This window comes from Leptopilina boulardi, unplaced genomic scaffold, assembly GCF_019393585.1.
Source record: "Leptopilina boulardi isolate dan_hultmark-lab unplaced genomic scaffold, ZJU_Lbou_2.1 LbouV2_137, whole genome shotgun sequence".
NCBI classification, from domain to species: domain Eukaryota; kingdom Metazoa; phylum Arthropoda; class Insecta; order Hymenoptera; family Figitidae; genus Leptopilina; species Leptopilina boulardi.
In genome coordinates, this window is record NW_026137682.1 from 3,766 (window position 1) to 147,944 (window position 144,179).

Here is a 144,179-nt window from a genome sequence, read left to right on the forward strand (position 1 = left end):
TTTTTGGTAAGTTTTTTATGCTTTTGGATGCGTTTTTGGTCATAAAATAGGTCTTCCTCTACTCGGATCTGGGTGTCAATTTTTTTCTACACTTTTCGGTGTATTTTGTGCAAGAATATGCAATAAAATCGTCTGCCTAAGAAAAATTGAATTTTTTTGGTAAGTTTTTTATGCTTTTGGATGCGTTTTTGGTCATAAAATAGGTCTTCCTCTACTCGGATCTGGGTGTCAATTTTTTTCTACACTTTTCGGTGTATTTTGTGCAAGAATATGCAATAAAATCGTCTGCCTAAGAAAAATTGAATTTTTTTGGTAAGTTTTTTATGCTTTTGGATGCGTTTTTGGTCATAAAATAGGTCTTCCTCTACTCGGATCTGGGTGTCAATTTTTTTCTACACTTTTCGGTGTATTTTGTGCAAGAATATGCAATAAAATCGTCTGCCTAAGAAAAATTGAATTTTTTTGGTAAGTTTTTTATGCTTTTGGATGCGTTTTTGGTCATAAAATAGGTCTTCCTCTACTCGGATCTGGGTGTCAATTTTTTTCTACACTTTTCGGTGTATTTTGTGCAAGAATATGCAATAAAATCGTCTGCCTAAGAAAAATTGAATTTTTTTGGTAAGTTTTTTATGCTTTTGGATGCGTTTTTGGTCATAAAATAGGTCTTCCTCTACTCGGATCTGGGTGTCAATTTTTTTCTACACTTTTCGGTGTATTTTGTGCAAGAATATGCAATAAAATCGTCTGCCTAAGAAAAATTGAATTTTTTTGGTAAGTTTTTTATGCTTTTGGATGCGTTTTTGGTCATAAAATAGGTCTTCCTCTACTCGGATCTGGGTGTCAATTTTTTTCTACACTTTTCGGTGTATTTTGTGCAAGAATATGCAATAAAATCGTCTGCCTAAGAAAAATTGAATTTTTTTGGTAAGTTTTTTATGCTTTTGGATGCGTTTTTGGTCATAAAATAGGTCTTCCTCTACTCGGATCTGGGTGTCAATTTTTTTCTACACTTTTCGGTGTATTTTGTGCAAGAATATGCAATAAAATCGTCTGCCTAAGAAAAATTGAATTTTTTTGGTAAGTTTTTTATGCTTTTGGATGCGTTTTTGGTCATAAAATAGGTCTTCCTCTACTCGGATCTGGGTGTCAATTTTTTTCTACACTTTTCGGTGTATTTTGTGCAAGAATATGCAATAAAATCGTCTGCCTAAGAAAAATTGAATTTTTTTGGTAAGTTTTTTATGCTTTTGGATGCGTTTTTGGTCATAAAATAGGTCTTCCTCTACTCGGATCTGGGTGTCAATTTTTTTCTACACTTTTCGGTGTATTTTGTGCAAGAATATGCAATAAAATCGTCTGCCTAAGAAAAATTGAATTTTTTTGGTAAGTTTTTTATGCTTTTGGATGCGTTTTTGGTCATAAAATAGGTCTTCCTCTACTCGGATCTGGGTGTCAATTTTTTTCTACACTTTTCGGTGTATTTTGTGCAAGAATATGCAATAAAATCGTCTGCCTAAGAAAAATTGAATTTTTTTGGTAAGTTTTTTATGCTTTTGGATGCGTTTTTGGTCATAAAATAGGTCTTCCTCTACTCGGATCTGGGTGTCAATTTTTTTCTACACTTTTCGGTGTATTTTGTGCAAGAATATGCAATAAAATCGTCTGCCTAAGAAAAATTGAATTTTTTTGGTAAGTTTTTTATGCTTTTGGATGCGTTTTTGGTCATAAAATAGGTCTTCCTCTACTCGGATCTGGGTGTCAATTTTTTTCTACACTTTTCGGTGTATTTTGTGCAAGAATATGCAATAAAATCGTCTGCCTAAGAAAAATTGAATTTTTTTGGTAAGTTTTTTATGCTTTTGGATGCGTTTTTGGTCATAAAATAGGTCTTCCTCTACTCGGATCTGGGTGTCAATTTTTTTCTACACTTTTCGGTGTATTTTGTGCAAGAATATGCAATAAAATCGTCTGCCTAAGAAAAATTGAATTTTTTTGGTAAGTTTTTTATGCTTTTGGATGCGTTTTTGGTCATAAAATAGGTCTTCCTCTACTCGGATCTGGGTGTCAATTTTTTTCTACACTTTTCGGTGTATTTTGTGCAAGAATATGCAATAAAATCGTCTGCCTAAGAAAAATTGAATTTTTTTGGTAAGTTTTTTATGCTTTTGGATGCGTTTTTGGTCATAAAATAGGTCTTCCTCTACTCGGATCTGGGTGTCAATTTTTTTCTACACTTTTCGGTGTATTTTGTGCAAGAATATGCAATAAAATCGTCTGCCTAAGAAAAATTGAATTTTTTTGGTAAGTTTTTTATGCTTTTGGATGCGTTTTTGGTCATAAAATAGGTCTTCCTCTACTCGGATCTGGGTGTCAATTTTTTTCTACACTTTTCGGTGTATTTTGTGCAAGAATATGCAATAAAATCGTCTGCCTAAGAAAAATTGAATTTTTTTGGTAAGTTTTTTATGCTTTTGGATGCGTTTTTGGTCATAAAATAGGTCTTCCTCTACTCGGATCTGGGTGTCAATTTTTTTCTACACTTTTCGGTGTATTTTGTGCAAGAATATGCAATAAAATCGTCTGCCTAAGAAAAATTGAATTTTTTTGGTAAGTTTTTTATGCTTTTGGATGCGTTTTTGGTCATAAAATAGGTCTTCCTCTACTCGGATCTGGGTGTCAATTTTTTTCTACACTTTTCGGTGTATTTTGTGCAAGAATATGCAATAAAATCGTCTGCCTAAGAAAAATTGAATTTTTTTGGTAAGTTTTTTATGCTTTTGGATGCGTTTTTGGTCATAAAATAGGTCTTCCTCTACTCGGATCTGGGTGTCAATTTTTTTCTACACTTTTCGGTGTATTTTGTGCAAGAATATGCAATAAAATCGTCTGCCTAAGAAAAATTGAATTTTTTTGGTAAGTTTTTTATGCTTTTGGATGCGTTTTTGGTCATAAAATAGGTCTTCCTCTACTCGGATCTGGGTGTCAATTTTTTTCTACACTTTTCGGTGTATTTTGTGCAAGAATATGCAATAAAATCGTCTGCCTAAGAAAAATTGAATTTTTTTGGTAAGTTTTTTATGCTTTTGGATGCGTTTTTGGTCATAAAATAGGTCTTCCTCTACTCGGATCTGGGTGTCAATTTTTTTCTACACTTTTCGGTGTATTTTGTGCAAGAATATGCAATAAAATCGTCTGCCTAAGAAAAATTGAATTTTTTTGGTAAGTTTTTTATGCTTTTGGATGCGTTTTTGGTCATAAAATAGGTCTTCCTCTACTCGGATCTGGGTGTCAATTTTTTTCTACACTTTTCGGTGTATTTTGTGCAAGAATATGCAATAAAATCGTCTGCCTAAGAAAAATTGAATTTTTTTGGTAAGTTTTTTATGCTTTTGGATGCGTTTTTGGTCATAAAATAGGTCTTCCTCTACTCGGATCTGGGTGTCAATTTTTTTCTACACTTTTCGGTGTATTTTGTGCAAGAATATGCAATAAAATCGTCTGCCTAAGAAAAATTGAATTTTTTTGGTAAGTTTTTTATGCTTTTGGATGCGTTTTTGGTCATAAAATAGGTCTTCCTCTACTCGGATCTGGGTGTCAATTTTTTTCTACACTTTTCGGTGTATTTTGTGCAAGAATATGCAATAAAATCGTCTGCCTAAGAAAAATTGAATTTTTTTGGTAAGTTTTTTATGCTTTTGGATGCGTTTTTGGTCATAAAATAGGTCTTCCTCTACTCGGATCTGGGTGTCAATTTTTTTCTACACTTTTCGGTGTATTTTGTGCAAGAATATGCAATAAAATCGTCTGCCTAAGAAAAATTGAATTTTTTTGGTAAGTTTTTTATGCTTTTGGATGCGTTTTTGGTCATAAAATAGGTCTTCCTCTACTCGGATCTGGGTGTCAATTTTTTTCTACACTTTTCGGTGTATTTTGTGCAAGAATATGCAATAAAATCGTCTGCCTAAGAAAAATTGAATTTTTTTGGTAAGTTTTTTATGCTTTTGGATGCGTTTTTGGTCATAAAATAGGTCTTCCTCTACTCGGATCTGGGTGTCAATTTTTTTCTACACTTTTCGGTGTATTTTGTGCAAGAATATGCAATAAAATCGTCTGCCTAAGAAAAATTGAATTTTTTTGGTAAGTTTTTTATGCTTTTGGATGCGTTTTTGGTCATAAAATAGGTCTTCCTCTACTCGGATCTGGGTGTCAATTTTTTTCTACACTTTTCGGTGTATTTTGTGCAAGAATATGCAATAAAATCGTCTGCCTAAGAAAAATTGAATTTTTTTGGTAAGTTTTTTATGCTTTTGGATGCGTTTTTGGTCATAAAATAGGTCTTCCTCTACTCGGATCTGGGTGTCAATTTTTTTCTACACTTTTCGGTGTATTTTGTGCAAGAATATGCAATAAAATCGTCTGCCTAAGAAAAATTGAATTTTTTTGGTAAGTTTTTTATGCTTTTGGATGCGTTTTTGGTCATAAAATAGGTCTTCCTCTACTCGGATCTGGGTGTCAATTTTTTTCTACACTTTTCGGTGTATTTTGTGCAAGAATATGCAATAAAATCGTCTGCCTAAGAAAAATTGAATTTTTTTGGTAAGTTTTTTATGCTTTTGGATGCGTTTTTGGTCATAAAATAGGTCTTCCTCTACTCGGATCTGGGTGTCAATTTTTTTCTACACTTTTCGGTGTATTTTGTGCAAGAATATGCAATAAAATCGTCTGCCTAAGAAAAATTGAATTTTTTTGGTAAGTTTTTTATGCTTTTGGATGCGTTTTTGGTCATAAAATAGGTCTTCCTCTACTCGGATCTGGGTGTCAATTTTTTTCTACACTTTTCGGTGTATTTTGTGCAAGAATATGCAATAAAATCGTCTGCCTAAGAAAAATTGAATTTTTTTGGTAAGTTTTTTATGCTTTTGGATGCGTTTTTGGTCATAAAATAGGTCTTCCTCTACTCGGATCTGGGTGTCAATTTTTTTCTACACTTTTCGGTGTATTTTGTGCAAGAATATGCAATAAAATCGTCTGCCTAAGAAAAATTGAATTTTTTTGGTAAGTTTTTTATGCTTTTGGATGCGTTTTTGGTCATAAAATAGGTCTTCCTCTACTCGGATCTGGGTGTCAATTTTTTTCTACACTTTTCGGTGTATTTTGTGCAAGAATATGCAATAAAATCGTCTGCCTAAGAAAAATTGAATTTTTTTGGTAAGTTTTTTATGCTTTTGGATGCGTTTTTGGTCATAAAATAGGTCTTCCTCTACTCGGATCTGGGTGTCAATTTTTTTCTACACTTTTCGGTGTATTTTGTGCAAGAATATGCAATAAAATCGTCTGCCTAAGAAAAATTGAATTTTTTTGGTAAGTTTTTTATGCTTTTGGATGCGTTTTTGGTCATAAAATAGGTCTTCCTCTACTCGGATCTGGGTGTCAATTTTTTTCTACACTTTTCGGTGTATTTTGTGCAAGAATATGCAATAAAATCGTCTGCCTAAGAAAAATTGAATTTTTTTGGTAAGTTTTTTATGCTTTTGGATGCGTTTTTGGTCATAAAATAGGTCTTCCTCTACTCGGATCTGGGTGTCAATTTTTTTCTACACTTTTCGGTGTATTTTGTGCAAGAATATGCAATAAAATCGTCTGCCTAAGAAAAATTGAATTTTTTTGGTAAGTTTTTTATGCTTTTGGATGCGTTTTTGGTCATAAAATAGGTCTTCCTCTACTCGGATCTGGGTGTCAATTTTTTTCTACACTTTTCGGTGTATTTTGTGCAAGAATATGCAATAAAATCGTCTGCCTAAGAAAAATTGAATTTTTTTGGTAAGTTTTTTATGCTTTTGGATGCGTTTTTGGTCATAAAATAGGTCTTCCTCTACTCGGATCTGGGTGTCAATTTTTTTCTACACTTTTCGGTGTATTTTGTGCAAGAATATGCAATAAAATCGTCTGCCTAAGAAAAATTGAATTTTTTTGGTAAGTTTTTTATGCTTTTGGATGCGTTTTTGGTCATAAAATAGGTCTTCCTCTACTCGGATCTGGGTGTCAATTTTTTTCTACACTTTTCGGTGTATTTTGTGCAAGAATATGCAATAAAATCGTCTGCCTAAGAAAAATTGAATTTTTTTGGTAAGTTTTTTATGCTTTTGGATGCGTTTTTGGTCATAAAATAGGTCTTCCTCTACTCGGATCTGGGTGTCAATTTTTTTCTACACTTTTCGGTGTATTTTGTGCAAGAATATGCAATAAAATCGTCTGCCTAAGAAAAATTGAATTTTTTTGGTAAGTTTTTTATGCTTTTGGATGCGTTTTTGGTCATAAAATAGGTCTTCCTCTACTCGGATCTGGGTGTCAATTTTTTTCTACACTTTTCGGTGTATTTTGTGCAAGAATATGCAATAAAATCGTCTGCCTAAGAAAAATTGAATTTTTTTGGTAAGTTTTTTATGCTTTTGGATGCGTTTTTGGTCATAAAATAGGTCTTCCTCTACTCGGATCTGGGTGTCAATTTTTTTCTACACTTTTCGGTGTATTTTGTGCAAGAATATGCAATAAAATCGTCTGCCTAAGAAAAATTGAATTTTTTTGGTAAGTTTTTTATGCTTTTGGATGCGTTTTTGGTCATAAAATAGGTCTTCCTCTACTCGGATCTGGGTGTCAATTTTTTTCTACACTTTTCGGTGTATTTTGTGCAAGAATATGCAATAAAATCGTCTGCCTAAGAAAAATTGAATTTTTTTGGTAAGTTTTTTATGCTTTTGGATGCGTTTTTGGTCATAAAATAGGTCTTCCTCTACTCGGATCTGGGTGTCAATTTTTTTCTACACTTTTCGGTGTATTTTGTGCAAGAATATGCAATAAAATCGTCTGCCTAAGAAAAATTGAATTTTTTTGGTAAGTTTTTTATGCTTTTGGATGCGTTTTTGGTCATAAAATAGGTCTTCCTCTACTCGGATCTGGGTGTCAATTTTTTTCTACACTTTTCGGTGTATTTTGTGCAAGAATATGCAATAAAATCGTCTGCCTAAGAAAAATTGAATTTTTTTGGTAAGTTTTTTATGCTTTTGGATGCGTTTTTGGTCATAAAATAGGTCTTCCTCTACTCGGATCTGGGTGTCAATTTTTTTCTACACTTTTCGGTGTATTTTGTGCAAGAATATGCAATAAAATCGTCTGCCTAAGAAAAATTGAATTTTTTTGGTAAGTTTTTTATGCTTTTGGATGCGTTTTTGGTCATAAAATAGGTCTTCCTCTACTCGGATCTGGGTGTCAATTTTTTTCTACACTTTTCGGTGTATTTTGTGCAAGAATATGCAATAAAATCGTCTGCCTAAGAAAAATTGAATTTTTTTGGTAAGTTTTTTATGCTTTTGGATGCGTTTTTGGTCATAAAATAGGTCTTCCTCTACTCGGATCTGGGTGTCAATTTTTTTCTACACTTTTCGGTGTATTTTGTGCAAGAATATGCAATAAAATCGTCTGCCTAAGAAAAATTGAATTTTTTTGGTAAGTTTTTTATGCTTTTGGATGCGTTTTTGGTCATAAAATAGGTCTTCCTCTACTCGGATCTGGGTGTCAATTTTTTTCTACACTTTTCGGTGTATTTTGTGCAAGAATATGCAATAAAATCGTCTGCCTAAGAAAAATTGAATTTTTTTGGTAAGTTTTTTATGCTTTTGGATGCGTTTTTGGTCATAAAATAGGTCTTCCTCTACTCGGATCTGGGTGTCAATTTTTTTCTACACTTTTCGGTGTATTTTGTGCAAGAATATGCAATAAAATCGTCTGCCTAAGAAAAATTGAATTTTTTTGGTAAGTTTTTTATGCTTTTGGATGCGTTTTTGGTCATAAAATAGGTCTTCCTCTACTCGGATCTGGGTGTCAATTTTTTTCTACACTTTTCGGTGTATTTTGTGCAAGAATATGCAATAAAATCGTCTGCCTAAGAAAAATTGAATTTTTTTGGTAAGTTTTTTATGCTTTTGGATGCGTTTTTGGTCATAAAATAGGTCTTCCTCTACTCGGATCTGGGTGTCAATTTTTTTCTACACTTTTCGGTGTATTTTGTGCAAGAATATGCAATAAAATCGTCTGCCTAAGAAAAATTGAATTTTTTTGGTAAGTTTTTTATGCTTTTGGATGCGTTTTTGGTCATAAAATAGGTCTTCCTCTACTCGGATCTGGGTGTCAATTTTTTTCTACACTTTTCGGTGTATTTTGTGCAAGAATATGCAATAAAATCGTCTGCCTAAGAAAAATTGAATTTTTTTGGTAAGTTTTTTATGCTTTTGGATGCGTTTTTGGTCATAAAATAGGTCTTCCTCTACTCGGATCTGGGTGTCAATTTTTTTCTACACTTTTCGGTGTATTTTGTGCAAGAATATGCAATAAAATCGTCTGCCTAAGAAAAATTGAATTTTTTTGGTAAGTTTTTTATGCTTTTGGATGCGTTTTTGGTCATAAAATAGGTCTTCCTCTACTCGGATCTGGGTGTCAATTTTTTTCTACACTTTTCGGTGTATTTTGTGCAAGAATATGCAATAAAATCGTCTGCCTAAGAAAAATTGAATTTTTTTGGTAAGTTTTTTATGCTTTTGGATGCGTTTTTGGTCATAAAATAGGTCTTCCTCTACTCGGATCTGGGTGTCAATTTTTTTCTACACTTTTCGGTGTATTTTGTGCAAGAATATGCAATAAAATCGTCTGCCTAAGAAAAATTGAATTTTTTTGGTAAGTTTTTTATGCTTTTGGATGCGTTTTTGGTCATAAAATAGGTCTTCCTCTACTCGGATCTGGGTGTCAATTTTTTTCTACACTTTTCGGTGTATTTTGTGCAAGAATATGCAATAAAATCGTCTGCCTAAGAAAAATTGAATTTTTTTGGTAAGTTTTTTATGCTTTTGGATGCGTTTTTGGTCATAAAATAGGTCTTCCTCTACTCGGATCTGGGTGTCAATTTTTTTCTACACTTTTCGGTGTATTTTGTGCAAGAATATGCAATAAAATCGTCTGCCTAAGAAAAATTGAATTTTTTTGGTAAGTTTTTTATGCTTTTGGATGCGTTTTTGGTCATAAAATAGGTCTTCCTCTACTCGGATCAGGGTGTCAATTTTTTTCTACACTTTTCGGTGTATTTTGTGCAAGAATATGCAATAAAATCGTCTGCCTAAGAAAAATTGAATTTTTTTGGTAAGTTTTTTATGCTTTTGGATGCGTTTTTGGTCATAAAATAGGTCTTCCTCTACTCGGATCTGGGTGTCAATTTTTTTCTACACTTTTCGGTGTATTTTGTGCAAGAATATGCAATAAAATCGTCTGCCTAAGAAAAATTGAATTTTTTTGGTAAGTTTTTTATGCTTTTGGATGCGTTTTTGGTCATAAAATAGGTCTTCCTCTACTCGGATCTGGGTGTCAATTTTTTTCTACACTTTTCGGTGTATTTTGTGCAAGAATATGCAATAAAATCGTCTGCCTAAGAAAAATTGAATTTTTTTGGTAAGTTTTTTATGCTTTTGGATGCGTTTTTGGTCATAAAATAGGTCTTCCTCTACTCGGATCTGGGTGTCAATTTTTTTCTACACTTTTCGGTGTATTTTGTGCAAGAATATGCAATAAAATCGTCTGCCTAAGAAAAATTGAATTTTTTTGGTAAGTTTTTTATGCTTTTGGATGCGTTTTTGGTCATAAAATAGGTCTTCCTCTACTCGGATCTGGGTGTCAATTTTTTTCTACACTTTTCGGTGTATTTTGTGCAAGAATATGCAATAAAATCGTCTGCCTAAGAAAAATTGAATTTTTTTGGTAAGTTTTTTATGCTTTTGGATGCGTTTTTGGTCATAAAATAGGTCTTCCTCTACTCGGATCTGGGTGTCAATTTTTTTCTACACTTTTCGGTGTATTTTGTGCAAGAATATGCAATAAAATCGTCTGCCTAAGAAAAATTGAATTTTTTTGGTAAGTTTTTTATGCTTTTGGATGCGTTTTTGGTCATAAAATAGGTCTTCCTCTACTCGGATCTGGGTGTCAATTTTTTTCTACACTTTTCGGTGTATTTTGTGCAAGAATATGCAATAAAATCGTCTGCCTAAGAAAAATTGAATTTTTTTGGTAAGTTTTTTATGCTTTTGGATGCGTTTTTGGTCATAAAATAGGTCTTCCTCTACTCGGATCTGGGTGTCAATTTTTTTCTACACTTTTCGGTGTATTTTGTGCAAGAATATGCAATAAAATCGTCTGCCTAAGAAAAATTGAATTTTTTTGGTAAGTTTTTTATGCTTTTGGATGCGTTTTTGGTCATAAAATAGGTCTTCCTCTACTCGGATCTGGGTGTCAATTTTTTTCTACACTTTTCGGTGTATTTTGTGCAAGAATATGCAATAAAATCGTCTGCCTAAGAAAAATTGAATTTTTTTGGTAAGTTTTTTATGCTTTTGGATGCGTTTTTGGTCATAAAATAGGTCTTCCTCTACTCGGATCTGGGTGTCAATTTTTTTCTACACTTTTCGGTGTATTTTGTGCAAGAATATGCAATAAAATCGTCTGCCTAAGAAAAATTGAATTTTTTTGGTAAGTTTTTTATGCTTTTGGATGCGTTTTTGGTCATAAAATAGGTCTTCCTCTACTCGGATCTGGGTGTCAATTTTTTTCTACACTTTTCGGTGTATTTTGTGCAAGAATATGCAATAAAATCGTCTGCCTAAGAAAAATTGAATTTTTTTGGTAAGTTTTTTATGCTTTTGGATGCGTTTTTGGTCATAAAATAGGTCTTCCTCTACTCGGATCTGGGTGTCAATTTTTTTCTACACTTTTCGGTGTATTTTGTGCAAGAATATGCAATAAAATCGTCTGCCTAAGAAAAATTGAATTTTTTTGGTAAGTTTTTTATGCTTTTGGATGCGTTTTTGGTCATAAAATAGGTCTTCCTCTACTCGGATCTGGGTGTCAATTTTTTTCTACACTTTTCGGTGTATTTTGTGCAAGAATATGCAATAAAATCGTCTGCCTAAGAAAAATTGAATTTTTTTGGTAAGTTTTTTATGCTTTTGGATGCGTTTTTGGTCATAAAATAGGTCTTCCTCTACTCGGATCTGGGTGTCAATTTTTTTCTACACTTTTCGGTGTATTTTGTGCAAGAATATGCAATAAAATCGTCTGCCTAAGAAAAATTGAATTTTTTTGGTAAGTTTTTTATGCTTTTGGATGCGTTTTTGGTCATAAAATAGGTCTTCCTCTACTCGGATCTGGGTGTCAATTTTTTTCTACACTTTTCGGTGTATTTTGTGCAAGAATATGCAATAAAATCGTCTGCCTAAGAAAAATTGAATTTTTTTGGTAAGTTTTTTATGCTTTTGGATGCGTTTTTGGTCATAAAATAGGTCTTCCTCTACTCGGATCTGGGTGTCAATTTTTTTCTACACTTTTCGGTGTATTTTGTGCAAGAATATGCAATAAAATCGTCTGCCTAAGAAAAATTGAATTTTTTTGGTAAGTTTTTTATGCTTTTGGATGCGTTTTTGGTCATAAAATAGGTCTTCCTCTACTCGGATCTGGGTGTCAATTTTTTTCTACACTTTTCGGTGTATTTTGTGCAAGAATATGCAATAAAATCGTCTGCCTAAGAAAAATTGAATTTTTTTGGTAAGTTTTTTATGCTTTTGGATGCGTTTTTGGTCATAAAATAGGTCTTCCTCTACTCGGATCTGGGTGTCAATTTTTTTCTACACTTTTCGGTGTATTTTGTGCAAGAATATGCAATAAAATCGTCTGCCTAAGAAAAATTGAATTTTTTTGGTAAGTTTTTTATGCTTTTGGATGCGTTTTTGGTCATAAAATAGGTCTTCCTCTACTCGGATCTGGGTGTCAATTTTTTTCTACACTTTTCGGTGTATTTTGTGCAAGAATATGCAATAAAATCGTCTGCCTAAGAAAAATTGAATTTTTTTGGTAAGTTTTTTATGCTTTTGGATGCGTTTTTGGTCATAAAATAGGTCTTCCTCTACTCGGATCTGGGTGTCAATTTTTTTCTACACTTTTCGGTGTATTTTGTGCAAGAATATGCAATAAAATCGTCTGCCTAAGAAAAATTGAATTTTTTTGGTAAGTTTTTTATGCTTTTGGATGCGTTTTTGGTCATAAAATAGGTCTTCCTCTACTCGGATCTGGGTGTCAATTTTTTTCTACACTTTTCGGTGTATTTTGTGCAAGAATATGCAATAAAATCGTCTGCCTAAGAAAAATTGAATTTTTTTGGTAAGTTTTTTATGCTTTTGGATGCGTTTTTGGTCATAAAATAGGTCTTCCTCTACTCGGATCTGGGTGTCAATTTTTTTCTACACTTTTCGGTGTATTTTGTGCAAGAATATGCAATAAAATCGTCTGCCTAAGAAAAATTGAATTTTTTTGGTAAGTTTTTTATGCTTTTGGATGCGTTTTTGGTCATAAAATAGGTCTTCCTCTACTCGGATCTGGGTGTCAATTTTTTTCTACACTTTTCGGTGTATTTTGTGCAAGAATATGCAATAAAATCGTCTGCCTAAGAAAAATTGAATTTTTTTGGTAAGTTTTTTATGCTTTTGGATGCGTTTTTGGTCATAAAATAGGTCTTCCTCTACTCGGATCTGGGTGTCAATTTTTTTCTACACTTTTCGGTGTATTTTGTGCAAGAATATGCAATAAAATCGTCTGCCTAAGAAAAATTGAATTTTTTTGGTAAGTTTTTTATGCTTTTGGATGCGTTTTTGGTCATAAAATAGGTCTTCCTCTACTCGGATCTGGGTGTCAATTTTTTTCTACACTTTTCGGTGTATTTTGTGCAAGAATATGCAATAAAATCGTCTGCCTAAGAAAAATTGAATTTTTTTGGTAAGTTTTTTATGCTTTTGGATGCGTTTTTGGTCATAAAATAGGTCTTCCTCTACTCGGATCTGGGTGTCAATTTTTTTCTACACTTTTCGGTGTATTTTGTGCAAGAATATGCAATAAAATCGTCTGCCTAAGAAAAATTGAATTTTTTTGGTAAGTTTTTTATGCTTTTGGATGCGTTTTTGGTCATAAAATAGGTCTTCCTCTACTCGGATCTGGGTGTCAATTTTTTTCTACACTTTTCGGTGTATTTTGTGCAAGAATATGCAATAAAATCGTCTGCCTAAGAAAAATTGAATTTTTTTGGTAAGTTTTTTATGCTTTTGGATGCGTTTTTGGTCATAAAATAGGTCTTCCTCTACTCGGATCTGGGTGTCAATTTTTTTCTACACTTTTCGGTGTATTTTGTGCAAGAATATGCAATAAAATCGTCTGCCTAAGAAAAATTGAATTTTTTTGGTAAGTTTTTTATGCTTTTGGATGCGTTTTTGGTCATAAAATAGGTCTTCCTCTACTCGGATCTGGGTGTCAATTTTTTTCTACACTTTTCGGTGTATTTTGTGCAAGAATATGCAATAAAATCGTCTGCCTAAGAAAAATTGAATTTTTTTGGTAAGTTTTTTATGCTTTTGGATGCGTTTTTGGTCATAAAATAGGTCTTCCTCTACTCGGATCTGGGTGTCAATTTTTTTCTACACTTTTCGGTGTATTTTGTGCAAGAATATGCAATAAAATCGTCTGCCTAAGAAAAATTGAATTTTTTTGGTAAGTTTTTTATGCTTTTGGATGCGTTTTTGGTCATAAAATAGGTCTTCCTCTACTCGGATCTGGGTGTCAATTTTTTTCTACACTTTTCGGTGTATTTTGTGCAAGAATATGCAATAAAATCGTCTGCCTAAGAAAAATTGAATTTTTTTGGTAAGTTTTTTATGCTTTTGGATGCGTTTTTGGTCATAAAATAGGTCTTCCTCTACTCGGATCTGGGTGTCAATTTTTTTCTACACTTTTCGGTGTATTTTGTGCAAGAATATGCAATAAAATCGTCTGCCTAAGAAAAATTGAATTTTTTTGGTAAGTTTTTTATGCTTTTGGATGCGTTTTTGGTCATAAAATAGGTCTTCCTCTACTCGGATCTGGGTGTCAATTTTTTTCTACACTTTTCGGTGTATTTTGTGCAAGAATATGCAATAAAATCGTCTGCCTAAGAAAAATTGAATTTTTTTGGTAAGTTTTTTATGCTTTTGGATGCGTTTTTGGTCATAAAATAGGTCTTCCTCTACTCGGATCTGGGTGTCAATTTTTTTCTACACTTTTCGGTGTATTTTGTGCAAGAATATGCAATAAAATCGTCTGCCTAAGAAAAATTGAATTTTTTTGGTAAGTTTTTTATGCTTTTGGATGCGTTTTTGGTCATAAAATAGGTCTTCCTCTACTCGGATCTGGGTGTCAATTTTTTTCTACACTTTTCGGTGTATTTTGTGCAAGAATATGCAATAAAATCGTCTGCCTAAGAAAAATTGAATTTTTTTGGTAAGTTTTTTATGCTTTTGGATGCGTTTTTGGTCATAAAATAGGTCTTCCTCTACTCGGATCTGGGTGTCAATTTTTTTCTACACTTTTCGGTGTATTTTGTGCAAGAATATGCAATAAAATCGTCTGCCTAAGAAAAATTGAATTTTTTTGGTAAGTTTTTTATGCTTTTGGATGCGTTTTTGGTCATAAAATAGGTCTTCCTCTACTCGGATCTGGGTGTCAATTTTTTTCTACACTTTTCGGTGTATTTTGTGCAAGAATATGCAATAAAATCGTCTGCCTAAGAAAAATTGAATTTTTTTGGTAAGTTTTTTATGCTTTTGGATGCGTTTTTGGTCATAAAATAGGTCTTCCTCTACTCGGATCTGGGTGTCAATTTTTTTCTACACTTTTCGGTGTATTTTGTGCAAGAATATGCAATAAAATCGTCTGCCTAAGAAAAATTGAATTTTTTTGGTAAGTTTTTTATGCTTTTGGATGCGTTTTTGGTCATAAAATAGGTCTTCCTCTACTCGGATCTGGGTGTCAATTTTTTTCTACACTTTTCGGTGTATTTTGTGCAAGAATATGCAATAAAATCGTCTGCCTAAGAAAAATTGAATTTTTTTGGTAAGTTTTTTATGCTTTTGGATGCGTTTTTGGTCATAAAATAGGTCTTCCTCTACTCGGATCTGGGTGTCAATTTTTTTCTACACTTTTCGGTGTATTTTGTGCAAGAATATGCAATAAAATCGTCTGCCTAAGAAAAATTGAATTTTTTTGGTAAGTTTTTTATGCTTTTGGATGCGTTTTTGGTCATAAAATAGGTCTTCCTCTACTCGGATCTGGGTGTCAATTTTTTTCTACACTTTTCGGTGTATTTTGTGCAAGAATATGCAATAAAATCGTCTGCCTAAGAAAAATTGAATTTTTTTGGTAAGTTTTTTATGCTTTTGGATGCGTTTTTGGTCATAAAATAGGTCTTCCTCTACTCGGATCTGGGTGTCAATTTTTTTCTACACTTTTCGGTGTATTTTGTGCAAGAATATGCAATAAAATCGTCTGCCTAAGAAAAATTGAATTTTTTTGGTAAGTTTTTTATGCTTTTGGATGCGTTTTTGGTCATAAAATAGGTCTTCCTCTACTCGGATCTGGGTGTCAATTTTTTTCTACACTTTTCGGTGTATTTTGTGCAAGAATATGCAATAAAATCGTCTGCCTAAGAAAAATTGAATTTTTTTGGTAAGTTTTTTATGCTTTTGGATGCGTTTTTGGTCATAAAATAGGTCTTCCTCTACTCGGATCTGGGTGTCAATTTTTTTCTACACTTTTCGGTGTATTTTGTGCAAGAATATGCAATAAAATCGTCTGCCTAAGAAAAATTGAATTTTTTTGGTAAGTTTTTTATGCTTTTGGATGCGTTTTTGGTCATAAAATAGGTCTTCCTCTACTCGGATCTGGGTGTCAATTTTTTTCTACACTTTTCGGTGTATTTTGTGCAAGAATATGCAATAAAATCGTCTGCCTAAGAAAAATTGAATTTTTTTGGTAAGTTTTTTATGCTTTTGGATGCGTTTTTGGTCATAAAATAGGTCTTCCTCTACTCGGATCTGGGTGTCAATTTTTTTCTACACTTTTCGGTGTATTTTGTGCAAGAATATGCAATAAAATCGTCTGCCTAAGAAAAATTGAATTTTTTTGGTAAGTTTTTTATGCTTTTGGATGCGTTTTTGGTCATAAAATAGGTCTTCCTCTACTCGGATCTGGGTGTCAATTTTTTTCTACACTTTTCGGTGTATTTTGTGCAAGAATATGCAATAAAATCGTCTGCCTAAGAAAAATTGAATTTTTTTGGTAAGTTTTTTATGCTTTTGGATGCGTTTTTGGTCATAAAATAGGTCTTCCTCTACTCGGATCTGGGTGTCAATTTTTTTCTACACTTTTCGGTGTATTTTGTGCAAGAATATGCAATAAAATCGTCTGCCTAAGAAAAATTGAATTTTTTTGGTAAGTTTTTTATGCTTTTGGATGCGTTTTTGGTCATAAAATAGGTCTTCCTCTACTCGGATCTGGGTGTCAATTTTTTTCTACACTTTTCGGTGTATTTTGTGCAAGAATATGCAATAAAATCGTCTGCCTAAGAAAAATTGAATTTTTTTGGTAAGTTTTTTATGCTTTTGGATGCGTTTTTGGTTTTTTGGTAAGTTTTTTATGCTTTTGGATGCGTTTTTGGTCATAAAATAGGTCTTCCTCTACTCGAATCTGGGTGTCAATTTTTTTCTACACTTTTCGGTGTATTTTGTGCAAGAATATGCAATAAAATCGTCTGCCTAAGAAAAATTGAATTTTTTTGGTAAGTTTTTTATGCTTTTGGATGCGTTTTTGGTCATAAAATAGTTCTTCCTCTACTCGGATGAGGGTGTCAATTTTTTTCTACACTTTTCGGTGTATTTTGTGCAAGAATATGCAATAAAATCGTCTGCCTAAGAAAAATTGAATTTTTTTGGTAAGTTTTTTATGCTTTTGGATGCGTTTTTGGTCATAAAATAGGTCTTCCTCTACTCGGATCAGGGTGTCGATTTTTTTCTACACTTTTCGGTGTATTTTGTGCATGAATATGCAATAAAAGCGTCTGCCTAAGAAAAATTGAATTTTGCTTCCTCGTGGAGGAAGCTTTGTAGTCCTTTCTTTTAAAAAACTTGTCAAAGTGGCGGTAACTAATTTTTTTCTTTATAGAAACATGTTATATGAGATCCTGATCAATTGTCCGGATGTATGTTGTGTATGTGTGTGTGTGTGGATCCCTTTTTTGTTTAGAATATAACTTTAACAGGTTTTAATGGATTTAGATAAATTTTGTTAGGCTCATTTATCATAATAATATCTCAAATCTGACCAATGGATTTTGAAAAATACCCAAAAAAAAAATTTTATCGTCTTTTTTCCAAAAAATTTTTTTTAATCGAAAAAATTTTTAAACAGAAAAATTTAAGGTTATTTTTAATAAAATAGTAGTCCTTACGTCAAGACGAATCGATCGATATATATAAAGTATACATATGAGGTAAATTTAAAGAATTAATGAAAGTTAAAAAATCAAAAATTCACATTTTGGCAATAAAATTTTGCTTTCTCCACGAGGAAGCAAATTTTTTTTCCTGATCGTAAAGAGGAAGCAAAATGTTCATGTAATGAACATCTGAATTTACAACTTGTTTTTAGATAGAATGTTTTCCTGGAAATGGAAAAAATCCCTTACAAAGTCAAATTAAATTAAACAGCATATCCCTATTATTTTTTTATCTTTAAACATCACATATTACCTTCAGAAAATCCCACCAATTGAACCTAAACTGCAAGAGATTAAGAACAATCAATTTAATTCCATTTTTAGGGTTCCGTACCCGAAGGGGGAACCCTATTAATGAGACTAGTGAAGCAAGACATGTACCCCCCCCCCCTAGCTGCCACACGAATTTATCTAGAGAGCTGAAATTTGGTATACATATGTATTTTGGCGTGTAGATTACAGGAAAAATATAGCGAATCTCATAGGAATTAATTATCATAGCGTTGTCAAGGAAAAACCATGAATTTTTACGAAAAATCCCTAAAAATGACTATGTACCCCCCCCCCCTGGTTGCCACATCTTTTTACATAGAGAGCTCAAATTTGGTACACTTAGGTATTTTTACGTGAAAATTACAGGAAAAATATAGCGAACATGATTCGGATTAATTTACATAGCGTTGTCAAGGAAAAATCAAAAATTTTGAAAAAAAGCGATTAATCCTCCTAGCGCACACAATATTTGACGAAGGCAGTTCATATTTGGTATACTTACGTATTTTTGCGTGTAGATTACAGGAAAAATATAGCGAGCACAATTGGAGTTGATGTTCATATTGTTTTTAAGGAAAACTCATATTTTTAGAAAAAATCATGGATTTTTCGAATAAAAAAAGAAGAAAATTTTATCCTAAGGGATTCAAATTTATACATTTTTACGTATTTTTACGTGTAGATTACAAAAAAATATAGCGAGAACGATTAGAGTTGATTATCATAGAGTTTTTAAGAAAAAACTGATAATTTTTTATAAAAATCATGAATTTTCTTCAAAAAACAAAGAAAATATTATCTAATGGGCTTCAAACTTATACATTTTTATGTATTTTTACGTATAGATTACAAAAAAAATATAGTGAGCATGATTGGAGTTGATAATCATAGCGTTTTTAAGGAAAAACTGATAATTTTCGTTATATGTGACTATGTGTCTATCTATGTGTTTTTATGCTCACATTACAGGAAAAATTAAGCAAAATTGGAATTTTTCCACATGCCTTCACACTTTAACCCCTTAAATTTTAGGTTTAAGGGTACGGAACCCTCAGTTTTAATTCGAGTGTAACTCGCACTTGTCCGATTTTTTAGATAGAATGTTTTCCTGGAAAATGAAAAAATCCCTTACAAAGTCAAATAAAATTAAACAGCATGTCTCCATTATTTTTTGTACCACATTTTACCTTCAAACAGTTGTTAAGAAAAGTATAGGGGAGGATGGGGTAAGGATAGTTAGGTAAGACATTTTTGGATCTAGTAGCTAAAATTCAACAGGCATCGGAAAAAAAATAGTATCGTTGGAAAGCCTGGTTATTTAGCTAGAATTTTGTAATACATTATTTTGCTGTGGATTGCAATGCCTTCGAGATATTAGCGGAAAATTAAAAAAAAAATTTAACTATCCTTTGCCCTCTATTGGGGCAAGGATAGTTATCAAAATTCTTTTTACGAAAAATAATCAAAAAAAGACATTAAATTTGGGGTTTTTTTAATTTCATTGGATATAAGCACCTCAAAACACTTCAAAGCACTACCAAAAAATTTTTTTGGACATAAATAAATATTTAAATCAGTTAATATCTGAAACAGTGTTTTAAACAGAATTGAGACATTTTAGAAAAAACAGGATTTTCACAAATAAACACGTAGCTTCCACAAATGATATCGCATCAAGGTCAAATTTTTCTTGACGTCTTTTGGTGATAATACAAGTATATATGATGAATGGTGCCCTTTTTGAACAAGCCGTTTATGCAATAGAGCCACTAACTATCTTTGCCCCTTAACTATCCTTGCCCCATCCTCCCCTAGAGCAAATCTCTATTATTTTTTTAATGTAAAATTTTATTATTATATAATTATGTTAAAAAAAATGTCTTAATGAGTGGATCATTTCGAAATTTTTTATAAATTGAAAGTCGAAATGCTATGGTAATGCAATTACCATAGCTACGGTGCCTTTTTATATGTGTATAACCTATTACATGCTAATATATTTTTAATATTATATTTTTCTAATTTTAAATATTTTTTTTTATTCCTAATATTTCAGATTAAAGGACAGAAAAAAGGATGAGCTGAATAAGGTGCATTGGAAGACATGGTTCAGAAAAGGCAATGCTGACATCGCTCCTCTGAGAAAATCCGTGATCGGCAAGTAACCATGACACTAATAATATTAATTTCTATTGAAATAATTAATTTTTTTTTTTTGGTCTAATATTTTCAAAAACTTATTTTGATTACAGTAGAAGTAGAAAAAACGATTTGACATTGAAAATTAATTACTTTTAAAAAATTCTAAGTGACCCGTTACACAGTGGTACGAATTGCGAATCTAGCTGGACAAAATTCAAAATTTTTGTGTCTTCAAAAAATATAAATACTATAGGAATAGTATGTTTAGTTGTTCTACATTAACGTATAAATTTTAGTTTCTGTGAAAAAAAATATTTTTCATTTAAAAACAATTTAAACATTGCCATTTGCGGCATCTTTGTTTTCGTGAAAAATTACCGTCAATACATATCTTATAAATTATTTAATTATGCAATTCGCTTGAAACTAATAAAGCAAAATACTTTTGCAGAGTAAACTAGAGGTATTATCCTGTGTGTAAAACATATTTTAAACATTTTCACTTAATATTTTCAGTATCTATGATCGTTATATACATAGGAATAAATTATATAATTTAAAATTCATTTTCTTTACTTCGAAGGACCAGAACTTCTGGGGCCTGTGCTGGCCCGTTGTAAAACTATTTTTGATGTATAGGGTACTTATTATTGTATTAGATTATGCTTTATATGCAACCGCCTTTAGCCACCTTTTCTTAAATTTTTATTTTGAACTTCCGGGTGATGGATATGCCTTAAGTATTAAATATCGTTCGAACGACTGCAATATCTACTGACTCAAATGTTCTGATACTTGGTACTCATGGGTATTTTTAGTCGCTGATTATGAATCTGCAGTCAATTTTTAAAATTTCAAAATGGCGGATCCAAAATGGCGGACAACTTTTTTAAAAAATCGGTCAATTTCAATGAAACTTGGTATCTATGAGTTTTTAGGGTCGCTGATTACGAATTTGAAGTGAATTTTTAAAAATTCAAAATGGCGGCACTAATATGGTGGATGATTTTATAAAAAAATGTTAAATTTATATGAAACTCGATATCTATGGCTTTTGGGGTCGATGATTAAGAATTTAATGTTATTTTATAAAAGGCACTAATTTTAGTTTTTCAAAAATGACTTCAAATTCTTAATCAGAAATCCTAAAAACCTCTAAAATATCAGGACTAATAAAAATCAATCAATTTAAATGAAAATTGTTTGCTAAATTAGATCCGCCATTTTTAATTTTTAAAAGCCAACATCAAATTCGTAACCAGCGACCAAAAATACCCCTTGGTATTGAGCTTACGGAGATCGAATAATTTTTTTAAAAAAAGTCCGCCATATTGGATCCGCCATTTTGAATTTTTAAAAACCGACATTAAATTCGTAATCAGCGACTCCAAAAACCTCTACATAATGAGTTTTATGGAGATCAAACGAATTTTAAAAAAAAGTCCGCCATATTGGATCCACCATTTTGAATTTTTTAAAACTGACGTCAAATTCGTAACAGCAACCCTGAAAGCCCCTAGATACCAAGTGTCATAAAAATCCAATCCAAACATTTTGAGCTAGGATTTTTGTCTAGCTAGATTGGCTATTCGAACCACTGTGCGTTATCGCTATTTTTCTAAACTTAGAAGAATTGAATAGTAAATTATTATAATGATAGTATTTTAATTAATTGATTAATCACTGTTTAATAGAAGCCGCGTTTTTTTTTTCATTTTGTTGGATTTTGTTATTTTGAAACGCATCTTATAAATAGAATGTGCGTAAATGCAGCTCGCAGGTGCATATCATGTTGAAAAGGGGGAAGAATAAAAAAAAGTTAAAATGCTCTTTAATACACGCACTTGTGGGCACGCGCGTGCCTTCTATATACTGTGTACGTGTGATGTACATGACCGTGAATTTCAAGTGGCTGAGATATAGTCCCTGAGGATATTCGTACAGGCACCCCTTTCCCGACTTCTGATTTTCGTTTTTTGAACATGTCGTGGCGTTCATCTCTTTGTGTCATAAAGTATATTAATAAACTCAAAAGCAAATGCTTTAAAGACAAAATTTTACCTTAAAAAACTATTGTTTTTTTGATTTTTAAGTCATATTTTACGAATATTTTATAATTTCTTACAAATGTTAGAATAAAAAACAATGGAAAATATTTTTAGTTATATTACACCCAGAGAAAAGATATTTGTCTTAGAGCCAAATAAATATTTATTTATGACAAATACAATTTATTTTTATTTACGCCAAATAAATGGGCTTGTTGGCTCATGAGACAATAATATACGTTTATTTAACTCAAATATGTATATTATATATTTGGTTTCAAATAAAACATTTCTCTGAATATAGATACATAATTTTTTAAATACTAAGTAATTAAATTAAAAATTATTTTTTGGTATAACATCACACTAATTTAAAAGTATCAAATTGATATCAAAAATATCAAATCGATATAAAAATTTGTATCAATTTGATAATTTTAAATTAGTGTGATTACAAAAGAAAAAATTAAAAAATAAACAAAAGTATGTGCTAGGCTTGTGAGATTTCGTATGTATTATTAGAATGAGGAACTAAATTTTTAAAATATTTCGATGACAAACAGGAAGGCTGTGTTTCTATTTTCAACTTCAAAGGATATTTAAAATTTACGAAATGTCAGTTGTATGAAATAATTAATTAAAATTGCAAATCACTGCGAAATTTCATATTTTTGAAAGAAAATTTCAATGAAAGAGATCTACTTTTGTGAAACTAAAAATATGCTAAAAAGAATAAAAAATAGATATAGGTAGATATATAATTAGGTAATTATATATTAATTATTAGTCTGTTTATAATAAATAATTTCCTTTACACTATAAGAGCAAAATATTTGGAATTTCAATTATTGTTTCTAAAAATAGGTAAAAAAAAGTATAAACATTAATTATTTCAAATTCAATTGAATTAAATTCAAAGTGAAATAAAAATTTATTTTGAAAATTATTTACATTATATTCCCGTTTTACTTTTAATCCAATCACGAAAAAAGAGAATATCAGTATAAATTCCAGGAAGTCCAATGGTTCCACAAGAAATACCCCAAGAAATTATTCCAATATCCCGATTATCCGAGTTAACTAATGGACCACCTGAGTCACCCTGGAAAAAAGTAATTAACTAAATAAATTTTAATTTAAAATTAAAATTTTTTAAATAATTTTAAAGTTGATTATTTAATTTATTTTGACAACAAAAATTATTATTTTTCATACTTGACATTTATCCTGAATTACTGTTCCATCATTAACTCCATAACATATTTCTCCCAATCTCAATTTTATTCCATTTTCAAGGTATTTCCTTCTACAAGTTTCAGTATTTATCTTTGGCAAGTTGACGAATCTTAATGTCGCCGAACTTGGACCACCTGGCTGTAAATTACACACCCAAAGAAATTTTCCATTAATTTTTAAATATACAAGTATAATTTATTTGAATTAAATAAAAAAATTTGGTCCGTATAAAATCGTTTCTAAATTAAAGTCTGTTAAAATTTTTCTTTTATTAATAATTAATGTTGATATAAAAATTTGTTCTTTTTTTGAAAATTAAATGATGTAATTGTGTGATTTGATAAAAAAAAAGTTTCATTTTTACTTCAATGTCTCCCCATCCTGTGATTGTAGCAAAGTCAGTTTTTAAAGGTTGACCCCTTTCGGGCAATTTCACTGGTTGTATAACATTATTATAATTAAAAGGTGGACTGAATTTAATAACAGCAATATCGGCTACAATATTTGATTGAACTTTTATGCCTTCATAAAGTTCATGTCGTATGACTTTAATTATATTGCGTATTTCAGCAGTATTTGATAAAGCTTTTATATCAGTGGTACCAGCAATTACTCGTATTTTATTGAAATCTGTATCCGGGCTTAAAAATTAATAATTTTAATTAGTATTTAATTAAAAATTCTCTGACGTCAAAAAAATAAAAAATAATTTCAATAATTTGCAAAACCGTACTTATCAAAGCAATGTGCAGCTGTAATTCCCCATTCTTTGCCAATAATTGCAGCACTACAGACACTTCTTCGGTGTCCAGTTTTTCTACCTATTTGAAGACGTAACTGAAAAATTGTAATGTTAAATCTTCTTTTTTCTGAGTATACCTCTGATTATTTTTCAAAAAGAAACTTATTATCTATTTATAAGTTTTAAAAATTTACTGATTATTTCCAAATTAATCTTACCATATATGGAAATTTTTCGATTGATGTTTCATCTCCTCCTATTATTCTATTTTGACTCAATATAACTTGACATTTCACTAGTATTAATTATTTTAAAAAAACATGTAAATAATTAATTTTAATTCATAAATACATTTGTAATTACTAGCTTATAATTAATTTTAAAGTATATGATTTTTAATTGAAGATATTAAGATAATATTTTGAAAACAATAATTACATCATTTTTTTGTATTTATATTTTTGTAAATTTAACTTGTATAATTTTTATTGTTTGCATTATGTAATTTTTCCTCTTTTAAGAAAAAATTGTAATATTAACAGTGAAAAATGCAATAACAAAATTTATCAAACAAATAATAATATTTATTGTTTACATGGTAAATATTCTTTACAATAATAATTTAAATACAAAAAAATATTCTTAACTCACATGCAAATAGGAAATTTAACAAAAGACAAATTTTTCGAAAAGTGAAGTTCATTGCAAATGATTCACTATTATTCTGCGCTCGATAGATTATTAACAACAAATGTTAAAAGGAAAGCAATTTTCATAACAATAAAAGAGCGTGGAAGCAATGTTCTCGAGGTTCATTACACGATGTTTAAATAATTTGTGTTTTATGTGTAATCAAGTGTGTATCTTTTTATAAGCCTTATCTTTTATATAAAGAAAACACGCAATCTGGGTATAAAAAAAGGATAAAACAAAGAAATTATAGTTTTCCTGTTCTTTGTTTTTTCAAAAACTATCCAAAAATGCAAAGTCAAAAATTTAACATGAATTAAAAAAATTCATTTTAAAATACATATTTTAATTCACAAAATAGTAGGAAGATAATTTAGAATATATATTCTTGTTTTAAGAGTAGGATATATTAAATTTAAGAATATATTACAATTAAATTTTTTAATTATCATTAAATTTTTTAATTATCATCAAATTTTTAAAATTATAATCCTGTTTTTTGCTTGATCCAGTCGCGGAAATAACGAACATCCGTATAAACTCCAGGAATTCCTGATGTTCCACAATAAATACCCCATGATACGATTCCAAGTTGTACTCTGTCCGAATTAACAAGTGGACCTCCTGAATCGCCCTAAAAAAAGATATTCAATTTTTAATGTTCAATCCATTTATTTTTTACAAATCAAATTTTTAAATGTGTGCTAAACTCAGAAATTTTTTAAATTCATTAATCACATCTACAAAACGCTTTTGAAAAAATTTCAAAAATAGAGTTATATAAATAACGTCATAAATCTTGAAAGTTTTATTAAGGAGGTACCCCTTCTGCATTGCGAGTCAAAACAATGTCCATTTAAGTTTTTATTTGAATCACATAGTGCTAATGCAACGCTTGGCAACACTGTATTTGTTTCTCCCCCGTTTTACTTCGTGTCGACTGCAAATGTTTTAATTATGTCGGAATTAAATTTATTAGCAGAAAATTCTGTGAAAACACCAAATATTTTTTTTTCTTATTTCACCTAACAGTTCATTTTTTTAAGACATCAATAAATTTTGCGGTTCTTGTTAACATTTTTTAAATTTTGTTTTATTAAATTTTTTAATTTATCATTTATTATTTGCAAATTTATTTAATATGTTTAATTAGTAATTAATGTATAATAAAATTACTAATTAATTACTAATTAATTTTAGACATGCTTAAAAATTTTTAATGATTTTATTATTAAAATAATTGTTATTGATAAAAGTAAACTTTTTCTCAAAATTTTCTATTGAAAATTCTATTGTACTTGTATTATTATATTAAATTTATAAATAAGAAATGTAATTAAATTATTTTTGACAAAAATTGTTATTAAAAATATGATATGTAGTATTAGATACGATCTATGTTACTTTCGAAATTTCAAATTTCGCGCTTCTTGCTTACCCTAACCTTTAAAGGCGCTCTAAGAAGCAACGTTGCCAAGCGTTGTGCTTAGTAACTGCTGATTAATAAAAAAGGGTGTTTTTTTATAAAGAATAATTAATTTTGAGTCTCACAGGTAAGGTATGATCATTTTTTTTGAAATTATCTAATCATTGGTTGTTTAACTTTAACTGTAAAAAGTTTTATTAATATCTCTCTGTTATATATGTCACAATTAAATTTCAAAGATCATGAAAATGCGTTTTCTCATAAGACACCATGTAAAATGTGAAAAAATAAAATTGCTTATAACTTTTGTCAGAGTCAACTTCGACCTCTAAAAATTTAACTACATTTTTTTCAAACTAATATCTATAAGTGTGCTAACTTTCATTAAAAACTCTCTGTGAATTCTAAAGTCGGGGGTTCTTCCTTAATTAATAATTGAATTAAAAAAAGTCTCAAAATTAAAAACCAGTGAATTGACCTTATAGAGAATTTATTTTACTTTAATTACCTACTGATAAAAAGGAAAGTGGAAAATAATGTATTTTTTCTTACTTGACATTTATCGTGAACAGTAGTTGCATTAAAATATCCATAACATATTTCTCCCGGTTTCAGTACAATTTGTGTTCTCATAAGTAATTCTTTTTTACATTTTTCTCTATCCACTTTTGGCAGGGTAACATAAAGTAATTTATCAGAACTTGGCCCACCAACCTTTAAATTAAAAATAATATTCTCATTCATAATCAATATATCAGTTTTGTAATGGTTTCAGTGAAAAATAAATACTTAAATTAAAACTTATTATTTTCAGAATTATTTTTTTGTATTTTCTCATTATAATTGAATCGTGAATTTCGAAAAAGGCTCAACTTGAAAAAGTAAAAATGACTACTCTTACGGTTTTCACAAGTTGAGCCCTTTTCTAAATTCACGATTCAATTAAAGGATATAGTAAAACAATAAATTCGTTATACTTTAATATTCCCCCATCCTGAAACTGAAGCATAATCAGTTTTTGGAGGATGCGACTTGCTTGGCAATTTGGCCGGTTTTACATCGTCATTGAACGTCAAAGGTGGATCAAATTTAATGAGAGCAATATCGGCTGTAATATTTATACCACTTGCCCCGACACCTTTAAAAAGTTCATGAACAATAACTTTTGATACTTTATTTTGAATTGAATTATACGTTGGATTATTCAGGTCAGCAGTACCACCAATTACAAATATTTTATCATAATCTGTGTCAGGACTGAAATACATTTTAATATATTTGATTATCATATTTTATATTCTACACGCAAAAAAATTTTTCATATAATGTATTTGAAATAATACAAATAAAGCAAAATAGAATAAGAAAATTTTTATAAAAAAAAATCTCACTTAGAGAAGCAATGTGCAGCTGTGAGTCCCCAATCTTTGCTAATTATTGAAGCACCGCAGGGACCAGCTAAATTAGTAGATTTTCTTCCTATTTGCATGTATAGCTGAAAATTTTTGGCGAAAAAGATAAGTTTTAGTGAAAAATAACTAAAAATTATTAGAAATTTTCTATATAAATTATTATATATTATATTATATTATATTATATTATATAATTCTATATAAATTTTCTAATATATAATATAATATAATATGTAAAATAATATAAGTAAATTTACAGTTTTAAAATTAAGTTCAACGTCAATATTTTAACCTCAGATCACCTGCAAGAGGTTTTGTGTATTGCCAAGCTTTTATCTCGACAATTGGCAGCAAGATAAAAAAAGTTATCGCTCAATGCAGAAAAACTTGAAAATCAAAGTTAAACTGTTTCAGTAATTTTGTCTCGCATTTGAAAAAAAACAAACTTAAAAATCATACCAAATTTTTTTCTTATTTCTTATGACTCCCATAACAGAAATTTACTTGAATTTTTGATTTTTATCAATTTGGTTAATAATGACAAGCTGTCCCCATTTACCCTGAGTTTTCAAATTTTTCAGGTAAATGGGGACAACTTGTCATTATTAACCAAATTGACAAAAATCAAAAATTCAAGTGAATTTCTGTTATGGGAGTCAGAAGGAATAAGAAAAAAATTTGGTATGATTTTTAAGTCTGTTTTTTTTCAAATGCGAGACAAAATACTGAAATAAAAAAAAATTAAAAAAGTTTCAATTGGTTCAACTATTATATATCTACTACAAATTTTTTTTCAAGTTTTTTCATCCCTTAATACAGTAATATACTTAAGGAAACTTTTTTCTTAAAACTTCCTTAGAAACTATGCTGTTCCCATTTAACCCGAATTTTATGAAATTTCCTAAATTTTGGGGAAAATGGGGACAGTCAGTTTCATGAGTTTAAAGCTTATCTAAATTTTTTTCTGCTGCATAAAATTAATCCTGGGAATGTAAATAACAACTTAAAAAAATATAAACCCGCAAATATTACCTTTTAAAGAAAGAAACTTACGTAATTTGTAAAAAATAGCGATTTTGTCTCCATTTACCCCAACTGACCTTATCTATATTTATAATATTTTTTTAAAATTATTAATTTAATCTTACCATATAAGGAAATTTCTTCATTGTGCCTTCACTTCCCCCTATTATCCTATTCTGAGCCAATATACATTGATATTTCACTGGCAATTTTAATCAAACAAAAATATAAATTACAGATTAGATTATTTTTTATTTTATTAATATCTATATTATTATATTATATTTTATTAATATGTACCTACTTATATTTCCTTAACTAAAATTATATATTTAATTAAATACTAAAATTTGAATTACTAATTATATTTTCTGAGTAGTGAAAAAAAGAAATAATTTACAAAAATTTTTAAAAAATTAGGTAGTTAAAAGTATTTTTTTTCTTCGTTTTTTATAATAAATAAAAAAATTTATATTATTAATTATTATATATACAAGATTAATAAATTATTTAAAGGAGTTGAATTAATTTTTATTACCAATTGACAATATAAAATATAAAATATAAAATATAATTTAAACTCACATCCCAGAAGGAAAATTGTCAAAAGACATGCTTTTCGAAATATTAAGTTCATTGTATATAATAATGAAACTTTAATACTCTGCTTCCAATAGTCTATTGTGAAAAAATATTAAGGAAAATAGGTTTTTATAACAAAAGACCAAAAACGGGTTCCTCAAGGTTCATTCTATAATATTTAAATAATATACAATCAAGTGCAATTTTTGCTTATCCTTTTTTAAATAAAAGCACGCTATGTTCCATAAAAAGATAAGACAAAAAGTAAAACAAGTTTTAGGAGTAAATTATTTTTCCTGTTTTTACATTTTTAAAAATTATAAGCAATATATTAGATGAAGTAGAAAAAAATTAAAATTAATAAATTTTAATTAAATGAGAATAGTGTATGTATATTAAATAATTTTATTATTTAATTATTGTCTCTCAAAATATTTATCAATTTAATATGCATTAAAAATTAATTAATTTAAATATAAATTTAAAAACTTGAAAATTTCTATATAATTATATTCCTGTTTTTTCTTTTATCCAATCGCGATAATAGAGAACGTCAGTGTAAACCCCAGGATATCCAAGTCTTCCACATTGAACACCCCATGACACAATTCCAATTTCTATTCCATCTGAATTAACAAGTGGGCCACCAGAATCTCCCTAAAAATTTATTAAATTGCAATTAATTTATTTTAATTTATATTAATAGGATAAAATAAATATATTGTCTTTTTCTTACTGAACATTTGTCACCGCGGGTACCATTATTAAAACCATAACAAATTTCTCCCTCTTTCCTCATTTTAGCCATATTATTTTTACGATAATATTCTTTGCATTTATTTATATCATATTTTGGTAGAGTAATATACATTAATTTATCAGATGGATCTCCAAGCCATGACTGTAAATTGAAAAATTATCACTAGGTTGAGAATTTATTAATTCAGTTAATATTTTTGTACTAATGAAAGTGGTAACAGAGTGATTTGAATTTTTTTTTTATAGTTTATTACAAAAATTAACTTCTTACTCCAGTATTTCCCCATCCTGAAACTGTAGCCAAGTCGGTTTTTAACGGTTGTCCCTTTTCTGGCAACTTGATTGGTTGTATTGCATCATTATATTTCAAAGCTGGACTGATCTTAATGACAGCTATATCACCCGTTACATCCAAACTATCTTTATCAAAATTTAGACCTTTGTATTTTTCATGTCCAATAACTTGAACTATTTTATGTTGCGATGCAGTTTTTGAAAATGGTCTTAAACTGGCACTCCCAGCAACTGCATACATCCTACTAGGATTGATGAAATCACTGAAACATTTTTTTTTCCAAAAATAAAATCACAAACACGAATTGTAAATCGTTAAAAAAAAGGAATATAATTTTTAATTAACAAAGGGGGATCTATTGGTCAAAAAATTCAATTTATTTTTGAGATTCTTTGGAGCAGAAAAAATTGATTTATTTGACTTAATTTTTGAATCATACTTATCCTTAAAACAATGATAGGCTGTAAGTCCCCATTCTTTTCCAATAATTGATGCACCACAAGACACTGGTCCTTCATAATGTTTTGGCATCATTCTGAGATATAGCTGAAAATTGTAAGTAAATTAATGAAATTTATTGAATTTATAATTTTCAAAAAAAAAAAAAAAAAAATGCTTTTTATATAGTGAAAGTAATTTTAATGATAATTATATTTTAAATAAATTTTACCATATATGGAAATTTTTCAATCGAAGTTTCCTTTCCGCCTATTATTATCGGTTTTTGCGCGAATATAAATTGATATTTCACTGAAATTTATTATTGAATAACAAAAGCATATTAAAAATTATAGAACAGAGATAAAATTATTTACTAAAATTCTAAAAATACAGTCAAATTATAGAAATGTTTTAAACTTACATCTTAAAAGCAGAATTAATAAAAGATACATTTTTCGAAAAAAAAAGTTCATTATAATGTGCAACTCTAAATACAAATATTTTACTTTAAACCAAAACTACTTTTAACGAATATTAAGGACAATTCTTTATATAGAAAAATAGTCTTTATAGTCAGTGTTCATTATGCGTTATTAAAATAATCGATGCTTTTAACTGTGATAATGAAATTGATTATATTCAATTGCTTTCAAATTTATTTTTTATAAAAGCAATACAATGTCCCTAAAAGATAACAAAAAAATAAGTGAAATATATTTAGGAAAGTATTTCTTCTCATGTTTATTTTCATTTTGAAAGATTTTTATTATTAAATTTAACGGTTGCCATGGTAATGTTTGTCATGGGACCACGAAACCCTAAAAATAGGTATGTAAGTAATTTAAAAGTAAATAAAAATTCTTATTACATAAAGAAAATTTTTATTTTTCTCTGTTTTTGATTTTAAAATAATTTAACAACATTTTAACAATTTTAATAACCTGCCCTATATTAACGAAAACATAAACATATATATATTTTAATACAATAGAATAATTTGAAATTTATATTCCTGTTCTTTGCCTTATCCAATCGCGGAAATAAATAACGTCAGTGTAAACACCAGGATATCCTTTCGTTCCACATTCGACTCCCCAAGAAACAATTCCAAGTTCTACTCTATCCGAATTAACAAGTGGACCGCCAGAATCACCCTGAAAAGAATTAATTTAAAAATATAATTTTTTATCAGTTGATTAATTATAATTATTTAAGTGAAAATAATGTTTTTTTTTTATTACTTCACATGAATCGTAAGTAACTGTTTGATTGTGAAATCCATAACAAACTTCTCCTTCTTTCATTATTACGCCAACACTACGGTACAGTGCTTTGCAATTTTCTGTGTTCATTTTCGGTACTCTTGCGCCTAGCAGTCTACTAGAACCTGGTCCATCTGGCTGCAAAATTAATAATATTTGCAATTAATTCTTGAAGAAACTAAATGTTCTTATGAGTTAAAAGAAGCTAAAAATTTTACTATGCTCCCAAGAAGCACGTAATATAACCTCAATATCAAGGTAATATTACATGTAAGATTCGTAATATAACGTTGTAATATTACAGTAATCTTACAGTGATCTTAAAATGTCCGCCTCAAGGTAATATTACACGTAATGTTACTGTAATATTACGCGCTAATATTAAGGTAATATTACAGTAATATTGCAGTAATATTATACCGTAATATTAAGGTAATATTACAAGAGAATATTACAGTAATATTATGGGAACATTTCTTTACGAAAAAAATCTACCCATCCAGGGAATCGAACCCCGAACTCAAAGCACACGAGTCCAGAGTTTTGCCAACAAGCCAAATTGACTTATAATATATTTACGTTTTTATGCTTTATGAATAACTCAAATCAGTCTGTAATATTACTGTAATATTACTGTAATATTACCGTTAATATTACAGTAATATTCCCGGTAATATTACCTTGAGGCGGACATTTTAAGATCACTGTAAGATTACTGTAATATTACAACGTTATATTACGAATCTCACGTGTAATATTACCTTGATATTGATGTTATATTACGTGCTTCTTGGGCTTCTACGAAATTAAATTTTTTTCAAGATTAATCAAACTATCCGGTAGTGACTACCGGTAGTGACTAGTGACTACCGGTAGTCATTACCGCTCCCGCTACAGGAATATTCACTACCGGTAATTTTTTCGTTAGTACCGGTAGTCCCGGAAAAATTACCGGTAGTCTAGGAAAAATTACCAGTAGAGACTACCGGTAGTGAAAATATTCCGGTAGCGGGAGCGGTAATGACTACCGGTAGTCACTACCGGGAACTTTTCCACCTGGGTAAAAATACTTTTTTCCAAAAAAAATTCTGTTGTCATTAATAGGTTTTTAGGCATATTTTGACATAATTTATAATAATTTCTTACTCTAATTTTACCCCATCCTGAAACTGTAGCAAAATCCGTGTTGCCTTGCCCTCTTTGTGGTAACTTGACTGGTTGAATAAAGTTATTGTAATTGAAAGGTGGATTGACTTTGAATACAGCAATATCCCCTCCAATTTTCCTATTTTTTTCGTTAATTTTATAATTTTCATTTCGAATAACCATGACCACTTTATGTTGTTCTGCAGTTCTTTCCAAATTTTTTAAATCGGAAGTACCAGCAATTACACTTATTTTACCGTAATCTGTTTCTGGACTGGAGCAAATTTTTTCAACAAAAAAATCAGAACTTAGGATAATTTTTAATTTTTAAAATATCAATGTATTTTTAAATTTTGAGACATAAAAAAACTAAAAAAGAAATATCATTTACAGGACAAAAAATATGTCAAATTAAATTATAAAAAATCTCACCTATCAAAACAATGTGCTGCTGTAAGTCCCCATTCGTTGCTAATTATTGAAGCATCGCAAGCACTTACCACGTTACCAGTTTTTCTCCCTACTTGGAGGTAGAGCTGAAAATTTGTGATAAATATATCTTGTATTACATTTTTTTCTTTATTTTATTTATATTTGCTCTGACTTTATTAACTATTTGAAATCTTATGCTATATTTTTATTATTTATTATTATCTATTATTATACTTTTATTACTGTATTAATTATAAATTAATATTACCATAAATGGAAATCTGGTTTCACTTCCTCCTACTATCCTATTTTGAGCCAATACATTTTGATATTTTACTGGAATTTATTATTGTTGAAACAAAAAATGTAAAATAATAAATTATGAATCAGATAATTATTTTTATTAGGTATTTACATTAAAATAATTATAACTAAGTGTAAGTAATTCCTCAACGTTTTCAAACAGTTTTTCAAAAAATTAGATACTGTTAGAATATTTAGAAATTCCAAACATTTTCAATAATATGATGAAATGCATTTTTGTTGTTTTTTTAATATTATTATTATTATTTGTTTGAAAATATACCAATAATGAAAATTATTTACTATACATAATATTTAATGACAAAAAAAATATACTCAACTTACATCCCAAAAAAAAAATTGATAATAGACAAGCTTTTCCAAAGAGGAAGTTCATGGTAAAATTGAAACTCGAATACTTTGTGTCCAATTGTCGACTATAAATAAATATTACAGGAAATCCTTTTTATACCAAAAGATTGGAACTCGTGAACCCAAGTTACAATATATGATAATAAATAATATAATTATTGAACAGTATACAAACATGTGCAGTTTGCTTATCATTTATAAAGTCATATACAATATCCGTCATAGATAAATACAATACAATGTTAGAATTAAATGTTATTTCATGTTTAATTTTTGAAAAATAAGATATACAAATTTCAATGAGGAAAAAAAATTAAAATGAATTCATGAATTTTTTATTTATTTTTTTTTTCGAAATGCATTACAAGTTTTAGCGATGAACATTTAAATTATTTCCTGTTTAGTACAGCTGTGTGACAATGGAGAACATTAGTGTAAATTTCAGAATTTAATTTACTATTGTATCACATATTGAGACAGTTCACAAAATTAATCCAATTTGTTTTCCATTTAAATCGACAATATATGTAGACCACCAGAATCGTCTTTAAAGAAAAAATTAAAATTGCAATCTATTTGACGCAATTAGCCCTAAAAAAGCCACACAATCTGGTAAAATATTATAAACATAGGTTGTCAAATTTTTTATTTCAACAGACACAACATAAGTTCAAAAATTTTAACTAGTCCTTTAAATTGAATTAGTTAAATTTTACTTAATAAAAATTGGTGAAAAAATTTGATTTCAAACAATTCAAATTTAGAGAGTTATTAAATTTTAATAACAATTTTTTTTCTAAAAGGTATCTCAAGTTTAATGCAAATTAAAAGTGAATATGTATATTAAATTATTATTCTAAATTAATTAAAAGAATTAAATATATATATAAATTTTAGTCTAAATTTTTTCTCTCTATTGACAAATATTATTTTTAAAAATAATGTAGTTTAAAAATGACAATTTTAAAATTAAATTCCTGTTGTTTCTTTGATCCAATCGCGGAAATACAGAATATCAGTATAAACTCCAGGATATCCTTTCGTTCCACATTTGACACCCCACGATACCAATCCAAGTTCTACTCCGTCCAAATTTATAAGTGGTCCACCAGAATCACCCTGAAAAAAAGAATTGAATTATTTAACTCTGCTAGAAATTACCCTACTAGGGCCCCAGTAGGGAATGAAACACCACACTTGATCAGGGCCAAATCAGGGTGAGCAGAAAATGTGAATTTCCTAATCTGGGTCACATCAGGTGCGGCGTTTCATTCCCTAATAGGGCAGTCTGATCTGGCCCCAATCTGGATCCTGGCAAAATTTCTGCACGGGAAGATTTTTTTGACCCTTATATCAATGTTAGAATTTCTTTGATTTAATGCATAAATTTCTTTCATTCAAATTCAAAGAAAATTTCTTTGGAAACTAAATTGAGTTTTTTTTTTGTTTCAAAGAAAATTTTATTTTTAACGAAAGAAAACAAATGAAAGAAATTGGTGTCTTTAAATCAAAGAAATCTTTTCTCTGGGTGTGGTTTACTATTTTAATTTCTATAAGAATTTTTATTTTAAAAATTAAAAAACAAAACTTCATTTTTAATTTTTTTTCCTGTTTATTAATTATTTAATTAAAACTGATATTTTTATTCTTACTTGACACTTGTCGATAGTAACAGTTCGATTGTGATATCCGTAACAAATTTCTCCTTCTTTCAGTGTTATTCTAAACTTGCGGTATTGTGTTTTGCAATTTTCTGTGCTTACTTTTGGTACTGTAACGGCTTGTAATCTAACGGAACCTGGTCCACCTGGCTAAAAATTAATGCCATTTGCAAAAAGCAATTAGATATTAAAAATATAACTCATGTCCCGAAACAATTTTTTTCTTATCAGACGCTTCAGTTTATTACAATTTTTTGAAACTATTGTATATATTATATAGTATGAAGATATCGATCACTCCGAGTCAGGTAATAAAAGAAAACACAATTTTTAACGATTTCAACGGCTCAGCCGTCCTCTTCAGAAAACTAAAATTATTTATTACAAAAAAAATTAAAAATAAAATTTTCACAATTATTGTAGAAGATTATTAAGAACAATAAAAAATTATAAAAAAAAACATTTACCATTGAAAATTAAATAAATAAAATTAACATAATTATAAGGAAACTTTAAAATTGTTAAATTTTAAAGTTCCTGTCAGCACGACGTATAATTTGACACTGATCGAACATTCAATAAATACAATCAATAACATTTAATTCTGAGGTCGTTAACCTCATATCAATTAATATAAATAGAGGATGTGTTTCTTTTATTACCTGACTCGGAGTGATCGATATCTTCATACTATATAAAATACCACCGAGTCTACTAAAAAAATTTTCATTTCACCTTTTGTAATGAAATTCGTAAACAATTCTTACTTTAATATGACCCCATCCTGAAATTGTTGCTATATCCGTTTTTAAAACTTGTCCTCTTTGTGGCAATTTTACTGGTTGAATAACGTTATTGTAAGTAAAAGGTGGATTGACTTTAAAGACAGCTATATCACCTCCGATTTTTCGTTTATATTCGTTAACTTTGTAATGTTCATTTCGAATAACCATGACCACTTTATGTTGTCTTGCAGTTTCTGACATATTTTTTATATCAGTAGTACCAGCTACTACTCTTATTTTGCCGTAATCTATTTCTTGACTGGAACAAATTTTTTATAAAGAAAAACCAGAACTTAAATTCTCTCTAAAACTGAATCAGTGAAATATCAGTTATTTTTCACTGATTGTTCAGTTAAAAAATAACTGAAATTTTTAATATGCTTGACAGAAAATTTCAGTAACTTTTTAATTGGACAATCTGTGAAAAATGACTGATATTTCAGTAATTTTCAATTGATTTTCAGTGAAATTTCACTGATTGAAATCACGAAAATAGACTCACTGATTCTCAGTCAAATTTCACTGATTCAGGTTTACAGAATTAATTTTTTATTTTTTAAATATTTTTAAATTTATTGACATAAAAATTAAAAAAAAAACACATAATTTAAGGGGACGTCTAATCGCCTCAAATCAATGCAAAAAGAGACATTCTTTGATACACGTTTGTCAAAAACTATTTACACTGAAAAAAATGTTGCCGAGAAATTCAACTATTATTATTGGGTAGTTGACTAGAAAGTAGTAAAAATAACTACTTTTTTAGTTAATCTAATCATGTTGATGTAGTTAATGTAACTATTTTTAAGAAGTTAATAAGTAATAGTTGATTTTACGTAAATATGTAGTTAAAAGTACAACTACAGGTCGGTAGTAGTAAAAACAAGTGGAATTGTAGTCAACTCAAAATTTGAAGAGTAGTAAATCCAACTACTATTCACCAGTTATATGAAATGTAGTAAAAGGAATTATTTTCTTTAATTAATATAACTGCTTTTTGAGTAGTCAATTTTTTATTAATTTCTATGATTTTATAGACTTTAATAAAATTCTTGTTGTAGAATTAACAAGTCGTCTGTAATTAAAACTACTACTTTAAGTAGCAGATTTTTTACTATTTTAATTAATTCAATAAGCTTGAAAAACGTTTTTGATGTAAAATTTAGAAATCGTTTTCAATTAAAACTACTGTAGTAGCTTTTACTACTTAAAGTGGTTCAATAGGCTTTAAGAACATTTATGTCGTAGAATTAAAAAATCCTTTGCAATTAAAACTATTACTTTAAGTAGTAAATTTTACTGCACTATGCAATTAAACAACTTATAATATAATTAAAAGATGAAAAATTGACAAGTCAAAACTTAAAAAGGATAGTTATAGCAACTAATAAAAGTAGTCAAAATGACTACTTTAAATAGTTAAATTACCAATTGGACAAGCAGAAAGTAGTCTTCGAGTAGTTTGCAGACTGTCGTAGCGAGCGTTAGTGTCGAGGGTTCAATTCCCGTCGGTTAGAAATTTTCTCGGTTAGGTACATAATCGTTAGGGCATAAAATAAGCGTCAGTATAGGAGAGAGGATGAAAAAGTTAATTTTACTGACAATAAACAATTATAAATAAAAAATAATTTTATTTTCCTATTTTAAGTAGTAAAATCTACTACTTAAAGTAGTAGTTTTAATTGCAAAAGAATAATTAATTCTACAAAAAAATGTTCTTAAAGCCTATTGAACCACTTTCAGTAGTAAAGTTTACGACTTAAAGTAGTAGTTTCAATTGCAAAATATTTATTAATTGTCCCAAAAAATGTTCTTAAAGCCTATTGAACCACTTTAAGTAGTAAAATCTACTACTTACATCTTGAGTTGTTTTAACATTTTCAAATTGAGTTAATACAATCACAAAATGTCATTCTACCAATTAAATTTTTCATTGGTTTAACTATTTTTATATAGTTAATAGAACCGTTTAAATTCAGTTGAGGACCTATTGTACTACTCAGAGTAGTTCAAAAGTAGTAAAACCTACAAGTTTTTTTTCAGTGTAATTTATCGCTTTGAGTCCTGTTGCATTCAATTACAGATATAGTCAAGTATTCTGTCACGTCACCCTAACTTTTACATTCATATTGTCAGAATCCTTTTTTTTAATCAATCAATTCTTTTATATATAAAAGAACCCTTCGTTTTTTATCCTTCTACGTTCATATATTGTATTTCCAAAAATATACAATTAGAAGCGAGAAACTCAGTATTTCCCTAAAAAGGCATAAACGAGTGTCCCTTTCCTACAGCTGCGATTTGAAACGAAGGCGCTCTCTTTCTAATTCTGTAATATAATCAGACAAACCCTCTTTTACGTTTAACAAAGAGAAAGAGATAGGGCTAGCTTCTAATATTAGGGTGGAAAAAGCAACACAAGACAATAAAATTTTATAGTCTCTCACTTAAATTTGGTATAAAAGGACTACATTTTTACGGAGAGACCAGTTTAGAAATTGGCACCGAAACTGCCAGTTCAGTTCATATTTTGGTATCAAGTGTTAAAAGTTTCTACGTCAAGAAGAGCTCATCCAAGTATTCAAGGATTTGACTTCCCATAATCTTTGGAAATCATCTTTTCTTCCTTTTCTGGAAGAATTTAACTGTTTGGGTTTCATTAATGTCAACTGAACTCCGGACCTGTGGTCATCACCAAGGACCGTCAACCTTCCTGTGAGCTCTTAAACTATATCTACGCTGAAAAACTTTTGGGGCAGCTGCTCTCCCAATCGAAAAAATACTATATTCAGCCCCAAAAGTTTTTCAGTGTAGTACCAGACGTTCCTATCATAATTAGGACACAACAGTGGTCCTTTTTTCACGCATCTTACATCTAAATTTTCAAGGTAAGTCGTAATACTTTTTATCTAAATCCTTCCTAAATCCTAACTTCTTATAAAATTTGTAGTAACTAGTAATTTAATTTGTTGCAGTGGAATGCTGATTTCCTTATTTCCAGAATGGTTGCTTCAGGATACTCTCTGTCAAAGATCAATTTTATAACTCTAAATGTTTGTCTAAAGAAATTTGTAACCTTGTCATTAAAAATCACTATTCTCTTTCTTCCCTGTACCCTTAGCTCAGAGCCTTCTGCTCTGTAAATGAAACAGGAATTCACTGAATCACCGAGCGGCCATAAATAAAATAAAATATTATTTCGTTAGTTATTTCTCTATTTGAGACGTAACAATTCAATCAAATAGTTACAAGACTTCGGGTTAATAAAAAATGTTTTTAGAAACATTTAAACCCAATGATAAAACAAATTAAAAGATTAAAAAAAAGTTTGAAATCGGTTCATTGGTTTAGAAGAGACATGTACGATAAATTAAAATTTTTTTTAAGATACGCGTATCGAAAGATGGCTCTTTTTGGCATTGATTTGAGGTGATTAAGCGTTCTCTTAAAAAATAAAAAAATATCTCAAATTAAATTATGCAAAGTCTCACCTCTTAAAACAATGTGCAGCTGTAAGTCCCCATTCTCTGCCAATAATTGAAGCACCACAAACACTCATTAAGTTGCCAGTTTTTCTTCCGACTTCGAGACGTAACTGAATTTTTTTAAATGAATTTTTTATTTTCTAATTTCTACTTTTTTTGATTTTATTAACTATATGCAATCTTACCATATGTGGAAATTTAAAAATTGTAGTTTCACTTCCTCCTACTATCCTATTTTGAGCCAATGCATATTGATATTTTACTGGAATTTATTGTTGAAACAAGAAATGTAAAATAATAAATTATGGATTAGATAATTACTTTTATTAGATATTTATACAATCAAATTATTATAACTAAGTTTAAGTAATTCCTCGACGTTTTTAAACAATTTTTCAAAAAATTAGTTACTGTTAAAATATTCAGAAATTCCAAATATTTTCAATAGTGGTTTTGTTTTGTTGTCTTTTTATATTATTATTTGTTTGAAAAAATACCTAATGAATATTATTTACTACACACAATATTTAATGATAAAAAATACTCTTTAACTTACATCCCAAAAGAAAAATTGATAAAAAGCAAGCTTTTCCAAAGAGGAACTTCATGGTAATTTAATTGTCAACTATATTAATAAATACTAGAAGAAATCCTTTTTATACTAAAAAATCGGAACTCGTGTACCCAAGGTACAATGTATGATAATAAATAATATAATTATTGAATAGTATTTAATCATGTGCAGTTTGCTTATCATTTTTAAATTCATATACAATATTCCTTATAGATAAATAGGCGCGGTATCACTTTCACATGATTAGATTTGAAGATTTTAATTAAATTTATTTTGTTAAATTATACACTACTCAATTCTATAGAGATTAAATTCCATGGATGAAATAAAATAAAAAATTATCCAATTCTACATCATCAAATTGATATAGCAAAACTCTACAATTTTGTAAATTTCTTTAGAAAATTATTCCTCTTCGTATCGCTTACATTATTTGACATACAAAACTTATATTTTTAAACATTTGCTTTTATACCAAATAAGTTCGCTTCGTGTGCGGAACACTCGATTTCAGTGCGAGTGTAACTTGCTCTTATCTGATTTTATTTTATGAAAATTTTCTTTTCAAAAAAATATATGAAACTCAATTTTATTTTAACTATCGATATTTTTATTGTATTTTAATCGTAAAAATACATCGAATACTGAATTTATCTATGTACGTCAAAAATTGTATAACTTAAGGGATAAATCCACTTCTTGAAAAATTTTAATTTTTCGAAAAAAAACCCAATTAAAACAACTTTCTATATTATGTTTGTTAAATTCTACCTATAATCTACACGTGAAAATGAATAAATTTGAAGCCCTTTAGATTAAATTTTCTTCGTTATTGAGGAAAAATTCATGATTTTTTCTATTAAAACTGATTCAACCTACTTCAGAAACAATTAAATTCAATCAAATGAAACATAAGGTATAAATAAAATACAGTTTTAAGATAAATCAGTTTTTTATTTCTAAAAGTTATCTAAAGTTTGATGCAAATTAAAAGAAAATTTATTAAATTAATATTTTTAATTTATTTATAAATATTTATTATAGAAAATGTAGGCGGCAATTAAATTTTTTTCTCTGTAGATACATTGTTTTCAAAATGATTTATCAATGTAGTTTGAAAATGACAATTTTTATATTATATTCCTGTTCTTTGCCTGATCCAATCGCGGAAGTAAAGAACGTCAGTATAAACACCAGGATATCCTTTCGTTCCACATTCGACTCCCCAAGAAACAATTCCAAGTTCTACTCTATCCGAATTAACAAGTGGACCGCCAGAATCACCCTGAAAAGAATTAATTTAAAAATATAATTTTTTATCAGTTGATTAATTATAATTATTTAAGTGAAAATAATGTATTTTTTATTACTTCACATAAATCGTGAGTAACTATTTTTTTGCGTTAGTTGATTAATTATTAAATTAAAAATGTTGTTTTTTTTCTTACTTGACACTTATCACGTGTTACTTGGCCTTTGTGATATCCATAACAAATTTCTCCTTCTTTCAGTGTTATGCTTCCCTTGCGGTACTGTTCTTTGCAATTTGCTGTATTTACTTTCGGTACAGTAACAGCTAGTAATCTATCGGAACCTGGTCCACCTGGCTAAAAATTAATGCCATTTGCAATATACAATTATTAAGAATATTTTCAAAGAAAAAAATTAATTTTGGTTCAATTTGAAATTCCTTATTATGCGCAAAGTTAAGAGAAATTAAATTTACAAGGTAGTGTGGTAAATATTTTTTAATTTCACCTTTTATAATGAAATAAGAAAATAATTCTTACTTTGATATTACCCCATCCTGTAATTGTAGCTGTATCAGTTCTTAAAGCTTGCCCTCTTTGTGGCAATTTCACTGGTTGAATAGCATTATTGTAAGCAAAAGGTGGGCTGACTTTAAAGACAGCTATATCACCTCCGATTTTTCGATTATTTTCCTTAGGTCTGTAATTTCCATTTCGAATAACCATGACCACTTTATGTTCTTTTGCAGTTTTTGCCCTATTTTTTAATTCAGCAGTACCAGCAACTACACTTATTTTATTGTAATCTGTTTCTGGACTGAAAAACATTTTTTAAACAGAAAAATCAAAATTTAAGGTGTTACGCCACCCTGAAATTTTCAAAAAATTGATTTTTTTTTGCTTAATTTCAAAATTTATATTCTAACGAATATTTTGAGATGTCTCCGAAGACAATGTCTCACTAATTACAAAAGTTATGATCTTTAGAAGTCAGCGGGTAGGGACGCGCCGAGAGCTGCTAGAAGCCGTCTAGCGCCTCCTTAACGACTTTCCATTTTCAGATCATAGGACATTCTTTCCATTCTAGGAGAAGAGTATTATGGCCCAGGAATTGCTGATTAAATAGTAAGTTAAAAAATTTTCAAGTTATAATACACTAAAGTATATTTTTTTCTTCTTTTGCGTTTTTCTCGAAACCATATTTTTCGAGACGGTGTACACGATAACTCAAAAACAATTCAACCGATTGACTTGCAAATTAATATACATCTTCCTAAATAGATTTTCCACAGAGTGACGTGGGATTTTTTCGATTGAATATTTGAAAATTTTTTATCCAATTTTTTATACGGTATTTTTAGCCCAAAAAAAATGTCAATTTTTGAAGTGCTTCCATTTGCGTAAAAAAAAATTTTTTTTTAAATGGCTTCGACACTGTTCAAAATTTGTCACTTTTTAAGAAAAATGTTGTTTTACTTGTTTCAGACAAAAATTGAACTGCCAATCAGGTTCAGCATCAAGGAGTGCTCCAGAAAAATTGATCCACGCCAATACTTATATATCCGCCATTTTTAATTAAAAACCATTTTTTAAAAATATTTATAAAGCTTAATATATGTATTAAAGCATCAATAAATGTAAATAAGTCCTACCTCTAACAGTTTTGTCAAAAAAATTCCTAAAAAACCATCCGATTTTCATGCGTTCAGGGTGGCGTAACCCCTTAAGATTATTTCATTGTTTTATTATATTTTTAAATTTTCTGACAAAAAAAAATTTTTAAAAAAACATATAATTTAAAGAATAAAAAATATTTCAAATTAAATTGTATACTGAAAATCTCACCTATCAAAACAATGAGCTGCTGTAAGTCCCCATTCTCTACCAATAATTGAAGCACCACAAACACTCATAAGGTTACCACTTCTTCTTCCGATTTGGAGACGTAGCTGAAAATTTATTTAACAAATATTTGAATTATTTATTTTTATTTTCTCATTTCTATTTACTTTGATATATGCAATCTTACCATATGTGGATATCTTTCAATTGATGTTGCAATTCCGCCAATTATTCTATTTTGAGCCAATACATTTTGATATTTTACTGGCATTTATTAATAAACAAAAAGAGTAAAATTATAAATTACGAATTAGATAAAATATTTAATTATGAACATTTAAACAAAAATTCTTTTACATTTTTAAAAAATGATTTTAGATGTATATTTAAGTGAGATAAACAAATGCATTAGTAATCTCTAGTGCCTTTTATTTACTAGCAGTATTGATAAAATTTACAAAAGTATTATAAACAAAAATTTCATATCTAATGTACTAAATTAGAAAGAATTATTTTTATATTAATAACACAGGTATTAATGTTTGAAAATTTAGAAATTTTAAATGTTTTTAACAAAGTTATAAAAGGTTTCATGTTAATATTTATTTGTCAGTAGATACCCAATAAACATTATTTATTGTCCACAATATTTAATAAAAAATATAAAACATTTTTAACTTACATCCCAAAAGAAAAATTGATAAAAGAGAAAATTTTTGAAAAAAGTAGTTCATTGTCAATAAAACACTAATGTGTCTAAATGTAAACTATTGAAAAAAAATTAGAGGAAATAGCTTTTATACTAAAGGATCGAAACTCGTGTCCTCAAGGTTCATTATACGATAATAAATAATAATTATTGCTTAGTATATATTTATGCACAGTTTTGCTTATCATTTATTTAATGTCATACAATATACTTAATAGATAAACAAAAAAACAATATATTAGAATTAAATTTTATTTCCTGCTTCACTTTTTTTATATCAAAAAATTGTAATAAATAAATAAATTAAATTCATGAAGGTTTTTTTCATATATGTTATAGTTTGGTTTTAAAATATATTTCATCACCATACATATTTGAAAAATTATCAGAAAGGGACCCTCAAAGATCATGATAATAATTTTAGACAGAATGCTAATTGGATTCCAATTTTGCTGAAATTTTTCCTCAATTTCATATTTAAATATTCACGAAGCTTTTCCGTGGAATTTTTCCAAGTAGCCTTTTGTATAATAAAACTCTATTCATCTAATCAAACTTTTTAAGAAATAGAATTCAGATTTCACGCCCAATTATTATTTTATAAAATATATCCTTTATTCGATTTTATAAGATTATATTAAAAATGAAAATTTAAAAAAAAAATTTGAAATTTAAAAATTAGTTTTTTTAATTTTGCTGTTTTTTCCTTGAACCAATCGCGGAAGTAAATAACGTCAGTACCCAAGTAGCACGTGCTATTACTGTAACATTAAAATGTTCGCCTCATGATAATATTACAGTAATATTATGTGTCTCTTAGGTATAAACACCGAGATATCCTTTCGTTCCAAAGAGGAAGTTCATGCTAATATTGAAACTCGAATACTTTGTGTTTAATTTTCAACTATTAATAAATATTAGAAGAAATCCTTTTTATACTACAAAATTGGAAATCATGTACCCAAGGTACAGTATATGATAACACAGGCCTGCAAAATTCGACTTTTTTTTATTTTTGATATTGAAGTCGTTTCTTATGTAATTTTGTGCGCTGAACACGATCCCGTGTCCCAAAATGGCCCAGCACGTCAGGATTTTGAGAAAAGTGGGGGTAAAGAGCCCAAAAACCGTGTTTTTGGGTGTTTTCAAGAATTTTTTTCTCCTTAACCTGACGTGCTAGAAACTTCTACTAGGTCTTAAATTAAAGCTTAAAGTGTGCACTTTAAGACTCATATGCGCAAGTAAAAAAAACTTAAGGGATTTTGAGAAAAGTGGGGGGAAAGAGCCCCAAAAAATTTTTTTACATACTTTATATCGGAGTGGTTTTTTTATGTATTTTTGTGCGCTGAACACGATCCCGGGTTCCAAAATGGCCTAAAACAACAGGATTTTGAGAAAAGTGGGGGTAAAAAAATAAAAAAACGCGTTTTTTTTGGTGCCCTTTACTCCCACTTTTCTCAAAATCCCTTAAGTTTTTTTTTACTTGCGCATATAGGTCTCAAAGTGCACACTTTAAGCTTTAATTTAAGACCTAGTAGAAGTTTCTAGCACGTCAGGTTAAGGAGAAAAAAATTCTTGAAAACACCTAAAAACACGGTTTTTGGGCTCTTTACCCCCACTTTTCTCAAAATCCTGACGTGCTGGGCCATTTTGGGACACGGGATCGTGTTCAGCGCACAAAATTACATAGGGAACGACTTCAATATCAAAAATAAAAAAACCATGCAGGCCTGTGTAATAAATAATATAATTATTGAATAGTATTCAATCATGTGCATTTTGGTACACGAAGCGAACTTTAATTTGGTATAAAACCAAATGTTTAAAATATATAAGTTTTGTATGTCAAATAATGTATGTGATACGAATAGGAATAACTATGTAAAAAAATTTTAGAAAATTGTTCCTCTTCGTGTCACTTACATACAATAATTCAATAATTTCAATAAATTCAATATAAATTCAATTTCTTTAAACTGTTTAAAAAAAGCCTTTAGTGAAAATGATATAAAAAACTTGGATTTACCCTCACAGCATGGGATATTCCGTGGAAATCCCATTTTCATCCCGCGAATACAAATAAAAATTTGAATACCAGGAATATCCCTCGGATATTGCATCGATATAATGGGATATTTCTAGGATATCTAAATGTCCTTTCTGTGCGACATCCCACGAGATATCCCTGAGATTTTCCGTGTGGGATATATATTTTTGCGCACACAGCTAACAAGATGTATACTGCACCCAAAAAAAAGTAATCTTAAATTTAGAGGAAAATTCCTCTTCTAAAATCCTCTGCATATTTCCTCTTAAAATACGAATATTCCATTTCACTGTAGAATATTTTTATTCTTTGTTGTAATGGAACAATGACAAAAGGAGTACTTTTGCATTTTCCTCTTCAATTACGATTTTCCTGTTTAAATTTAGTATATTTGAAAAAAGGAAAAGTTACATTTTTTTCCTGTTTGACATTTGCGCTTTTGTTTTTCGAAACTGTCAATTTTCGTATTTTGTCATAATAGTGTGTTATAAATCGAAAGACCAAAATTTACTAAATGATTTAAATCTGGGTGGATATATTGAATGGAGGTATAAATACAGAAAATATAACCTCTCGATGAATCTTCATTTCTTACTAATTTTCTTAAATATTTGCATCGAACTTCTTTGATATTTGCAACTGGCTATAGCATTTTTTATTATTATTGTAATTAAATCTAATGTATTGATGCTCAGCAAAAAGCAAGAAATTTTTTTCAGAAATGTTTAATTAAAAACCAATATTTCATTCTTTATTCCAGGAATCTATTATAATTTACCTTTTTTGAATGTAAATAATTAAATCTTATTAAATATTTATTATATTATTCAAATTTAAAAAAATTATTGGTTCTCTTGACATTATTAACACTAGGAATTTTTTTTGTTGAGATTTTGATATCAACATTAATTAATTCAATGTGTATTACGGTTATTTTCAACTTGTCAAAATATTAGAATATTATTCTTCCTTTAAGAGGATTTTTTCGAGAGGAAAATCCTTCTAACAAGTTGTAAATTCAGATGTTCATTTCATGAACATTTTGCTTCCTCTTTACGATCAGCAAAAAAATTTGCTTCCTCGTGGAGAAAGCAAAATTTTATTGCCAAAATGTGAATTTTTGATTTTTTAACTTTCATTAATTCTTTAAATTTACCTCAAATATATACTTTATATATATCGATCGATTCGTCTTGACGTAAGGAATACGATTTTATTATATATAACCTTAAATTTTTCTATTTAAAAATTTTTTGAAAAAAGACGATAAAATTTTTTTTTTGGGTATTTTTCAAAATCCTTTGGTCAGATTTGAGATATTAATATGATAAATGAGCCTACCAAATTTTATCTAAATCCATTAAAACCTGTTAAAGTTATCTTCTAAACAAAAAAGGGATCCACACACACACACACACACACATACATACATCCGGACAATTGATCAGGATCTCATATAACATGTTTCTATAAAGAAAAAAATTTGTTTCCACCACTTTGAAAAGTTTTATAAACGAAAGGACTACAAAGCTTCCTCCACGAGGAAGCAAAAGTAATACTTTTGATACCAAAATTAACCCTTTCGTGCCTCCGGTACATATATGTAGCACTTACAAAATTTGATGTAACTCTTACAAATTTAACCCAATCAGTAATTCCAATGGATAGTTTTATTGACAATCGTTATTACTATATGTTAAAAAATAGAAAACAGTATTATACAGTTATAATTATTTTAAACAATAGGTACAACATTGATAAAAAATTAACAAAAGTTATATATCAATAATGTTAAGTCATTCATTTAGGCTTCATCCGTTTTTAACAACACATTGACTTTTAATATTTTCGAGGTCGCTGATTACGAAACTGGAGTCAGATTTTCAAAATGCAAAATGGCGGATCCAATATGGCGGTCGAATATACAAAATTTTATCTGTTCTCTTCAAATTCGTCACTCGGGGGTTTTTGGGGTCGCTGATTACGAATCTGAAGTCAGATTTTCAAAATTCAAAATGGCGGATCCATTATGGAGGAATAAATTTCAAAATTTCACCGATTTCCCTTAAAACTCATCACTCGGGGGTTATTAAAATTATTATTTTATTAAACTAATTATATTGAAATTATTAATTTTATTTTAATCACCATCTTAAAATTATATTTAATTAATTTCTTTCATATTACAAATTTTTGTATTTTGTTATATGTAAAGCTTACATCGATTTTTAAAATTCGCGCGACTCACATGATAATGAAATTCATCCACCTTGTTAAAATAGGGTTCTTGGCGAAGGTTCACTGTAAAAAAACCTAACGCGCCTTATTCGGAACCTCTTAGGTGGTGTGGAAGACCGTCACCGCTGCAAACAATTGATTTGAAAGTGAGAAAAATTTAAGAATTTCTAAAAATTTTTTGAACAAACTCGATCCGTTATTTTGAATTTTGAAAATCTGACTGCAGATTCGTAATCAGCGACCCCAAAAACCCCCGAGTGATGAGTTTTAAGGAGAACAGATAAAATTTTGAAAATTAGTCCGCCATATTGGATCCGCCATTTTGAATTTTGAAAATCTGACTTCAGATTCGTAATCAGCGACCTCAAAAACCCCCGAGTGATGAGTTTTAAAGGGAACAGATAAAATTTTGAAAATTAGTCCGCCATATTGGATCCGCCATTTTGAATTTTGAAAATCTGACTTCAGATTCGTAATCAGCGACCCTAAAAACCCCCGAGTAATGAGTTTTAAGGGGAACAGATAAAATTTTGAAAATTTGTCCGCCATATTGGATCCGCCATTTTGAATTTTGAAAATGTGACTGCAGATTCGTAATCAGCGACCCTAAAAACCCCCGAGTAATGAGTTTTAAGGGGAACAGATAAAATTTTGAAAATTTGTCCGCCATATTGGATCCGCCATTTTGAATTTTCAAAATCTGACTTCAAATTCGAAATCAGCGACCCCAAAAACCCCCGAGTGACGAGTTTCAACAAAATCTATAAGCTAGGTTGCCCGGGGGCACGAAAGGGTTAAGAGGAAAATATGCATTACATTTAGAGGAATCCTCTAGAATGAAGATTACTTTTTTTAAGGTGTGTATAAATCCCAATCAAAAATTTACTAATGGCACAGTACTGGCGCAGTACTGACAAGTGTTGGCGTAGTACCCTACTGAAAATCCCCACATAGGCTCCTATATAGGAAGCCATATGGTTTCCTATACAAAATCGTATACGTAATTGGAACAGGAATTTGAATAGGAAATTAAGTAGGAATTATCATATGAATGCACATTATATCTTAATATCATGCGCAGTAGTTTTCATCAACTTTTTCGGCTGCGCAATAAATTTTTTTCATCTCTGTTGTCTATTAGGAACCTCTACTATTGAAAGATATATATCTTAGAGTTGAAAAAAAATTCTTATTATAGGAATTGAAATAGGAATATACATAGGAATGTACATTCCTGTGTGGATGTGGATTCATATGATAATTCCGACTTAATTTCCTATTCAAATTCCTGTTCCAATTACATATACGATTTTGTATAGGAACCCATATGGCTTCCTATATAGGGACCTAACTGGTTTCCCATATGAGTGCCTATGTGGGAATCTTCAGTGGGGAATACTGGATGCCAGTATACTGGCATCCAGTATTTTACCAGTATTGGTATAAAAATATGTTTATTATAAAACCAAAGTTTTTATAATATATAAAAACAGTTCAGTAAAAATAAAAATGTTTATAAAATAATTATAATATATATATAATTATACAATTAGCTCAGTACTGGTTTGCCAGTACTGGAAGGTTGGTACTGCACCAGTACTGATACAATGAAAATACCAGTACTGGTTCAGTACAGACTGCTCAGTCTCGGCAGCCAATACTGAACCAGTAATGCGCTAGTAGTTATAACTTTGGTATAATACTGAAATTTTTAGTTCGGATGTTTCAAGTACATATCTTATGTATTTTATTCTTGCTTCTTTTTTATTAACTGTAAGCTGTAAAATATAACACAGATCCAAATTTTGAAAAAAATTTATTTCACAAATTCAATAGTAAATTTTAACTGATTCATAGCAAATTATTGTCAGTTAGGTTAAAACTATTCAACCTACTTCAGAAACACTTAAATATAATTAAATGAATCAGATGCAAATTGCATTTATGAACAATATGTCAATATAAAAGATAAGGTAAACAAAATACAGTTTTTAGGTAAATCAGTTTTTTTTATTTCTAATAGGTATACAAAATTTGTATGCAAATTAAAATTTAAAATTACAATTTTTTTCTCTGTAGACGCATTGTTTTCAAAATGATTTATCAATGTAGATTGAAAATGACAATTTTTAAATTATATTCCTGTTCTTTGCCTTATCCAATCGCGGAAGTAAAGAACGTCAGTATAAACACCAGGATATCCTTTCGTTCCACACTCGACACCCCATGAAACTAACCCGAGTTCTACTCTATCCGAATTAACAAGTGGTCCACCTGAATCACCCTAAAAAGAATTTAATATTTTAACCTCTTCACGCTGTTAGAGGAAAAATTGATAATGTGGTCCCAAAATTTCTATAAATATTTTTACTTTGAAAATCAACAAGCAAATTTTTTTAAAATAACTCAAGTGCTAAAAACAATACTGGCTCAATATTGGCAAAGTTGTCCCCGAGCCTTGGCAGACAATATTGGGTCGACTCTTGTGGTGCTAATTGCGGTTGGACGTCGGCTGCCAGTCCTCGGTAGACATTATTGGCCCAATATTGTCTGCCATAAGTGGCTCAGTATTATGCAAATTAAAAAATGTTTAAAAAATTATAATTATTAATTAATTAACTAATTAATTCATGATACATTCACAATATCTATCCAATTCCAAATTCGCACTTGGGATTATTTTTCTGCGTTAGTTGATTAATTATTCAAATAAAAATGTTGTTTTTTTTCTTACTTGACACTTATCACGTGTTACTTGGCCTTTGTGATATCCATAACAAATTTCTCCTTCTTTCAGTGTTATGCTACCCTTTTTGTATATTGCTTTGCAATTTGCTGTGTTTACTTTTGGTACTGTAACAGCTAGTAATTTATCGGAACCTGGTCCACCTGGCTAAAAATTGATGACATTTGCAGTTAACAATTATTGAAAATATAACTCATGCACAAAAACAACTTTTTTCCTCTCATGTACTTCTGGTTACTACGATTTTTCCGAAACTACTGTAGGTATCTGTTGTTCAAAAATATATATCGACTTTTGAGATTTTTATAAATTTGGGTTTTCGAACCAAAAAAAAATTAATTTGGTTCAATTTGAAAATCCTTATAACATGCGCGAAGAAAAGATAAAAGTTAATGTTACAAAGTAGTCTGGTTTTATTATCATTTCACGTTTTTTAATAAAATTCGTAAATAACTCTTACTTTAGTATGACCCCATCCTGAAATCGTTGCTGTAACCGTTTTTAAGGTTTGTCCTCTTTGTGGCAATTTCACTGGTTGAATAGCATTATTGTAAGCAAAAGGTGGGCTGACTTTAAAGACAGCTATATCACCTCCGATTTTTCGATTATTTTCCTTAGGTCTGTAATGTTCATTTCGAATAACCATAACCACTTTATGTTGTTTTGCAGTTTTTGCCCTATTTTTTAAATCAGCAGTACCAGCAACTACACTTATTTTATTGTAATCTGTTTCTGGACTGGAACACATTTTTTAAACAGAAAAATCATAATTTAAGATAATTTTTCATTTTTTAAATATTTTTAAATTTTCTAACAAAAAAAAATCTTAAAAAGCCATATAATTTAAAGAATAAAAAATATTTCAAATTAAATTATATTGTACTGAAAATCTCACTTATCAAAACAATGAGCTGCTGTAAGTCCCCATTCTCTGCCAATAATTGAAGCACCACAACTACTTATTAAATTGCCAGTTTTTCTTCCGACTTGAAGACGTAGCTAAAAATGTGTTTAACAAATTTATCAATTATTTATATTTATTTTCTTATTTTTATTTACTTTAATATGCAATCTTACCATGTGAGGAAATCTTTCAATTGATGCTGGACTTCCGCCAATTATTCTATTTTGAGCCAATACATTTTGATATTTTACTGGTATTTTTTATTAAACAAAAAAAGTAAAACTATATATTACGGATCAGATAAATATTTTTAATTATTAACATTTAAATTATAACAACTGCGTGTAACTAAAATTCTTTTATTTTTTAAAAAGTGATTTTAAATGTATATTTAAGAAAGATAAACAAATGCATTAGTAATCTTTAGTGCCTTTTATTTACCATCAGTATTGTTAAAATTTACAAAAGTAAGTTATAAAAAAAATGTAATATAATGAATTAAATTAGAAAGAATTATTTTTATATTAATAATACAGGTATTACTGTTTGAAAATTTAGAAATTTCAAATATTTTTAACAAAGTTATAAAGGGTTTCATGTTAATATTTATTTGTCAGTAGATATCTAATAAATATTATTTATTGTCCACAATATTTAATAAAAAATATAAAACATTTTTAACTTACATCCCAAAAGAAAAATTGATAAAAGAGAAAATTTTTGAAAAAAGTAGTTCATTGTCAATAAAACTCGAATACCCTGTGTCTAAATGTGAACTATTGAAAAAAAATTAGAGAAAATAACTTTTATACTAAAGGATCGAAACTCGTGTCCTCAAGGTTCATTATACGATAATAAATAATAATTACTGCTTAGTATATAATTATAACCAGTTCTGCTTATCATTTATTTAATGGATAAACAAAAAAAAACAATATGTTATAATAAAATTTTATTTCCGGCTTCACTTTTTTTGTATCAAAAAATGTTAATAATGTAAATAAATTAAATTCATGAAAGTTTTTTTATTGGTTTTGAAATATATTTTATCACCATACATATTTGAAAAATTATCAGAAAGGGCCCCTAAAAATCATGATAATAATTTTAGACAATTTAAGACAATTTTTTTTTACAGTTCATTAATTTATTAATAATAAGATAAAATAAACGACGTTTCGGCAGGTGTCGCTACCACTATTAAGTTTACATTTAGTACACTAAAAAAGTATTAAGAATACAGACATAACTTTTTGGAAGAAAATATTTTAAAAAACAAAAAATATTGATATACATATAAGAAGATTTTAATTTTGTGCAATATGTACGAAGTTTGATGGAATTTTTAAATTATATTCCTGTTTTTTCCTTGATCCAATCGCGGAAATAAAGAACATCAGTATAAACACCAGGAAATCCTCTAGTTCCACATTCGACACCCCATGAAACTAACCCGAGTTCTATTGTATCCGAATTAATAAGTGGACCACCTGAATCACCCTGTAAAAATGTAGATTGCATAATATATTTATTTAATTTTGTTACACTACAAAAAAAAGTATCTTATTTTAAGATGTTTTGGTAACGTTTTTAAGACATTAAGATGTTTAAGATATCTTGATGTCTTAAGAACGCTACCAAAACATCTTGAAATAAGATATACTTCTTTTTTCAACGTAGTTAACTGTGTATTAATTTCTACGTGTATATTTTTAATTTAATTGAAAATTAGGCATTTGTCATACTTGACACTTATCGCGAATTACTGTTCCGTTATTGAATCCATAACAAATTTCTCCTTCTTTCAGTGTTATTCTGTCCGTGAGATAAATTTCTTTGCAAGTTTCTAATTTTACTTTTGGTACACTAACTTTTCGTAATTTCTCAGAACCCGGTCCTCCTGGCTGTAAATTAATGATAATTGCAATTACTTTTTAGATTGTTCGAGGTTTCAGATATACAATTAATTAATTTATATAATTAATTTTTACTTTAGTATGACCCCATCCTGAAACTGTTGCTGTATTCGTTTTTAAGGCCAGCCTTCTTTGTGGCAACTTAACTGGTTGAATAACGTTATTGTAAGTAAAAGGTGGACTAACTTTAATAACAGCTATATCACCTCCAATTTTCCGACTTTTATCATTAACTTTATAATTTTCATTTCGAATAATCTCAATCACTTTATGACGTTTTGCAGTTGATGCCAAATTTTTTATATCCGTAGTACCAGCAAGTACAGTTATTTTATTATCGTCAGTTTCTGGACTGAAACATATTTTTTTTATAATAGAAAAAGCAGATTTAAAAATAATTTTTTATCATATTTATCATATTTTTTCGATATTAGAAAATCTTCTTTAATGATTATAGTGATTTTCTCCAAGCTTTAAACATTTATTTAAATTATGCAAAATCTCACTTATTAAAACAATGTGCTGCTGTAAGTCCCCATTCTTTGCCAATAATTGAAGCGCCACAACCAGTCATTAAATTACCAGTTTTTCTCCCGACATGGAGATGTAGCTGAAATTTTTTTCATTTAATGTCTTAAATTTTTTATTTCTTATTGTAATTTATATTAGGTAGCTCTTTATTAAATACATATAATACATAAGGGTAATTTCGCGAAAAAATTAGATACCTTAGATTTTTCTTATTTTTTGTTTATAAGTACAGTTGAAAACCTGGTTAAGGCCAGGTCCAAGTGAGGCAGCGCCATCTACATTGAAACTAAAATTTTGGAAAATTTTCAACAGCCTTTTCTTGAAAACAAGAAGGTAAAATGCTTTTTCCTTTATGGATAATTGATTATTGGCAAGATATACACCAGCTAAAACTTTTTTTGAGTTAAAATAATAAAAAAAATTTCATGTCAATAAATTAAATATAAGCACTTTTTTCACAAAAACTGTAATAGTACTTTCTCAGAAATTACAATCAAAAATGCAATTTCCATTTGGAAAATTAATAAACGCTAAAAAATACACGACCTAAGATTTACCAATCACGAAAATAACAAAAAAAAATTTTATTAAATATTTAACATATTGATACTGCTTTACTGATTGTGACAGCCCTTTGGTAGATTATGTATTTCAGGAGGTTAGCAACAGCGCCAATTTCCTCCTTTCGGCAAAACTGCGAAACGTCTGGTGACATATATAACCTGCCAAACGGCTGTCATAATGAGTAAAATATGTTATGTTAAAATACTTTTTTTTGTTATTTTCGTGATTGGTAAATCTTAGGTCGTGTATTTTTTAGCGTTTATTAATTTTCCAAATGGAAATTGCATTTTTGATTGTAATTTCTGAGAAAGTACTATTACAGTTTTTGTGAAAAAAGTGCTTATATTTAATTTATTGACATGAAATTTTTTTTATTATTTTAACTCAAAAAAAGTTTTAGCTGGTGTATATCTTGCCAATAATCAATTATCCATAAAGGAAAAAGCATTTTACCTTCTTGTTTTCAAGAAAAGGCTGTTGAAAATTTTCCAAAATTTTAGTTTCAATGTAGATGGCGCTGCCTCACTTGGACCTGGCCTTAAGTGGAACATGAAGGGACCGAAATTTTTGTTCCACTTATAGAGGTATATCTCACTTACGCAGTTTTCTACTTATCCAGGTTGTTTATGACCCAGTTACATTTAAAGAGGTTCATTCATTTTATTATTTTTTAAAATAAATTACATTATGTACAAAAATTCCACTTACAAAGGTAAAGGATATGAATAGTTTCACTTATATATAGAGAGAATGTACCTCTTATAGAGGGGATTTTTTAAAAAATCAATTCCACTTAGGGACCATATTTTAATTACGTAACGCTTCATTGGAGAGGGGGGAGGGTCAAGCTATTTGTTACACACAGCAAAAAAATGGCGCTAATGTATACAAAAATCTGTTACATAGGGGGGTTAAAATTTCAAAGAAAAAGTGTTACGTAATTAAAGTATGGCCCCTTATGGAGGTAACATTTTTCCACTTATAGAGGTTTTTTAGATTACATATTTTGCATTAGTTGTGCGGGGATCACAAAAATAGTCTCACCAAAAGAGGTTTCCCACTTATCCAGGTTCGACAATATTTATAATTAAAAAAATAAGAAAAATCTATGACAAGACCCTTAACTCTCCCGCGAAATTACCCACAATCTTACCATGTGTGGAAATTTTTCAATCGTTGTTTCAGTTCCTCCTATTATTCTCTCTTTGGCAAATACAGTCTGATATTTTACTGGTATTTTATTATTAAACAAAAAAAATATAATTTTAAATAACGAATCACATAAATAATATTAATTATTAACAATCAAATTATCTTTACAACTTGTGAGTAAATTCTTTAATACATTATTTAATAACAAAAATATTTTTAATTAATTAACTATTATTAGCAATAAAATTATTATTACTACGTGTAAGTAAATTCTTTAAATATATAAATTATTTAATAACAATAAATATTTTTAACTCACCTCCCAAAATAAAAATTGATAAAAGAGCAGCTTTTCCCAAAGACAAAGTCATTGTAAGTTAAGCTCGAATATTATGTGTCCAATTATTATTGTTAACTATAAACAATAGAATTAAAAGGCATTAAAATAAGCGTTGCAGCTAGGATTATATATATTATATATATATAGGATTATATATAGGAAAAAGTTTTTATGATATAGTAAATAATAATATTATTATTTACTAATAATAATATTATTATTTACTATATATAATCATCAACAATTTTGCATATGAATAATTACCGTAAAAATTATTTTTTATATAATATACACTACCGTCGGAAATTGTCGGTAAGATTAACGTTCGAGGAGAGGAAATTCGGCGCTGACTTTAAATCAAGATATTTCAAGTTAGAAAAAAGTTAGAGACTTCTAACTTGGATGGTTGGAAAGCTGCACAGAAAATTTTAAGGTATTAAAATAAGCTGCAACGCTTATTATTTTAATCCAATTTTGCTTATTTTAATCCATTTTGGTATTAAAATAAGCAAAATTGGATTAAAATAATAAGCGTTGCAGCTTATTTTAATACCTTAAAATTTTCTGTGTGATAAAATTCTGCTTCTCAATGTATATCAAGAAAATTTTTTTCTTTTTTTTTTTGTATTTATAACACCGAAAACATTTCAAGCAAAAATTATGCTGAATAACTGAAGATTTGTGAGTATTCGAATAATTTATATACACGGAAAAATCTTTGGGTCGTCTGTGTGCCAGTATTTTTGAAAATTTGTATATTACTACCACAATTTAAAAAGTCAACTTTTCTTTTGTGGGCGTTACTCACCCAAAAGCGGGAAAACACTCGTAGAAAGTTTATGGTAGCACTGACGCGGTAGACAAACGATTGCTGACAATGCAAATGTTTCTCCGTGTACAAATATCGAGGGTGAATAAACTTTTTGCAATATAAATAAGATAAGGTGATTTACATTAACTTACAAAAAAATTCTTTGAACAAAAAAGACGATAAAAGAAACTTTAAAATCAATTTTATAAAAAATTAAAAACCGTTTAACTTATTTAAAAAAATTATTATAAATTTTCACTAATTTAAATTTATTAAGTAATATTTCTAATACAGATATTTATTTCTCATTCATAATTCCATAAAATGATATTTTTATATTTCTCCTATTGTTTGCTTTGTAAAAAAGTTCTTTGACACTCGGCAATTTGTATATATATAAAAAATTGATCAATTACTCACAATTCTTTAGTTTATCAGACGCAACAGTGTTGAGCAGATTTATTTAGTTAATTTACATTACACAAGAAATATTTGGTTTTTACTTTTTTTTAAATTTCTTTTGCATGTTACAGAACAATTTTTAATAAAACTGTTATAGTCTTGTTAAGGACAGCTGAGCTGTCGTCAAAAGAAGAATCAAAGAATTTTACTTCTTCCTTGACTTGAATAGACTGATATTCTTCATTATGCTCATATATTTATATAATTAAATTACTTTGTCTGTTTCATTTTCAAAAAAATAATACAAATATAAAGTTAAGGTTAATTCATGAATATTTATTATTGCAATTTGTCTTTTCCTTATTCATTGTTTACAGTTTGCTTTCAAAATATTTTATCAACATAGTACACGGAAAAAAATTAGTTACTTTGTATCAGCTAACCACGGTTGTCTGTGGTAGCAAACTTTTAGCTGGCATAGCTAACTCATTTTTTTCTCATATATATATATAATATGTTACAAATTATAAGGGTGAACTTTCAAATTATTTTTTTCTACTTTCTTTTTGGTTCAGTTGCGGAAATGTATATACTTCAAGATTCCAATTTTCAAATTGAAAACAATTTTTGCGGTTGCAAAGTTAGATATTGTTTATGTTTATCAAAATAAATATTTATATTTTTCTCGAAATATTATACATGTCTTAAAAGATTACGTAAAATAAGGAAACTTTTTGATATTGTCTGGGTAACAAAAAGTTATCATTTCAATTAATGACATAATATAAAAAAATTTGTCTTCTTTTTTCCAAATAATTATCAGCCATTTTAAAATACAGCTTTATTTCTTCACTTATTTACATATAACTGGACTTACAAACAAGTTTTAGAATGAAATTATTTTTCCTACTTCATTAATAAGGGGTCATCCATAAAGTATATGTGATACATTTTTTCGAAATTTTAACACCCCCCCCCCCCCCCACCTCAACCCTTGTGATGCTTTTTCCATTAACGATTAACATGTAGCGTGATATTTTGCTGACTCCTCCCTACTTCCTAAAGCACCACATGCTTTATGGATGACAACTAAAATATAAAATAAACAAAAAGTTTAATGCAGTTAAAACGTTTAAGTAAATTCATAAATGTCTTATTATCATTGAGAATTCAGGTTGATGGTATTTTTTTCTCTGTTAATGCGGAATTTTTAAATTATATTCCTGTTTTTTGCTTTATCCAATTGCGAAAATAAAGAACGTCAGTATAAACTCCAGGATACCCTGAGGTTCCACATTCGACACCCCAAGAAACTAATCCGAGTTCTATTCCATCCGAATTAATGAGTGGACCACCGGAATCACCCTAAAAATAATTGAATTGCATTATATTTAAATTTTAAATAGTTTTAATTAGTTTCCTTTGTCATTAATTGATTACTAATTAAAAATGATGTATTTTTCATACTTGACATTTATCGTGAACAATTATTCCATTATTATATCCGTAACAAATTTCTCCTCGTTTTAGTCTTATACCGCCTCTGTAGTACAGTGCTTTGCAATATGCTGTATTTACTTTTGGTACAGAAACGTATCTTAATCTATTAGAACCTGTTCCACCTGGCTGTACATTAATATTTTCGATTAATTTTTAAATAACGATATACAATAACAAAAATTAATTTTCTAGCTTTATAATTAATTCTTACTCTAGTATGACCCCATCCTGAAACTGTTGCTATATTTGTCTTTAAGGCTTGACCTCTTTGTGGCAATTTGATTGGTTGAATAAATTTATTATAAGTAAAAGGTGGACTGATTTTAATGACAGCAATGTCACCTCCAGTTTTTCGATTACTTTTGTTGACCCGGTAATGTTTATTTCGAATAACCCTAATTACTTTATGTTGCCTTGCAGTTCTTGCAAAATATTTTATATCAGTAGTACCAGCAATTACCGTTATTTTATTATAATCAATATTTCGACTAAAACATATTTTTTTTCAAAATATAATATTATAATTATATAATATAATAATAATATAATATTTTAAATTATGGAAAACCTCACTTTTTAAAGCAATGTGCGGCAGTAAGCCCCCATTCTCTACCAATAATTGAAGCACCACAAACACTCATTAGATCACCAGTTTTTCTGCCGATTTGGAGACGCAGCTAGAAAGTTTTTTAATAAATATTTTGTATTATATATTTTTATTTTCTAATTTATATTTGATATTCTTTTATTAAGTTTATATAATCTTACCATATAAGGAAAATTTTTGATCGTGGTTTCACGTCCACCAATTATTCTATTTTGAGCCAATACTGTCTGATATTTTACTGGGATTTCATTTTTGAACAAGAATAGTAAAAGTATTTAAATTATTGATTAAATAAATATTTTCAATTGGTATTGATATTATTATTTAATGATATTTTATATTAAATATTATTTGTAAGCCTTGTAAGTATATTTACCTAATAAATATTATTATTCACTATATACAATATTTAATAACACAAAATATTCTTAACTTACATCCAAAAATAAAAATTGATAAAAGACAAGTTTTTTGAAAGAGGAAGTTCATGGTAATATGTAGTAAAACTTGAATATATACTCTATATCCAATTGCCAACTGTCAACAAACATTAAAGAAAATAGTTTTTATTCAAAAAGATTGGAACTCGTATTCTCAAGGTTCATTTATACGATAGTAAATAACAATTATTTTTTAGTTTAAAGTCATGTGAATTTTTGCTTATCATTTAGAAAATAATCTACAATATTTTATTTTAAATTATTTTACCTGTTTCATTAGAAAAAATAATAAAATATTCAAAGTTTGATGTAATAAAAAGTAAATGGTGAATTTATGATTATTTATTATAGTTTTAGAATAAAAAAAAGCTAAAGAGATAATTGATAAAAAATGAGAGGAAGAAGAAGTTGATAAGTGGACCTAATTAGTCCTATAAGTGGACCTGATAAAAAACTTAAATTTGCAAAAAATATCGACAACAATGTCTGATAAGCCGAACCTCACTCTTTGCAAATACACAAAAGGCTTTCGAAAAATAATAAAATTTAAATAAAGCGGTTTATAATTTATGATAATAAAATGTTTAAAAATCAATAAAACTATTTATGCATGGATAATGTAAATGGCCGAAAGTTCATTCAATATGAAATCCAATAAATTTATCTAGTTTTAGAATATAATAACAATTATAAAATACTATAAATAAATATTTAACTTCTTTTCTTAAAATTAAGTCTTATAATTTCAAATAAATATTTTTAATTCACATCCCAGTAAGAAAATTAATTTAAAAAAAAAGAAATTATTTTAATTAAATGATGATGTTTAAATAATATATTCTGGCCTTCCATAATTTCAAAACAATATTTCATGTAACCTTAAACCTATTCATTTTGGATACAATATATGACCACGTATAAGGTTATTTTCTTCAAAACCGATACATTGCAATGGATAATATACAAACCTTAATAATTAATCAACTATATATTTGTTATGTTTAATTTTTATTAATAATTATTCTTCAACATTTACGTTTATATTTGTTTAGTCTTAGGACACTTAATTCAATGAATGAAAAACACAACAGGCAATTTGCAGTTAAATATTTTATTTTCTTAGCGATTCAAAACTTTATTTTTCACTTGATGTCGCGCGTATTTTTGAGTGTATAGCGAATTTCCGACTGACTATCATTCCTACTAAAAGAAATCTCTCCCTCCCCCCATCATCTCTTTTCGCGTTAATGAATAATTCCCATACAAACTATCAAACAAATTTTTAACAATATTTGCAATATTACGATTTTAAACTTTATTTAAATGTTAGTTAGATAATTATATATAATTATAATAGTTTCTGAACATTTGTAAAAAACAATAAATTTTTAGATAATAAATTGTCACTGATGAAGGCCCATACTGCGACCGAAACGACTGCAATAATTATGTATTAATTATTGCATTGGATACTATATAAAGTCCAAATATTATTAACATAATATTTTAATTCAAGGACGAAAACAAACCAAATAATGAATTCTTATTTTTCATTATTTTTATTTTCAAGGAATTTTTGTTTAAAACAATTTTCTATTTAAGTACTACTAATAGATCGTTGAAATAAATAAAGTTAAGAATATTGAATGAAGATATTTAAATTATATTCCTGTTTTTTCTTTGATCCAATCGCGGTAATACATAACGTTAGAGTAAACACCAGGATATCCTCTCGTTCCACATGCGATACCCCAAGAAACTATTCCAATTTGTATTTTTTGTGGAGAAACAAGTGGTCCTCCAGAATCGCCCTAAAAAAAATTAATTTATAATAAATTGAATTAATATTCATCGATGTTTTGTTTCGAAATCGATAGGTACCGCGGTTTTTACATCAGAATTTATTAATTTACAATAATTATAAAATTATGTATTTTTTTGTCGCTGACATTTGTTCAAGGCCATATTAAAATTTGATAAAATCCAAAAACATATTCGATATTCGTAAATAAATCAAAGCATTTCAACCAGATACGTCATGAGTTGTCCCAAAATGTCAATATTTTTAAAAATAATAATTTATTTTTTTTGATTGGGACAAAACATCGATGAATATTCAATATATATATATACAACCCATAGCGTATATGATTGAAGTGCTTTGATTTATTTACGAATATCTTTCTGGATTTTATCAAATTTGAATATGGTCTTGAATAAAGAGCAACGACAAAAAAAAACAACTAATTTTATAATCATTATAGATTAATAAATTCTGACGAGAAAACCGGTACCGGTCGCAAAAATTGTTGAGAATTGATTTAATTATCGAATAGAATGCATGAGAAAGGTAAATAAAGTAAATTTTCATACCGAACACTTATCCTGGGAATTTTCTCCACCCAATTGTCGTGAATAACAAATTTCATCTAATTTTGCCAGGTACGCTGGAATCTGTGCATATTTTTTTTTGCAAGCTTCTATGTCTATTTTTGGCACAGTAACGGATCGCAAACCAAATACAACACTATTACCTGGCTACGAATAAAAAATAATTGATTTCGATTAATTATCACAGAGAAATTTGAAAAATAATTATTACTTTAATATCCCGTGCAGAAAATTTGACCGGGCTCTGGTCGAGCCCAGACCAGGCACGACCGGGGCCAGATCTGGCAACCTGATCTAGACCCAATCGAAATGAAACAGAGAACCCAACCGGGGCATGCCAATTTGTCCGATCTGGATTCTTGGTCGGGACCCGACCAGGGCCATGGTAATTTACCCGATCTTATAGTAATTGTAATTTTCAATAAATTATCATTATTTATCTCTAATTGATAAATAACCTGAGGCGAAATTTGAATCCTCTTTAGCTACCCTTAGAACCTAAATAGGCCCTCTTTTGGATCTTGTAGACTCCCGTAGACTCTCCTTTGAATCTAAACGTGGAAGAAAAGGAAATTTGCGACTGGTTGAGGAAGCTAAAGAGGGTCTTGTTCGATTAAACCCAGATAGCACGGAAACTTGCAGCATGCTTGCTGCAAGCTTGTCTGAGCTAACGAAATGTCCCACCCAGGGCAAGCTTGCCGTGAAAGATTTCCAGGAAAGGTTGCTGCAATCTTGCCATGAAAGATTGCTGCAAGCATACTAAGAATGATTGCGGCAAGCCTGCCGTGAAAGATTGCTGTAAGCTTGCTACGTAAGGTTGCAGGAGAATTTCACCAAGCTTCTGGAAAGGTTGCTGCAAGGTTGCTGCAATTTTTAAAAAATACATTTTAAATTTAAAAAAAATTTATTTGTTTTCTAAATTTGAAAATCCTTGTGACGTTTATTATTATTAATTATGTCCTGTTTATTTTCATTTGGAAATTTAACGAGAAAATTTTCGAAACAAATTTGAGGGGACTGGGAATTGAACTCGGGTTCGACAGACTACTAACCAAAGACCCTAACCGAGAACCTACTCGACCAACTATCAGAGAATAAAAAAATCTTGCTCTTAACCCTCGACTGTTTTTATGAGTTGAAAAACAGTTGAAAAACGGCGGGCTTTTTCGTATATAATAAAATATTATAATAAAAATATAATAAATAATTAATAATAAATAAAACAATAATAAAAAATATAATAAAATATATTAAAATATAATAAAACCTAATAATAAATAAAATAAAAAACCAAAAATATAAAATTCAAAAATTAATTACAAAAAAAAATTAAAAATATTAAAAAAAATATTAAAAATTTAATTTAATTAGTTAAAAACTATGGTATATTGAAAAAATAACGGCAATTAATACTAGAAATTAAAATGATAAATAAAGTAAGTATATAATAAGATATATAAATATTATTATTAAATTAACAAATGTTTAATACATTTAAAAAATTTTATTCATCTTTTCAATAAGTATTTTCATATTTTAAATAAATTTGCTAAAATATAACAATAATAACATTGATTAATTAACAAATAAAATAGAAAACACAAAATTTCTATTTAAAAGCATATTGAAAAAGCCCGCCGTTTTTCAACTGTTTTTCAACTCATAAAAACAGTCGAGGGTTAAGAGCAAGATTTTTTTATTCTCTGATAGTTGGTCGAGTAGGTTCTCGGTTAGGGTCTTTGGTTAGTAGTCTGTCGAACCCGGGTTCAATTCCCAGTCCCCTCAAATTTGTTTCGAAAATTTTCTCGTTAAGTTTCCAAATAAAAATAAACAGGACATAATTAATAATAATAAACGTCACAAGGATTTTCAAATTTAGAAAACAAATAAATTTTTTTTTAATTTAAAATGTATTTTTAAAAAATTGCAGCAACCTTGCAGCAACATTCTTAGTATGCTTGTAGCAATCTTTCATGGCAAGATTGCAGCAACCTTTCCTGGAAAGCTTACAGCAAGCTTTCACGGTAAGCTTGCCCTGGGTGGGACATTTCGCTGGCTCAGACAAGCTTGCTGCAAGTTTCCGTGCTATCTGGGAAAAAATACAAAAAAATACTCTTTTAATTATTTTGATTAAAGCAAAATTAATTGTTTTCGCACATTTTTTCTTTAATTACCCTTTAAAAACTGGAATGAACATATTTTGAAGCGTTTTTAAAAAATTAATAGAATTGAATCCAAACATGGAAGAAAGGGATATTTGCGACTAGTTGAGAAAGCTAAAGAGGGTCTGTTTAACCCTACTTTACTCCTTGTAAAGTAGGCCTTAAATTTCGCCTCGGGAAAACAATAAAATTAATCAACATTATTTTATTTTATGTATCTGCATTTAAAAAAACACCTTATAAAATGAAAATGAAATAAAAGTTGAAATAAATTTTTTGAATAATTTCGTTTATTCTCTAAATCTGAATTAGTAAAAATGTTTACTAATTTAAATTAGTGACTCACTTTTTGCTTAGGAATTAGTAAAATTTTTCTAATTATTTGTAACTTTTACTAACAATTAGTAAAATTTAAGAGACTCACTTTTTGCTTTAGAATCAGTCAAATTTTACTAATCGTTAGTAAAAGTTACTAATAATTAGTAAAATTTTACTAATTCATAAGCAAAAAGTGAGTCACTAATTTAAATTAGTAAACATTTTTACTAATTCAGATTTAGAGAATAAAAAATGTCATAAAATGCTATAAATGTATAGTAGCATAGTATGTATAGTACTAGTTTTTTAAAAATTTTAAATATGGCAACCAGGCCTGGCCCTGGTCGGGCCCATAGAAATTTACTAACTCGGAGCCAGAACAGGAAATCGGATCGGGGCCAGGTCGATAATCGGGATGAAAAGTGTCAATTTCTGCACGGGTTCTTACTTGTATAGCACCCCATCCTGCAACTGTTGCCGATGCGGGTAAGGGTTGATTCTTTTCTGGCAACTTGATTGGTTGTGTAAATCTGTTATATTCTATGGGTTTTGCAAGTTTAAGAACAGCGATATCACCTCTAGCTGTGATATTATTAAAATCTGTAGTATTTTCTATACCTATAAAATTTTTGTTAAGAATAAATTCAGCTATATTATATTGCGCTCTAGTTTCTGGGAATAATCTTAAATGACCAGTTCCAGTAATAGCAATTACATTTTTTTTATCTACATTTCCACTGAAAATAAATTTTTAAATTTAATATTTTTTTAAATTGTTTAAAGATGCTATAAAAATTAAAGTATTCAATCATAGAGAAAAATATGATTTTTGACATAAAAAAATTACTGCAAATTAAGAAATATGAAAAATCTCACTCCTGAAAGCAATGCGCAGCTGTAAGTAACCATTCTTTTCCAATTATTGAAGCACCGCAAGTGCCTGGAAAACCATTTATTCTTGGTATCACAAGACGTGCCTAAAAATGTTTGGTGGAAAATGAATCTCAATGTAAAATTATTAATTATCATTGAATTAAAATTTTCAATTAAATTTCAAAATAACTTCACCATATAAGGATGATCTGAGATTCTAGCCTCCTTTCCATTTACTATCCTATTTTGAGCCAATATAAGTTGATATTTCACTGTAATTAATATTGATGAAAAAGGAAGTAAAAATTATGAATCAAATAAACATTTTTAATTACAAACTAATTATTAGAATATAATCACAGAATTGTACATACATATATAAATAGACAAAATATTAAACGTATACTTACATACAAAAAGAAAAATTAGTAAAAGACATCCTTCTCTAAAAATTAAGTTCATTGTAAGTCAATACTTTGCGTCCAATAATGTATTGTTAACAAGTATTAAAGAATATAAGTTTTACGAAAAATTAATAATTAAGTTTATTTCCATGTACTTTTTATATATAAGCACCAAAAGTCCTTGAATAAGCTGGTTTTTTTATGTAATAACAATTTTTAAACGTCTTAGTTTTTATTTTGCATATTTTTTAATTTGTTTGTTTTCGAGTCTTTTTATCATTAAAAATAAATTTCAATATAATGTAATATAATATTTTTTATTTTTTTATTCTCTCCATACATACTCTCTAAATCTAAATTAGTAAAAATGTTTATTAATTTGAATAAGTGACTCACTTTTTGCTTCTGAATTAATAGAATTTTACTAATTATTAGTAACTTTTACTAACAATTAGTAAAATTTAACTAATTCTACAGCAAAAAGTGAGTCACTCTTAAATTTTACTAATTGTTAGTACAAGTTACTAATAATTAGTAAAATTTTACTAATTCATAAGCAAAAAGTGAGTCACTAATTGAGGAGGTCAATCAAATAACTCGATTCGCGTTCGAAACATCGCCCTTATGGTATTTCAACGCATTAAAAATAGTGAAAAATTTTAATTTTTTGAAAACACTATCTTGTAGGGAATAAAAAAACACAACTTTTTTCCTTAATACTTTTTTTTTGTAGAACCAATATTAAGGGGAGGGACCGGTGAAATTTCAGCCTACTGAAGTTATTATTGTTAAAGAGTGTCAATTTTTTTTCTGGCATAATTTAGGATCCAAAATTATTATAAATTATTAACATTTAAAAAAAAAATTTTTTAGCCATTTTAGAAAATTTATTTTTTGGAAAAATTAAATTTCTTTAAATTCCATACGATTGATTGTTTAAAATCGTGAAAAAAGCGTAAAAAAAATTCGACAATAAAAAATAATGAAAATTGTGGAAGTAGTTGAATTTTTTCAAAATTACCACTAAAATTGAAACCAATCAAAATTGATCTTGTTTAGGGGTAATAATTTTTTTCAACATTTTTTTTCAACCAAAAATCTTATTCTACTGAGAAAAACAACAAATGGTAATTTTTAATAATTTTACAAATATTTTTATTTTTCAAAATTTTCATTTTTTGAAAAAATTGAAATTTTTCAAAATCCATACGCTTGATTGTTTAGAATCATGAAACAAGCGTATAAAAAAATCGGCAGTCAAAAATAATTAAAATTGTGAGAGAAGTTTAAATTTTAAATTTTCGAGAATTTTGAATTTGATTTTAAAAATTATTAACAAATTTATAGTTTTTCAATTTTTCATGATATATTATACATTTAAATAATTAATATTGTCAGAAAAAAAATTGACCACCCTTAAACAGCTTTAATTTTGATGTGTTAAAATTTCAGCGGTCCCTCCCCTTAATTAAATTAAAAATTAAAAACACCAAAAAATCACTGGAAGTTTGATCAATTCAAAACTTCACCACAGACTTTTCCTCATCGAAAGTAAGAAAAATATATTACTGACAGGTCATTATTTACAATAAAAAATAATTAAACAGTAAATAATTTTAAAAGTTTTTATGATTTTTTCGGTTTCAGCAGACCCAAATGAACTTGTATAAAAAATTGCAAGTTAATTCATTAATATTTAATTTCAAAACAACGATTAATGTTTAAAAATTTAATTAAATTTGAAAAAAAAATTTTTGGTGTTTTTAATTTTTAATTTAATTAATATTGGTTCTACAAAAAAAAGTATTAAAGAAAAAAGTTGTGTTTTTTTATTCCCTACAAAATTAAAATTTTGAATTTTAATTTTTCACTATTTTTGATTCGTCGAAATACCATAAGATCGATGTTCCGAACGCGAATCGAGTTATTTGATTGACCTCCTCAATATAGTAAACATAGTCAGACCCCCAAATCAGAAATTTTTTCTAGGAGAATCAGATGACATATAATATAATTTAAAAATTTTTTTTAATGTTTAGTAAAGGCAAAAAAATTCTTGTCGAACTAACTAGAATTTATAGTTAAGAAAATAAAAAAATTAAATACCAAGAAATATCTGTTTATAATGAAAGAGAGATTGGCAAAGAGAAAAATAATAATCCTAAAATTTAGCAATCAAAAAATATTTTTATTTGAGCCACAAAAAACAACATATTAAAATAATTCAATTGTGTTATTATTTTTAGAAAAAATTAATAATTAAATAGAATCATATTAAAGTGAAAAATTTAAACTCCTGTTTTTTCTTTGACCCAATCACGGAAAAATGGAACACTCGTATAAATTCCAGGAAGTCCATGCGTTCCACATTTCACTCCTTGAGAAACCACTCCAAGTACAATACCGTCATCGTTAACCAATGGACCACCAGAATCACCCTAAAAATAAAGAAAAAATTTAATTCATTTAAAAGAAATTAAGGATGAAGATTTTGGTATTCTATATATAAAATTCAAAGTTTAGTGAATCTTTTTTGAAAATTTTCTAAATTAATTATTTACTAACTTGACATTTGTCTAAGGTGGTTGTTTTATTATGAAATCCGTAACAAATTTGGTCACGCTTAAGTTTTATATGATGATGATGATATTCTTTCTTGCATTTCCTTGTCTTCACTAATGGTACTCTAATATGGCGTAATTTTGTAGCACCTTTTCCTTTCGGCTGCAAATAAACAATAATAACAATTAATATCTCAAAAGTTGAAAGATATTACAGATATTAGATATTCTGCATCAAAAAATATTTATAATCTAAAAATAAATAGGTACATGACATTTTAAATTTATTGTAAGAACAAATTGAAATGTCGAAAAATAATAAAATAAAAATATAGTCACAAAATCGAATAAAAACTGTTATCTGAAAAAATTTTATTCTAAATTTAAGAATATTTTCTGATATCTATTTTAAAAGTACAATTGCATATATGTACATTAAAAAAAAATCGAGTTTAATCTTACATCTGTTTTTCCCCATCCGGCAATAGTTGCCATGTCGACTTTGATTTTTTCTCCTTTTTCAGGCAACTTTAAGGGTTTTGTAGCTTTATTAAACTTTAACGGTGGACTAATTTTAATGACTGCAATATCGTGTTCAACATATCCATTTGAGCCTATTCCATTAAATTTTTCATGTTGAATATATTGAGAAACGTGATATGTTTTTGCTGTGCGTGCTCTTCTTTTTAAATCAGATGTACCAGCAATTACGCGAATATGATTTACGTCGCTATCAGGACTGAAAACAATTTTTTTTTCAAATAAAGAAATTTTTTTAATTTTTTAAATATAATAATAAAAATATTTAGAAAGACTAAGAGAGTAATCATACTTTAAGAAACAATGAGCCGCTGTAATAGCCCATTCGTTACTAATTATTCCGGCTCCACAGAAACTGGCCTTATTAGAATGGACTCGTGGTATTATAAGCCGAAGCTAAAATATTCAATAAATTAGTTAAGTAATTTTTCGATTAGAAAAAATTTGTAATTATTAAAACTCGGAAATTTAATATAAACTTCAATTAATTTAAAAAAAATATATATTTATATTTTTTTCCTTTTTATGATTAAGTACATTATCGATATTAATTGTTAATTACCATATAAGGTGCTTCTGTTATTTCAATTTCAGTTCCACCAATGATTCTGTTTTGGGCCCATATTAATTGATTTTTTACTAAACATAACACAAAAATGTTTGATGAAAAAAAACAAAAATTTAACGATAAATATGGTTTAAATTTTTCGAAATTGTTTTTGTTCAAAATTTATTTTTATTTTATTTTTATATGAATCATAATTTTTCTTTCTTAGTGAAATTATAAATTTTTTTCCAAAAATATCAAATTTTGAATTTAACAATTCTTTAAACATTTGAGAATAAATTTATTTATTTAATTTTTATATTATAGAATTATATAAAAACTTTTAAATTATTTTGTTTGCATAATAATTTTATTTATTAAAATAACAAAAGGAAAATTTTTTTATTTTTATTGTTAAAAGTATACCTATATAAAATATAAAATACAAAAAATGAATTTAAAAATAAACACATTTGTTAAACAAATACATTTTTTTAAAGAAAAAAAAAAATGAAATAATATATAACTTACAGAAGAAAAGAAAAATTGAAAGCAAAATTGGAATATTTAATATGAGGTTCATTTTTTGACCTATTATACTTCACGCTATGAAGTATTTTGTTAAACATTGTCTTTGAGTACCACTTTTATACTTGAAGAAAAAAAAACCGGATCTTCATGTCTCCTTAAGAAATATTTAATTCGGTATTGTATAATAATCAAAGTATAGACTAGTGTATGTACGTACTGTCTTTTATCAGTTGAGGGAAATACTGAAATTGTAATTAAAAAAAAAGATAATAGTTGTATTTTAAAATTAGACCTTTACAATTTTTAAACAAAAACAAAAACATTTAATTAAATAAATAAATTGAAATAATAAATAACTTAATAATTATTCCATTTACAAAATACATTACGTCATTAGGTAGTTAGGTTTCGTGATTGCCACAATGTTAATTTGTCGATCATTTTTTTCTGAACACTGAATAGTTTGAATTGATAGACTTTTTTTAATTTAAAAATTTTATAATAAAAATTAGTTAGAATGAAAAAATAGATTCTAAAAATATAAAATGTAAAATAAAATAAAATGTAAGAAATAAATTGTAAAAAATTCTTTCAAACAAAATAAAAGGAGAAAGTTTCAAAAAATAAAAATTTTAAATAATGTCATTACTCTTATTTTGCATCAAATGACTTCATAGTAAAGTTGCAGTACGTTGTATTCAAGATCAGCGGGTGACCAATAGAAATATGTTATAGGGCTGTAAAGCAATTAAGCATGTTAGATATCCTGAGACTGTATCATGAATGTTACCTTTTATTACCATCATTAGTGTAAAAATGTTTCTCTGTATAAACATTAATGTAAAACTTCATCCTATCGACAAAAACATATAGTTACTTTTTTTTATTTATAGCGCTATTAAATAAACTTTTCTAAATAAATCAATACATTCAATTTGCATTTATAATTAAAATTTTATTCATTTATTTATTTAAAGTACATACAAGTGGTTAAGTCGGGAACGTTCTTTGAATTATATACTTGATTCGAATAAAAATGCAGCCTAATTTGCTTTTTTGTTATTTTTTCTTATTTAGACAATACATTTTTTTACGAAAGGGCATTTTTAATTTTCTAAGTTCACATATAATGTAAAATAAAAACAAAGTGAAATCACAATAATCACATGTCCTTCAAACATTTTAAAGATTTATAAAATAATGATAAGAATTAAATAATAATATTAAAATGAGATTTCATTTTTAGAAATATTATACTAGAAGTTGATAAATTCGATACCAGGCGATATTCCCTGAAGGTTATTTTTAGCTATTTTGGTAAATACTTTTTAAATTTTTTATTAATTTTTTAGAGCTTTTTAATTTAACATTACAAAACCACAATATGATCAAGACAGATGATAGGTACATTTGTTGTATTTGAGACAAAAAAACAACATATTAAAATAATTCAATTGTGTTATTATTTTTAGAAAAAATTAATAATTAAATATAATCATATTAAAGTGAAAAATTTAAACTCCTGTTTTTTCTTTAACCCAATCACGGAAAAATGGAACACTCGTATAAATTCCAGGAAGTCCATGCGTTCCACATTTCACTCCTTGAGAAACCACTCCGAGTACAATACCGTCATCGTTAACCAATGGACCACCGGAATCACCCTAAAAAGAAAGAAAAAATTTAATTCATTTAAAAAAAATTAATGATGAAAATTTTGGTATTCTATATAAAATTCAAAGTTTAGTGAATCTTTTTTGAAAATTTTCTAAATTAATTATTTACTAACTTGACATTTGTCTAAGGTGGTTGTTTTATTATGAAATCCGTAACAAATTTGGTCACTTTTAACTTTCATATGATGATGACGATATTCTTCCTTGCATTTGCTTGTCTTCACTAATGGCACTCTAATATGGCGTAATTTTGTGGAAACACCTCCTTGCGGCTGCAAATAAACAATAATAATAATAATCAATATCTCAAATGTTAAAACACATTACAGATATTAGAAAAATAATAAAATAAAATTGAAGTCACAAAATCGAATAAAAACCCAATCAAAAATTTACTACTGGCGCAGTACTGGCACACAGTATTGGCGCCAGAATTGACGTAACTTTGGGATGATAACATTCTACCAGTATTGGCTACCAGAGTTGACACCAGTATTGATAACCACTGCTGGTTCAGTGCTGGCCGTTTTGTAATTTCTTGTATACGAAAAGAAAGCTTTAACTGTAACAGAGATAAGTTTCACTGCAATAGTGAAATCTCTGCTCCAGGTAATACTTTTTTGGTATACTTAGGGAAAAGTGTCTGAAATTTTTAGTAACTTAACACAAATTAAATATTAATTAAATTAGTCAACTAACTAATTAATATTTTATTATATAAAATCGAAAACACCAAGAATTTATATTCTTTATTATAATATAAATTGCAAATTATTATTTTAAAAAATCAAAAAATAAATATAAAAATATGTTTATTATATAAAACCAAAGTTCTGAGAAAAAAAAGTATACGTAATTTTTTGTAAGTTTATAAATTTTCGGGTAAAAATTTTTAAATTTAAGTTTTTTTCAAAAGTATAATATCTACTATTTTTAATCACATATATATTTGCATCAAAATCAATTTTTGAAAAACTTTTTTAAAAAAATCAAAAACTGTCAAAACCAATTTGACAGCAATATAGATTTTTTTGGTATTTCACAAAGCTCATTTGTGAGGGAATTACGCAATTTGTTTTTCAATTTAAATAATAATGGCGCAGCCAATTAGTAAATAAGTCTAAAATTTTTGTAAATACAGTACTTTGTAGGACAAAGCTTTATTCCGGTATTGCCCGTGTAAATAAATAAATAAATAAAATAAAAGTTGTTTTCTGATTTTTAACAAGTGTTGTCAAGAAATTTTTTTTAAATTTTTATTTAAAAATATATAAATTTTTTATAAACAAATTTATTTATTTTTAGTTTGATAGTTTAAAAATTTTTTTTGGTTTATTGCATATCTGAAAACAATAAGAAAATCTTGCAAAATGTTTTAGGCTTGATCTCAGGAAACTTTCTGTTTAAATAATTTTACCCACAGAAAAGTAAAAATAAAATATATTTTAATTTTGATGAATAAACTCAAGGTGAAAAAATTTTGATAAACAAAATATTTAAACAAAAAGATTCATTAGGTTCACTCTAGAACTTTTTGTAAACTAGTATTAATCAAAAAGAAAAACTATTTGAGCCAGTACTGGCTCAATATCGGCTCAGTAATAATTTGCCAGTACTGGGAGGGTGGTATTGCAACAGATACAATGAAAATACCAGTACTGGTTCAGTACAGACTGCCCAGCCTCGGCAGCCAATATTGAACCAGTACTGCGCTAATAGTGAACTCTGGTATAATACTGAAATTTTTGGTTGGGAATTGTTATCTGAAAAAACTTTATTCTAAATTTAAGAATGTTTTCTGAAATCTATTTGAAAATACAATTGCATATACATTAAAAAAATTGAGTTTAATCTTACATCTGTTTTTCCCCATCCGGCAATAGTTGCCATGTCGACCTTGATCTTTTCTCCTTTTTTAGGCAACTTTAAGGGTTTTGTAGCTTTATTAAACTTTAACGGTGGACTAATTTTAATGACTGCAATATCATATCCAACAGAATCATCTGAACCTATTCCTGTAAAATTTTCATGTTGAATATATTGAGAAACGTGATATGTTTTTGCTGTGCGTGCTCTTCTCTCTGTATCAGCTGTACCAGCAAGTACGCGGATATGATTTACGTCTTTATCAGGACTGAAAATAATTTTTTTTTTTTTTTTCAAATAAAGAAGTATTTATAATTTTTTGTTTAAATATAATAATAAAAATATTTAGAAAAATTAAGAGAGTAGTCCTACTTTAAGAAACAATGAGCGGCGGTAACAGCCCATTCGTTACTAATTATTCCGGCTCCACAGACACTGGCCTTATGAGAATGTATTCTTGGTATTGTCATATGAAGCTAAAATATATAATTAATTAGTTAAGTAATTTTTCGATTGCAAAATTATGAATAAGAAATAGTTTCTTTTATGTAATAAATATAATAATTTGAATTATGTTCATAGAAATGGTTGATTTTGAATATCAAAAAATTTGTAATTATTAAAACTCGTAAATTTAATATAAACTTCAAATTAATTTTTAAAAAATATTTATATTTTTTTCCTTTTTATGATTAAGTACATTATCGATATTAATTGTTAATTACCATATAAGGTGCTTCTGTTATTTTAATTTCACTTCCACCAATGATTCTGTTCTGGGCCCATATTAATTGATTTTTCACTAAACATGACACAAAAATGTTTGATGAAAAAAACAAAAATTTGAGAATAAATTTATTTATTTAATTTTTATATTACAAAATTATAAAACTTTTAAATTACTTCGTTTGCATAATAATTTATTTATTAAATAACAACAGGAAAATTTTTTGTTTTATATTTGTTAAAAGTATATAAAATATAAAATATAAAAAATGAATTTAAAAACAAACACATTTGATAAACAAATACATTTTTTTAAAGAAAAAAAATGGAATAATATATAACTTACAGGATAAAAGAAAAATTGAAAGCAAAATTGGAATATTTAATATGAGGTTCATTTTTTGACCTACAATACTTCACGTTATGAAGTCTATTGTTAACCATTGTCATTGAGCACCATTTTTATACTTGAAGCAAAAAACCGGATCTTCATGTCTCCTTAAGAAATATTCAATTTAATATTTTATAATAATCACAGTATAGACTAGTGCTTGTACATACTATCTTTTATCAGTTGAGGGAAATACTGAAATTGTAATTAAAAAAAAAGATAATAGTTGTATTTTAAAATAAGACCTTCACAATTATTAAATTGATTAAGAAATTAGAATATTTTTTATAATTTTTGTAAATTAACAAAAAATTTTAATTAAATAAAATAAATTAAAATAATAAGTTATTTAATAATAATGCCATTTACAAAATACATTACGTCATTAGATAGATATAGGTTTCGTGATCGCCACAATGATAATTTGTCAATAATTTTTTTCTGAACACTAAATAGTTTGAATTGATTGACTTTATTTAATTTAAAAATTTTATAATAAAAATTAGCTAGAATGGAAAAATATATTCTAAAAATATAAAATGTAAGAAGTAAATTGAAAAAAATTCTTTTGTTAGATATCTCAGGACTATTCTACTTGAAAAATAAAGAAATACGTGTTTTTTTATATTTTGATTCGATTTTGTGTGTAGTTTTGACGACTTTTTAAAGATTTTTTCAAGAAAATTAATTTTTTTGCATTTTTCGCTTAAAAAAAGCATAACTTTCGTAATTTTTAACCTTTTTTGTTGCTCCTGGGCTTATTTTTTTCATTTTTTTTACTCTTTTAAAAAAAATTGCTCCGAATGAAAAATATTAAAAAACAAGGATAAAAATGGAATTTTTCGAAAAAACAAAAAAAATTTTTTTCTCAAAAATGCCACCTTTTTTTCGCCCCAAATTTTCAGGATTTATTAGTACACATATGTACTACATACCATAAAAATTTCACTTGGTATTTTTTTGTTTCTTAGGAGAAAAAAAATATTTTCATTTTTTTGATTAAAAACTCTAAAAATCATCAAATTTAAAAGGTTTCTAACTGCTCCTTGATTCATTTTTTTACTTTTCAACATTATTTTCGAAAATTGCGCAAAAAATAAAGAATGTTAATAATTTGCAAGAAAAATAACTTTGTTTTAGAAAAAAACGAAAAAAAAGATTTCAAAAATTTTTTTTTTCAAAATTTTTTTTTAGATTTTTTATGTATTGATTCGGTTTATTATCATCATTAGAGTAAAAATGTTTCTCTGTTTAAACATTAATGTTCTTGATCTTTAAAAGAAGAAAAACATCATCCTATCGACAAAAATAAATAGTTATATATAATTTCTTTTATTTATAAAACTGTAAAATAAACTTTTTTTCCAATTCTAAATAAATCAATATATGTGACGCGATCTGAAGAAAGGGACCTTACAAGCAAATTATATTTAGTTATATTTACGACAGTTTTACTTGAACTAAAAGTTTATTTTTGTTCTTGTAAAACTGAAATAAGTTTTTATTGAATAATTTTCATGTATAATAAAGACCTAATATCATTAGATTGCATTACGATTTGAACGTATTTGTGTATTTTCACTTTAAAATTTCAAAATGTATAACCTATAATTTTTCGCTTCTAAGGTCCCTTTCTTTAGAAAGGGCATTTTTAATTTTCTAAATCCGTATATGAGAGATTCTTTTTCAATCTCCAATGAAAATAAAAAAAAAAAAAAAAAAATACCCGAAGGGGTGAAAATCGAAAAATAAGGGTTGATTTTGAAAAAAAGGGGTTAAATTTTTTTTTTTTTAAATTTCGTATACATTTTTGAAAAGTACGTGAAAAATGCAATAAAATTCATTATAGATAAATTAAAATCCATTAACTTTTGTCATAGTTATACAGATTTGAAAATGACAATGTTACCCTTAACGGCACCCTTATCGGCACCGCCTACTTTAATATTCTGTTTCACACAAAATTATTGTTGTCCCATTTTCATATTTACATAGCTCATCGGAAAAAACCTCAGCTTTCCAATGAAAATAAAAAAAAAAAAAAAAAAAATACCCGAAGGGGTGAAAATCGAAAAATAAGGGTTGATTTTGAAAAAAAAGGGGTTAAAATTTTTTTTTTAAATTTCGTATACATTTTTGAAAAGTACGTGAAAAATGCAATAAAATTCATTATAGATAAAATAAAATCCATTAACTTTTGTCATAGTTAAACGGATTTGAAAATGACAATGTTACCCTTAACGTCAAAACTTCAACCCCCTCTACTTTCTACAAATATTTTTTTAATTAGTTTATATTTTAGGGATTTATTACTATCATATAGGACAACAATTTACCAAAGTATGAAGCCAATCCCAGAACATTGACTTTTTGGGCTGGGACGATTGAAAAAGAATCTCTCATATATGGACAGCTATCTAGATTCTATCAGTTACTTTCGAGATTGTACGGAGTAATATCTGGATTGTAGTGGGTAACATAATCATACTTTTTGTAACATCTTTGATAGTACCGAGTAGCATAATGATGGTACCGGATAACATCTACTTTTTACCATCTTAAGATCATAAGTTCTTACCATCTATTTCTCTCCGTGAATTATTATTATATAAAATTATTAACAATAAAGTAAATATAACGATAATGAATTCATAGCATGCTTACATAATAATTTATCTATGAGATAACCTCCAGACAAGTAGCATAAATTTACGGTGAATCTTCTCTCTAAATTTGAATCAATGAAAAAGTCACTGGTCTCAAATCAGTCGCTAAATTCTAAACTGAAAAAAATTTTTCCTAAATCTTCAACTACCTTTGGGTAGTTTAGTGAAAAGAAGTTAAAACAATTACTTTCTTAGTTAGTTTAACAATGTTTGTGTAGTTAATTTCATTATTTCTTAAGAAGTTAAAAATTAGTAGTACAATTAACTTAAAAATGTAGTTAGAATTTAAAACTACACTGTTAGAAAAATCTGTATTAGATTTAATATACATGCGTATGAAGCGAATATGCACTACAGTTATTGAAATCTAAGATACATGTATATTAAATTTAAAGTGACAACATGGCGGCTGTAGATGCCTATTTCACCAAACGGTCATTATTTCCTTGATATTGAAAATTTATTTGAATCATATAGGAGAACAATTTACCAAAGTATGAAGCCAATCCCAGAACATTGACTTTTTGGGCTGGGGCGATTGAAAAAGAATCTCTCATATATATGTAAAATAAAAATAAAATAAAAAATGAAACCTAAGAAAATTTAAAAGCATGATCCATTCGGAGCTTAATAATTTTTCCACCATATCATCCATGATCTAAAATCTCTGCCTCGAATGAATGAAGCTATTTAAAGTTTCCGTATAGTCTAATTAGAATAGGAAGGAAGGAAAATTGAAGTTCACCGATAATGATCATTAACGTTTTAAGGTCTTAAGCGTGGGGTTTTGTGAAGGTTCGTAATTCATGAGGCACATCAGAGCATAACAACAGGATAGAAGTAATGAGGTGTATATAGTGCATGTACGCGTTAAGCGAGAATCCTAAATAGAAGAAATCGAGTGAAGCTATCGTCTAAAAACGGTGCACTTTGCCGTGTGTCATCGTCTGGCCATGCACTGCATTTTTTTTTTCTTTACTTTTTGCTTATATACCAATACTTAACTGCATCTCCCTTTTTTCCGTTCCACACACCACGATTTCATATATACACGCACTGTGTGTATTCTTGACAAATATTGCATTCGTCCGCATACGCAATGGATACGCATGGTTTCACTCGCATTTCTTCACTCACAGTCAGTATAACATCCTCGTGCTTTTCGCGCTTGAAATTTTTGACAGAAATATCTATAGAATGAAAAAAAAAAAAAAAAAAAAAATGTAACATATCTCGAGTGCCGAAGAATTTTATTGTTTTCACGTGAAAAAAAATAGAAAAATTTTTTAATATCTTGTAATCCAGAAATATATTTTATTTATATTTCAGGAATATTTATATAAATATGTTATATAGATATATTATTGTGCAATTATTGTTCCCCTAACTATTGGAAATTATTAATTATTATAAAAATAAAGAGAACAAAAAAAAAATATCTTCATCAAACTATTTGAACCAATAGTGACGGGTTGTCAAGATACAGGGGCCTCTTACATGCGACTTTCTTAAGAGCATTTGAACCTTCGTGACGTCACAAATCATGGCGCATGACACGCAAACTTCTCAGGTATGTGAAAAGCACAATTTTGAATATTTTTTAAAAAAACCTTTTGGAAAATGTTCAGAATAACATAGACTCTGTCTGTTATGTGCGGAAAATTCGAAATTTTGCGTTTAAAACGTTTTTTAAACAATGTTAAGGTCACAAATCATGGCGCATGACACGCAAACTTCTCAGGTATGTGAAAAACACAATTTTGAATATTTTTTAAAAAACCTTTTGGAAAATGTTCAGAGAAACATAGACTATGTCTGTTATGTGCGAAAAATTCAAAATTTTGCGTATAAAACGTTTTTTAAACAATGCCTACATATAAGCAATTCGTGTATTTTTCCTTACTTGTGACAACCAACTTAAACATTGTTTAAAAAACGTTTTATACGCAAAATTTTGAATTTTTCGCACATAACAGACATAGTCTATGTTTCTCTGAACATTTTCCAAAAGGTTTTTTTAAAAAATATTCAAAATTGTGTTTTTCACATACCTGAGAAGTTTGCGTGTCATGCGCCATGATTTGTGACCTTAACATTGTTTAAAAAACGTTTTAAACGCAAAATTTTGAATTTTCCGCACATAACAGACAGAGTCTATGTTATTCTGAACATTTTCCAAAAGGTTTTTTTAAAAAATATTCAAAATTGTGCTTTTCACATACCTGAGAAGTTTGCGTGTCATGCGCCATGATTTGTGACGTCACGAAGGTTCAAATGCTCTTAAGGTTATGTGATTGTTGTGATTTTACATGAAAATACTCTCTAAATCTGAATTAGTAAAAATGTTTACTAATTTGAATTAGTGACTCACTTTTTGCTTCTGAATTAGTTAAATTTTACTAATTGTAAGTAAAATTTACTAATAATTAGTAAAATTTTACTAATTTAGAAGTAAAAAGTGAGTCACTAATTCAAATTAGTAAACATTTTTACTAATTCAGATTTAGAGAGTATTCTTCTCAGATTTTCACGCAAGCTACAATTTTGTGGAGAAATCAAAAATAGTATAAGGACTCGTTGTCATATGCCAGACTATATTAATATTTTGTCAAAAAATTTATTCTTAAAAAATTGCATGTTTGCGTTAATTTTCTTTCTGAGCCAATCAATTTCTATCCGAATCTAAATTTCTACATAACTCAATAAAAAATTCTTTCTAGATCAATCCGTTTTATTCTGAAGCTGAATTTTACAATTCTGTTTTTTCTTTCTGAATCAATTTGTTTCATTCTAAAATGTTTTGCAAAAATTTTGCTATTGAATTTTTATATAAAATGTTTTCGATCTCTTCATTTTTTTTTTTTGCTCTCAAGAAATTTAGAAATTCAATAATAATTTGCTGAAGACACTACAGAAAACAGATGTTTGCTAAAAATGATTGGAGTGTTCCCCTTTTATGTGTGAAAGGACCACAAATAGAATACTATACAAGAGTCGTCTAACTGTCTGGCTCTCTTTGCAAACATAAGATTTAGTCTTATTTCTTCAAAGTCTAAATTATATTTATACAAATATATAATTTTTTTCACACATATCCATCTATGATCATTATTATTACTGTAAACTTATATATTTTCTTTTTAATTATTTTATTATTTGTCCAAATCACCAGGATAATAATAATAATAATAATTTTCATCAAAAAATAGAACAAAAAGTTATTATTTAATTAATATAATTTTGAACTAAGAATAAAAATTTTCTTTTATAAAAAATTCTTATTTTAAAAAGGAAATGCAAAAGGAATACAGGAGCGAAAGATTTCTTTTAATTTTGATAACTAAATTTAGAATGTAGTAAGTAATATTTTTAATAAAATCATTAGAAAAAGTACTATTTTTAGTGTAAAAATTTTGTTGTGTACTACTTTGCTTTTTTACATATTTGTGCATATTTGATATAGACTAAAATTTGGATTAAGTTGATCTCGAAATATTTATGATAATGTGTATAGTTATATAAATAAGATCATTTGGGGCTTATTTTAAGAAAATCTAAATGATTAGTTTGAAGAGCACGTGGCGTAAAATAAGGGAAAATGAGATTGAGGACTTCTGTGTACATGTTGGCATCTTCTAAGAAAGGATGGTTATTATTCAAGAGAAGTGCATTATCCTCTTATTCGCTGCTAAAAGAAGATTTAGTATCTCCAACCCAAACGTTTCTCTCTGTACCAAAAATATTAGACACAACATTTATAGTTGTTACATATAAGAGGTTACATATTATTTCAAAAAGTTTATAGTGTATTTTTCAATAACTATATATTTGTCATTGTTGTATTCAATAAATTTTATAACATTGTTATAGCTTTTTTAAAAAATTGTATTAAAACAAAATAAACAATAAATAGAGTTAGAAAATTGAAAAAAGACTTTTATAAATAAAATTATCAATATTTGCGTCATAAACATTAATAGTTCACGTGTGCATAAAATAAACCTGTTAGATATTATTGTTTAAAACGATGTTTAAATAAATATATATATAATAGTTGCGATATGAGATTATTTTATTTTAATGTTATAGAGACAGCATAAAATATATAAATATTGTTTATATAAAAAAAAACACTTTTGTTAAATTAACTATTAAATGGTAAAATTAATAAACAATTGAAATTTTCTTTCTAATAAGTAGGTTGTTCACCTATATAGCAAAGACTGATTAAAAACTGTTGTTTGAAAAATTGTAATGTAAATTAGCTTCTTATGTTGTTATAATTTATTTTCCACTGATGGCTTTATATGATAAAGAAAATTTTAATTTATTTGTAACTAATATAATTAATTTTATATATTTTTTTTCATATTAATTATTTTATTAAAATTATAATTTATATTGGTTCATCTGAAAATTTAAATTTTCGATTTTTCAAAACATAATACCTACAATCCCAATAAAATTATTTATATAATTTTATAAAAGATTATACACTATCAATGGAAAAAAGAAATATTTCGATAAATATATAATTGATAAATAAACACATAATTTTTTTTTACACCTAGAGCATATTGCATGATCTAAAATTCTTTAAAGAGTATTATTTTTAGATAACAATTATTATCAAATTGATCATTTGCGTGATAAAATGTTGCGACTGGTTATACTTTGATAAAGTCTTCATCATAACGTAATAAAAATGATATATTCAAGATAGTACTTTCCATAAATAATGTCTTCATTTAAAGTGAGTTAATTATTCTAAACAATTCTTAAACTAACGTTTCTACAGTTTAGATCAATTTCAAGGGAAAACGAAATTTCAATTGTTATTATTTTCTCTTTTTTTCAATAATTTTTCTAGGAAGGAACAATTTATTTATAATAATAGTCTATATAAAATTAATAATTTTAAAAACTATGAGGATTTATTTTCTATTATTTTTGGCAATTTTGATTGTCAAAAAAAGTGAAACAATCGAAGACAAAAATGTAATTAAAGGTAAGGCAATATTTATTTTTAAAAAATTTTAACAAAAAATTATCTATATATTTGTTTTAATAATTTTTTTAATAAATTTTTTACATAATATTATAACAAATATTTTTTTTAAATGTGATTAAGTAAACAATATGAGATGTAAAGAAGGAAGATTTTTCATCTGATATTTGAGTCTTCAAGACTACACAAAGAGAAAAATCTAGACTTTATAGCCCTTCGTTTTCTTATCGAGATGAAAAATTTTGAATTAAAATTAAAAACTGTAAAAAAATATTACACCACATTGAAGTGTGTCAAAAAAATTGAGAAAAGAATAAATTTTTGTTTCTTTTCTTTCAGTTATAAATAATGTTGCTAGTAAAGCAGCCATGGATGATAAAATCAAAAAAATCATTGAAGGATTTAAAGAAATAATGAAAAACGGAAATGAAACTTTAGGCATACCTCGATTGGATCCTTTCGAGTCAAATTCAATCAATTTGACTATTAAAAACGCTGATTTAATGTAATTTCATAAAATTATTTTTTATAAGAAAATTTTACAACTATCACATTTTTTATATCATTGTCAAATTTACTTTTTGATTTAAGACAAATTCTTGTCCCTACATAAATAATTTTAATTATATTTAAAATTTTTATTTCAAAATACTTTCTTTCAGAGGTAAATTTTTTTCTTCAAATATAATTATTGAAGGTTTGTCGAATTACATTGTGAATAAGGCACAAATAAAAGTTGTTGGTTTAAAAATGATTATTGCTCTCGAATGGCCTAAAATTGGAGGAGAAGTTTTAAATTATATCTTATCTGATGGTCGATTGATGAATTTTGTGAACATATTTGGACATGGAAATGCAATGTAACTACAACTTCTAAAAATATATTTTTCTCCAATAATTAATAAAAATTTATTAATATTCAAGTACATATAACAACTTAATTAAATTGAAATTAAATTTTTTAGTTTTCATATTAATAATTTCAAATTCGCTATTGAAATGTCCATAACAACTAACCAGACAAATAAATTTCTCTGCATCAAAGAATTACAAACTTCTATTTCTATTGGTGATAATAATGAAACTGACAGCATTAAGGTTTGTTTTGTAAATAATTTAAATAATAATTTCATAATTTAAATATTTTTAAATTGACAAAAATTCTTTTAATTTTAATATTATGCTTTTTATTGTAGTCATATGTTTTGAATTTTATATAATGTAAAATTTGCAAAAATACTTTACATTAAAAACATGTGTTTTATGTGTTACAGTTTTACACTGAGGGACTTTACGATGATAAAGAGTTATCTCAATTGTTTAGTGGTGTTATTTCTGAATTGGTACCTGCGGCTTTTGATATTTATTACAAAGAAATGATAAATACATTAAATAAAGTTTTAATCGATGCAGCAAATAAATTCCTGTTTGGAAAAACTTGGAAAGATCTGATAGCAATTATATCACAAACATAAAAATATTTTCATAATTAATTTACATTTGTCACAAATTATATTAAAGAATTTTAAAAATATAAATTCATGACTATGGAATACGATATATATTTCTTATTTTTAATATCATGTTTCGAATAATACAAAATTAATCAATTAATTATTTTGGAAATGTTTTATTGATTAAATATTCTGAATCATTTCTTTTTTTTTTTGTAAAAAAGTATTTTATAAATTAAAATGAATTTTGCTTAGAAATGCCACCCACGCATTGTCTTGGAAAATTGTCATGTCGTTTACATGTAAACCGTTATCGAAAGCAAACACAGACGACAAAAAAAGATCGTTGCTCGTAAAGGATAATTCATTTTTAATGATTCACACATACATGACATTCACCTTTTGCATGTGTATAATATACATAGTATATTTATTAAGAGCACTAACAGATAAGACATTTTGTACATGGTTAATTAAATGAAAAATTATTTTTAAATACCATAAGAACATATAATGATAGATAATAGTTATTGCAAATAATTATTTTATCTTTCTTCACTCCGTTTCTTTTCTTTTCGTTTATTTACGTATTTATTTCATTGTTTTCTTTTTTTTAAATATATTAACCATTTTATTTTTAAAATACAACAATTTCATTAACATAAATAATTAATTGAATATTAATAAAAACATTTTCATTACATTGGTATTTAATTTAAGGGGTTACATATCTTCATTAAAACTCATTATTCTAATAAAGTTTTAATTAAATGGCTAAAAATAATTATATAATAATCGTACTTAATTTTTGCTGACAAAAAAGTATGTAACCCCTTAATTATAATTTAAAAATTTATTGGTATACAATTTTATTACTGAAATATTTTAAAGACTACTCTAAAAATCCAAATTATAAGAAACCTAAAATTATTTGTAAATTAAAATTTAAAACTAAGCTGCAACGCTTATTATTTTAATGCCTTTAAATTTTCTGTGTTTAAGGTATTTGTTTTTCTAATCTATCAGTAGCAGTCTCTTGAATCAGTGTATGACATTTCGTTACAGAATTTTTAAAAATCGTGATGATCATTTCGTTGTTAATCTTTTATTTTCAAAAATACAAAAACGCTGAATTACTTATCAATATTTATTATATAAGGAAAAAAAATTCATTTTTTAAATGTTATCTATTTGTTAAAACTATTATTATTTAAATTATATATTAAACTTCAAAATTTCTATGCATTAGAAGTTGGTAAATAACAATAATAATTTATTTATAAAAATTATTGTTATATAATTTGTTTATAATAATAATAATTATAAAATTCTGATATTTGTAATTTGTGTCTTATTATTTTATTTTTTATTATAAGCTCTCTAAATATGAATCAGTGAAAAAGTCACTGGTCTCATATCAGTCGCTAAATTCTAGCTATTTGAATCAGTGGTTTTCACTGACAGTTAGTGACATTTCACTGGAGAATCAATTACTTTGACAGAAAATCAGTGAAATGTTACTGATTCAAATAGCTACACTCAAAAAAATAAGTAGTAGATTTGACTACTCCCAAGTGCGAAAACCAACACGGCCCAATATTGGCCCAGTATTGGCAACGGTGGCACCAAGTCTTGGCAGACAATATTGGGCCGACTCTTGTGGTGTTAACAGAGGTTGAACGTCGACAGCCAAGTATCAGACGTCATTACTGGGCCAATCTTGGCTGACATTAGTGGCCCAGTATTGTCAAAGTTAAAAAAAGTTTAAAAAATTGTAATAATTAATTAATTATATACATTTATAATTCAAGTCCTGACAGAAAGCACAATTGTTTAAACATTTGAAAATTTGTAACGCTCGCGGGAACCGAACTCGCAACCTAACGCATCGAAGTCTAACACGCTAACCACTACACTATACGCGGCTATGGGAATCTCAACACAAAAATGTTTTCATAAGCTGTATTTGAGGAACATTTTAGCCGTTAATGCACCATTACTGGGCCAAGATTCGTTCCAACTTTGGAAAAAATGACTTGTCAAAATAAATTCAACATTTCAGCCGACAATGAGCCAATAATGACCCAGTAATGGGACAGAGTTAGTCTCAATTATGGAAAAGTAGAATTACCAAGTATTGGTGCCAATATTGGCCCAATAATGTGACGGAGTTCGGCCCAATTATGCGAAAAATTGGAGTTACTAAAAATCGGTGCCAATATTGGCCCAGTAATGGGACAGAGTTCGGCCCAATAATGGCAAATTAGAGTAAACGAGAATCGGTGCCAACATTGGCCCAATAATGGGACGAATTGATTGCCAGTACTGGTCCAGTAACGTTTGCCATACTTTGGCAGACATTACTAGGCCAATGTTGGGCCTTATTGGCAGTCTTGGCATTTCGCACATGGGCTTTTTAACTACCCTGTATAGTACAATAAATCCTCAACTCAATTTTAAAAGTTGTATTAACTACTAAAAAGTAGTTAAAATAACTAAGAATGTAGTTGATATAATAAGATTTTGTAGTTACACTGTTAAAAATGTTTGTAGTTTTAATATACATAAAGTACTTAAATTTAAGAAACTGGTATATTAGAGTGTAATTCATATACAAAGTATATTAAATTTTGTCACTGAAAAAAATTCAAATAAAAAAATTGCATTTTACTCAATTTATACATGTTCTTCTGTACAAAATAAGGTTTTTATTAATAAAGCAAAGTAATTTCTTTCATGTAAATACAAGTTTAAATCAATTTACATTGTAAAAATGCATATAATTTGACATTTATAGTACTTAACCTAAATGTCACATATAAGTATTAAAATTCTTGTATTTAGAATGTTTTTTTGAAAAATTTTCCCCTTATAAAACATTATTTGGACATAAACAACACAATAGTTAAAGAATTACGCACTGTTGTTTCAATTTCAAATAAATTTTCAATATCAAGGAAATAATGACCGTTTGGTGAAATAGGCATCTACAGCCGCCATGTTGTCACTTTAAATTTAATATACATGTATCTTAGATTTCAATAACTGTAGTGCATATTCGCTTCATACGCATGTATATTAAATCTAATACAGATTTTTCTAACAGTGTAGTTTTAAATTCTAACTACATTTTTAAGTTAATTGTACTACTAATTTTTAACTTCTTAAGAAATAATGAAATTAACTACACAAACATTGTTAAACTAACTAAGAAAGTAATTGTTTTAACTTCTTTTCACTAAACTACCCAAAGGTAGTTGAAGATTTCGGAAAAATTTTTTTCAGTGTAGAATTTAGCGACTGATTTGAGACCAGTGACTTTTTCATTGATTCAAATTTAGAGAGAAGATTCACCGTAAATTTATGCTACTTGTCTGGAGGTTATCTCATAGATAAATTATTATGTAAGCATGCTGTGAATTCATTATCGTTATATTAATTTTATTGTTAATAATTTTATATAATAATAATTCACGGAGAGAAATACACGGAAAGAAAGTTTGTAGCAATATTTGATATTATGGTGTTACTTTTTAGTATATTTGGTTACAATTGCGGAACATTTTGGCATGATAACGATTTTCGATACTATCTTTAAGAATGATTGAGATTAAAATAAGAATATTTAATATAGTTGGAAAGAAAATTTGATATAATATTTACGAAATCTGAAATCTTTTTATTGAAACACAAAAATGTCAAATTTTAATAAGCTCTTTATCAATTTTTCTAACCAAATATTTCAAATTTCGTAATTAGAATTGTATAAAATGATATAATTATTTCAGATTTTGATATATTTGATATGAAAATTGAAAAAGAAATATCAAAGTTAACGAGATTCGACGAAATTTGCCGAAGTTGAACGTTCGGAATTGCCCGATCCTCACCGAGTGGTAACGAAGACTGACGAAGCTCTTTAGACAAGCCCCTTTTTACCATGATCTTGATACAGACCTGAATTTCTTTTATATAATTAATTTTGAATATTTTACAATAAATCAATAAAAAAAATTGTTCTTCAAAAAATAATAAAATATTTAATTATTTCCCAATAAATAATGATTTTTATTTATATTTTTAAACATGTTTTGATATAATTTCACCTTTCTCATAAGCGGTGAAAAATATGTCTGGTTAGTATATAAGAATGGTCACATCAGTTTTTCACATTAGCGTATATGAAGCGTTATTCTGCGAATGTTATACGTATTATCGTTAGTATAGGTTAGGAATAAAAATAAGCCAATCGATGTAAAACAATGCGGTGTATGTGTGTGTGTGTGTGCATTTAAAAGTTCATATCCTCGTCTATCCTCGAGATGAGAAAGAGATAAAACTTTGGCGTAGAATCTGTTGGTGTTTCTGTCGTCATCTGTCACGACTGAACCACTTCGAATTTTTAGTATAGTTTTAACAAATTTCGAAATAATCTTTCCAAATTTTCATATTTTAGTAAATAACGAAGTGCGCGTCGATTTAACTTACTTCTGGTTTTTCGTATAAATTTATCAATTTACGAAATAATAATTTCAATTTCTGGAATATATTTACTAAAAAGACTATTGGTAAAAATATACCGATTTTCGTTATCAAACCCAAATGTTCCGCGTTTGAAAAAGAGAATACTAAAATTTCCTATCAGATTTATCAAATATTGCTACTAAATTTCTTTCCGTGTAGATGGTAAGAACTTATGATCTTAAGATGGTAAAAAGTAGATGTTATCCGGTACCATCATTATGCTACTCGGTACTATCAAAGATGTTACAAAAAGTATGATTATGTTACCCACTACAATCCAGATATTACTCCGTACAATCTGGAAAGTAACTGATAGAATCTAGATAGCTGTCCATATATGTAAGATCAAATATGGTACCTGGTACTATCTAGATAGTACCCAGTATCATTTATTTCTCTCCGTATTATTAAATACATTAATAATTTTATTGTTATATATTAACAATAAAATTATTAACAATTACAAATTTAAAGAATTTAACTTTTTTTAATAGAAAAATTTAAATAAAGTCAACTTAAGCAAAGATTACACTATTTCTATAGTGATTACGTATATATATATATAGGTATCATATTTAGATATAGAGAGAGTTTAATCGATATATAATTTCTCTTGCGGCTAGATCATTATTCTAGGGAATATACTTTGCGCCTTGTAAACAATAGAATCACGTTCAACAAGCGCCATTAAGCATGCTTATTGTATAATCCAATAAAATAGTGTCACATCACGTGGAAGAACAACTTCCGTTCAATATCAAAAAGAATATAATATGATTCTGGCTTACGAAATTCCATAAGCACCTTTATACATTTTAATCTTCGAGTTTATCTTCCACCCTCAAAATAATATTTTATTTATTATGTATTTATTATTTATTATATATACACTACCGTCCGAAATTGTGCGAACTCTGCTTTTTCAACAACTATATAAAACTGTTCAAATCTTCAAAAATATTAAAACTAAAATTTTTTCCTCTTTATTTTATTAAAGTTAATAAAATTCTGAAAGAAATGACACCTTGACAAAGAGAATATGTTAATTTTTCTATTAGATATCTAAGAAAAACCCAATTTTCAATGTTTTTACTATTTTTTTTATTTCTCTGGCAAAAATTAATATTTTTAAACGTTCTTATCACAGAAAATTAAAAGGCATTAAAATAAGCTGCAACGCTTCTTATTTTAATCCAATTTTGCTTATTTTAATACCAAAATGGATTAAAATAAGCAAAATTGGATTAAAATAAGAAGCGTTGCAGCTTATTTTAATGCCTTTTAATTTTCTGTGTAGGCTCATTGAAATCGTATTTTGTTATGCAATTCAAATTATATAAAACAATTCATGTACACATTCTTCCCTAGCGTATGCAAACCGTGAAAGTTGGCTTATAAAATGTCAAAAAATTGTGATTAATATTTATATGACAAAAAATGATCAGTAAAATGTATAAATTTTAAATTTACTTACATAAATCAGAGAAGTTTAGAATGATATATTTACTTGATTTTTAAACATTATATTTTATTGTAGAATTAAATTTAAATTTTTTGACATTTTATGAGCCGACTTTCACGGTTTGCATACGCTATAGGGAAGAATGTGTACATGAATTGTTTTATATAATTTGAATTGCATAACAAAATACGATTTCAATGAGCCTAAGAACGTTTAAAAATATTAATTTTTGCCAGAGATATAAAAAAAATAGTAAAAACATTGAAAATTGGGTTTTTCTTAGATATCTAATTGAAAAATTAACATATTCTCTTTGTCAAGGTGTCATTTCTTTCAGAATTTTATTAGCTTTAATAAAATAAAGAGGAAAAAATTTTAGTTTTAATATTTTTGAAGATTTGAACAGTTTTATAGTTGTTGAAAAAGCAGAGTTCGCACAATTTCGGACGGTAGTGTATAATGTATAGGTTTCCAAATAGATGCATAAATAATATAATAAATAAGATAAAAGTGTATAATCAAACATTTTTCTTTGCGTTTTTTAGAATTATAAATGTTTTGTAGATTTTTGAATAAATGTTTAAAAGGTGTTTAGTAAAACTTTTTTAAGGGGAGGGAATGAAAACACTTCTGATCAGTTTTTAAAACTGCAAATTTTTAAAAATATACAAGTTATTTTTACATATTTTAAAAGTCTATATATTACACTTGTATATTGAGCTTACAGATTTTAATTTTTTTTTTAAATTAATATTATGTATATTTATATGTATTATTTTTTAAATTCATTATCAAAAACAGTAAACCCTAGTGTTTGAAAGCTAATTTTCGTCTTAAGGGGTTATACCCATATGCTAACCTTTGCAGAGGGAAAGACAGACAATTGCTTAATATTCCTTTATTGGAGTCAGTATGTTAAATTTATTACGTTAATTTTCAAATAAAACTGACCTCAGGGGCGATTCAGTGACTGTTATTTATTATATAGAATCACAAACGAGAAAAAAATTATATTTAAAAGTCGAAAGTGTTATTTTATTTTTAAGATATTTTTTAAAGATACTTTTAAAAAAGTCAATTTAAAAAATAATAATTATTATGATTGAGAATACACAGAAATTAAAATATGGGCCCGATGGATTTCCCTATCTCTGACATGGACCTTGACAGAAAAATTTACTAGTGCCTATAGAGGTGTTACCGCTATACAGAAAAAAACTTATCAGAGCCTTGGCAGTTTTTCTTTAAATTTAAGAGGCAACATTCAGCTTTGCTGAATTTACGCAATGCAATTTCCATTATAACTTTACTAGTACTGCGGTTTTAAAAACTCATTATAAAATAAGACTTTTTTTCACCGTGTAATTAAAAATTTTAGATGAAATTCCTAAAATAAAAAAAATTATTAAAACACTAGTGAAAAAAATGTTAATAAATTAATTAAAAAACTTTTAATTGTTAATAACTTTTTATTACAAAAGGCTATTATGCCTTTAAGGATGAAATATTTTTGTTAATTATTTTTGTTTTTTTTTATATTACCAATATTAGTGTTTAGATTGAAAGCAAAATTGATTTAACTATATATATACTATATTGAGCTTGTACAGGAATGAATGGGTCATATACATAGATTTTTAATTGTATAGAAGTGGATTAACGTTTGATTCGATAAATCAGACAGTAACATATGTTTATCGATGATCACATATATTATTCGATCAATTATAAGACTTGTTCAGTTTTGAAAAGTCCATTTTGTGATTTCATGAAGCATTAATAAAACTTTAATTACGTTTTAATTAAATTTTAAAATAATCACAAAATTAGATTTAATAAAGTCATCAATCATTATCAATATTAAAAATGTTTGTCATATTGAAATTTTGTTAATATGACATGAAATTCAAAATCAACGACTCCAAAAACTTCTACACTATAATCATCGGATTATGTACTTTTTTTTGTTTGAACCGCTCAACAAGCTCGAGTTGAGGTTGGTCAGGATTAATCTAGCCATCATCTCAACTAGCAATTGCTCTGTTGCAAGATTCCTCACCGTTCATCCCGCGAATATTGTCCTCCGCAGCTCTTCTAGCTTCCGGCGGAACTCTTCAATTCCCTTACAGGGAGTGAGGTAGACCATTATGTTCACTGATATTGTTTCTCTTCGGGTGGTTGATTTAATAAATTAACGAAAAGTTCATCTCGCTTCTTTGACAGAGAAATTCTCTTTTTTTCTCTTATTACAATTTTGCAAACAGCAGAGGAACATATTTATATATATGATGTATTCCACGCCAAAGTGTAATTTTTTTTTTTTGGTTTTTTTTATACTACGTACTTTTATGTATTTTAATGCGCTGATTACGAAAATCATAGTAACAATACCCAAATATTTGATTTTTATGGTAAAAACCATAAAAAAGTCCCAAAATTAATGGTTCCCAGGTGAAAAAATTAACGTTACTAACGTTACTAACGTTACTTATGTTACTAACATTACTAATGTTACTAACGTTAGTACCTATAAAAAAATTAAGAGTTTCTAAAATATATTTTCACAGAAACTTTGCCACTACTTTCCCATTACCACTTTCACTTCCACTTAAATTTTTTATAATTTTCATTCCCATTTCCACTTCTACTTTTTCTAATTCTCATTCGCACTTCCATTCTCACTTCTACTCTTTCTAATTCTCATTCCCACTTCACTTCCACTTTTTCTAATTTTCATTCCCATTCCTATTTCCACTTCCAGTTTTTTATATTCATTGCCACCACCACTTTTTCTAATTCTCATTCACACTTTCACTTCCACTTGTTCCAATTTTCATTCCCATTTCATCTTCCACTTTTTTATTTTCATTACAACTTTTTTATATTTTCACTCCCACTTTCATTCCTAATTTTTTAAATTTTCATTATCACTTTCACTTTTTCTAATTTCCATCCATAGTAATTAAAAAAGTGGAAATGGTTGCGTAAATGGAAATTAGAAATAGTTTTAGTCAAAATGGCAACAGCCAATGAAAATTAGAAGTGGAAAAAATGGGAGTAGAAGTGGGAATGAAAATTAGAAAAAGAGAAGTGGGAATAAAAATTAGAAAAAGTAGAAGTGGAAATGGTAATGAAAATAAAAAAGTGAAAGTGGAAGTGAAAGTGAAAGTGGAAATGAGAATTAGAAAAAGTGAAAGTGGAAACGGTAATGAAAATAAAGAAGTGGAAGTGATAATAGAAATGAAAATTATAAAATGTGCGGGAAAGAACATTAAAATAAATACTTCCTTGTGGTCGATTTTCGACAAGTTTCTGCAAAAATACAATTTAGAAACATTTTCTTAATTTTTTTATAGGTACTAACGTTAGTAACGTTAGTAATATTAGTAACAATAGTAATGTTAATTTTTCTACCTGGGTTTTTTTCGTTTATTAAGTAAAATATGCAAAATTAAAAAAAATCCATACGATATAAAAAATGTATTTTAATAAGATCTATAACTTTTGTTGGATCATTAATTTTGGGACTTTTTTATGGTTTTCACCATAAAAATCAAATTTTTGGGTATTGTCACTATGATTTTCGTAATTAGCGCATCAAAATACATAAAAGTACGTAGTATAAAAAAAAACCAAAAATATTTTTAAAAAATTCGAAAATATTGTAAAAATCGTTTACCCATTATCAGGCTATTAGGCTTAAAAGTTTCGTAAAAAGAAGTAGTTTTTTTGAAAAAATTTTGAAAAAAATCGATCAGTACGTTAAATGAGAAAAATGACTTTTTATTATTAAAACTCAAAAATTTGATAGTAATGTTGTTTAAAAAAAAAAATTCGATTTTTTCGTTGAAAAGTGAAAAGTTGAAAAGTTTTTTAGTTTAAAAACACACATTTTGAAAAAAAAGACTTTTAAAATTGATGCATTTTTAAGGAAGTTATGAGCATTCAAAAATTAAAAATCATGAAAATTCTCCAATTTTTAAAATTCCATAACTCGAAAACGGCTTGCTAAAAGAATTTGAAAAAATTCTTGAAAGCTAGTCTCAATTAGTACTAAAGGAAAAAAAAATCTCGAAAAAATCGGAGATGCAATTGCAGATGGACTTTCATTTTGGCGTGGAATACATCATATATATGATGTGTCTATTTTGAGACACGTCTAATTAATCTTGAACCAAAAACGTTGAAATAGAAATGGCGTTGGTTAGCAAGCGAGTCAGCATCCAACAGAAGGCATAAGTATAAGCACCACCTGGCAGAAATAGCAGTCAGAGAGAAAAGCAAAGCAGAATAATCAACGGGAAAAATAAAAAAAGAATGGGATCCGCGCTTGGCACCTGCACTGCTCACATGAGAATGTTTAACTTGATTTCATTTTTCCCGCATCTTCGTTCAAGGCACGTACAAATAAAATCTGGCCTTTTCCATGTGTATAAATTTTTTTGTTTCTCATATCACTTGTTTTTTTTTCTCTCTCTCTCTCTCTCTATACTTGTATATCGAAAACGACTCTAGTAGAATTTTCGTGGACGTGAGCCAACAGCTCGTTACTTCAAAAGTAACTGAGATTTTGTTTTGGTCCCAGGGCGATGTCCCCTCTAAATCAAAAGTTACATTGTTCCTAAAGTGCGAACTAAAGAATTGTGTTGTTACAAGAAAATGGTATACAACAAAAAATTCTTTTCGGAACATTCCAAATCAATCTATTTCAGTCCAAAGATTAATTTTATTCAAACCATTTTTATCAAGTTTTTATCAAAATTCTTTGAAACTAAAATATTAAAAAACCACAAAAATGAAAATAGTTTCTTATATAGTTAGACCAGATGATCATTTTTTCCTTATTCATTTTTTGCTCAGACTAATATTTTCTTAAATAAAAAAAAAATGAAATTTTGACTAACCTCGAAAATCAATATATTTTAACAATTTACTAATAATATTTCATAAACAGAATAATTTAAGAAGTCGAAACTTCACTTATACCTTTGTACAAAAAACCACCTATTTCCAACGAAATAGTCAAAATTTAGAAAAAACATTTATTTGTTAATAAATTTTAATTCTTTAGTTAATCAAGATATTATCTATGTTTGAAAAATTATTTGGTTCAAATAATCGGTAATCAGCAAATAAATATTTACTTGAACCAAATAATTTTTATTTGAATTAAATAAACTGTATTTGAAACAAATATACTATTTAATTGACTCAAATAAAAATTATTAAATACTAATAAATATTTCGTGCATAATAAAATATTGAGGAAGTTTTCAAATTTAGATATAATGTCTTGATTACTAAAGAATTAAAAATTATTAACAAATAAATTTTTTTGTCGAAATTTTCACCATTTCGTTAAACTTGGGGAGTTTTTTCTATAAAGGTAAGTAAATTTTCGGCTTCTTAAATTATTCTATTTATGAAATATTATTATATTGATTTTCAAGTTAAGTTAAAATTTTATTTTTTTCTTTTTTATTCAAGAAAATATTTGCCTGAGAAAATAAATGTATAAAGAAAAAATGTGTGTCTGGTCCAGCTCTATATGAAAATTATTTTCATTTTTGGATGAAAATTTCCCAACTGGGCCACCTAAAAATGACTTTTCAAATTAAAAATATTTTTTTTCATAATCTACTGCAGGAAGCCGAATTAAAAACATTCCTGAAATGCATTTTTAAAAACATTAATTTTTTAATTATTTATTAACAATTAAATATTTTGTTACCTTTCCACTAAATTTGCAATTACTCTGTTGCTTGTTAATGAAATTTAATAAAATTTGGTGAGCATATAGAAAAATTATGCCTCTTTGAAATGCAATAGAAATTTCAATTAATCTTTATTGTTTATGCAAAAAAAATTGTTTATTTAATAAACAAATGAATATTTAAACTATTTCTCATATGTTTAGGAAAAAATTTCAAAAACAACATAAATCTACACTTTCTCAACTTTAATTTAAAAAAAAAATCTTAATACCTTTAAAAAATGAGTAAATTCTCTGTTATTGAATTATATTAATTTATACTAATATAATTTATAGTAATACTAATTTAGCTAAATAAAAATTTGGTTTAGCGAAAATTTAATTAAATAAGAATTTAGTTAAATAAAAATTAGGCTTTAATAACAATTATATTAAAAAAAATTCGGTTAAATAAAAATTCTGCTATTGATAAATTTGGTTCTACGTTAAATTAATTTTCTAAAATTCAAACTTAGTACACATTGAGCGTCCAAATTTAAATCTTTTCGATAAAATAACAAATTCATAAAATTAAATTTGTTCTTATATTTATAAGAAATACAATTTTTTTTAATTATAAATTAATTAAAATTAAATTAAATAATTTGTTATTTCATCGAAAAGATTTTAATTGGTGCGCTCAATGTGTACTAAGTTTGAATTTTAGAAAATTAATTTAACGTTGAACCAAATTTTTAATAGCAGAATTTTTATTTAACCGAATTTTTTTAAATAGAATTTTTATTAAAGCCTAATTTTTATTTAACCAAATTATTATTTAATTAAATTTTATATTAGTATAAATTAGTATAATTCGATAACAGAGAATAGGCATCGTTGCGTATAGTAGCCCGTGTGGAAAAATTTTGTGGAAGTCTAGCGTCTGGAAATAGTCTTACCAGTCATAGGCAAGCCCGTCTAAACTAGTCGGTCTTGCTATTCGCTAAGAAGCGTTTCAATAGACGTAGTCGAGTTCGTCTTATCTAGACCGTTTTTCAAGACTCAAGCCAGCGACTTTACAGCGCTACTTGACAAACGTGTAGGTTATGGTCGTTTGCGGTTGTCATCGTACTTTTACAGTTGTTGCACTTTTGTGAAATTCTTTTCTTTGTAAAATGCTTTTGTAAAATGCTTTTGTAAAATACTTTTGTGAAATACTTTTGCGAATTACTTTTGTAATTGTGTACAAATATTTTTAAATAATATATTTTTTACAATTTTTACTAATTACAATTTAATATATTTTATAATTAGTAATTAATATTATTTAAATTATATTTATATATTGCTATTAATTTCAATAAAAATATTCTTTTGTTTTTTTTTATAGATTTTTGAAATTTATTTTTTTAATCGAAGAAAAAACTTTGTCACGAATTTATTTATTTTTATATTATATATCCATTTACATAACCTCAAACTAAAAAGTAGTTTTTAACAAAACTAAAAATATATTTAAAATTTTTTACACCCAAATTCGACATATCCAATTGTACAATATATATTAATTTAAATAATATTAATTACTAATTATGAAATATAATAAATTGTAAAAAATATATTATTTAAAAATATTTGTACACAATTACAAAAGTAATTCGCAAAAGTATTTCACGAAAGTATTTCAGAAAAATATTTTACGAAGATATTTTAAAACAGCATTTTACAAAAAAAAAGAATTTCACAAAAGTGCAAGAACTGTAAAAGTACGCTGACAACCGCAAACGACCATAACCTACACGTTTGTCAAGTAGCGCTGTAAAGTCGCTGGCCTGAGTCTTGAAAAACGGTCTAGATAAGACGAACTCGACTACGTCTATTGAAACGCTTCTTAGCGAATAGCAAGACCGACTAGTTTAGAGGGGCTTACCTATGACAATAAAGGCAATGGATATGGCTTTTATATAAATAGAAATAATTTTATAATTATATTAAAAATATATGTAATTTAAGAATAAAAACATTTTGAATTTAGAATAAAGGCGCGCCAAAAACATCACCGATATTAACAGATTGTCGCCAAGTAGTCAGCGTGGCCCCGTGGTTAGCGTTGTAGGTTTGCGAGTGTTAGGTCGTGGGTTCGGTGCCCAGTGCGAGCGAGATTTTTCAAATTAGATTAGGTGTTATTTCCACAGGTATTGTTAATTAATCTTAACTGATGAAACAAAAATTGTAAAAAACTTCGGATTAAATTAATTAAATAATAATAAATTTTTTTTGAAATTACTAATAATAATTAAATGAGGAGATAAGTTGTCTTGACTTATAAGATTCCAATACAACTTATCTCCTTATTATTAATAAATTAAAATCATATTATTATAATGAATACTAATGTTATTTTAATTTTATCTATAAATATAATAATACGTAATATTAATAGGATTATTATTATTATTATTACTATTATTATTAAGAATTATTGAACGCGAGAATCAAGACCTGGCCAGCTTGTCTAACTCTAGACCGTAGCATGGAACTTTCGTTCCACTTCTGATCGGGGGCTCGACAAGACCGCCTGGCCTGGGTCTATAGAGACGTTAGACAGTCTGTCCAGTGTCCTACCAGCGCCCCGAAATTTTTCCACACGGGAGCGCGCCGCGCGCGGCACTGGTGATGGTTCCAGTGCTTGCACGTCGCTCTTCAAATTCGCATAATTTACTCATTTTTTAAAGGTACTAAGATTTTTTTTTTAAATTAAAGTTCAGAAAGTGTAGATTTATGTCGTTTTACAAATTTTTTCCTAAACATATGAGAAATAGTTTAAATATTCATTTGTTTATTAAATAAACAATTTTTTTTGCATAAACAATAAAGGTTAATTGAAATTTCTATTGCATTTCAAAGAGACATAATTTTTCTATATGCTCACCAAATTTTATTAAATTTCATTAACAAGCAACAGAGTAATTGCAAATTTAGTGGAAAGGTAACAAAATATTTAATTGTTAATAAAGAATTAAAAAATTAATTTTTTTAAAAACGCATTTCAGGAATGTTTTTAATTCGGCTTCCTGCAATAGATTATGAAAAAAAGTATTTTAAATTTGAAAAGTCAGTTTTAGGTGGCCCAGTTGGGAAATTTTCACCCTTTTATGGTTTTTTTGTCTTTTTAGGTTCAGATAATTTTTTCGTTCGTTATTTATTATCTTTTAAAAAAAGAGACAGAAGATGTGTTCAAACGCAAGTGCTATTATTGTACACTGGGGGTCAATTTTCCCTAAGAAAATATTATTAGAAATAGAAACATTTGATAAGGTTGATACGAGAATCTTATTAAACTTTTTTTGGACTTCTAAAAAAAAATGTCTTTAAAATTTGTAATTTTTCGTTTATTATTTGCCGAATTTCCATATATATATTTGGCACTTCCTGTTAGTTACAGCATATATTCTATACACTTCAGTTGTAATGTATGAAAGCTCATCTAAGATTTTCTTAAGCATTCATTTAACTTCCTGCGTTACAGCTGGTCATACATAGTGGTATAAGTAAATGACATCCGGGTCCAGCTTATGCAGAATCCATTTTTTTATGCTTTTCATTCGCAAATATATATATATATATATATATATATATATATATATATATGCATAGAATGTATGTCTATGTACTCTATATGACGATGACGAATATTTCGAAAAAGTAATCTCAGGTTGACGATAATATGAAGAGCTATAATTATAAATTTTACACAAGCACACAAAATATACATATATATTCAGTGGACTCAATTTTAAGCGGATGAATTAATTCGTGCCGGTGAGAAAATCGGACCGGAAGTTGTCCGCAAAATATATAACTCTTGGATTGCGGAAATCACTATGAAAACATATATGCTATTTGTAATGTACGAATTCATTCATCTATCTCTCTACCGGGTGCTTTCAAAATTTTATTTACGAAAAGAATTATACCTATATTCATATATTTTTTTCAAAATTAAGATACTTTACAAATAAATATAAATAAACATTGAATAAAAACCTATTCGATAGACAATGAAATTAATAATAATTAATAAATATTATCAATTGAAATTTTTTTTTTATTTTCTCATTATATTGAGAACATGTATTTTGTTTCTAAATTTCTATTTAAAAACAATAGTAAGTTTGAGGAAATATTTATTTCGTTTATACTCAAAAGAAGTTTTAACTTTTTTTTTCTGTTATAAATATTAGTGATTTAAAAGAAACTTTATGTGAAGAAATGATCCTTATTAAAAGAAATCTTCTTTGACATTATCATATTTCGTTGTTTTTTGTTGAACACAACAGCTGGAAGACTTTTTAATTGGATTTCCCCCCCCCCCCCTATAATTATAAAAGAGTTGTAGATGAAAGGTTTATGTCAAAATTTGAGCACCTTGTGTATATAAGTGGCGTAACTTTTGATATGTATACTACCTACATATGTCCACAGATTTAGTGGCTCGTGCCAAATGTGAGATTATTTCGATGGAGGGGCGATGAAATTGAGGTGCGGAGAATGACGTTGTGGCGACACATCGCGGGATTTGCGGTGATGATGATGATACGCCGTTTCCTGGAACCGCCCTCGTGCTTCCGGAAATGCACTGCATTTGCTCCCGTCAAGCACAGTGGTCACCCTTACACAAACGCGATGCGTTTTCTTGTACCTACATATCATATATGAGATTCCAAATTTTGCTCTGGCGAATTAACAATTCAGAAAATAGATGACTAGAAGCGGACGAACGGAAGCGAAACTCAGAATGAATTACAAGAGTTCACCAAATAAATGGCATCTACTTATATCAAATTAATTCGTTGACAAAAGTCATTTTTTTTTGAGATAATTATTTCTTAATTAGTATAACATCAAAATAACTTGTCTATTTATCTGATTCGACATAATATGGATAAAAAAAACCGAAATAAAAGATTTAAAAAAAAATTCTATATATTATATTTATAAATTTTAATAATTTTAATAATAAATATTTAAGAAACAAATGATGTAACATTATTACAAATTATTTTTTGTATTTTCGTTTATTATTTGTATTCATTTTTTCCTAACTTTTATTTTAATTCGAAATTTTTTTTCTAAATTAAATATATATATGCACTGTGAAGTTGAGCATTTGTGAAAAATTGAAATCAATCTTCACGGGAGGAAGAAAAAATGGAGTGTATCAAAATGACAGTAACTCGAAAATTTAGACAAAACATTTTTTGCATTTTCAAATAGTTTGGCTTTAAAATAAACAAAATTTTCTTTTATTATAACTCAACAATATTGTTTCATAATGTTTTATAAACAACATTGATGTCAACCAGTCGGGAAATTTCATCCGAAAATGAAAATCAATCGAGTGACGTAGGTTAGAATTTGTTTTTTTTTTCTACAGTTTTTCATTATATTTATTATACACATTGATTTAAAAGAAATGAAAACTAATTTCATTAATATTTATATTCAAGTAAATTATTTGTTTACTGTTGAAAAAAAATTATTACACCTCACAAGTTTGTTTTACGTTTAACAAAAACGGAAATTAAAAAAGTTTTAAATTACATGTTTCCGCTAATTAGCTATATAATTAGATTATAAATATAAGATTTTGTTGAAAATTTTTTACATTCAAATGTAATTAGACGAGAGATTGAAATTAAAGATTAAAAATATGAAAAATATTGAGCAAAAAAAAAAAAAATTAATAAATTAAAGAAAAATTGAATTTACGTTTGATTTTAATTGTCAGTGATAAGTGATCAATTTTTATATCTGGTAAATTGTTACAATTAAAATTCAACACAACAGAACTGTAAATTTTCTCTCTCTCTATATATATATATATAATTGAATTGTAAATTCCCGGACTAGCGACCAACCGTGACTATGAGGATTCTCCACTTGATTCTAAAATCGAAATCAACAAGCCGGAGGAAGAGAATAAACGGAAGCTCACTTCGATGCTAAAAGAATACGAATGGGACAAGAAAGACGAATCTCAGGAAAAAGAGGCGCATTGCCAGAAGGATGTAGAAAGTGGTAGATGTTTTGTTTTATTATCAATTGTCAATGGTATACCCAAGAATAAAAAAAAAACCTTTAAACACTATTAAAGAATATAAACTGAAAGATTTATATCTAAAGACAAAATATAATTAACTTTAACTCGAAGCTGAATAAATAATTATTTCAAATAAATTTTATTTATAGTTCAAATAAAAATTTCCTTTCAAACAAAATTTTTATTTATAACAAATAAATATCGAGGGGAAATTTACTAATTAAAAACGTGTACACTTGACTACAAGTAATACACCTCATATTACCCTTATTACTAAGTATTACACGTTGTTACAGAGTATTACACATTATTACAGAGATATTACAGACTTTTTTGCGTCATTACAGTACCGTAATAACGCATTATTACACGGTATTACACGATATTACACAAGTATTACAGGAAGAGTGTACAAATTTACTGAGTAAATTACCCCTCGATAAATATTTATTAGACTCGGAGACAAATTTTTTTAATTCCATTAAATCTATAATTTGAATACAAAACTTCTTGGGGGTGTAAATTGTAAGTTTCGATTTAAATAAAATTTTCAATTTTAGTGAAAATATTACTAAAACTTTATTGAAAAGTAAGATGCAAAAAAAATTTAATTTAATAATTTTTTCCCGTTGGAATTTTACTTCTAATTATTCATTAAAAACAACTATAAAAAAAATTATTATAATTAAACAGAAAACAGTTCAAATAATGTTGGAGACATATGTCGAATATGTCATATGGGAAATTTTCCACCTTTACGTGTAAATCGTACTTTATGGGAAAGAAGAACTCATCGTAATCGTCAAATCGATATTCAAGCATCAAGTGGATCAAATTTTGCTTACTTGGGGCCATTGATTTCAGCTTGCAAGTAAGATTTTCATAATTTTATCAAAATATATTTTATATATTTACTCAAAAAAATTACTAGTAAATTAGTAATTAATTAATTAAATTATTAACAAAAACGATCTTCTAAATTTAAAAATGCACGACTTCTACTTTGCGGATTTTATTGGATGTTATTTATAGATTTTATTCTTACAGTGAGAATAGAATATTTTTTTGAAACAAGAATAATTTTTTTATTTAAAACAATTAAACTTTTGTTAATTTTTTCTTTTTTTTTTGGTAAGATTATGAAATTGCAATAAATTTTGATTAATGCACAATATATATATTTAGTTCAGTGCGAGGATGCAAACAATAATAAGTAAAGCAATTAAAAAGACATTCGCCTCGTTGCACTTGCTCTAAACGCCAATCAACTTTCCTATCACGAGACAATCAATGCACACCATCATTATAAAGTTTCGCGCTGCACGTCACGTCGAACATCAAGGAAGTCACGGTCTCTTGAGGAAGAGAAGACACTTATTCCGCAGGGAACTAAGTCCCACGCGCAAAAAACTGTTCCGTTGCTCTTCCTCGCGAATCGATTAACCAATCGATTTTTATTCACAAAAGAAAACACTTCTGTTTTTTTTTATTTCAACAAATTCTTATACCAATACATAACTTCAATATAGTATTCTTGGCAAATTAACCTGCTGAATATTAAACGTTTCTGTTTAATCCTTTTTTTGTCACGAATATTGTTTCTTTTATAAAGAGAAACTCAAAAACAATCTTTCAAGTAAAAAATGTTTTAATGAAAACAAACTTTTATTTAAAATTCTTTAATTATATTTTTTATTTTATTGATTTGAAACAAATCATTTTTTCTGAATATTTTAATTTTTAAAAATTATTATTAAAATTTAAAGAATTAAAAAAAATATATATTCAACCGAAAAATTGTCACCAATAATTGAAAATTATCATTTCCTTTTTTTGAAACTATACTGAGTCAGAATATTTGTGAAGTGTGCCTAAATTTTTTTTATGAAATTTACGTTTTTCTATTCAAAACAGTAAATAAAAAATACAAGTTTCACAGTTTTGCCAAAAACAAACTAAAATCATTTCCAAAAAGAAAAATTTGGTAACTTACCTAATGTGCAACAAAAAAAAAATGAAAAATCGACGGTGAAGTAAGATTAATTATTATTTGTTTAAATAAATTGTTTATATTTTTAACAAATTACATAATATAAAAAAAATGAGAATTATTATTCGAAAGCAGTGTTAATTTAGAATAATAATGCCAAGCGTCAGAAAACACGATTTTGATAGATTAAGAAAAAATCGGTAGGTACAAAAGTTAGCCCAACTATGCGTATTTATTTAAAAAAAGATGATTTAATTTTTAAAAAAGCTTTGGTGAAATTTTAAATAATTTAATTTCAAAGAATTTGAAATTGCATTTAAATCAAAAATTCAAAATTTTGAAAATTTGCGACTGAAGCTTTTTAAATTTTAAATCATATTTTTCTTAAAAAATACAAAAAACATACAGTTGAACTAATTTTTGTTCCAATATTCTTTGTCTAATTCTTCCTTAAACTTGTGAAAATTTTCAAATTTAAAAAAAAACTGTTTAATTTATATATTTTTTATTTATATTGTTTTCAATGCAAAAACATGAATTTTATGATAGAATTTTGGCTATAGTCAAAAAATATTGGCACACTTAACAAATGTTGAATCTACTGTTAGTTAAAAATACCAAATTTTGAAATATTTTTTTTTAAAATCATTGCAGATGTCGGGGAACTGTTGGATTGGTTCACGTAGAGTGCCTTGAGCGATGGCTGACAGAATCGGGTCACATCAGGTGCGAATTATGCGGTCACAAATTTTCAACAAAAAGAGTTCCACGACACAGTATCTACCAGAGTATTGTCATTTGGTTCAAAACTGTTTTTGCAACTCGTCAGGTGATAATTAATAATTTAGTGTATAACAATTTTTCAATTCATATACAATATGGCATATTATAATTACTATTTTGATAATTATTATTTGAAATAGTAAACAGAAGTTTAATATAGCCGAATTTCAATTTAATGAAACAAAATTTTTTATGCAATCGAATATTATTTATTTATTTATTCTATTTTGTATTTATAGACTTATTAATTAATTTCTAATTAATTAATATTTATTAATTACAATAAAAATTGTATGTTTTGCCATTTAGATGATGGTGGATATTCTCTATCTTGCCGCTACTACACCATTGGCCCTATTTTCAATCTACGTGTGTGCTCTTGCTCTAAAATTGTTAGTAAAAAGGGGAATTTACGAAGTGCCATGGATGGTGATAGCAATGCTACCAACATGCTCATTGACATTGGTGGCTTACTGGGGATGGCTCATAACACTTGGAAGGTACATCGCCAGGTATTAACCCTGTTGTGTACAGCAATTACCTCATTACAAATCGTCGATTAAATTTTTTCAAATTTATAAATTATACAAAAAAAAGTTTATTAAATTATTACCAAAACAAAATATCTTCTGTTTTTAGTAAAGTAAAAATATTTTATTTAAAAAAATTAATTTTAAACAAAATTTTAAAAAATATTATTTAAAAAGTTGAAATACTTTTTAACTTATATTTCAAAAAAAAAAATATATATATATATATTTTTTTTTTAATTTGAATAATTTAAGAAAATTATTTCAGATTTCACAGTAGACGGTGGCAAACATTTTGGCGGCATAATTTTATCGTGAGATTGATACCCGAAAATGTCAATGAATTAACGAGAGGTGTAACGAGAGATGATTTGCCCGATAATGCAGAAGAAATGGAATTGGACCAGTGGCAAGAGGAGGATGTTAATATTTTTTTGAACGTAAATTAACGTCATATAAAGTGAGATAGACATCTTTTGCCGTGAATATTTGCGTATACTGGACTGGACTCACCATTTGCAAAGTTATATACACACAACACAGCGACTCGTTTGATTGCATTTCATTAAATTTACCCTTCCTTAATCATCTCGTTAATTAAAGACCATCGCTCGTGTACAGGAAATAATTTACGGATGCGCAAAGATGCTTTAACGTGTAATACTGATTGGCCATAAAAAAATACTATGCAAAAATTATTCTCCCCCCCAAAAAAATCAAGAATAAATATACTTATTTTCAAAAGAAAATATGTTGATTTTAAAAATTTGTTATTTATCACTTACTTAACTAATTTATAGTAACTTAAATACATGTACATTTTTTAAATCTGTTATTTTTTTTATTTCTATCTCTGAAAAGAAACAGTTATTATTTTTCTTTGAAAAACAAATTTATTTTTACTTTTTTCAATAATTTATTAGGTATACATATATATTTTTTTTACTATATTAATTAATAATTTAATTTAAATTAATTTATAATTTATTATTTATAATTAAAAATTTCAATGAAAATTTAATGGAAATTCAAAATTGACATACAGAAAATTTTTAACAATGTCACTTTTAAAGAAAATAAATTTTACGACTGTAAATTTATTAGCAACTTATAGAGGGGACTTTCTTCTCGATTCTTTCTATAGTAACCGTCCCTTATTCTTAATTTCCCTTTTTAGCTCTTCCGTTGGTAACTCTGCCCTAGCGTTCATTAAAAAACACCAGATTAAATTACTGAAGATTGTCAATTATTTTATTAGTGAGCATTTATTTGATCGTCCTTCTATATGATCACTGCGCTCGTCTTTTTAAAATATATAACCAATTTTTTTCCACCCTCAAGATATAAAAATTTCTTCATAAAAATATTTAGTAAACAATTTTTTTTAATTATTCACACTTTTTAATATTACTATAATACCTATCACATAAAATTAGAATAAATATATTTTTTTTTTAATCTTTAAAAAATTATTTTAATTTGAAAAAGATAAAAAAAAATAATTTTTCTTCTTTTCTTTAGTGTTTTACTTTATTTGACATTTGACGTTTTATGTAAATCATTTAAGAATTCCTAGAAGGATAATGTTCGACACGAGAGCTTAAAATTCGAGCGTCTATTCTTGTGTTGTAAAATTATAAAATATTGCCAATTACTACTCTATTCGCACTGGTGAAATTTATAGTCAATGATAAAGGTATCTCGATACTGAGCACACGAATAAAATACAAAGAAAACATAAGAAACAACATTAGTTTTTAAGCATGCAGAACTATAAATTTTCTCATTCTCCAAAAGAATGACTTCATCATGATTTTCTAGATCAATGTCACATTTTATATTTTTATTATTTGATTATTTATAACTGCCTCATCATCACATTCCTCATTTTAAAGACCGTAACTCTAACTAATTTATAAATATTCGAATTCATTAAAAATTAAATACATCGAAAAATTTATTTGTTTCAAATAAAATTTTTTGTTTGGCACAAATAACATTTTATTTTGCGCGAATAAAATTTTTATTATAGAACCAATAGCAATTTAGAAGAACTTGTCCTTTGACTTGATGATAATTTCAATAAATAACATTTGAAAATAATAATAGTTTGTATTTATAAAAATAAAATTTGTAGTTAAAAAATATTTAATTTAATTTTAAAAAAAAATCCTCCACCGTGACAATGTGACAATGGCACATTGCCGTGACCAGGATTCGAACCTGGGTTACTACGGCCACAACGTAGGGTCCTAACCACTAGACGATCACGGCTACTGGAGGAATTAATGAAAATTTATTATTTGTAAAAGATCGATGCAGGCTGCAATCTACTTGGTCCATGAAGCGTGACTCAGCTTCACAGACACACACACACACATTGAGAGTGTATTGAGATAAAAGTCTATCTAGGGAAATGCTTTCGTGGCAAGAGAACTGGTTTAATACGTCTTCACAGCGTGAAAGTATTCGCGCAAATGCTTTTAATGATTCTAATATTTTTCAAAAATTTTAATTATTACAACTTCAGTTAGCTTAAAAATATTCTGTTTAATTTGTCTACTAATATTATCTATGTGTCTTTCAAATGAATATCTTTTAAAATCTATTTCTATATAACTAAAAAATGTGAAATAAAAAATTGAAACATTATAATTAATTTTTAAGTTAATTGCAAAACATTAAAATATTCTATTTAAATAAACTGTAAATATTTACGGTGTAATAAAATAAATAATAATAATAATAATTTTTTTTATTAAGTTTTTTTAAATTTAAATATCTAATTAAAGCTTCTTCTTCATCGATTCTAAAAAACATTTTCATTACAAGAAAATGTTGTTATTTGTCAATTGTTAATCTCTATTTTTATAAAAAAGCCATTGTACCTAAAAAGAACAGTATACTATAATTATTATTCACAATATTATTTGTTTAAAGAAATGAATAAATTAAAAATAGGGTAACTGCACCAGTGGTGGATCAGTTAAGCCCCTTAACTTTCTTATTTTGACTTTGAAGTTCTGTATAGGTTGCTTTTAGACAAATTCGAGGTTATTCTTTATAGTATTATGGACCAGATAGTTCCAATAGACATTTCCTTCCAGGTTAGACTTGATTTTGACACCTACGTTTACTTTAATGCTCCATCAAAGATAATTTGTCAATGATCCTATTCTGGATCACTGTTTGCACCAGTCATGGTTATAGATTGCTCCAGTGGTGGATCACTTAAAAAATCATACTAAAAAACATTGCATTTCAAAATTACGAGACTGAGACGTTTTGCAACTTTTATAAGGCTTTACGGACAGATTTTCAAATTCACTTTCCTATCCATATCCCCTCCTCTTTCATTTCTATAGGTATAATGTGACTAAATGTTAATTAATCATCCTTTTATTAGAATTTTTGGTAATAAATAGAAACTCTTAAAGCTTCAGTTTCAATGATAAATAACATTTATTAATTCTGGGTATTTTAATTCAACAAAAATTTAACAATTTGAAATCAGGTGTTAACAATTAATAAACATTTGAATTAGTGTTAACTAAAATTTGACTCATAAAATTTTCAATAAAACAAAACTAAAAGTTAAATTAACGTTAAAAATTTAAAAAAAAAATTAAATTCACAAATTTTTTAATTAAACAAAACTAAAATTTGAATTTATGTTAAAAATTTTAGAAGATAATTTAATTCATAAAATTTTCAATTAAACAAAATTTAATTTTATGTAAATAATGTGGAGCGTCCACAATGCGTCAACAGGCGAAAAGTAGGACTGATCCACCACTAGATTTTGTTACTTTTTTGGTTCCAGTCGTGGATCACCCCAAAACAATGGACACGCGCTACTTAAAGACGTAAATATTGTTCTCAGGGCTCTATGGGGATGAAACGAAATGCCTCCTATTGTGAAAAGAATTAAAAATTGTCCTAAAATGGCTCCTAAGCTTTCTATTCCAAAATATACTCTTAACTTACATGCTAAGGAAAACTCTTGTTTTCTGTCACCACTTTAGTAATTGTTGTCTTGCTTTCTTCGCGATTAATTTAAAATTTTTTTTAAATTGTAATATTGATCTGTATAACTTTCTTAACAATTACCGACACTTGCGGTTCATTTACTTACAAACGTGTAAACACAAATGACCATTTTCCTCGCAGTTGATCCACCACTGGTGCATGATCCACCACTGGTGCAGTTACCCTAAAACAATTTTGTTTACATTTCTTTAAAAATTTGAAAAAAAACACTTATATTTTTAAGACAAAATAAAACACAGAAAAAAACTGAACTCAAAATAAGTCGTGTAGGCGGCTCATTTTGATGTACAACAAAAATGAGTCAGGTTGGTGGCGCCATTTTCTATGTCGTTTAGCATTGACTCATTTTGAGTTGCAACAAAAATGAGAATAGGTTTTTTCTGTGAAGCGAAGAAAAAAAAAACCTCCGCCGTGACAATGTGACAATGGCACATTGCCGTGACCAGGATTCGAACCTGGGTTACTACGGCCACAACGTAGGGTCCTAACCACTAGACGATCACGGCTATCGAAGGAATTAAAGAAAGTTGATCAATTTTAAAAGTTAATGATAAATACAGCATGAAAATGTGTTAACTATATGCAGCAAGCGGTGAAAGTAAAAGGCATAATCAGTAATGACGACAGAGATACGAATAAAAGAATGAAACACAATAATGAAAATATAAAAAAGCTAATTTTTAATACACGGAAAGAAATTTAGTAGCAATATTTGATAAATATTTTTACCAATAGTCTTTTTAGTAAATATATTCCAGAAATTGAAATTATTATTTCGTAAATTGATAAATTTATACGAAAAACCAGAAGTAAGTTAAATCGACGCGCACTTCGTTATTTACTAAAATATGAAAATTTGGAAAGATTATTTCGAAATTTGTTTAAACTATACTAAAAATTCGAAGTGGTTCAGTCGTGACAGATGACGACAGAAACACCAACAGATTCTACGCCAAAGTTTTATCTCTTTCTCATCTCGAGGATAGACGAGGATATGAACTTTTAAATGCACACACACATACACCGCATTGTTTTACATCGATTGGCTTATTTTTATTCCTAACCTATACTAACGATAATACGTATAACATTCGCAGAATAACGCTTCATATACAAATTTACGCTCATGTGAAAAACTGATGTGACCATTCTTATATACTAACCAGACATATTTTTCACCGCTTATGAGAAAGGTGAAATTATATCAAAACATGTTTAAAAATATAAATAAAAATCATTATTTATTGGGAAATAATTAAATATTTTATTATTTTTTGAAGAACAATTTTTTTTATTGATTTATTGTAAAATATTCAAAATTAATTATATAAAAGAAATTCAGGTCTGTATCAAGATCATGGTAAAAAGTGGCTTGTCTAAAGAGCTTCGTCAGTCTTCGTTACCACTCGGTGAGGATCGGGCAATTCCAAACGTTCAACTTCGGCAAATTTCGTCGAATCTCGTTAACTTTGATATTTCTTTTTCAATTTTCATATCAAATATATCAAAATCTGAAATAATTATATCATTTTATAGAATTTTAATTACGAAATTTGAAATATTTGGTTAGAAAAATTGATAAAGAGCTTATTAAAATTTGACATTTTTGTGTTTCAATAAAAAGATTTCAGATTTCGTAAATATTATATCAAATTTTCTTTCCAACTATATTAAATATTCTTATTTTAATCTCAATCATTCTTAAAGATAGTATCGAAAATCGTTATCATGCCAAAATGTTCCGCAATTGTAACCAAATATACTAAAAAGTAACACCATAATATCAAATATTGCTACAAACTTTCTTTCCGTGTATCAAATAACCAAAAGTTTGTTCTTATTAGTTTCTATTCTGTATACAAAATAATTAAAAAATTAATCAAAAATTGTGTTCATTCTTAAACAAATACTTTTGTTTAATTAAAGGACTGTGTAATTAAATTTTATTATATAGTTAAACACAAAAAGATCAAATATTTCTTGAAACGGTTGTTTCACTCAAAAATCCATTTTTAAAATGAAAAATCCAATTTATTTTTAAAGAAAATTTAAAATTCTTGTAAATAAAAATTTTTAAAATAATTTAAAATCAAATCCATGAAGAAATTTTAATACTATATTTACAAATTTGAATGATAGTTAAAACTAATAAATTATTATTATTATTATTATTATTAATAATAAAATAATCAAAATTTTGTTCATTCTCAAACAAATCATTTTGTTCAATAAGTTTAATTCAAATATCCATTTTAAAATGAAAGAACTAATTTATTTTTGAAGAAAAGTTACTATTTTTGAAATAAAATTTTTAATAAATATGTGTATTAGAAATAAAGAATTGAATTGATAAAGAAAATAAAAATTTTATTTCCCCTTTTTTCCGTTCACATATAATCTTAGTCCCATTATCAAAACTTGAAGTTAGAAACTAAGTTTTTTTCCTGTAGGTTTTATACGCGGTTTAGTTCTTCCTATAAAAAAAAAAAAATATTTTATTATAAGATTAAAGAAAAGTAGAGATGAAACACGATAAAAAGGCGATTCAGGTAAATCTTTCTCTCATGGAGATAAATATATATATATTAGGTTTAAAGAACGACGAAAATCGAACTGAACTGTCACAATATTGACATTCTTCAACATTCAAAATCCACATAATCTACAATATTATCTAATATCATATTATCAGCTTATTTTTAAATCCAAAAGAAATATCTTTTTCTTTCATGTTGATGTATTATATATACTTTTCAGCGCGATAGCGTTTCCAGTTATTGAAATTCACCGCAATACCATACCAAATAACATTTTCTTTGTATAAGTAATAAATAATTATCGACTGTAATAAAAAATATTTGTAAATATTATTGAAAATTTTTGTTGCGCATCAGATAAAACGTATAAATTCTTCTTTTGTCAATCTATTTTGAAATACATTGAAACATATCAAATTTTTAATAATTTTTAATATAATCTTATGATTACTTAACCCCTTTTAATTTACAATCTGTTGATATCTAATAATTTTAATATGAAATAACGGTACCCAATACCTATTTAGGTAAAGTAAATGTGGTAGTTCAACTTTCGTAAGGCATAAGCGAATACGCGACCGGAATTTCCGTCGAGCTTCACTTCCGTTGTGCAAATAATTTTGCAATTTACAATTCATGATATCAAGCGTTTAATATTTTACATTATACGTTTTATTTTGCACGTTTTTACATTTCTTTGTGAATTTTAATATTCTCTTTGCCAATAATTATTACAACCAATGGTAGTTTTAAATTAATATAACTATATGGTTTTAATATACTATTAATAGTTCCAATCAACGATTGTTTTCATTGATAATAATTACAATTAATTGGTAGTTACATTCAAGAAAAAAAAACTTACAAAAAATAGTATCTTCAATTATTATTAACCATTATTTGTGGACAATTATTTAATTAATAACGGTTGTTGTTTATTCAGGTTTTACTTAAAAAGTAGAAATAAATAATAGTAGTTTCAATTAGTAATGTAGTTTTGTAGGCGATGATACCAATTTTGATTTCAATTTTTTGCAATCTTTGATAGAAATTTATACGCTTGTTTTCAAATTGAAGACGACAAACTTCTTTAATTCACATCTCCAGAATTAACTCGAAAAAATAAAAAATACGAATGCAAGCTCAGAAAGTTATTATTATTACCACTAAGCAACAAAAATCCTTCGACGGATCAAGTTAACAAATATATATGTGTATGCAGAAAATATTTGAGACGAAAATGTCCCATGTTGAAATTTCATGGTTCGTGTTTCGAACGAGGTTCCTTGACCCGTTGTTCGAGATTTAACGATTTTATTTTAGTTTTCGATGAAACAGTTTGTTAAAAAAAAAAATTCTTTTCATTAATTTAAAAATTTTTCAAACAATAATGAGTATTTTTAAAAATAATTTATTTAAATTATTGATTTTTAATTTTAAACATTTAACAGGAAAATTTAAAAAATGTTTTTCAAATTAAAAAATTTGAAGTGTGAGGTTTAATGAATGAAAATTTACTACGCAAATTTTATTCAGCAAGATATTGTTTGTTGAAATTTTTAATCACATCAGTGCGATAATTAACCAGTAAAACGCGCACATTACTGTCAGAAATAATTTAACATGCGCCCTGCGGTCTGCGTGAACTGGCAATATTCATCTATTTTTGGTTTCAAACCCTTCCGATTCCTTTTTAGATTTTCGTCGACCTAACGTCTCATAATACGGGCAATAATATACACTAAGAAAAATATGCTATTAAATCAATAGCATTTCTGCCAAAGGTATAAAAATTATTGATTCAAAAGCATATGCAATAAAATTTGTAAAATATTTTATAGATTCTATAGCATATGCTTTTGAATCAATAATTTTTAAACCTTTGGCAGAAATGCTGTTTATTCAATAGCATATTTTTCTCAATGTATATAAATAATATAAACTACAGATAAAAATGATAAGACCATATTAAGTATTATATAATCTTTTTAGAATAAGAATAATACTCTCAAATGAAGAATATTTCTGTATTATTTAATAATGTATGTGCATTCTATTCTAAACAAATAAGTGTATAACTTGAATTTCAATGATATACATTGTGTCCTCTTAAATTAAGAGAACATTCATTTGATGCCATATTGTAGAAGAAAAATAGAAATTATTTAAAAGATATATATATATTAAATAATAACGGAAGAATAAGAACATTGTTTTGATTTAAAAGTATATAAATAATCAATAATCACTGTATTCATTTAACTGTTGTAAACATTGAGGAGAATTTAGCAGACTCTCAAGATGCAAAGTGAAATAAATGCTTGAATTAACATTGATTGTGTAATGCTAAACAGACTCTGTGCCAAAGATTCTTTTCTCCTCCCTTGTCAAAACAAGTACAATTTTTCTACCTATTTTTGTACATTCACATGGAAACATAAATATTCTCAATATAAGAATAATAGAGGCTGGCTACACCGCGAACCAATTAAGAGGGTTAAATTTAATCCTCTGGCGCACTAAACAAGTGGACTAAATTTTGCGTCTGCGCAGAATGTTTGTGTACATCTGCGACCATGATTGCAATAGGACAGGTTTGAAAAGTTCGCTTCGGCTTTGGCGACCACGTGATCGCCTTCTCTAACCTAACTTTTCTAACCTGTCGCTATCGCAACCATGGTCGCAGATGTACACAAACATTCTGCGCAGACGCAAAATTTAGTCCACTTGTTTAGTACGCCAGAGAATTAAATTTAACACTTCTGATTGGCTCTCGGTGTAGCCAGCCTCATAGTTTCTTTTTCATGCAATTTTTTTATTCGTTTACTTAAATACTTAGATTTTTGACAATATATGCGAATTTTTTTAACCCTTGCGTGCCTGAGCTGGGTCCCTCGAACTTGAGCAACTTTTTTTTCATGTACTTCAACATATTCGCTTGAAAATCGTTACTCGGGGGTTTTCGGAGTCGCTGATTACGAATCTGTTGTCCGTTTTTCAAAATTCAAAATGGCGGACAAATTTTTAAAAAATCGTTCGGATTCGCTTGAAAATTGTTACTCGGGGATTTTCTAATTTACAAATCTGATTTTACCCAGCTCAGGCACTCACATCCAAACATGAACTCAGGCACGTGAGTATTAAAAACTTGTTTATTAATATAAAAATCACAATATTACATTGCAAAGTTTACCTTACAATACCATGACAAATACCGTGCAAACTAGAACTTATGACCCAGGTAAAAAAATTAACGTTAGTTTAACGTTAGTGACTAACGTTAGTTTAACGTTAGTGACTAACGTTAGTTTAACGTTAGTGACTAACGTTAGATTAACGTTAGTGACTAACGTTAGATTAACGTTAGTTTAACGTTAGGTTTTTTAAAATCTAACGAAGGTTTCAAAAAACAATATTAAATATACTTTGAAGCCTGAAAAGATATTTAAACATCAACAATATTTTTTTCCAGTTTTTTTGAAAATTAATCTTTTACCAAATATAAGTTTTAAAAATAATTAATATTAATATTAATAATTATTTTTAACAAGTTCAGAAATTAATACTTACCGAAATCTTAATAATTCTAAAAAGTTGATAATCAATTTCGTATAATTTAAAATTGAATTTTATTTTAACGATTTATTAGAAGTAGAATATAACGAAAAATTACAGTTGTAATTTAAAATTACACCAAATTCAACATCAACCATTTTTATATCAAAAATAGCAGTTATTTTAATTTGTTATAAGTTAACCGCATATTCAAATGGTTGCAGACTGACGTAGTTTAACAATATTTTTTTAAAAACGTAGTAAATGTCAACAATAATAAACAAAACTGCACATTTATAAAACGGATGAAACAGTTCACAATGACAAAAATTCTAATATGTGATTTTAAACCGCGTGAAGTGGAATTATTTTCTTTCACACTCGTTCGGAGGAAAGCAAACGTAATTCATTATGCGCAAAAGTTTTCCTTCAATATTTTCTACTGGTAAAGCGTTCATGCAGTATGAATCGCGAACTGCAACGAAAATTTTATCAAAATCCATGCCAAGTTCAGTATTTTTAACTCAGTGGAAGCCTATGGAGGAAAAGCTAATAAAGGACAGTCTGCGATCCAAGCTCTTCGAAATTCAAAATAAAAATACAACTATTGATCAATAATTGTATATTAATTTAGAAATGATGCGTTATTTATTTATTTTTTATTAATTTTGCTTCCGTTAATTTAAAATTTGTTATTGACTATTTTATATATAGTTAATACCAATTTAATTACTTCCTTGTTATTTACATATTTATCTATTGTATTTAAATAACTTGAAAAAATTATATTCTCTTAAGAAATCAACCTGAAAATAGCTTGTTATTAATTATACAACTTAAATGTCATCAAAGAAAAAATAAGATTACAACTAAAAAAATTGACTAAAACTGAGCTAGGAATCAAATTTTCCATTATAAAAATATAAATTTTTAATTTTTGATGATGTCAATTTGACATTTGTAGAGAAATATTAACCTGGAATCATGTTACAATCTGTTGTTGATGTTTAAACACTCTTTACAGGGTTCAAAGTACCTTTAATATTGCTTTTCGAAACTTTCGCAAGTTTTTAGAAAAACTAACGTTAAACTAACGTTATACTAACGTTAGTCGCTAACGTTAATCTAACGTTAGTCACTAACGTTAATCTAACGTTAGTCACTAACGTTAAACTAACGTTAATTTTTTTACCTGGGGAGCGCTATCTGGAAGTTTAATTCAATAGTTGAGTTTTAATTAATGCTATAACATTTATTTTTTCACGAAACAAATTTTTTTTTTTTAATTTTCCCCGATAAATCTCGCACAACAAGCGTTTATATAAGCACAGCAATAATTTTGAAACGACAAATAGCAAATTGGGGATACCAGGTTAAGCTTTCAATTGATGAGGTCATGTGACGTTGCACAATTTTGGAAGCTCGTGCCGCTTTGATTTTTTTTTTTTAAAACCCCTTTTCTCCTGCTATATACCAACGAAGTTAATTCAACACCAGAGTAGAGGAATGGTGAGATCCGAAAATATAACACAACCGCGTCTATATTTCTTACCGCGGAATATATATATATATATATGTATATGAAACCCAATGAAACCAGAAGTTACAGAGAGGGCAAAGCCAGGGCATCTGGTTGTATACCATAACACGTGCGCGCTCGTTTGACTGTTCGTTTTACACGGGGATAATATGCACACCGCACCCGCGCGGCACTCTATGTGTGTCCATACGTAATTCTAGTTTATTTATATTACACGTAAGGCAATAAACTTGTGAAAAAAATCAAAAGTTCCTACCGAGTTGAAAATGTCTGTAGCAGATAATGAATGAAATCAAGTTTCTGTCTTTTTTTTTTTTCTTTAATTATCCAACAACATATACTATAGAGAGAAATATTTCTTCTATTTTTTAAAAATATACTTATCTTAACAAAGACATTAAAGTAAAGTTACCCTTTTTATTCACTCGTTCCTAGACATGGGCTTTTAAAAGACTAAGAAATCAAAAAAGATTATTAATTCGAATTCTCAGTTTATATACTGAGAATATTTTCCAACAAAATTTTTATTTCTTAAAAGGAATTATTTTATCATTTTCGATTGTTATTTCTCAAAAAAATTATTTAAAAAAAAGGATTTTAATTATAAAATAAAAATTAATAGCCATTTAAATTTCAAGAGTATAAGTTTTATTTGACTTCATAGAAAACAAGATTGAAATATTCTTTACTTTGTTTGCAAGTGGATTCGTTAATGGCTTGTAATAAGCAAATGAGTACTGACGGGACTCGCTATAATGGAGCAAACAGCAAAATCAACCTCCTATGTTTCTGATTATGTGCTTACCATACCAATAGGAAATTATAAGGACGAGATTGAAAAATTCAATATAATGCAAGATTACAAGTGAATCTGATCTTATATTATAGACACAATGTATGAAGCGAATATACCGAGTATTTTTTTTCCAATTCGAAAAAACAAATATAAAAACATTGGCAGTTGAGAAGAACATATATAATGAAAGGTTAAAATACGATAGCAAAACTTTTTTGAAAATCTTGTTCGAATCATATATCCTATATAAGGAATTTTGTAATAATTATCAATTTGAGAAAATTGCTCTATCAAAAAAGAAGTAGAAAGAAAATAAATGAAAAAGAAAATCGATCATATATAAGATAGTGAATTTATGTTTGATTCTACAAAAAAATGTAATAAAGGACTATTCGAATGTATGTTCAACATGTAAATTTCTTCAAAGAAGTTATAAAATCAAACTTATTTAAAATTAAAATATTTTTTCAAAAATCAGAATTCCCAGCTTTTTTTATTACCTATAAGAAAATAAAATACCAGATATAAAAAGTGTATAATATCGATAAGAATCACATTGATATGACATCTGTATAAATATTTGAGTATATATGTATAATCGCTAATTTTACGGGTACCCGCATCTATATACCGTGCGAAGCCCTACATCTTAGGTCTACTTTATAATCCTGCGAAATAAATTTTTTTTTATCCCTAATACGGGATCACAAACTTTCTGATATATTAAACTTATACAATTAAATTTACATTATACGACAGAATTCATTTATATATATATATATATATGTACTCTTGAAACAAAATCACATTTTTTTACAACATAAAAAATATATTCCCAAATTGAAAGGAATATTTTGCTTTCGAATAATTCTTATTAATAGGGTAAATGCACTAATTGCGGCGCGATTCGAGTCAAAACACTTTTGAAATAGAAAATTCGACATTTCTATTGTATAAACTCAATTTAAGACTTATTAAACTTAAAGCTTATGTTATTAAGATATTAAAAAAAAATGTTAACTCTATAAAAATCGATTATTTAAACAAATATGAGAAATTAAAACTAATACCGTAATTTTCTATTGCGGCGAGTTTGTATCAGTTTCGGTGTATCAATTGCGGTGACCAAAATTACGTGTATTTTGAAGATACTTTGCCCGCCGAAATTGAAGCCAATGGAAATCTTAAAAATGTTTCAATTGCGGCGCGGAAAAAAATTTGATCTCAAATAATTAAATTAATAATTGTTTAAATGTGCATCTTTATAAGTATTTGTATCAAAAAAAGATTGAAATAATTTTTTTTAATCATTTGGCAACAGTTATATTAAATATAATAGTAATAATAGTTATTTTTTATGAACGCGCCGTTATTGGTGCACTCGCCGTAATTAGTACACTTACCCTACATCCTTTTTTTAAAAACAAATGAGAATATTTTTCTACAAAAAAGAGAATTTTTCTCCTTTTAAGAGAAGGTTCATTAAAAGATGCGGTATATTTTTAATTATTTGTTTTCGATTAAAAAATGTTCTTTTATATATTGGTTCCTCATGGAGGAAGTCATTGTTATACCAAAATTTTTCAAATTTGATTTTTTGATATCTCTATCGACCTCAGGAATTAAAAAATCACATTTTTAAAAAAATCTTCTATTTGTGAGGTTGATTTTCACATCATTTTATTAATTTATTGTATACAGCAATATACTATATGTGCAATATTTTAAAAAAAGAGTTAAACCGGATGTTTCAGTGAAAAATGTGACAACATATTCTAAGCACATAGTAAAATAGTAATGAGGAGAAAATAAAAATAGAAAATGATCTTTTTTCCCAGGGTTTTGAATTTTTTTTTTTTTTTTTTTTTTTTGGGGCATTTAAGTGTGCCAATCACGTGTCGTTGTACAAAGTACATACGAATCCGATATACACGTGCTTCGTTTAATTTTCTCGCGCACGGGTTGGAGTTTACGCTAAACGTGTTAACGCTATACACGTGGTCACTGTTAATATGTATGTACTTTTCTTGTAAACATGCGATCGCGTCCCATTCTACGAATAGATTTAAACCAATGACTGCTTCACACAGACAACAAAATACTACTACTGATTATTGAAAAAAATTATTTAAAAATAAAAATCCAAGAGAATTGATTTATAGTATATTATGCATTGAAAATTATAAATCATAACAAAAATAATTATTTGTCTAACATGCACGCTAAATGCGACTTTCCATGCATGCATAGCGGGCGAAAAATAGGCTTTTGTAGCCCGAGTACCAACAGCGCGTGGAAAAAATTATAGTTCTCGGTGACGCCACGAGGTGGGAGGAAAAATCTTTTCCGCCTGCTGTGACTACACGGAAAGAAAGTTTGTAGCAATATTTGATATTATGGTGTTACTTTTTAGTATATTTGGTTACAATTGCGGAACATTTTGGCATGATAACGATTTTCGATACTATCTTTAAGAATGATTGAGATTAAAATAAGAATATTTAATATAGTTGGAAAGAAAATTTGATATAATATTTACGAAATCTGAAATCTTTTTATTGAAATACAAAAATGTCAAATTTTAATAAGCTCTTTATCAATTTTTCTAACCAAATATTTCAAATTTCGTAATTAGAATTGTATAAAATGATATAATTATTTCAGATTTTGATATATTTGATATGAAAATTGAAAAAGAAATATCAAAGTTAACGAGATTCGACGAAATTTGCCGAAGTTGAACGTTCGGAATTGCCCGATCCTCACCGAGTGGTAACGGAGACTGACGAAGCTCTTTAGACAAGCCCCTTTTTACCATTATCTTGATACAGACCTGAATTTCTTTTATATAATTAATTTCGAAGATTTTACAATAAATCAGTAAAAAAAATTGTTCTTCAAAAAATAATAAAATATTTAATTATTTCCCAATAAATAATGATTTTTATTTATATTTTTAAACATGTTTTGATATAATTTCACCTTTCTCATAAGCGGTGAAAAATATGTCTGGTTAGTATATAAGAATGGTCACATCAGTTTTTCACATGAGCGTAAATTTGTATATGAAGCGTTATTCTGCGAATGATATACGTATTATCGTTAGTATAGGTTAGGAATAAAAATAAGCCAATCGATGTAAAACAATGCGGTGTAGGTGTGTGTGTGTGTGTGCATTTAAAAGTTCATATCCTCGTCTATCCTCGAGATGAGAAAGAGATAAAACTTTGGCAAAGAATCTATTGGTGTTTCTGTCGTCATCTGTCACGACTGAACCACTTCGAATTTTTAGTATAGTTTTAACAAATTTCGAAATAATCTTTCCAAATTTTCATATAAATTTAGTAAATAACGAAGTGCGCGTCGGTTTAACTTACTTCTGGTTTTTCGTATATCAATTTACGAAATAATAATTTCAATTTCTGGAATATATTTACTAAAAAGACTATTGGTAAAAATATACCGATTTTCGTTATCAAACCCAAATATTCCGCGTTTGAAAAAGAGAATACTAAAATTTCCTATCAGATTTATCAAATATTGCTACTAAATTTCTTTCCGTGTAATACAGTTATAAAGTATATTAATACTGTAGCACGTTTTGGAATTTCAAGTATACTCTACTTTTGAGTGCCATTTATACTTTCTAATTCTAACAATAGATGCAGCTTTTTGTTCACTCAATTTAATGTAAAAATGATTTATTCTTTTAGAATTTAGTAAAAGAAAAAACAATATTTTGTGGGGTGATTTCAATTTTTTAAATTATTTCTCGAGAAATTTTACCTCTTGAGATAAAAAGGTAATCTTAAAATTTTTTTTAGGGTCATAGACCTGATAGATAGATGTATAAGAACATTGTTTTGTAGACAGAGTATAGAGTGACAGCTATTATTTTAACTGGCAATCTTGGTAATACTATCATTCAACAATGGTCCATTGCAATAAAACTAATGCTCACTACAGGCTATCTCTCACATAATGTCAGTATTAGTTTTACGAGATTTTATTGGTAACTACCGGGTGACTATAGCTCATATAATCACTTCATGACAGCAGATACTGTCAATAAATGTTTTATTGAATTCAAAGAACATATTATACGCGTATATATGAGACGAACATTCACAGATCAGTTTTTATTCAATGTTTGAAGGGGAAAAAAATTGTTTAAATTAGAAAATTTCTCTTATGAACATAAGGTTAAAAAAATGTTTCTTAAATTTAAAAAAAGCTTCCTTTGATTCGAAAAAATGTTTTTTATTTTCAAAAAACACTTCTTTAAGAAAATTTTCTTTAATTCTATTACACGTAGAGAAAAAATATTTTCTCAATTAATAAATATTTAGGTATTTATTTCAAATAAATTTTTTTATGTGCCAAATAAAAATTTATATTTGTAACAAATAAAGGATTTCGTATTTTAAAACAAAATTTAAGAACATTACAATGGAATTGACTTGAAATGTAATAATTTTTCATTATATATACATATAGTGAATAAGCCATAGAGCAAATACAGTTATTTTTTTCTATTGTTAATATGTCAAGTTAGATCAATGTGTTTAGAATAGAAAATGAGAAGTAACTACGTGATTGTTATTAATTAGGTCAATATAATATAAATTATTTAATCAGAATAAATATTTCTATTATACACTACAGTATATAGAAATATTGATTTTAGATAACAAAAGTTAATTTTTATTAAGCTAAAAAAATGTATTTCAATGAACTAAATATTGTAAATATTCACTTTATAAATAATCATGTATTTCCTAAATTATTTGGAATCAAATAATTTTTTTCAAAAATCTATGAATCAAAATATAATATATTGAATATTTATAATTTAGCAATATGTGTTTAGAAACTATTTTTTGAGATACATTTTTTTAATTATAGCCCAGCTGAAAATAGATGGCCCATCATATTTTCTACGGTAGGTTGATTTGCAACTCGCATTTTCAGTTTACGGTCGAATCGTCATAAAAGCTAAATTTAATCTGGACCGCTACCATGTGAATGTGTTGCACTTTACAGTTCAGTTATTCTATTCGATTTGTGATTCAGTAAGGTACTTCTAGGAGAGACTTTATATACAACTTTCAAGAAATATGTCCCTTGTCACCCATCAACAAATACCGTTGAATTTTATTATTATTATATTTTACTTCAAACTGTTTTTATTGTCGAAAAACAAGAAAATCAAATTCCAATCATCTCGATTGCTTAGATATCATTACTAATATAAATAATTAAATATATTTGAAATTTAATTATTAATTAATTTAATAGCCTCAAGACAATTTTTACTTAATAAATAAAATGAATATTATAAATTTAAAAGAATTAGTGCTTCCAAATTGAAAACGGAAGAAAATTTACTTATTTAGAGGTGTTCATCATTTTTGAGAATTCACACTATATTAAAATGATATATAACGTATAATGATGCATATGAAGTCATTAGATTGGTTTTAATTACGAACGTCTGTTATTTATGATCATGATTAATATTTCAATGAAAGTACTTCACAGAGTCGAAGAAAAAATTTTTTAATTAATTGCAAGCGCGTAATGCTAATAAAAGTATATATTTTTTTAAAGTAGAATATAAAAATTCAAAAAGTAATTATAAACTGGAGAATAAAAACAATTTGTTATAATTAAAATAAATTTAAAAATATATATTATTATAGGCTCAGTAATTATTACAGAAAATGCAACCTATATTATAAAATATACAAATACTTAAAATACCAACATAAAATAATATTTCACAAAAAAAAAAATATATTGTATGAAATATTTTTATTCCATAAGAAAAATTTGTTGCTGTTATATTTTTAAGTTTTTATCTAAAAAAAATATTAGGTTTGGTTTGAAGGTGAAAGGAAATTTTTTCCTAATAAGCATCTTGTATTCTATTTTTGAGAAATGCTAAGTACATCAACCACTAAACATATTCGAAAAGAGAAAAAAAAATCTTAGTTACCAACGACTTTTTAAGAGGAAACCAACCACCGGAAATAACATGACGGAGAAATGACAGAGAAACTGGAAAATGATTTTGAAATCCATCCCCCACATCCCTTGGACCCTTTGCACGCTTCTCATTTGTGTTTTTCGTCATGTGCGTTTTTTGTGGTTCTAACAGTTTCAACTTTTTTTTTCTTTTCGTTTTTTTTTTTTTTATTCTGCGAGAAATCAGGCGACGCGTGCCGAAACATTTGTCACACGTCTTGAAGGCCACGTAAAAGAAATTCACCCTTCGTAACAGGAAAGAGGATCAACGTACCGAAATTTTTCTAATCCTTATATACAAAACCACAAATGATAAAAAAAATAGACCCTCTCTGTTTATATAAATTCAAGGCACAAATTACAAAAAAAAATTAAAAATTCAATCAACTTAAAACAAAAATTTTTAATTTAAAAATTAATTAAAAATTTATCAAGTTAATTCAATAAAATTCTCAACGGAATGAAACAAAAATACACACTGTAAACTAGTAAACTCTACATATTGGTATAAGAATGAAAATAAAATTATTTAATAACTCTGCAGAAATACATTCTACATCAGTAAACTCTTATAAAAAATAATTTATTAAAGTTTATAATTCTACACAATTAAACTCTAGACATAAAAATCATTAATTAATTAATTAATCACATTAATCATTTTTGACTGTTCGTAAAATTATACAAAATTTAACTCAACGTTTTTAAACTCTATAAAATAAAAATAAATAATCCCTATATAAATACCTAAACTCTACACATTATAAATTCTGCAAGTTAAATAAAAATAATTAAATTTAATACAACAAAACTCTACATGTGGAAATTGTACACAATTGGCATTTAACTAAAAATTGTGTGCAGTTTCCATGTGTAGAGTTTTCTTGTGTTGAATTTAATTTTTTTCATATTTAATGTACAGAACTTATGAAGTCTAGAGTTTAGGTATTTATATAGGGCTTATTTATTTTTATTTTATGTGGAGAGTTTAAAAATGTTAAGTTAAATTGTGTATAATTTTACGAATAGTCAAAAATGATTAATAATAATTTTTATGTATAGAGTTTAATTGTCTAAAATTATAAACAAATTAAATAAATTATTTTTATAAGAGTTTGCTGATGTAAAATGTATTCCTGTAGAGTTATTAAATAATTTTATTTTCATTTTTATATATTAATGTGTAGAGTTTACTATAGTGTACAGTGAGTATTTTTTAGTTTACAGATTGTGTAGGATAGAATTTTTTTGTGTAGAGTTTATTTGTATAGGATTAATACCCCCCCACTCCTGTTTTTTATTTTATTTATTTTTTTAAAACATTTTCTACTGGCTAAATATTAACTAATAGTTTTCAGCGTTTTTTACATATTAAATTGATATTTTACAATAACAAAAAATTTTAACATTTATATTATAAAATATTAATTCTAAAATGAATCTCTGTTCTGCGTGAAATACAAGGAGAAAAATTGAAAGAAGAAAAAAAAATTAAAAAGAATTTAAAGCGAATCGGAAATGATCGTTAATAATAGTTAATTATCATAATTTTTAATTAGAAGATATCATCCCATTTCCTCTTATAATCTTCGTGATCGTAAAACTGCCGTTCTATATGTTGATTAGCGTTAATGATAGAATCAAATAATGCGAAATTTAACTAATTAAGTGGTGCTTTGCAGTTTTTGTTTTTGCATACAATACAATTGAAAAGCTACGCGGTTATTTACAATAGTGACAAGGGTAATAAGTATTCGAGTTTTACTTTAAAGGTGGTTTATTATAACTGCAAGTGAAAAGATAATTTCCTTTTCTCATTTTTTTTTTTTTCACGCTGAAGATGACCGTTGATTGTTGAGCTTGTTTTCGTTAAGAATACGTACCCCTTTTCGTCTTCAACTCGCGAACACCGTTACACACTGTTAAACGAGCGGATCGTCAGTAGCTATCGAAACGAACGCATCTGGAAGGAATAAAGTACACGTTACGAAAGGGTAAGCAAGCAGTCGTGCAGCAATGCAAGCTGGATAATGTGCTATCAAGACTGCATAAGTAATCGACCTAGAGCCCATTATCTTCGAGGTCATTTGTCTAAAGCTTTTATTTATTTTTTTCACGATATAAGTGAAAAAATTCTTTCAAGGAAAAGGAAATTTTTTCCTGAGTTACTGAATATTTTACACATAGGTCTGAGATCAGGAAAAGATATACATTTAAAACCAGCTAAATTTGATTAAATTCCGTATACTTTGATTAATCGTATAAATTAGGAAATGCAGAATTCTTAAAACACTGAATTTCCATTTGTCCGAAATTGCAAATGTCCGACAAACAATTGACAAAAATATTTAGTCGCAAATTTTAAAATTAACCAATTATAATTTCGTTGAAGAGTATTCATGCATCTAATTTTTTTGCAAGAGAATACTTTTATTAATTAATACATTTCTAAAGTTTATTCTAGAACCTTTAATTTTTTTTATAATTGAAGGTTACTTTAAAAGCTTGAAGGTTATTCTAAAACCTAAAAGTTTGTTACACATCCTTAAAGGTTATTCTATAACTTTAAAAATTGTTTTCTCCCTTCAAAGTTATTCTACTACCTTATAAATTAAGATGCGTTTTACATTCATAAAGTTTGTTCCAGAGTCTTTCAGTTTGAATTTACAACCTTAAAAAAATACTATTTACAATTTTTAAGGTTTATCTAAAACCTTAACATTTTTTCTAGGACCTTTAAAGTTATTCTAGAAAGGATAATAGTTATTATAATAATTATTAAATAATAGTTATTAAAAGTTGATGGTAATTTCTTTGAAATAATATAATAAAGTAACGGATTGTTTTTTTTCAAATTGAATTAAATAATTATTTTTCAGTACAAATAAAATAAATATAATAATCCGTCACTTCGAATAAATTTCTAATTTTAGAAATCAAAAGCCAACAAATGTTTCATCGGGGAAATATCTCTTTCTCTCTAAATATATATATATATATATATCCAAGAATCATTAAAGCACCTGTAAACTTATGTTCTACTGAAAATTTTAATAAAAATCGAAATTCTATGTAATCATTGCTAGAAATATATTGAAAATAAAAAAGGTTTATATTTTTTCATTGAAAAAAATATTAGGAATAAAAAAATAAAATAAAAATCGAATAACGCGTTTATGAAGCAATTGAGAAATTGACGAGTGGCAAATTATCGCGTAGACACGCGTTTGTTCGTCTGCTTGAATAAATCCTGATCGGAAGGAAGATAATACTTGGTAATACACCTACTTTATGGTAATAGTTGCATTAAGACCTCTCGATATAAATTGCCCACTGCAATTTATGAGGCGAGCTGTGATATGATAACTTTTCCGGAGCAATGCACTATTATAAGAAGACTCATAGAGAGACACACTGCGAGGAACAAAATTTGCCTTGTCTACACATTTTTTTTAGTTCAAATATATTATTCTGCAAAATATATTAAAAATTATTTCGCTTCCCTATAGTTAATAATAATATTCATAAAAAAACATTATAGTAAAAGGCAGTTATAAATAAACCGCATACACAATTCAATTATAGTAACTTGTAAGTTTGATTTAAATAAAGAAAAACAACTCAATAATATTGTATTAAACATAATAATAATCGTTATATGATTAACATGCACAATTGACATGATAAATTGATCTTTGTGCGTGGTGCATAATTTTAAATGGACAATAAAAAGAAGAGTGAATGACAATTATGTTTGTGTACATACATGCGTAGATATATACTCACGTCGAAGATTAGTATCTACAAGCATATAAACTGATAATTCACTAACATGTGATTTGTGATATGAGAGCGCGGACCAGTACATATACTGTAAGTAACCAAAATCCATGACGTGTATATCATGTGCATAAATTCTGTTCTAGACAATCTACAACGACCACAACATCGTATACACAATTACACACTGACTGCTATATTCATTATACAAGATATAATTAATCAAGATTTTTTTTTAAATCCCATCTATATGATATAAAAAAACATATTTAACAATATACATGGAAAATTCATCAACATTTTGAACCTTTTATAAATATAAATTTTATAAAACGTTTTTTTTTAAATATTCACTTCATGTGCTACATTGAAGATTTTGGAAAAATTATTTTATACACAGCTTCACTTGGTATTTTGTTAATTAACAACTTCACGTTAGCCTTGTCGTGCAGTTTTTAGATCTTTGTATATAATTTTGACAGAACACGAATAATTTAAGAACGAAGTGAACCAAACAGGGGGAAACTATATTATATCGCGTGAAACAAAAACAAATCCTTAGCACAAAGGCATAAAAAACAGGTTTTCGCCAAAGTAATTTACAAACTCCAATAACCAATTTTCAGAAACGACAACAAACAATTACACTCAAGTGTTGAAAGCAAAATTTTTTTTTGTGCTCTCAACATATATATGTATAGAACTACAAATGTGAGAAATGACACAGTTTCCTAAAGAAGTAGGTTATATGTATTATTATATCGAAAAAATAATTTAACTCGAGACTCCAAAATGGTTTTTTGCTTATGCAAATTGCCTTTTGGTGTGTTGTATAATAACACAAGGGTATTATTTTCTGCATCTCACTTATAGAAATAGCCGTTTTCATTCATTTTGATCTTTTGCGAGTTAATTCGTCTGAGGCTTCGCTGAGAGTTTTTTTGGTCAACCTCTATCATTATTATAATAGTAATTAGAATTATAGCACATGCGACTTATTTATGAAATGAATTTTATATTTCATTCCTACTAACAGATATTTATTTTTTTTATTAATACTACAATGAAAAAAAACAATTGATTCAAATAATCAGTTACTTGAATATTATTAAATAAATATTTATACTTGGAAACAAATACCATTTTGTTGGCTCAAATAATAATTATTTGATATAATAATCAAGAAACCAATCTCTCTAAATATGAATCAGTGAAAAAGTCACTGGTCCCAAATCAGTCGCTAAATTCTAGCTATTTGAATCAGTAGTTTTCACTGACAATTCACTGGAGAATCAATTACTTTGACTGAAAATCAGTGAAATGTTACTGATTCAAATAGCTAGAATTTAGCGACTGATTTGAGACCAGTGACTTTTTCACTGATTCAAATTTAGAGAGATTATTTGAGACAAATAAAAATTACAACAATACGATAACTATCAAAAATTAAAACTATTTCAAATTGTAATTTTTGCAAGGATTGTAACTATACTATCGACAGTAACAAATATATACACAGAAAATTAAAAGGCATTAAAATAAGCTGCAACGCTTATTATTTTAATCCAATTTTGCTTATTTTAATCCATTTTGGTATTAAAATAAGCAAAATTTGATTAAAATAATAAGCGTTGCAGCTTATTTTAATACTTTATAATTTTTCTGTGTATAAGGAAGACTTTTGACATATTCTACATGAATTTCACTTATTCAGGTTTTAATAAAAATGTTTAAAAAAAATGTTAAACTATCTTTTCCACGCGACGGTTGCTAAATTTTTGAATTTAATGTTTTAACATTTTTTTCTGTTCGGAAGAAGCGCCAAGGAAGAAGGTGGAGTCTCCCTAAAGGAAGAGGACAATCACCGGAAATACGAGGATGTTAGTGAGTCTCCCTGCGTTGGTCTGCGTCGTCCTAACGACCTTTATCTCGACTCAATGAATATATCGAGTGTCCTGGAGGTGATTTGATGAGAATTTTAAATAGAAGCACCCCTTTAGAAATGCATTAAGAAAAATACTATTTTCATATAAACATTTTCTTTAATTTTATATAATTTATTTTATATATATATATGTAACATTTAATAATAATTCTTCAAGGCACATATTTTATATCCACAATTCTTTAGAAGATTTATAATATAAAAATCAAAAATTTTGATTTTTTACATTTTTTCTTCTTGATAATTAATGCATTTCTTTTATAACTTTAAACCAGAATTTGACTGGATTAGAATATAAAGAATATATTTATCGAAGATCAGTTTGATAAAACCAAAAAATTTAAACTAAAAAATAGAAAAAAATTTTCTTGTTTAACACAAAATGTAAATAAACATTGATAAAAAATAATGATATTTAAAAAAAATTTTAAGTGAAATAAAATTCTGCAAAATAATCAGACCCTAGAAAATAATAACGGATAATAAATAATTAATCGGCGAATAAACGTTGTTTGAATTTTGTTAAGGGTATATATATATAGAGTGTAATTAAAAATCATTGTAAAAACACTGTAATTATGAGCAATAATTACACACTTATTAAAGAAATTCTGTGAATTCACTGTTTTCTATTTATGAGTGTATATATATATAATAATTGCAAACAACATCTTACAATGCTCTACAATTTTAACTATAATTATCGCACCTTTGTGAAGATAGCATGAACAATATATTTATGAATTATTATTGCTAAATGATGTATCTATATATTTTAGCATATAAAAAAATATATGTATATATATTCTGAGAAGAAGGGCAAACTTAATTTCTAATAATATAATTGACAAGATGAAAATTTACAAGTACCATATAAATTTCATCTTTTCTGTCATAAATTAATAAATGGGCTTCTATAATTATCTAACGCAATCTAACTCCGTTGCCAGCAAACTATCAAACATTTATGCCTAGTAATAATTTCAGATTTTAATTTTTCATAAGGAAAAACATTTAAATTAAATCAAATAATCGAAATTTAATAATTAAAATTTAAATAAATACATAAATTTTTATAAGTGCCCTATCGCACATCTAAGGTGTGAAAATCACCCCCAAAGTTAACCCCCAAAAATCGTTTTTTTGTAATTTTTACGTAAATGAGTAGGAATTTTCTTCTTTTTTCAGTTGCAAATAGTGAGGTACACCTGGGTATTAGTGTTCCTTGTAAGAACTATCAAAAATTAAGTTTAATTTTTAATTAAAACTTTTAATTTAATATAAATATTATAATTTAAAAAGGCTCAATAATGAATGTAATCAAAAATTACATTGTTTCAATTTGTTCAATCATATCAAGAAAAGTAAAAGTTAATTTATTTTAGTCCTACCTAAAGTTTACTAAAACAAATGAGCCATTGAGAAAAGAATTATATTCTTTTGTTTTTATGTGACACACGTCTCAATGATTGTGGCACGTTCCGATTGGTTCAATTCTTAAAGGCAAAATTATCAACAAACTGAAAATAATGTAAAAAGTATAATAGAATTTTACATCAATGCGACTATTTTATTGTTCGCAATTAATATGTATTTAAAGACGTTCTATCGACTACCCCCCCCCCCCCTCACATGAAGATGGATGCCACACGTCTATGAGAATACGTTGTAAACGTAAAGAATAATTGATTAGCGGCATTCATTTCGGCAATCAAAAACAAAAATGTCTATTGTATCCGTCGACAGCCGATTATGTCTAATGCATTTTAACGAGTTTTTTTGGTACGAACGCAGGAGTCGAAAAAGTGTCTTTACAAATTTCTGCTAAATAGAAATTCAAAGTATATATAAATTTCAATCATTTAATTTTATTTTTAAGATTTGATTTTTATTTTAACGACAGTGAAGTTCAAAATTTTTATATGATCAACAATTTAGAAAAAAAAAAAAATTTTTTTTTTGCAAATTATTATAATTTTTTGAATGAAAATATTTTTGCAATGTTTCTCGATTAATGATTTAAAAAAAAATTGTAAGACAAAAATTTTTTTATTTTCAGCATGTGAAATTATTATTATTATTTTTTTTTTTTTATTCAATGGTTGACTATAAACGAGATGAATTTCACCGATGTTAAATTTGAAGTAAATAGAAAAATGAACATAGTTCGTAAATAAAAGTCGCATCTTTCTCTATACAGTTGTTCCAAGATCACCTGTCTACTAACTTTCATATCGAACCCTCTGACAGCCTTGTCGAATCAATCAAGGTCATCACGTCATTACAATCCTTGGAATGTCTGTAGTTTATTTATAGCAATGCAACACTTTGAATATATTTGAATCTTCTGCAGATAAAACAAAAATTAAAAATCACTATTGCATAAATACGTGAAAAAAATGTTTAAAAACATTTTCAATATTTTTCACAATACAATATATCTACTAAAAGGAAAAATATTTTATTTTTTAGGTGTGAAAGTTCTTTAGACAAATCTCTGAATTCGAAAGAATCCAAAAAAAAGAATAAATTCTTTTTATTTTTATTGATAACTTTATAGAATGTTTATATGCAGATTACTCAAAATATACATATGCCGAACTTAGTTAAAATACAATAAATTTCAAGTATTTGTTCATACATTATTTATTTATCATTTCAAAAATATACTCCAAGCAAACACTATTAGTTAGAAAATTTATGGGAAATGTGAACCAGATGTAGTTTTTGGTCAGAAGAAACACATTAGGAAGTTAATTAGTTGCGACCGCAAAGTAAAAGGAGAGGAACGGAATATATTATTGGTCCAACGGAAGAGCACATGTGAAAGATATATACAGGTTCCTGTATTATATTTCTCGATTTCCTGCTTAGCGACCTATATGTCCAGAATATTTTTTTTCTTCCTTTCTTTTCTTTTTTTTTTTGTTTTCAACTTCCGTAAGTTTGTCCCTTATGTATGTCAAGAAAGACTTTTAAAATTTTACTGTTAAATGGTAATAAAATTTACAAAACGGAAGTATCATTATATTCTACTTTCTGCTTTTATATATATATTTTACTCTGATTTGATGAATATGGGCCTACGCAAAGCGTGGGTTGTTAATTATCCTCTTTTCACTATATGCCATTCATATTTGATCAAACCAAGATTTTACCTCTGAGGAATGTAGACTCGATGAATTTATGAGGAAATGCGCATGCAAGAGTTGTCAGCAGACATTTCTGATTAATAGGATTTATGAATATTATATGGAAATAGACGAACGGCGATAAAAAGTAAATTAAATTTTGAAAATCACACTGAAAAATAGAATTACCAAATTAGATGAAAATTCAAGATTCTATAAAAATTTTTATTTACTACACAGAAAATTAAAAGGCATTAAAATAAGCTGCAACGCTTATTATTTTAATCCATTTTCGTATTAAAATAAGCAAAATTGGATTAAAATAATAAGCGTTGCAGCTTATTTTAATACCTTTTAATTTTCTGTGTAAAAATACATATCTGTTGAATTTACTTGAATTTACCCTTATAGGCAAAATCACCTGACCAATAAAAATTCATTTGATTAAAAAAAATTTTTAATATTAATTATTTTAAGTGAATTTATAAACGTTTGACAATTTTTTGCAAGAAAACATTTTTTTTTTCCTTTAAAACTAGTTTTTCTATTTTTAAAATACAAGTCACTTCTTTATGCTGTTAAAATTATCATTACAATAATTCTACACTACATATACGGGTATATATATATGTATCATATTTAAGGTATGTGTATATATATATATATGCGTATTCGGATTACAGAACACCTGCTTAGGACAAGAAAAGGATTTTTAGTCTTGAATAGAAGTTCCTTAAAAGATTCTCTCCTTATGCTATATTGGTGTGAAATAGTCGATGCTTTTCAGCTCCAACGAGCCATTCACAGCATCTTTTTTTTTACTTGATTTTAGAAAATTCTTTCGTATGTCATATAGTAAAAAGGTGTGAGCCTTATATAGAAACATCAGAGAACCTTGAGGAGCTCAAAAACCGCTTGTAATCTGGTTCACACGATATTCATTTCGTTTCTAACTTTTTAAAAGGGTTGACAACAATTATTTTCAAGAGAATAACTATAATATTAAATTAGAATTACTGAACCAAAATTCTCATTAGATTTAAAAGTTGTCAGTAAGCATTATGCTTTTTATGCCTATTTTAGTAAAAAAAAAAAAAAAAAAACCTGCTACAAAAATTGAATATTATTTTTAATTTTTTTCAATTCACGAAAATATTATTATATTGAATGGCAGAATATTCACGTTAAGATTTTCATCGTAAAATTTTGATACTCATTTCGATTTGCACCTGCGTCAGAGCGAATTATTTATAGCAAACAGTTATAAAAACAAATGATATCAGCCTACTTGGCTTTAATATATAATTATTTAGCATGAGATTTTAAACTTAAATAATAATCTAATTTAATGTTCAATTTATGTTATCACTTTATCTATATTTGAAATATAGTAAATCTATTATTGATTGTAATGTATCCCACTTGGAAAGATTCCCCGGAAAGTGCCCCCTGGAGGTTCTATCAGAATTCCGCCGGAACTTCCAACGTAATTCCATCGGAGTTCCAAAAAATTTCCGATGGGATTCCGACGGAGTTCCGACGGAATTCTGACGAAATTAAGACTCTAAAAATTTTGAAAAAACTCAATCAGAATTCCATCGGAAGTTCCGTCGGAATTCGGATAGAACCTCCAGGGGGCACTTTCCGGAGAATCTTTCCAAGTGGGATATCACTTAAATGTAAATTTAATAACTATTATTTGTACTATTGTTTATATTATAAAATATTATATTAATTTAATTATAAGATAAAAAGGAATGTCAAAAATCACAACCATTTTTTAATTTGATTTAATCAGAAAAGAGGAGACATTTTTTTTAAAGTACCAGGAAATTGCTTAATTGATTTTCCAAATAAATCAAAACGGGGTAATTAGGTAATGCTCTCGAAAAGATTTGCGCAATGAGTATGTATATATATGTATTGCACCACACGAAATGTAGATTGCTCGTGAGGAGGTTGGCATACTCTAAGGAACGCCTCTCTCTATCTTTTGCTCAAATGATAATAAACATATGTGTCCTCACAACTACTATACGAGATTTGCAACTCTGTCGCGAGACCTTTGATTTTCACTCGTAAACTCTTCACCTAAGTAGCACTATATCTTTCCTAATAACACAATAATTCGAGATCACTGTTTATAAAGCGGGTCAAATTTGCCAAGTTTCTCAATCAACCACAAATTTTGCGACGTTTTTATGAATGCTGTAATTATACATATATATGGGCGATTTTCTAAAAAGAGGGCATATTCATATATCTTTGTGTTATATCACATTTTATCATTGAATTATTTGCTTTAGACAAAAATGCCATTTAAAGATCTTTTATAAAAAAAAAAAGTATAATTTTTTTTACATACATTATTTAGTGAAAAATAACATTTCACATGTGAATGAGTATTAAACCAAAAATTCTATTTTTGAGTTTTAACAAATTAGAAAGAAATATGTAAAAATAATCAAAAAATTGAATTTATACAAATTAATAAAATTTGATTTGGTTCAAACCATTATTTTTTTTTCTGAGTGTGCATATGTATATTCTTGAGTGTAATTGGATTCGTGTAAAATCATTTATGCACGTTTCTATTTCGTTGACTACAGGTGCGCGTTCTTAAAAGGGCAGTCACCATGAAGAGATAATTACAAAAATCCTTTTTACTTAGTTGCCCTCTTCTCTTTTATATATATATACACATTAAAACGTAACCGAAGCTTGTGTTTATAATTACACTTGCATGTCTGTGATTTTTCTGACAATAAAAGGCCACAAGTAAAATGACCAACCATCTTCTCAACTTAATTATTTTTCTTTAAACGTTAATAGTCTGATTCTATATATGATAACTTTAATTACTTTAAATATACAACCCTTTCTTGCATATTCATATATATATATATATATATATATATATATATATATATATTCCTACGTAGCATATACACTTTAATGGTTCAAAGTGATTTGCATTTAGATTGATTTCCTCACACTATTTAAAACTTTGTACATTTTGAAATATTAATTGTTAATTTTGTAAAATATATCTTTTTATCGCGTTATATTGCAATTAGAAATTAATTTACTGTAACTGCAACTATTTAATAATTTTACTTATAACTAATAATTAATAATAGTAATAATGAACAATGATAATTAATAATGAAAATAATAATAATAAAATATAATTTACTTGAAATAAAATTTATGATAAAAGAGGTAATAATTTAAAAAATTATATTAATTAAAATTTTAAATAATTCTTCAAGTGATTGTATACATGTTAAAATATTTAATATAAAATTATGCAATTTTACTGGTTTTTAACAAAATTACATTTGAAATATTAGTAAAATATTTATAAAAAAAATAGATAAAACTAAAGGGGAAACCATCAGGAGTATTGAGTTTAAGTAACACACTCGCTTATATTATGTATAAAAGTAGATACAGTTATTATTAACTCTTGCGAATCGAGAAATTTCCCTTTGAAGATTAGGACGCCTTCACATAAGGGTGAACAGACTAAACAGCATTTCCAGGTATTGGCGCGGTGCATCTTTCAATTTACTCGCTAACCTTTCTCTTACTCGTATATAGTGTAATACATCAAAAGAGAAACACGAGCTCAGTCTCATTATTTATTTCCTAACATGCAATATTTTCTACGAATTTTCCCCATTTCCTCAATTTTTTTTTTTTTTTTTTTTTGAAAAGCCGCTCTTTTCGTTTTTCCATTTTTCAAATAATTTAATAAATGACCAAAAAAAAAGTGCGGGACAAAATCAGAGAAAGAAGGAATTAGGAATTATAACAAATTAGTAGTTAAATATGAACATATAAATTTATATACATACTTCAATTTAATAAAAATCAATTGAAACAACATATGTATATAAATTTCATTCAATAATTATATTTTTTTGTATTGATCGATATAATCAAGTGTCAATCGATGAATCAAAGTATGAGTCGATATATCGAAGCATAAATCGATCTATCGAAGCACAAATCGATGTATCAAAGTATGAATCGATATATTGAAGCATAAATCAATCTATCGAAGCACAAATCGATGTATCAAAGTATGAATCGATATATCGAAGTATAAAACGATCTATCGAAGCACAAATCGATGTATCAAAGTATAAATCGATCTATCGAAGCAAAAATCGATGTATAAGAGTATATAAAATATATAAGTATATCTTATACACATATCAAAGTATTAGTCAATACTATACGAAAAATCAATTAATATACACTGGAAAAAAAATTTATTTCATTCAAATAATCAGTTATTTAACTATTATTAAATAAATATTTACTTGAACCGTATAATTTTTATTTGAATTAAGTAAACTATATTTGAACCAATAAATTTTGTATTTGAAACAAATATCATTTAATTGACTCAAGTAATAATTATTTAATACAAATAAATATTTATTTGATAATAGTCAAGTAATTTTTTTCCAGTGTAACAATGTGAAATTAATGTAATATATCGATCGATACATTAATGTAAAAATCAATATCTATCTACTTTTAATTAAACAAATATGAATAAAACATTTTTTTTTTATCAAAAAAGTATAAAAAATTTTTTTCTATCTGTCCATGTGAAATGAATGAACAAACAGTTTTTATTTTTTTGAATTTTATTTAACACAACTTTATCCGCGTACACATTTAAACTGAACTCTCATAACAATCTGATAGTAATTTTCTTCTTCTTCCCCTTCTTCTTCTTCTTCTTCTTCTTCTCCTTCTCCTTTAACACAATCCGGTTACCTGAAATTTTAATTAGTTTCCCATACTGCAGGCGCCAAACAGTCGGGGAAAAACCCAAACCTTTCGACAAGGTTATCTCTGTTTATTATTATCCTTTTATTGTTCGAAATACGAAATTTTTCCTATTTTACAAATTACAATTTTAAAATAATTATTTTTACTTCGTCGATAAAGACTGAATGCCCAAACAGTTCAGCCTTTGATCTTTTTTACTAGGGACTGAATGCCCAGACAGTTCAGTCCTAGTCATATATCTGAATGTCTTAACAGTTCAGCCTTTTATTCACCCACTGAATGCCTAAACAGTTCAGCTCATCTGATCGTGAATTAATTTTAATTTATAGAACAAACAATAAAAAATTTCGAAACACAAGTTACCAACCCAAAAAATAATAACAATAATAAATCAAATTTTCATTCTTTACAATTCTCCACCCAAGTACAAGGATCAAGGTCCTTGTACTTCTGATGCCTTTATCAAGCGAATTAATTTATTGGATGATCGGATAAAGGTACCCTTCGTTGTTCTTACTGTCACTGCGCGAATACGGTCATCAGTACCAGGATACACCTTTTCAATCACTCCTTTCGGCCATGAGTTTCTTGGCTCTTGAGTATTTGCTATTAATACGACATCGCCTATTTCCAAAGGATTGCTTTCCGTTGTCCATTTTTGCCGTGGCAATAATGTTGGCAAATATTCTCTCAACCATCTCTTCCAAAAGGCATCTGCAAAATTTTGAGCCTTTCTCCATTGGGACCAGTTGCATTCGGCAAGCATATCAAATCGGGAATTCAGTGTTTGGCTAGAGGAGGTTCCTATGAGGAAATGGTTAGGAGTTAGTGCTTCTTCATCCTTGGGATTGAGTGAAACATGTGTGAGTGGTCTTGAATTGACACACTGCTCTATTTCGGCAAACAATGTCAGTAACACTTCCTCGCGAGGTGCTTGCTCTCTCAATATAATTGATAATGACACCTTTACGGACCTGATCATCCTTTCCCAAGCGCCTCCCATATGAGGCGTGTCTGGTGGTATGAACCTCCACTGAATATTATTTTCAATAGCAAATTTAGTTTGTATCTCAGTATCTAAAGTTTTCAATTTTGCTCTCAATTCATTGTCTAGTCCTCTAAAGTTGGTCCCATTGTCCGAATACATAATTCGCGGTTGTCCTCTTCGTGCGATCAATCGGCGTAGGGCCAGTAGAGTTGAATCTGATGTAAGAGTGTGGACTATTTCAAGATGTATGGCTCTTGTGGTCATGCAAGTGAACAAAGCACCCCATCTTTTCTCTCTTCTTCGACCTACGGCCACCCACATTGGGCCAAAGTAATCCACTCCACAGTGTGTAAACGGTCGTAGATGGTAAGCCAATCGTGCCTCTGGTAAATTACCCATCAATGGTGTTTTTGGTTTCTCCCTTCGCAATTTGCAGAATACACATTTTGTAACTATCGATTTTAAAGTTGCTCTTAACTTGGTTATCCAGAACCTCTGACGTAGCTCATTGATAACAGTATTATTGTTACCATGTTTCATCCTGATGTGATATTCCTTTATCAACAAACGGGTAATTTGATGATTTCCATCTAGGATGATAGGCTCGTTTTCTATTTCCAGTCTTGAGTTACTGGGTATTCGACCACATACTCTGATTAACCCATCACTATCTAGTTTTGGCATCAAAGATTTTATTGAGCTATTCTTCTCAACTTGATTCCTTTTCCGTATTGCGGATATTTCCTTCTGGAAACTTTGTCTTTGTACTTCTTTAAATAGCGAAGTTTCTGCCCTGGTGTAATGATTTACGGTTAACTGCGTGTTCCTTTTCCTTTTCCATTTCTCTATTGCTAGCAAGGTACATGCTGTGCTTCCTAATAATCGTTTCCAACTTGAAAATCGATTAGCTTCCGGAATACTTGGCTGCGCATGGCAAGTCAGAACCACTGCTGATTTCCGCTCCTTTTCTATTTCTCCTAGGTGATCTTCATCAATGAAATGATCTTCATTTGGCAATGTAATATTTTCTGACTTCAAAAGGGCAGGTCCGGTAAACCATTCCGTGTTAGTGTCAATTCTAGGACTCGTTGAGCGTGTCGCATGATCTGCTGGGTTCAAGTTCGTTGGTATCCATCTCCACTCGGCAATATTCGTCAGCTCACATATTTCGCCCAACCGATGGGCCACAAAGGTGTGATAAATTTTTGGGTTAGTTTTTATCCACGCTAGAACAGTACGGGAGTCACTCCAGAACACACGTCGGTCAGCCTTTATGGTGTGTTCCGCTTCGATGGATCTCGCTAAGCGACTTCCTAATAGAGCAGCTTGTAATTCGAGTCTTGGTACAGATATTGGTTTGAGCGGTGCAACTCTGCTTTTACTTATAATAATATTTGTCTCTATTGTCCCATCTTCAAATTGAAATTTCCAATATGCGACTGCGGAATATGCCTTTATGCTGGCGTCACAAAATATGTGTAGCTCAGTTACTTTCTTCATACCGTATTTTGATGTGTAACATCGAGGAATGGAACACTTAGCTACTTGTAGAAGTTCATTCAACCAAATCTTCCAGGCTTTAAATTCAGCTTCTTGAATTTTTTCATCCCATTTGACACCACTTGCCCACACATCTTGCAGAATAATTTTGGATTTTATTGTAACAGGAGATATAAATCCTAGTGGGTCATAAATCGACATAATTACTTTTAAAAATTCTCTTTTAGTGGGAATAATTTTCCCTTCAAGTAATTTTGGTGACACAGTTTGTATGTTGACGTTGAATTTAAGCATGTCTGTTGTTGTCTCCCATCTCAATCCAAGTGCCTTCTCATATTTACTATGTGTGGATGTGGATAAATCAAGTTTTATGTTCTTCATGTTTGTCGTATCATTTGATGGGAGAGTTTTCACCACTTCTTTGTTATTACTGACCCATGTATGCATATGAAAATTTGCTTGGTGATTAATTTCGGAAACCTGATTGATAATCTTCATTGCTTCCTCTGGTGTTTGGTAACTGTCCAAGAAATCATCGACATAACTATTTTTTTATTATTGACTCCACGGCTTCAGGCATAGCATCTTTGTAGGTCTCTGCATTTTTGTTCTTAACGTATATAGCGCTAGTAGGCGATGATTTAGATCCGAATATAAGTGATGTCATAATATACTCATCTGGTTCCCGCTTCCTGTCCATACCTCTCCAAAGAAATCTTTGGACGTCTTGATCCTTTTCACATATCTTGACCCTTAGAAACATATCTTTAATGTCACCTTTAATTCCTATTGGATGCTGTCGAAATCTCATTAACACGCCAATAAGTGAGTTAAGTAGTGTTGGACCTGCTAGAAGGAAATCGTTTAAACTTTTACCCTTCCACTTCGCCGCTGCATCAAATACTATTCTTACTTTAAGTCTTTCTCCGTTGAAAGTGGTTACTCCGAAATGTGGAATGAACCATATAGGTACTCCTGTTGGTTTTGTTGTGACCTTCTGAGCATATCCATTTACTATAAATCTGTCCATCTCTTTGCAATATGAAGACGCGAATCTTGGATCTCTATCAAGTCTTTTTTCTAGATTATTTAAACGCTTCCAGGCCATCTCATGACTATTTTCTGGTATTACCTTATCCTCCGTTTTCCACAATAATCCCGTTTCCCATTCACATTCCGATCTCCGTCGAGTTGTTTCTTCTAATATTTTGTTTGCTCTTGCATCATTTTCATTTATTTTCTCCTTATTCAGCACCCCTAATGAGTCTATTTGAAAGTACGTTTTCACCATGTCATGTAGGCTTGTGTCCGATTCATCGAATTGTTTACAATGACTGTTTGTCTTCGTATTTTTTTTATTTTCGGAACATGATAGTGTTATATTGAATTCTTTGTTATCCTTTTTTGTTCGTCCGTGGACTACCCAACCTAACAACGTTTTTGATGCAATTAATGACCTATTGTCTGTTAACTTTGTTTCGTGAGTTACAAGGAGTTCCCAGTTATCTTGTCCGACGAGAATTAAGGGTTTGGCGTTCACGTATGACTGTAGACGTTCACCATCATGTTGGTGTAATTCAAATATAGCTCGTTCTTCAATAGTTTGAGTTGGTAGATTTAGTTTGGGTATAGCAGTAACATTATGTAAATTATATTGTCCGAATTCTCCCCGTATGGTTAATGATACCCTTTTACTTGTAGTCTCAACATGACCTGCGTCTCCTATGCCTTTAATACTAATATTTATTGACGGACCATTTGCTCCAATACCATTTGCTAGTTTTGAATCCACTAATGTAATTGTTGATCCGTCATCCAGTAAAGCGTATGTCTGAATAGACTTTATTGGTCCTATCAATGTAACTGGAAGTATTTTCAACATCCCTTGGCCACCGCTTAGTCAGCTTTGTTGATTTTCTTCCTGACATTTCTCAGATTCTTCAGGCATTTTTACTTCTTTATCTTCTTTAGGATTATGCAACAGACTATTATGATTCCTTTCGCATCCTGCGATTCGACAATTTAATCCTTTACATTTTTCACTCAAATGACCTTTCATTAAGCACTTAAAACAAGCTTTATTTTCTTTAGCCCATTTCCATTTATCACACAATTTTAAGTCTTTAAAACCATAACATCTATATATCTTATGGCCGATTTTATGGCAAAATCCACATTCCTTTTTAGACATTTTGTCACTATTATGTGTCGATTTATCTTTCCTAGTGGGTTCTTGTGACGTAGTGACCATCACTGCTTGCGGTTTCAATTGTGATTTTCGGTGAGGAGGGTTAGTTGTTCGGTTATTTAAGGTTGTCAGATTTTCGTGAAATTTGTTGGTCCCAGCTTGGCAAGCCATTTGAGCTTCTTTATATAAGTATTCAGATAAAAGAATCAATTTTGGTTTATCTTTATTATGTTCGCTTATGTAGCGATTGTATCCATAAATTAATCCGCTGGGCATTTTTGAAATAATTTCTGATACTACACTGGGGTTATGTAAATGTCCAACGTGGTTCAACGCTTGTATGGCTGCCACTCCATTACGTATCTTTGTTGCAAACGAAATAAGATCGATTTTTCCAGCTTGCATTTTTGGCAAAGCTTTTATGTCTTGTATGACTTTTTGAATTATACTCTCAGGGTTGCCAAATCTCAACTCTAAGGTCTGCATAATTATCTGTGGGCTGCTCGCTGTTAACATCAGTGCATCTACAGCTTCCCTCGCTTTACCTTTTAACGAGTCATATAACCGCGATATATTTTCTTTTTCTGAGTATTTTCCTACTTCAGTGGATGTTTCGTAGGCTTGCTTGAATCGGAGCCACTCCAGAGTATTTCCTGAGAATTCTGGAAGTCCTTTAGCTGCAGTTAACCTGCTAAGTAATAATCGTGAATCAAGTTCTGTATTTGGTAATCTGTTGTTATTAATAACTTTTAAACGCTCCGCCTGTGTGTCTGAAGGCCTGTCGAATTCGTCTTGCCCTTCCCAATATGGACGGGATTCTTCTCTCCAACGATTAACGTATACATCACAATGTTCTTTAGATCTCGTCTGATTTTCGTTAATCATTACTTCTGAACATTCATCAGTTTCGATATCCTTTAGTCCCGCAGATAGTTTGGCGTTAATCAACTCCAATTCTATCTTCTCTCTTTCTTGAAGCATAGCTCTTTTCAATTTAGCTGTTTCTTCAGCTGCATCCACTATCAGACGACGTTTTCTTGAACTTCTGATACTCGCTGAATTGGATGAATTTGACATTGGTATGGTATCATCACTTGGTCCACATGTTGATTGTCGCTCTTGATTATCTTGTGTCTCAACTACAGAAGATCTTGTATCCTGTTGATTTGTGACAACTTCTTTTATTATAGGTCTTCCTCCAGGGCGGGTATTTGATGAAACTGTAGACATTGTGAAAGATGTGACACGAAATACACTACTTTTCAAACTCTTTACGCAGAATAAAACTATAATATGTTCTATATTACATTAATATTAATTTTAGTTCAATGAAGTAAACAATTCCTAAAACACAAATATTTAACACTATTTAAACACAACACCAAAGGGATAAATTAAACACAATCACTAGCACTTTTAACACAATATACGTACACGTTATCTGTTTGTTTCACTACCGGATAAAGATTCCCGGGTTTCGGCACCATTTGAAATGAATGAACAAACAGTTTTTATTTTTTTGAATTTTATTTAACACAACTTTATCCGCGTACACATTTAAACTGAACTCTCATAACAATCTGATAGTAATTTTCTTCTTCTTC

The 144,179-nt window shown here is 27.7% G+C and overlaps 10 protein-coding genes, 1 long non-coding RNA gene and 2 other non-coding genes across 20 annotated transcripts; 2 read left to right on the forward strand and 11 right to left on the reverse strand.

Annotated features, from left to right (window-relative positions):
• Positions 1 to 22,855: 22,855 nt before the first annotated feature.
• On the reverse strand, positions 22,856 to 29,144 carry LOC127291485 (uncharacterized). Its single transcript, XM_051320656.1, has 12 exons — positions 29,018 to 29,144; positions 28,558 to 28,634; positions 27,389 to 27,492; positions 26,975 to 27,254; positions 26,550 to 26,711; positions 25,059 to 25,205; positions 24,533 to 24,623; positions 24,100 to 24,176; positions 23,873 to 23,976; positions 23,504 to 23,780; positions 23,119 to 23,277; positions 22,856 to 23,005 (listed from the first exon to the last, which is right to left on the reverse strand). The coding sequence occupies exons 1-12, from the start codon at positions 29,067 to 29,069 to the stop codon at positions 22,856 to 22,858; spliced, it is 1,680 nt and encodes a 559-aa protein (XP_051176613.1). The 5' UTR covers positions 29,070 to 29,144.
• A 257-nt stretch (positions 29,145 to 29,401) lies between these two features.
• On the reverse strand, positions 29,402 to 58,197 carry LOC127291417 (uncharacterized). Its single transcript, XM_051320547.1, has 21 exons — positions 58,083 to 58,197; positions 57,066 to 57,182; positions 56,748 to 56,843; positions 56,430 to 56,506; positions 54,688 to 54,791; positions 54,257 to 54,533; positions 54,011 to 54,169; positions 41,668 to 41,814; positions 39,962 to 40,065; positions 36,453 to 36,729; positions 35,677 to 35,835; positions 35,034 to 35,143; positions 32,918 to 33,191; positions 31,751 to 31,909; positions 31,559 to 31,663; positions 30,931 to 31,027; positions 30,739 to 30,818; positions 30,508 to 30,614; positions 30,045 to 30,330; positions 29,751 to 29,915; positions 29,402 to 29,671 (listed from the first exon to the last, which is right to left on the reverse strand). The coding sequence occupies exons 3-21, from the start codon at positions 56,797 to 56,799 to the stop codon at positions 29,522 to 29,524; spliced, it is 2,889 nt and encodes a 962-aa protein (XP_051176504.1). The 5' UTR covers positions 56,800 to 56,843; positions 57,066 to 57,182; positions 58,083 to 58,197; the 3' UTR covers positions 29,402 to 29,521.
• Positions 31,368 to 40,670, reverse strand: LOC127291490 (trypsin-1-like). Of its 3 annotated transcripts, none has more exons than XM_051320665.1 (6): positions 40,512 to 40,578; positions 33,618 to 33,685; positions 33,350 to 33,453; positions 32,918 to 33,191; positions 31,751 to 31,909; positions 31,368 to 31,663 (listed from the first exon to the last, which is right to left on the reverse strand). In XM_051320665.1, exons 1-6 carry the CDS (start codon positions 40,561 to 40,563, stop codon positions 31,514 to 31,516), a joined length of 807 nt encoding a protein of 268 aa, XP_051176622.1. In that variant the 5' UTR covers positions 40,564 to 40,578; the 3' UTR covers positions 31,368 to 31,513. The 3 variants fall into 3 exon arrangements, with proteins under 3 accessions (XP_051176622.1, XP_051176621.1, XP_051176620.1); XM_051320664.1 differs by lacking the exon at positions 40,512 to 40,578 and adding an exon at positions 33,998 to 34,158; XM_051320663.1 differs by lacking the exons at positions 31,368 to 31,663; positions 31,751 to 31,909; positions 32,918 to 33,191; positions 33,350 to 33,453; positions 33,618 to 33,685 and adding exons at positions 34,338 to 35,143; positions 35,677 to 35,835; positions 36,453 to 36,729; positions 39,962 to 40,065; positions 40,141 to 40,217 and having other exon boundaries at positions 40,512 to 40,670.
• On the reverse strand, positions 50,655 to 53,105 carry LOC127291487 (trypsin-1-like). The gene is made up of 6 exons (XM_051320658.1): positions 52,952 to 53,105; positions 52,439 to 52,515; positions 52,257 to 52,360; positions 51,822 to 52,098; positions 51,350 to 51,508; positions 50,655 to 50,899 (listed from the first exon to the last, which is right to left on the reverse strand). The coding sequence occupies exons 1-6, from the start codon at positions 53,001 to 53,003 to the stop codon at positions 50,750 to 50,752; spliced, it is 819 nt and encodes a 272-aa protein (XP_051176615.1). The 5' UTR covers positions 53,004 to 53,105; the 3' UTR covers positions 50,655 to 50,749.
• A 638-nt stretch (positions 58,198 to 58,835) lies between the features above and the next one.
• LOC127291489 (trypsin-1-like) lies at positions 58,836 to 60,676 on the reverse strand. The gene is made up of 6 exons (XM_051320662.1): positions 60,526 to 60,676; positions 60,250 to 60,326; positions 60,055 to 60,158; positions 59,693 to 59,969; positions 59,449 to 59,607; positions 58,836 to 59,346 (listed from the first exon to the last, which is right to left on the reverse strand). The coding sequence occupies exons 1-6, from the start codon at positions 60,575 to 60,577 to the stop codon at positions 59,197 to 59,199; spliced, it is 819 nt and encodes a 272-aa protein (XP_051176619.1). The 5' UTR covers positions 60,578 to 60,676; the 3' UTR covers positions 58,836 to 59,196.
• A 1,392-nt stretch (positions 60,677 to 62,068) lies between these two features.
• On the reverse strand, positions 62,069 to 66,834 carry LOC127291486 (trypsin-like). The gene is made up of 6 exons (XM_051320657.1): positions 66,683 to 66,834; positions 66,468 to 66,544; positions 66,276 to 66,376; positions 65,848 to 66,136; positions 62,902 to 63,066; positions 62,069 to 62,339 (listed from the first exon to the last, which is right to left on the reverse strand). The coding sequence occupies exons 1-6, from the start codon at positions 66,732 to 66,734 to the stop codon at positions 62,190 to 62,192; spliced, it is 834 nt and encodes a 277-aa protein (XP_051176614.1). The 5' UTR covers positions 66,735 to 66,834; the 3' UTR covers positions 62,069 to 62,189.
• Positions 66,835 to 68,843: 2,009 nt separating this feature from the next.
• Positions 68,844 to 75,625, reverse strand: LOC127291488 (trypsin-1-like). 3 transcript variants are annotated; one of them, XM_051320660.1, is made up of 6 exons: positions 75,470 to 75,576; positions 70,340 to 70,416; positions 70,070 to 70,173; positions 69,700 to 69,976; positions 69,242 to 69,400; positions 68,844 to 69,114 (listed from the first exon to the last, which is right to left on the reverse strand). In XM_051320660.1, the coding sequence occupies exons 1-6, from the start codon at positions 75,519 to 75,521 to the stop codon at positions 68,965 to 68,967; spliced, it is 819 nt and encodes a 272-aa protein (XP_051176617.1). In that variant the 5' UTR covers positions 75,522 to 75,576; the 3' UTR covers positions 68,844 to 68,964. The 3 variants fall into 3 exon arrangements, with proteins under 3 accessions (XP_051176617.1, XP_051176618.1, XP_051176616.1); XM_051320661.1 differs by lacking the exon at positions 75,470 to 75,576 and adding an exon at positions 70,856 to 70,957; XM_051320659.1 differs by lacking the exons at positions 68,844 to 69,114; positions 69,242 to 69,400; positions 69,700 to 69,976; positions 70,070 to 70,173; positions 70,340 to 70,416 and adding exons at positions 72,296 to 72,519; positions 72,645 to 72,803; positions 74,389 to 74,665; positions 74,770 to 74,873; positions 75,123 to 75,199 and having other exon boundaries at positions 75,470 to 75,625.
• Positions 75,626 to 82,802: 7,177 nt separating this feature from the next.
• On the forward strand, positions 82,803 to 84,746 carry LOC127291491 (uncharacterized). Of its 2 annotated transcripts, XM_051320667.1 has the most exons (6): positions 82,803 to 82,933; positions 83,051 to 83,188; positions 83,528 to 83,693; positions 83,851 to 84,048; positions 84,154 to 84,286; positions 84,463 to 84,746. In XM_051320667.1, exons 2-6 carry the CDS (start codon positions 83,107 to 83,109, stop codon positions 84,661 to 84,663), a joined length of 780 nt encoding a protein of 259 aa, XP_051176624.1. In that variant the 5' UTR covers positions 82,803 to 82,933; positions 83,051 to 83,106; the 3' UTR covers positions 84,664 to 84,746. The 2 variants fall into 2 exon arrangements, with proteins under 2 accessions (XP_051176624.1, XP_051176623.1); XM_051320666.1 differs by lacking the exon at positions 82,803 to 82,933 and having other exon boundaries at positions 82,944 to 83,188.
• Positions 84,747 to 101,489: 16,743 nt separating this feature from the next.
• On the forward strand, positions 101,490 to 106,556 carry LOC127291492 (E3 ubiquitin-protein ligase MARCHF3-like). 3 transcript variants are annotated; one of them, XM_051320669.1, is made up of 6 exons: positions 101,490 to 101,730; positions 102,234 to 102,401; positions 103,117 to 103,294; positions 105,068 to 105,242; positions 105,506 to 105,696; positions 105,995 to 106,556. In XM_051320669.1, exons 1-6 carry the CDS (start codon positions 101,676 to 101,678, stop codon positions 106,173 to 106,175), a joined length of 948 nt encoding a protein of 315 aa, XP_051176626.1. In that variant the 5' UTR covers positions 101,490 to 101,675; the 3' UTR covers positions 106,176 to 106,556. The 3 variants fall into 3 exon arrangements, with proteins under 3 accessions (XP_051176626.1, XP_051176625.1, XP_051176627.1); XM_051320668.1 differs by having other exon boundaries at positions 101,491 to 101,730; positions 105,506 to 105,708; XM_051320670.1 differs by having other exon boundaries at positions 101,492 to 101,726; positions 105,506 to 105,708.
• Positions 106,557 to 107,928: 1,372 nt separating this feature from the next.
• Trnah-gug (transfer RNA histidin (anticodon GUG)) lies at positions 107,929 to 108,000 on the reverse strand. The gene has a single exon. It is a non-coding gene; the product is annotated as a tRNA-His (tRNA).
• Positions 108,001 to 110,210: 2,210 nt separating this feature from the next.
• Positions 110,211 to 110,282, reverse strand: Trnah-gug (transfer RNA histidin (anticodon GUG)). Its single transcript has one exon. It is a non-coding gene; the product is annotated as a tRNA-His (tRNA).
• A 15,640-nt stretch (positions 110,283 to 125,922) lies between these two features.
• On the reverse strand, positions 125,923 to 128,165 carry LOC127291493 (uncharacterized). Its single transcript, XR_007844604.1, has 3 exons — positions 128,018 to 128,165; positions 127,520 to 127,702; positions 125,923 to 126,194 (listed from the first exon to the last, which is right to left on the reverse strand). It is a non-coding gene; the product is annotated as an uncharacterized LOC127291493 (long non-coding RNA).
• Positions 128,166 to 138,332: 10,167 nt separating this feature from the next.
• LOC127291418 (uncharacterized) lies at positions 138,333 to 140,885 on the reverse strand. Its single transcript, XM_051320548.1, has one exon. The coding sequence runs from the start codon at positions 140,883 to 140,885 to the stop codon at positions 138,333 to 138,335; it is 2,553 nt and encodes an 850-aa protein (XP_051176505.1).
• Positions 140,886 to 144,179: the final 3,294 nt, after the last annotated feature.

Excerpts from the sequence above, each read along its gene's own strand:
- LOC127291485 (XM_051320656.1), bottom strand. The coding sequence starts at position 29,069 with ATGAACTTAATATTTCGAAAAGCATGTCTTTTGACAATTTTCCTTCTG. Across the intron at positions 27,255-27,388 it reads GCTGCACATTGCTTCTCTAA|TCCTGACACAGATTATGATA; the intron begins GTGAGATTTTTT and ends AATGTATTTCAG. Across the intron at positions 24,177-24,532 it reads GTTAAATTTCCTATTTGCAT|TGAAATGTCAAGTTATATTG; the intron begins GTGAGTTAAGAA and ends AATTAATACTAG.
- LOC127291490 (XM_051320663.1), bottom strand. The coding sequence starts at position 40,563 with ATGAAGTTCCTCTTTGGAAAAGCTTGCTTTTTATCAATTTTTCTTTTG. Across the intron at positions 35,836-36,452 it reads CAGGATGGGGTCATATTAAA|CCAGGTGGACCAGGTTCCGT; the intron begins GTAAGAATTGTT and ends ATTAATTTTTAG. Across the intron at positions 35,144-35,676 it reads TTACTATCGACAAGTGTCAA|GGTGATTCTGGTGGACCACT; the intron begins GTAAGAATAAAA and ends TCTTTTTTTCAG.
- LOC127291487 (XM_051320658.1), bottom strand. The coding sequence starts at position 53,003 with ATGAACTACTTTTTTCAAAAATTTTCTCTTTTATCAATTTTTCTTTTG. Across the intron at positions 52,516-52,951 it reads ATCAATTTTTCTTTTGGGAT|TAAAATATCAAAATGTATTG; the intron begins GTAAGTTAAAAA and ends AAAAAATACCAG. Across the intron at positions 51,509-51,821 it reads CAGGATGGGGTCATACTAAA|CCAGGTGGACCAGGTTCCGA; the intron begins GTAAGAGTTATT and ends ATCAATTTTTAG.
- LOC127291417 (XM_051320547.1), bottom strand. The coding sequence starts at position 56,799 with ATGACTTTGTCTTTGGGAAAAGCTGCTCTTTTATCAATTTTTATTTTG. Across the intron at positions 35,836-36,452 it reads CAGGATGGGGTCATATTAAA|CCAGGTGGACCAGGTTCCGT; the intron begins GTAAGAATTGTT and ends ATTAATTTTTAG. Across the intron at positions 29,916-30,044 it reads CAGGATGGGGAAATACTGGA|TCATGGCTTGGAGATCCATC; the intron begins GTAAGAAGTTAA and ends TTCAATTTACAG.
- LOC127291489 (XM_051320662.1), bottom strand. The coding sequence starts at position 60,577 with ATGAACTTCCTCTTTCAAAAAACTTGTCTTTTATCAATTTTTATTTTT. Across the intron at positions 60,159-60,249 it reads TCAAAAATTTTCCTTATATG|CTGCGTCTCCAAATCGGCAG; the intron begins GTAAGATTATAT and ends AAAACTTTCTAG. Across the intron at positions 59,608-59,692 it reads CAGGATGGGGTCATACTAGA|CCAGGTGGAACAGGTTCTAA; the intron begins GTAAGAATTAAT and ends ATTAATGTACAG.
- LOC127291486 (XM_051320657.1), bottom strand. The coding sequence starts at position 66,734 with ATGAACTTAATTTTTAGAGAAGGATGTCTTTTACTAATTTTTCTTTTT. Across the intron at positions 63,067-65,847 it reads CAGGATGGGGTGCTATACAA|CCAGGTAATAGTGTTGTATT; the intron begins GTAAGAACCCGT and ends TTTTATTCGTAG. Across the intron at positions 62,340-62,901 it reads ATTCCCAGGATAAGTGTTCG|GGCGATTCTGGAGGACCACT; the intron begins GTATGAAAATTT and ends AATTTTTTTTAG.
- LOC127291488 (XM_051320660.1), bottom strand. The coding sequence starts at position 75,521 with ATGAACCTCATATTAAATATTCCAATTTTGCTTTCAATTTTTCTTTTA. Across the intron at positions 69,401-69,699 it reads CCGGATGGGGAAAAACAGAT|CCGAAAGGAAAAGGTGCTAC; the intron begins GTAAGATTAAAC and ends GTTTATTTGCAG. Across the intron at positions 69,115-69,241 it reads CCACCTTAGACAAATGTCAA|GGTGATTCTGGTGGTCCATT; the intron begins GTTAGTAAATAA and ends CTTTATTTTTAG.
- LOC127291491 (XM_051320667.1), top strand. The coding sequence starts at position 83,107 with ATGAGGATTTATTTTCTATTATTTTTGGCAATTTTGATTGTCAAAAAA. Across the intron at positions 83,189-83,527 it reads AGACAAAAATGTAATTAAAG|TTATAAATAATGTTGCTAGT; the intron begins GTAAGGCAATAT and ends CTTTTCTTTCAG. Across the intron at positions 84,287-84,462 it reads ATGAAACTGACAGCATTAAG|TTTTACACTGAGGGACTTTA; the intron begins GTTTGTTTTGTA and ends TATGTGTTACAG.
- LOC127291492 (XM_051320668.1), top strand. The coding sequence starts at position 101,676 with ATGTCAACCAGTCGGGAAATTTCATCCGAAAATGAAAATCAATCGAGT. Across the intron at positions 102,402-103,116 it reads CCAGAAGGATGTAGAAAGTG|AAAACAGTTCAAATAATGTT; the intron begins GTAGATGTTTTG and ends ATAATTAAACAG. Across the intron at positions 103,295-105,067 it reads CCATTGATTTCAGCTTGCAA|ATGTCGGGGAACTGTTGGAT; the intron begins GTAAGATTTTCA and ends AAATCATTGCAG.
- LOC127291418 (XM_051320548.1), bottom strand. The coding sequence starts at position 140,885 with ATGAAGATTATCAATCAGGTTTCCGAAATTAATCACCAAGCAAATTTT.